The sequence below is a fragment of the Pyrus communis genome, chromosome 1 (genome assembly GCF_041283825.1).
Source record: "Pyrus communis isolate YQ-2024b chromosome 1, ASM4128382v1, whole genome shotgun sequence".
In the NCBI taxonomy this organism is placed as follows: domain Eukaryota; kingdom Viridiplantae; phylum Streptophyta; class Magnoliopsida; order Rosales; family Rosaceae; genus Pyrus; species Pyrus communis.
Window position 1 is genome coordinate 2,867,544 of NC_142565.1, and position 134,957 is coordinate 3,002,500.

The 134,957-nt window shown below is 40.1% G+C and overlaps 11 protein-coding genes, 1 long non-coding RNA gene and 2 pseudogenes across 25 annotated transcripts; 4 read left to right on the top strand and 10 right to left on the bottom strand.

Moving 5' to 3' along the window:
* Positions 1-14,022: 14,022 nt before the first annotated feature.
* On the top strand, positions 14,023-15,836 carry LOC137720890 (transcription factor bHLH36). 3 transcript variants are annotated; one of them, XM_088692438.1, is made up of 4 exons: positions 14,023-14,199; positions 14,285-14,502; positions 14,683-15,060; positions 15,188-15,836. In XM_088692438.1, exons 2-4 carry the CDS (start codon positions 14,314-14,316, stop codon positions 15,260-15,262), a joined length of 642 nt encoding a protein of 213 aa, XP_088548564.1. In that variant the 5' UTR covers positions 14,023-14,199; positions 14,285-14,313; the 3' UTR covers positions 15,263-15,836. The 3 variants fall into 3 exon arrangements, with proteins under 3 accessions (XP_088548564.1, XP_088548560.1, XP_068316112.1); XM_088692434.1 differs by having other exon boundaries at positions 14,023-14,502; XM_068460011.2 differs by having other exon boundaries at positions 14,023-14,502; positions 14,686-15,060.
* A 1,744-nt stretch (positions 15,837-17,580) lies between these two features.
* On the bottom strand, positions 17,581-21,764 carry LOC137720891 (receptor-like serine/threonine-protein kinase At4g25390). 4 transcript variants are annotated; one of them, XM_088692442.1, is made up of 2 exons: positions 19,666-21,764; positions 17,581-17,913 (listed from the first exon to the last, which is right to left on the bottom strand). In XM_088692442.1, the coding sequence occupies exons 1-2, from the start codon at positions 21,570-21,572 to the stop codon at positions 17,880-17,882; spliced, it is 1,941 nt and encodes a 646-aa protein (XP_088548568.1). In that variant the 5' UTR covers positions 21,573-21,764; the 3' UTR covers positions 17,581-17,879. The 4 variants fall into 4 exon arrangements, with proteins under 4 accessions (XP_088548568.1, XP_068316113.1, XP_068316114.1 ...); XM_068460012.2 differs by having other exon boundaries at positions 17,581-17,917; XM_068460013.2 differs by lacking the exon at positions 17,581-17,913 and adding an exon at positions 18,401-18,739 and having other exon boundaries at positions 19,666-21,763.
* Positions 21,765-41,572: 19,808 nt separating this feature from the next.
* On the top strand, positions 41,573-46,849 carry LOC137720780 (TMV resistance protein N-like). The gene is made up of 4 exons (XM_088692452.1): positions 41,573-42,268; positions 42,806-43,910; positions 44,027-44,341; positions 44,614-46,849. Exons 1-4 carry the CDS (start codon positions 41,784-41,786, stop codon positions 46,564-46,566), a joined length of 3,858 nt encoding a protein of 1,285 aa, XP_088548578.1. The 5' UTR covers positions 41,573-41,783; the 3' UTR covers positions 46,567-46,849.
* Positions 46,850-46,890: 41 nt separating this feature from the next.
* Positions 46,891-48,894, bottom strand: LOC148698955 (glycosylinositol phosphorylceramide mannosyl transferase 1-like; annotated as a pseudogene).
* Positions 48,895-48,984: 90 nt separating this feature from the next.
* Positions 48,985-50,909, top strand: LOC137721133 (uncharacterized). The gene has a single exon (XM_088677512.1). The coding sequence runs from the start codon at positions 49,011-49,013 to the stop codon at positions 50,907-50,909; it is 1,899 nt and encodes a 632-aa protein (XP_088533638.1). The 5' UTR covers positions 48,985-49,010.
* Positions 50,910-51,209: 300 nt separating this feature from the next.
* LOC137721134 (putative protein phosphatase 2C 75) lies at positions 51,210-53,818 on the bottom strand. Its single transcript, XM_088677560.1, has 5 exons — positions 53,357-53,818; positions 52,662-53,052; positions 51,957-52,046; positions 51,522-51,683; positions 51,210-51,431 (listed from the first exon to the last, which is right to left on the bottom strand). Exons 1-5 carry the CDS (start codon positions 53,816-53,818, stop codon positions 51,292-51,294), a joined length of 1,245 nt encoding a protein of 414 aa, XP_088533686.1. The 3' UTR covers positions 51,210-51,291.
* Positions 53,819-54,456: 638 nt separating this feature from the next.
* On the bottom strand, positions 54,457-65,291 carry LOC137721562 (TMV resistance protein N-like). Of its 7 annotated transcripts, XM_088692509.1 has the most exons (11): positions 64,700-65,291; positions 64,480-64,546; positions 60,942-60,946; positions 60,424-60,873; positions 59,039-60,128; positions 58,583-58,918; positions 57,258-58,490; positions 56,283-57,086; positions 55,679-56,108; positions 55,206-55,593; positions 54,457-55,098 (listed from the first exon to the last, which is right to left on the bottom strand). In XM_088692509.1, the coding sequence occupies exons 1-8, from the start codon at positions 65,152-65,154 to the stop codon at positions 56,586-56,588; spliced, it is 4,137 nt and encodes a 1,378-aa protein (XP_088548635.1). In that variant the 5' UTR covers positions 65,155-65,291; the 3' UTR covers positions 54,457-55,098; positions 55,206-55,593; positions 55,679-56,108; positions 56,283-56,585. The 7 variants fall into 7 exon arrangements, with proteins under 7 accessions (XP_088548635.1, XP_088548629.1, XP_088548612.1 ...); XM_088692503.1 differs by lacking the exons at positions 64,480-64,546; positions 64,700-65,291 and having other exon boundaries at positions 55,206-55,513; positions 55,679-55,800; positions 55,915-56,108; positions 60,424-61,093; XM_088692486.1 differs by lacking the exons at positions 64,480-64,546; positions 64,700-65,291 and having other exon boundaries at positions 55,679-55,800; positions 55,915-56,108; positions 60,424-61,093.
* Positions 65,292-80,578: 15,287 nt separating this feature from the next.
* On the bottom strand, positions 80,579-82,575 carry LOC137721138 (putative disease resistance protein RPP1). Its single transcript, XM_088692524.1, has 3 exons — positions 81,888-82,575; positions 80,983-81,501; positions 80,579-80,850 (listed from the first exon to the last, which is right to left on the bottom strand). Exons 1-3 carry the CDS (start codon positions 82,373-82,375, stop codon positions 80,763-80,765), a joined length of 1,095 nt encoding a protein of 364 aa, XP_088548650.1. The 5' UTR covers positions 82,376-82,575; the 3' UTR covers positions 80,579-80,762.
* A 1,296-nt stretch (positions 82,576-83,871) lies between these two features.
* On the top strand, positions 83,872-86,324 carry LOC148698956 (uncharacterized). The gene is made up of 3 exons (XR_015961590.1): positions 83,872-84,104; positions 84,440-84,687; positions 85,998-86,324. It is a non-coding gene; the product is annotated as an uncharacterized LOC148698956 (long non-coding RNA).
* Positions 86,325-89,487: 3,163 nt separating this feature from the next.
* Positions 89,488-92,087, bottom strand: LOC148698957 (disease resistance protein RPP2B-like). The gene is made up of 2 exons (XM_088692516.1): positions 90,765-92,087; positions 89,488-90,661 (listed from the first exon to the last, which is right to left on the bottom strand). The coding sequence occupies exons 1-2, from the start codon at positions 91,995-91,997 to the stop codon at positions 90,146-90,148; spliced, it is 1,749 nt and encodes a 582-aa protein (XP_088548642.1). The 5' UTR covers positions 91,998-92,087; the 3' UTR covers positions 89,488-90,145.
* Positions 92,088-92,204: 117 nt separating this feature from the next.
* Positions 92,205-96,929, bottom strand: LOC148698958 (protein SUPPRESSOR OF npr1-1, CONSTITUTIVE 1-like). Of its 2 annotated transcripts, XM_088692465.1 has the most exons (5): positions 96,656-96,929; positions 96,021-96,561; positions 94,845-95,934; positions 94,367-94,732; positions 92,205-94,284 (listed from the first exon to the last, which is right to left on the bottom strand). In XM_088692465.1, exons 2-5 carry the CDS (start codon positions 96,497-96,499, stop codon positions 92,353-92,355), a joined length of 3,867 nt encoding a protein of 1,288 aa, XP_088548591.1. In that variant the 5' UTR covers positions 96,500-96,561; positions 96,656-96,929; the 3' UTR covers positions 92,205-92,352. The 2 variants fall into 2 exon arrangements, with proteins under 2 accessions (XP_088548591.1, XP_088548586.1); XM_088692460.1 differs by having other exon boundaries at positions 96,021-96,929.
* Positions 96,930-106,086: 9,157 nt separating this feature from the next.
* LOC137720809 (disease resistance-like protein DSC1) lies at positions 106,087-117,883 on the bottom strand (annotated as a pseudogene). Its single transcript, XR_015961612.1, has 7 exons — positions 116,995-117,883; positions 115,749-116,862; positions 115,277-115,609; positions 112,713-115,188; positions 111,435-111,622; positions 111,036-111,050; positions 106,087-107,292 (listed from the first exon to the last, which is right to left on the bottom strand). The product of XR_015961612.1 is annotated as a disease resistance-like protein DSC1 (transcript).
* Positions 117,884-118,881: 998 nt separating this feature from the next.
* On the bottom strand, positions 118,882-121,995 carry LOC148698959 (TMV resistance protein N-like). Its single transcript, XM_088687859.1, has 5 exons — positions 121,778-121,995; positions 121,364-121,644; positions 120,475-121,051; positions 120,054-120,336; positions 118,882-119,961 (listed from the first exon to the last, which is right to left on the bottom strand). Exons 1-5 carry the CDS (start codon positions 121,993-121,995, stop codon positions 118,882-118,884), a joined length of 2,439 nt encoding a protein of 812 aa, XP_088543985.1.
* A 1,622-nt stretch (positions 121,996-123,617) lies between these two features.
* On the bottom strand, positions 123,618-130,427 carry LOC148698960 (disease resistance protein RML1A-like). The gene is made up of 4 exons (XM_088692558.1): positions 129,796-130,427; positions 129,362-129,642; positions 124,169-124,394; positions 123,618-124,082 (listed from the first exon to the last, which is right to left on the bottom strand). The coding sequence occupies exons 1-4, from the start codon at positions 130,218-130,220 to the stop codon at positions 124,004-124,006; spliced, it is 1,011 nt and encodes a 336-aa protein (XP_088548684.1). The 5' UTR covers positions 130,221-130,427; the 3' UTR covers positions 123,618-124,003.
* Positions 130,428-134,957: the final 4,530 nt, after the last annotated feature.

Genomic DNA, 134,957 nt, shown 5'->3' on the forward strand with positions numbered 1-134,957 from the left:
GGCCGCCACTAGGACCATGAATTACATGGCTTTCGGGTGGGCCAACCCGAATTCGACTTCCGAGCTCATGCTCGAAGCTGATGTGTCCGTCGTAGGGTTCAAAGAGGATGACATGGCGTTTGTGAAGGATTTTTACATCACAAAGTACAGTGAGTGCACCTTGTACAAGGACGGCGAGGTGATGGGGGTTTGCCTCGATTCCAGATACAAAGGGTCCGGCCCGAATGGTGGAAGGGAATAAGTGGTCTGGTTCGGCTACTTCCCCGTCGTCGTCGCATGTAACTGATTTAGGGAACAAAACCTAAACAAATAACATGAGGAAGTTGAAGTATCTTGTCCCAGGAAGCTTCTGGATGTAACAACTTAGCAAATTTGAACAGTGACAAGTGACTGTTCTGGTGCTATGGCTGTTGCTGCTGTTGATCATTCAATTTCACTGATTTACTTTTCTTTCATGCTTCGAAAAAATCACAACCTTTCATCCAAAACCCAAAACCTTCACAAAATTCAGTGGGTTTTCGCCGAACTTGTAGAAAGGCAGAGCTCGTTAAGGTTTACATTGTCGACCTTCGATAACACCGACCTATATGTGTGGTGGCGAGGCCTGCATCATACCCAGATAGATGGAAGATGAGCGGGCAGATGAGTGGGTGTGTGGGGAATGTGAGTGCAAATGAGAGAAGGGAGGGAGAAAAAGAAGAACGGGTGGGTGTGCGAGGAGGATGGATACAGGGAAGAGAAAGAAGGGAGAAAAAGTGACACACCTCGACTCGGAATGTCCACTAGGACCCCAAATCGAGTTGTGAAGGCTGACACCTGGAAGGTGACGAAGCCATAAAGTGTGATAATGTATAAAATGTGAATAAATTAAAATCTAAAAATGCCTAAGTACATGAGTGCGCGATGAGCGGGTCTGGACCTATTTCACGCGTGATACAGAGCATATGTATAGTACAGTAAGGTAAGATAATGATTATACCATCATAAGAAGACATATGTACTGAAAAGTGTCACGAATCCTCATCGATACGGAACACTGCTGCTAGAACCTGAAGGGGTGCAAAAATAGAAAATGTGAGTGAGTGAAACAAAACTTTTCAAACCAATTTCAATTACCAAAGGCAGTAGCCCCTCGTCGTAATACCTGTATAACTTCCCAGAAAATAACAGGCGTGACTATAACTCTAAAGTTTAACCAAAGTAACAGTTTCACAGTTATGTCGTGTCAAATATCTCAACAAGAATAAGTAACTCAGGTGAAATAAATCAATATGAAATGGTATGTCAGCCGGATCCACTTATTGTGGCCTGTACGGCTGAACCAATAGCTCATCAACATGCTAACCGGAGTTACCTCACATGACCTGTATGGCTTATCCATATCTCATCAATCAATGATAGCATATAAGTCGGGAGTCACCTATAGTGACCTGTACGACTTATCCATATTTCATCAATCAATGCTAGCACATAAGTGGGGAGTCACCTATTGTGAACTGTACGACTTATCCATATCCCATCAATCAATGCTAGCACATAAGTCGGGAGTCACCTATAGTGACCTGTACGACTTAATCTATAGCTCATCCCTGCACACGAGTCGGAACCACCTCTAGTGGTCTGTACGACATGACTGGGTGTAAATAAGTACGCTTAGTGCTACGATCATGTGAAGACTGTGCGAATAATCGCGGGTCACCTATGAGTCGGAACCACCTATAGTGGTTTGTACAACAGGCATGTGCACTTACCTTGAGTCCAAGGTAAGCGTAAGGTGCGGGAGGTGAACATCACGTGAAGGACTGTACCCTGGCCACATGCGGGAGCACTAACACTAGGGTGCAGGTTTATGAGCTTTCAATTCACCTCAATATAACATGTACAACTCATAGACAACCTGTACGATAGTGTCAGAGTTGCCTAACACATAAATGTAGTCATGCCATAACTCCATCAATTCAACTAATACCATAAACTCACCTGAACTTACCTGGGTGTCCCGTGTTCACCTTTGCACTTCAAAGCATTCACAATAATTGTGTGCAGGTAATATATATACGAATATACCATGATGCAATCTAATACTTAACCATGTCATAGCATTTTCAATTATATACATATATATATATATATATATATATATATAATATGACATAAAATGCATAAGCTGTAACACCCTACTCCCGAACTATTTATTTTCGGGATAATCATCGGTGATAAGCCCAACTAGACACTAGTTTAATTAACTATCATTACTTACGTTTCTTTACTTTAATTTCTTGATTCTTCACACATTGATTTATAACCAACATTTAACAACCAACACATATGGTTAAATCTCACATTTTACACCAATGTCCCTTACATTGTTCAATTCCCCAAACAAAGCTATTGTCTTAATTATTTAATCTCACCTCTTGTATGGCTGCATCTAACGTCTCGTTAGACTGCATACGTACCTTAAACAGGGATCAAGTCACTCGTAGTACACGCATGTACTATTAAACATTCACAGAAATTATATGAAATATTCAATTTATAAATGTTTGTGAAGATGTCAATCTTATACACACACACACACACACGATATAAGGGAAAAAACCCACTCACCTTAGGTTCGCACTACAACTCCTAAGCACGAATATCGAGACGTCACGAATGATCCTCACCTAGAACAATTATTCATTCATGTCTCAGAACTCTTATCCATAGAACTCGTAATTTACATAAAACACATCCCAAGGACGTTCTACAATGATTTGAGATCCATTGACCAAAAGTCAACCTTCGGTCAAAGATCAACGGTAGGGTCCACGACCCTACGTAACTCAATCTGGAAGATCCGCATCTTGGATTTCCGATCCAAAACTTCTAAAGATCCACATTATACTTCTAGAACATAATACTAAAGTTTCATTATGATTCAACGGTTTGGATCTCCGCTAATTGCCAATTCAAGTGGCGGTCAACGTTTTATTTTACGAACTTACAATTCCAATTTGGGAAGATCCGTACGTTGGAGGTCCCAATCTGTAAGTTCCTACATTCTTCAAATATTACGTACTACAATGTAACAAAGTTTGATGACGATCCAACGGTCGGATCGTCGATTCATATAAATACCTATTAACCTATCGTAAAGAATTTAGGTTCCAACGATCAACCTACGTCATTCAAATATCAAAACTGAAATTAAGACATTTAACATAGCCTAAAAATAGCATTGGAGGCCCACTGACCACGCACTGCCATGGGTGGCGGTCGGCCGCCCTGACTCGCCGGAAAATCCAACTATTTCTAAAAACTCTCAAAAATTACAAAAATGAAGATCTCAAAGAGTAGAACAAACTTTAGACCTGCGGCTAAGGCCAATTTGGCCGGGAAAAGCCCTAATTTCTCTTAAACCCATCGGAAACCCTAAAAATGGGTGTTTTCAATTCGACTCCAAACCGTTCTAACGCCCCAACCACTACTTGGGCTTTGTTTCAGAGCTCAAGGGGAGGCTAATGATGGTGGAGATCAACAGAATTTCATTCAAAAATGACGGATCGCCGTCAATGATGTCATCGGCATCATGCTTCTTCTTTCACGAAATTGAACTCTAAGACCCTTAAATTTGAGCTAAAGTGGTAGATAGGGAGTTGTGGAATAGATTTTGGATGAAGGAATGGTGAAATTCGACTGAAATATGGCGGAAATCAGCCGGAATCAAACCGGGTCATCGCCGGGTACACAGGTCAGCGGGTGAGCCCGTTTCTCCCTCATTTTCTTATCTCTCCTTTCCCTCATTTCTTCTCTTTCTAATTGGGCAGCTTCTTCCTCTCCCTTCTCCTAATTCATCCAATCCTCATCTCCTTCTAATGGATAGGGAAGCAGCTCTCTCCACTTCTCTCCTCCGGTTCTCCCTTCTTCTTCCTCCTCGTAAACCCCTTTTTCTTTTCTTCCTCCATTTCTTTTCCAACCATCCCTAATAATAAATATAATAATAATAATATGAAATGAATGAAATAATAAATATCAATCCTTACCAACATACTTTTGGAATACAGTAAGGTAATCGTTCATACGCGTCGTGAACTAGCGATCAACGAAAATCAATACCCTCGCTACTGGGGTATTCTCGTAAATTCACATGTTAAAATTTATAAAATTGTAAAAATTAGGGACGGGTTATCACAAGAAGGGATGGGTGAACACCCAGAATTTTTTTTTAAATTTTTTAAAATTTTAAATATTCACGTGGGCCTATATTGACATGTGGCGTCCAGTCATTGCCACGTGAGCACCACGTCATCAGTTAACGGCTGATTTAACAGCCAGACTAACAGATGTACGAGACTATCCCAAAATTAACACTTTAGGTATGACTCTGGGAGGAAAAAAAAACTTCATGTACCAAATGTTGAAAACCACGAAACTTGAGAGTAGTAAACTGAGATTTACCCTAACTTTTTAGTATCTTATATTTTAGGATTTTTGCCATTAAATGTTAGTTGTTGTATCTTTGACGAATAATCTGATAGTTAAAACTCTAGAGTATAAGTGGAAAAAATATTGAGGTTCCACCATAAAATCAACTGGAATATGGGGAGTAGCCTTTGCAAGGTTCATTCTTCCATCGATGTGAGATTCATTCTTAACAATAAGATCTTCCAAAGCATATTAGAAAATTCCTACATAATGAGCGAAAATTAAATACCCAAACTGAAGATGATATTTACATATTAAGAGACTTTGTATCTTCACTTAGTCTGTAAAGTTTTCTTTTTTATATTTGAAGTGAGGTTGACTTTGTGGTTAATTTGAACGAAAAAAAAAAAAAAAAGTTGTTCCCTTATGTATATGTTTCCAAAGCATGAGAACATGACTTAACAAGAGAGGTTCAAAGTTGACTTAACAAGAGGTTTAAAGTTGAAAACCAATTCACAAGGCCCATGTGATAGATCACTTGCATGATGACGTTGTCATAGCCTCCCTTCCCAGTACTAGGCTGAATTAGGAGTGGTTTGGTATGGGATCCAAATTGAAAATGGGGTTCCGAATTTCAAACCAAAAATTTTTGGAATGAGAATTTGAAGACCAATTCCGAACTTCCAATTTCGTTATTTCAAATTTTCAAGATTCTTGAAATGTTTTCGGTATTTCAGGATGGATCGGGATTGGATTTTGGGTTTTGGGTAGAAATTTGAGATTTTGGTTTGTGGCCTAAAATTTGGCCGGGCTTTTGGCTTGAAATTTTGTTGCCCAATTTCATATCAATTGAAATTTAGGCTTTTTACCTATTACCAATTTGAAATTTCACACAAATTCATTCTTACCAAGTCAAATTGATGTTCCAAAGTTTCATACTACTTAATTTCATACTTCTATTTCTAATATAGTCTATTATCAAATTACTTAAATTCAACATTCAACATGCATGCAACTAAAAAAAAAAAAATATATATATATATATATGTATAGATTTTCGGTTCGGTTCAGGATTCTTGAACTATTGAATATGTAATCCCAATTCCCGTACTGAAATGCTCGGTATCGATTCGCTATGAATCCCAAAATTTTCGGTATTATTTGTTTGGGAATTTTTCGGTAAGGGATTGATTTTTTTTTTATTTGATTTGGAATTTTCGAAAAAAAATTCCAGCCTTAGGCTGAATCGATGGTATGAAAACGTTTGATTAAACGGCCGAATTGAACTTATAATTTGTTAGTTAGGTGCCATATAAATCCCTCCAAATTCAGAACCCAAGTTGACATTGATTAGAATTTAGGGCTGGGCACGGGTCGGGCCCAATTTTGGAGGAACCATACCTTACCCGTTTTAAATAGTAATGAGGCGGGCATGATCGAGTAAAAGGATTTTGAGTTTGGAAACCAGACCTAACCCGGCCCGTTTAAAACTGGCCGATTCGGGACGAGTCCAATTACTTTTTTTTTTTTTTTGGTTTTGATACAGAGCTCTAGAATGTTCCACGGTTCCAGATTGCTCCCTCTACTCACACCAGTAGCTGAACGATGGTGAATCACTGAATGTGGTGGTCCCCATCTCTCTTGTTCATATATCCCAATCCTAAATCAAGGTCTCTGTCTCTCGACTCTGATATGGTGCAAGGTGAGAAGATAATTTGGGTAGAGTTTCCTCAATGCCATCAGATAACACTCTGGCCAAAACTGGTAAATCAACGCCGTGGAAGGAATAAGAGTCGGAAAGTAAGAAAGCGGCCTCAAATTTTTCTTTGAGGCCATCACACAAATAGCATCCAGGCTTGGAGTAGAGAATGAGTGCTCATGAAGGATTTGAAGAAAAAGAAGAAACAGCAAAAGGGGTGAAGACTCACCTCACCAAATGAACACCAACCAGAAACTGATAGACTTGCAGATCGGTTCATGAAGGAATGCGTGACCTACACATAACACGTAGATCGACATCAAGATTTTGTGATTAGCGAGATCGATTACGATGCCGCCCGTGGACCTGAGTTGCAGACGATGCAGATGTTGGACCTGATTTGCAGACAGTGCAGTCGTTGGAGTTTCACGCGTTGAAGTTTCAGATGATGCAGATTGACATCAAGTTTATGGTGAATAGGAATTTGGGAGGCACCGTCGCAGTTGAGCAGGATGAGGAAAGAAGGAAATAGTGTGGTGTCAGGTGGTGTTATTTTGTTAGATGGCGAAGAGCAAACGAAGCGAATGGAGGCTTTAACAGTTCTATGGTGGAGGAGATGATGTCGGAGTGGTGGTGGTCACCAGGGCCCAGACTTACGACGTCAGTGATGTTGGGATGGTGGAAGGGATGATGTCGGGGTGGTGGAGGGGATGACGAAGCGAGATGGCGAAAAGGAATCAAGTTGAGTTCGAGGACTGCAGACTTCAGTGATAGAGTCGAGCTCGAGGAGACCTAGGTCTTAGGGTAAAACTAACGGTTCATATTAGATGTAGGTTACTCTTCAATCTCATCCGTCCATTACAATTACAATCGGGCCGGGCCGGGTACCTGTTTTTCTATATATTTGGACTCGGCCCGCCCCTAAAATTTCAAAGCCCCACCCCGCCCCACCATGTTTCTCTTTTTAAAAATTAGGAATCGGCTCGTACCCGCCCCAACTCGTAGTTCCTATACCCATTTGCACACCCCTACTGGAATTCACATGGTTGATAGTTGGTAAGGATTACAAGTTACAAGAATTCAATTAAATATTTGGATCATGGGACTCGTGGGTATCTCATATTATATATAAGTACCAATTGGTTTTGATAGTTTTCTTTCATTTTCTCTGTAGCCTTTTCTACCCCATTTATGCTATGATAGGGCTTGCAACTATGGTTGAGAGTATGAATTTCATATTGGAGAAAGAATGGACATTATATGTGTTTATGGGTAATTGGACTACTTTATATGTTACCAATTGGTTTTTATGTTGAAACTTTGACTCTTTTATGTTATCGGAGCATGTTGACTCATGTGTGAAGCTCAACAGCCACATGTGCTCCACATCACTCAATTTGTATTGTCCACGTAGAATTATGACTCCTTGTATTGATTTGTGTAAAGTATTAAAATATATAGGGTTATATCAATACCTATTTAATTAGGTAGGAATCCTACACTAGTAACAATTGAAGTTTACATTCCTTTAATACATGCAATAGCCCTTCCCGAAAAACTGAACGAGCCTGATCAGACAAGTTTGGAACAAATTAAGGACACACCATGCCGAGATTGACGAACATAAAAGAACGCCAAACGAGATCGTGCAAAATAAAACAAATCCAGGCAGTTTCGACATAAGCAGGAGCAAGAGCATGGTATTTTGATTCACCACTTGATCAAGACACAATAGGTTGCTTATTAAAGCACCGAGATATGAGATTAAAACAAAGATCAACCAATGGTGAAACGACGAGTGTTTGGACGGTGGACCCAATCAGCATTGGTAGGCATATAAGGTAGCATAAGCCAGCCGAGGAGTCAATGTGATGCCAAGTTTCAAAGTACCTTTTACATAACGGAGAATTAGCTTGGCGGCAATCATAAAAGCAGTGTGAGGGTAGCCCATAAACTGAGCAACAATATTGAGAACAAAGAAAATATCAGGTCGAGTGAGAATGAAATACTGTAAGGAGCCAAACAACTTACGATACAGAGTATAAAAGCCAAGTCACAAGCATACTTAAGTTGATTGATGTGAAGTCCAGTGGAATTTCGTATAACCTATAAGCCTAAGAAATAACTGAGGGGACCCAAATCTTTGATGTCAAACTGTAGGCTAAGAAAAGTAGTGAACTGAGAAATAAGAGCATCAAAACTGCCAGTGGTAACAACATCATCAACATAGAGTAAGAAATAAATAGTGACGAAGACATTGTGAAAAAAAAAAAAAAAAAAAAAAGCGAAGAATCAGTGTGACCTTGCCAAAAGCCAAGACAAAATAAGAAGGAACTGATCGGGTGGAACCACCAACAAGGAGCTTGTTGAAGGTCACATAAAAATTTCTAAAGATGAAAACATAATGCAAATGAGCGGGATCGACTAACTCTGGAGGCTGAGACATTTAAACATCTTCTTGAAGATACACATGAAGGAATGCAATTTCACATCTAATTGTCGAAGCGGCCACATGTGAGAAATAGCAAGACTCAAGACAGTGCGAACGGTGGCTGATTAGGCAACGGGGTTAAACACTCGGAATAATCAATGCTATGACATTGATGGAAACCCTGAATGAAGAAAGTTGATGTTCCACTATAAATATATTGGAAGTATGGGGTGTACCTCAATTACTCATGAGTACATGCAAGATTACTCATTTTTCCGATGTGGGATTCACACTCTCTATATGCCTTCTTACTTGTGGCGAATTTAATTTTTAAGCATAGCACATGGACAAGACAAGTTGGGTGACGTGGAGCATGTGTGGCCGTTGGGCTTCAAATATAGGACAATCTACTATAATATTATCTAGAATTCTTACTCCTTTTATTGATTGGTGTAAACTATTTACAATATATAGAGAGGTTATATCAATCACTATTTAGGTAGGAATCCTACACTAATTAGAATTGGAAATTACATTTCCATAATACATGCAATAATTACCAAGAAGATTCCAGATTACATAACTTTATAACAATCCACGTGGTGGGTTTGAAAATTTGTCACATGTGAAAGTACGTGTTGAGAGTTGAATTTCATGTTAGAAAAGGAAGAAACCTTACATGACCTTACATCTGATTTTACTTACCATATTGTCAATTAGTTTTTATAAAAGAACCTCAACTTTTTTATCTGCAACACTCAGTGTGGGAGTATGTATCAATGAAGGCTATTATCCTAACCAACAACTAGGAGGGTCATATTGTAAAACCTTATTTGTGAATATCAATGAATTCTCGTTAATATTACTTGGCCCTCAAGTAACTTGAATATCGAGTTACTTGGCATACAAATGATCTTAAAATTCTAATAGAGTAAGAATCGTGCAGTCTTAAACTTAAACTCTGTGCCATTAATTTATCGTAAACCCTATTAAATCTGACATAAATTGATATCATGATGGGACATAATTGATGTGATTATGATTTGATTAATATCTTTCTTATAATAGGCTAGACAAAGAGAAAAACATATAAGTAGAGGCGTCTCTACTCTCACACATATCGTTCTCTCCATTGCTATACCCTATTCATAAAGCATAAAACACCTGAGTGTTCAGAGTAGAAGACTTTCAGTCTACTGCTTATCATCATACTGATACATATTTGTCTACATCATCTACTGTAATCCTATATACATGTTGATGATTTAGTTTAATGTCTTATACATGTAATGCTTTTGTTTAATGTATGATACATATAGCGCCTCAAATCGTGATGATTTAAATATACATTCACAATGGAAATCTCAACTGTTGTTGATCTGTAATATATTCATTCTTATATACCACAATAAACAATACATGTTTGACATTTAATAATACAGTTATATCGTGGAAATTTTAAATTACAATATTTGCTTGATAGTAGTCAACATTTTGCTTTTGATCAATATAAAAGTGGATTCTATGAAGATATGCTCACAGCATGCTGTCCCATTGTGCCCATACCAGAGAATCAATCAAGAACATGACCTAGTATACAAAGTATAATAATATAATTGATTAAAAATCTTAAAATAATATTTTTAACTAATTATATTATTAAATTTAATATACCGGATCGTATTCTTGATACACTAAAAAAAAATCTTCAAGGCAAGTACGTGGGACATCGGATTGAATTTATTTTGAGGACAACAAGATCTTGCGGCCCATTTTAAGTTGAAGGGACTATAGGGCTTGCAACGGGACCCTGACAAGCTTACTTAATTTGGTAGGTTACTAGAGCACTAGGGCCCATGACTAGGCATTTTCCATCAAGAGATGGTCGAAGAAATCCTAAGCGCATGATATCAATATCGATCCCCTTTGTAGGTTTTAAGCCTCTCTCTCTCTCTCTCTCTCTCTCTCTCTCTCTCTCTCTCTCTCTCTCTCTATTTTTCTTGTTTTATTTTTACTTTTTACAGAAAGTAATGCATATGTCTTTAGCATTACCTTGGCGGCTTGGCCCGTCAAGAGATGGTCGGAGAAATCCTAAGCGCAGGATATCAATATCGATCCCCTTTGGAATCTTTTGTAACCAAATGAGAAAAATTAATAGACATGTTTTGTCTATGGGATAATCTATGATTTGGTATGATAACTATGCTTTGATGACAAACAAAAAGTCTTAAAGTGGACAGTACCACCTTATATTACATCCCATCAACTTGTTGGATACATCACAAGACCAAATCCAACTCATGGTCTAAAACCTATAATTTCCCTTCTATTCCCCCCAATCTATTCCAACCCTAATTCTAATTTGGGCCTAAAAATAAACATAATAAAAAAAAGGGCTAGAAACCGGCCAGGATTTAGCCCAGAAAATGATGTGGGCCCCACCAGCGCAAGTGAAACTGGGCAGTTGGAAGGCAGACGCCCCCTTGTGACGCGCCCAAGGTAGAGACCGGCATGACCCCACCCACATGGGCCTGTCGGCCACCTGCGTCAGAGAGCCAACGGCTAGTTTCGTGAGCAACGATTGAGATCAACAGTCCATTGGTTGATCCAACGACCTACATTCCTTTTTTTTTTTTAGTTTTATATTTATATTTATATTTTTATTGAATCCAACGGCTGATATTGAATATAATCAAACAATGGGGAAGATTATTTCATGGTGAAGCCGCATAGACAAATGATGTCAATGAAGGTGTCGATTCGTTGACCCCAACTTCTTCTTTTGCAAGGCCCCTGGGAAGAGATAAGCAAAAGGAAGCAAAGAGAAAAGGGAAGTTCCAAGATCCGATTAGTGCACAAATTGTTGCCGGATTTGCAAGATTGGCCAAAAGTCATAGCTCTTGGGAGGAAGAAGCGGTCCGAATGGGTTTGGCCATTACGCACGAAAGGGATAGAAAGCAAGAAAGGTTCGAATGTAATTTCATGATGGAGGACCTCAACAAATACACTCTAGAGAGGAAGAAGTTCTTATGTGATAAGCAAAAGGAAATTTTGCGAAGGCATTGCCACAAGGAGTATATTTCAAGATGATGATTCATCTCAAGGCTATATCCCAAGTCCACCATCAAGTCAAGATGGTGGATATCATTATTAAGTTTATATAGTTTATGAATTATCGATTGTATTAAGTTTATGTGGTTTATTAATTGTAGTTTGTATTAAGTTTCATGTATCGATTTAGTGATTTTCAAATATTTATCGGAATTTAAATATTTTAGGTTAAAATGTTCATAAAATTAGTTTAGGATAGTCTACATAATTTTTTTTAAAGTTAATTAAAAAAAGAGCATAAATTCATTCTTTAATAATCTGGGGCTAAAATTTTAGGTCATAATGGTTAGAGCAGAAAAACCATTTCTGGGTCAAAACCTAAATTTTTTGGGCTAAAAATTTTAGGTTTTAAGCCAATGGTTGGAGATGGTCTAAGACTGAACATTGAACAGTAGTAGTCATCGTTGTCTTTCATTTAATTATAGGAGAGGACAACATAAAACCCATCAAACCCACGACTCCAATAATATGGATAATATAGGTAGAGAGCATTATTAATATATCATCCTAGCGTTAATCATTATTTCTATGGTCTTGTCTCCGAGTGTAGAAATTTGATCATAGAGAATTAGAGTTGCAATTGCAACATGTTCATAAAGAACATAATCTTGCAACTAACAGGTTAGTCAAGTTGAGTTTAAATAGCGAGATGGATTTTCAAGAGCTTGCGAAGCCACCTCATTGTTTAGTTCAAACTCTTTCAAATGATTGCTCTAGAGTTGCTAGAGCTAGACTAGTTGTTCCTTTAGTGTTTCATTTCTCTTTTTCTTTCATGTTACTGAGAAAAAAAAAATTATATTAATATATAATTACTTAAAATTTAAACTCCAATAAACAAAATTACGTACTTTAATTGAGCAAATAGACTATATCAAATAATAATTATACTGAATGATCATTTAATTCCTCATGAAGGAGACATGGAGAAAACCTAGCTTGCTCAATTTACAATCAATCATGACAAGTTGCCTATAACCAAGTAGTAATCTTTTGTAACCAAATAGGCACTTAGCTGATCCAATTATGTCTATATTGCCCATAACCAATTAGTCATTGTTTAGAAACCAATAAATTAATGACAATGAACTTCAAAAGTTTTGTTCTTTTAATTAATTATCTCAATGTACTATCCTTCTGTACCCAACCCTTCAAACCTAAAAATTGTTTAATCCTAGTGAGCTCGAAGAAAAATTATTTAAACCTTGCCTGTCTACCACCCGAAAAGGCTCAAAATTTCGTGTACATATTCCTTGTACAGTGTACTGATTAAGGACGAATTAATAATTAATTAACAATAATCAAAATTCTGAGTGCTTCATAACAATTATTCCCTCGCATACGTTTATATATCTCGCAATTATAACCACTACAATTATATATTATAGTAGATTTGATGCTTGATTTTGTCAGGAAAAATAAATAGGGAAGCAGCTAAGCTGTTTCTCGACCATTACAATACTATTTTTTCAAGATGCACAGTATCAACAACTCCTTTGGCCAACTCATAAAGTAGAGCTCAAAGTCAAAGTGATCTTCTTCTTGATACTATTGGTAGTTATGCTGTATTATCAAGTACTGTTTTAAAACATGCATGTTTTAATTATCATCCATGTTATAATTAAATTACATACTTAATTAACAATTTATGCATTGTATCACATTTTCCAAATGGGTGAGATGAGATATGGATATGATGAGCTTCCTGTCTTTTGGGTGCGTGTTTTCACATAACGCTTACCCTAGCTCGCTAATAGTTTTATCTTCCAAAAAGAATATATCAATCAAAATTCCTTCTAATTAAAAACAATAAAAATTAAGGGGTGATGCTAAAAAAGACTATCATTTTAGATCATATTTTATAGATCACATGATACACGATTGATAGTTTCTTTCTTCAAATCATTAAAAATAATATTTAATTATCAATCGTCACATCGTGTGGTTTATAAAATGGAGGTGGATTGCCTGCCCTTTCATTTTCATACTCTCCTCATGCCCTTCTGTTTGTGTAGTCACGGTTAAGCCATATCAACATTTTATATTTCTATTACTTTTTGTTTTATTATTTTTATAAAAAATTAATATAAAATGTTAACGTGGCTTAACCGTGACCATACATCACATGAGAACATAAAAAGAGTATGAAAATGAGAAGTCAGACAATCCACCTCTTTGTAAAATATGGTCTAAAATTATTGTTTCCTGACATTTTAAAACATTTTTATGAGATATAATGATCATTCATAAGTGACTTTCAATTTTAAAATATATATGATTTAGGTATGTGATCCCACCAAATGTGAACGCAATTACTTTTGTACATAAGAACAGTGCCCACGAGCATAATTAAAAATTTTAAAGTGGCCGGTGAGGTCACTTCTTCTTTCTCACCTGTACTCAGTCTTCTTGTATCTGAAGAGAGTGTCAATCTTGAAGAAAAGGAATCTTTGGCATCTGAATTAGGCCCATCAAATATTGCTCATATCTAGTTCTTTAATCCTCCATTGCAAAATTCACAGAAAAAAGCTGTTCAATCTCTTTATTTTTGGTAATGTTTCCTTTACACCAAAGCAAGAAGCTGGTCTTCCAGATTTCATCTAATCCTCGTCATCACCATGATCACACAATTTCAGAAGATCGTAGAGTTCCGGAGCATGGCAACATGGGAAAAAGCCGGCGACGGAAATTAGCTGTTACTTTGGACTATATGATGGATGATGATCACAAGTCTAATGATCATAACAAGAAGAAGAAAATGTTTATGCACAGGGAAAGTGAAAGGCAAAGAAGGCAAGAAATGGGTATCCTACATGCTTCACTTAGATCCCTACTCCCTCTTGAATTTATCAAGGTTTAGAACCAATATGTGCCCTCTCTGTCTCTCTCTCTCTCTCTCTCTCTCTCTCTCTCTCTCTCTCTCTCTCTCTCTCTCTCTCTCACACACACACACACACACACACACACACACACAAACACATGGTTAGCTGAAAGAACGATGACTAGGGTTGCTGACATATATTCGTTGCGAAAGCAGGGAAAGCGTTCGATATCAGACCACATGAACGAGGCTGTGAATTATATAAAGCACCTCCAGAATAGGATCAAGAGATTAGACGCCAAGAGAGCTGAACTGAAGAAGGTCTCCGATCGAATTAACTCTAGTACTAGCACGGACGACCATGGTGGTGAAAGTTCCCATGGGGGATCGCCAAGCTGTTTCACAGTCCACCCATGTTGCGGTGGAGTGCAAATCGTGATCAGTACTGCCATCGGCTTCAGATCTGGAGAGGAAGGGTTACGCTTCTCAATTTCTAGGGTTTTAGAAGTGCTTCTTGAACAAGGGCTTTGTGTTGTGAGCTGTGTCTCCTCCAAAATAGATGACAGACTCCTTCATACTATCCAGTCCGAGGTACTCTATCAAGTACTCCTAATTTATTGGTCAATATTAGGTTTAGGGTTTTGTGTGTAAGTATGTATGTTTGAAGTTGCTGTTTTGTGCGTGTGTGTGTTTAATTATTTAATTTTTTTTTTCTCAGGCGAATGATCCAGAGAGTATCGATCTTTCTGCGCTGGAACATAAACTACATGAAGTGCTTCCACGATGTAAATGAATATCCGAGTAACTTAATAGCTGTGTTGATTCATTTGGCCTTGGACTCCCCCAGTATGCTGCTCCCAATCTTAATTTTTGTTTCCGAGAAAATTTGAGCATTGGTCCTTGGACTTTGACCCAATTGGAGATTTGGTTTTCGAACTAAAATTCCATATGTATTGGTCTTTGAACTTGTCACAGTATAGAGCAATGATATTTTGGGATCAAATTTCAGTAACCAATACTTCAATTGGGTCAAATATCATGGACCAATGCTTCAACTTTCTCTTTTATTTTGGGATCAAATTTGGTGATGACTCAAACGTAAATTCTTACAATTTACTATGTGTTATTTTGTTTAAGTACTTACTGATATCGTTTCAGTTAGCTCTACTTGAATATAAATATGGGAGGGATGCAAAGTCTTGTAGAAGAACCTCAATTTGACCGTGCAGCGTGTATATGTTTGTGTATCTATCTGTATATTTGTGTGTGACTTTGATCTATTATTGCTGTCAAGTTACAAAATATCAGATTACAGATTTATTTTCGGGTATTATTTTATTTATGAAGGACAAGACTACAATTATAAATGGACCTACATATATCATCAGATTGATATTTCTGGAAATGACTTATTGCTTCTTGCATCAAACTTATAGCCAACCTCTGTCTTAGGTTAAGGTTAACGGTTTGTGCTCTTTGCTCTGAAGGGCTTTTCATGTGCTCTTCGTTGAAGGCCACAAAGCACCCACTTTTAAGTGGTCGATTACTTCTATTGCCGTGTCCATTTATCGAAGAGCATGAACATAAAATCTGTCGCTAACCTAAGACATCAATTTAGCTACTGTTGTTGTCCAGCCGACTTCAAGGGCATGCGTGTATATCATTTCATTGCCTTTTCTTTTTTCGCGAACTTCATTAAACCACAACTTGTAGGAGTTACAATGATGGGAATTCAAACTGAAATTATTTAAACTACTGAAATTATGGTAAATTCAAGTTACATGTCTTTTTCATCACTAAAAGAAGCATGAATAATATTACCAATACGTTCCTTGCACCTTCTAAAATCATCATAATTTTTTCCCCCACTAAACTGCAGTGGCGGCAGCTGCACCGGTGGGCCTTAGCTCCCTCCATCTATTTATATGTGCAAGGGCTCGATTGTTTTAGCATATAGATCCCCAAGTTGGTTGAACACTCGTATGCATAAGCCCTTAAAAGTCTAAAAATATAGAGTTTCTAGACTCTTCAAACCATTATTTTCTTTATAAGTACAAACCCCAAAATAATTATCACACTGCCATTTTTTCACGTAATCCAACTCTTAACATGCTTATCTCGATTCCATTCATGATTATACAATAGTACAAAGTTATTTTGATCTAATTTTTACAAGTTAGGAATTGATTTTCGTACCCCTTTCATTTTTCAGCCTTTGAATTTTGATTAAAAAAAAATCAAATTACGAAAAAAAAAAAAAAAAAAAAAAATGTGCAGAAGAAAAAAATAGGGTATGAAAATCACTTTCGAAGAAAGGTCGTTTAATCAACACCACGTTTGCGACTTTCCAGAAAGCCGACTTAAGGGCCCATAACTACCAACTACAAAATCAACATGCCATTGGGCCCATAAGCCCCTGTTTGCATTGCCAAGTTTGGGTCCACTCCATGGACTTCCATAGGCTGCCATTTAGCAATTTTTCTCTAATGCGCATACCCACATTTTACATACACATTGAATAAAAACCGTTAGATTAAAATGGACGGACAAGATGAAGAATTTAATTGAAGTTACAAACGGGTCAAAGAAACCCAAATTGCAAACCAACCCAGGAACTTGAAGACCCGATTAACATTACTCCATGTTCTCTCCTCTCTCTAGGAGTTCTAATCACATACTTATACCGTAATTTCAAAAGTGACAATATAATTACTCAAATATAACAAAAAACCCACTTAAATATATTCGATTGACGCCGCTTACTACTACGGTCTAATAGTATTCCTATCACTTGTAAGTGAGAGTTTTTAAGTTCGGCTCCCACTAAAGCCGAATATAAACCATATTATTGCTAACCATTGTAAGACTTAACCTACCAACCCAACCCCATTCACTCTCTCACTGTCCTACTCCTTAGTCTAGATAATATCGTTCGTTTAAAAATTAATATATATATATATATATATATATTTATTAAGGGGTTAAATTTTGGCTATTTTTAATTAAAACAAATCCAATAACACAAGATATATAAAACACTGAACGAAAAAAAATTATATTTCTCATTATATTGATATTTGAAACACACAAAAAATTACAGAATTGTATGAATTGGTTTCCCTGCCATCAATTACATCGGTTCTTCGCTGTGAGTCATCAGCAAGTCCATCCATGGCCTCTCAGAGAGCTACCTTGGTTAACATTTATCAAAGATAGAATCCCACTTTGCAGATCCATGTTATTAGCTTCACGAGGCACCTCAGATCTGTCGATACTCGATAAATGAGACATTCGAGATGATAGCGTAGTCGGAAACCTGCTCGTGGTCGGAAGACGGAGAGAACCCTCCAAACCTGCTCAACTCTTAAACCCCTTCCCCACATATTTCATATCCTTTTCTCTTATTTTAGCTACTTACTTGACCACAGATCAGAAGCCACCGAGCTTACTTGAAAAAATTGCAAATAAGAGCATATACAATTCAGATGAAATGCTTGAACAATTCTTATTAAGCAACACAATATTAAGTTAACTACATTTTCTTTAAAATGTAAGCGTCAATCTTTGTCGGGTTTTTCGTCAAAATGGTCCCTGAGATTGACATAACTCCTCACTTTAGTCCCTAAGTTTGTCTACCGTCAATCATTTTGGTCATTCCTTGAAAAATCTCCGTTAAATGGAAAAGCAAGTGGAAGGGTTGATTTGACAAAAATACCCTCACTTTTTACGAAATGATCAAAATAATTGATAGTGGACAAACTCAAGGACCACTTCTATTGATTTTCAATATCAAGGACCAAAGTGAGGAGTTATGTCAATCTCGATGACCATTTTGGCTAAAAAGCCATCTTTCTCTGTATGCATATGAAATGTTATCAATGATCTGTATAAAGGCCATGGGAAGTATACTAAACTATTCTACAAGGAGTTGTCTGCAACTGCAAGCATCATGTGCGCATGGTGACAAAGCTCAATCATAAGATGGGCAAGTGAACAAATAATTAGTAGCACAAATGATTCATAGGCTATACATATCACTTCTGCTTGTAACAAGCTCTACCTGTAATAAATTGTTTTTAGTAGACAGAACTTCACCGTAAAGTCTTTATACGTTAAAATATCAAATTCTAGGCTTCAAGCTGGCAAAGGTTGAGTTGGGTCAGTTGACCTGTATATCTGTATTCGCAACGAACCAGCTACTGGGTGAAGTTATAAGCAGAATCTTTGATTTGTACGTTCAAGCTAAAAGAATCACCATCAGCAAGCATACCTTGGCACCGAAAGAAAGAAATCACTTGTGGAGGACATGATCTTGAAACATAGAGACAACAAAATGTTTACCCAATTTCTCAGTAATAAACATGCCAAATCTCTAAACTAGAGCATGTCTAAGAAAATTGCACGAGTGTCGTGCCTTTTTCTGCACAACCGATGAAGCTGTGCAGGAAATAAAAACCTACTTACTAACCATCTTAGAAACAGGGCCAAGCATCGTCACGGGACAAGTTACATCCATTCTCCGTCCACGTTTGCATTTGTATTGGCCTTTTTCGGTTTTTCCAATACCCGGGTTTATCTGAAATTTTTCCCTCCCAATCATTACCAACTACCAAGGTGAAAAATGGAATATATGCAAAAGGTATAGCCAACCTCCAAAAAGCTGGAGACAGGAACCACAACTACCCTGGACAAAATTTCAAATGATGATAAAAAGCAAGTTGCTTTCTTCTTTGTTTTCCCTTTCCTTTTCTTTAAGGGGGGAGGGGTCAACTAATCGAATTTCACTAAGTAGGTAGTAGTTCAATTTCTAGGAAACCTATTCAAATGAGTAGGGCTGGCCTCGTTGTTAAAAGCACGGGGCCGGCCTCCGAGAAAGTAAACTCGAAATTTCTGAAAGTCAGTGCAAGAGGAATGTGACAAAGTGACAGTGTTTCCATCTTTACACCAAACTATGATTACATACGAAATCGAAAACAGTTTGATTTGTAGGCCTACCAGTAAAGACATGAGCAAAATAAAGAAATTCCGATAATTCAAATTCATTGATGAAATCATAAGTTAATACAAGTAAAAACTGTTCCTTTTCCTTTCTTTCGATACACAAATCATCCACAAAGAATGACGAAGCAATGATCTATAGCAGTATATCATTTAATGTTAACGAAAAAGACACAAAATCATACATTTGAAACTCACCGGACATTCGCCTGAGACTTAAATGGGAAGCGTGACTTAGCTGAAGTGGATAATTCACGCGGTAGTTTGGGTGGCTCCAACTCACCGGTAAGCATCCCCACAACCTCCTTCATCGAGGGGCGGCGAGAAGGCACTTTTTGCAAGCAAACCAATGCCACGGTAATGCAAAGGACTGCTTGTTCTTGATCCAGAGATTGAATGGACTTATCAACGAGATCAACGAGCTTCCCTGAGCGGGCAAGATGGCGCGCCCACGATAACAAATTCGCCCTTTGGAATTCGGACATAGGCGAATTTGTGACCTCAAGCGGGCGCCTTCCGGCTATAAGAACCAATAAAAAAATCCCAAAACTATAAACATCCCACTTCTCAGACGGATCACCACCATCACCGTATTCAGGGGCAACGTAACACACTGTCCCTCTCATGCTCGGAGTACTACTCATGGCGCCACTCTTTGGAATCTCCCCGGAATCATGGCTACCATTACGCCGCATTCCGTCCAACCACCAATCAATACTACTCACACTCCCCCAACTCCTGCTCCTACTCCTCTTCTTGATCTTCTTCTTACTCTCCGCGTACAATTCCTCATCGCGTGACCACCAGTTGTCATCATTGTCGTCAAAGCTCATTCCTTTCGGTTGCTTCTTGTCCTTCTTTTTCTTCTTCTTAGCAAGCTCATCACAGTACTCCTCCTTCCACCATTCCCTGGCAGGCCTTTTCCTCTCCTTATTCGATTTCTTCACATTCTTTTCCTCGTCCATCGACACCCACCATTCCAATCTCCTCTTGTTCTTCCTCTTCTTCTTAACTTTCCCAACCGTTTCACTACTCGAACAGGAGGCAGTAGTTCCAACCGGCCTATCAGTCCCAATCTCATTCCCAATCCACTCCATCACATAGTCCTTCACTCCACTGTCCTGCCTCCACCACCAATCCTTATTTACCCTCTGTTTCCCTCCCTCCTCCAAAGTCCCCCCTGGAGACACCGGGGACGGTGGTGTCACCGAAGTCTCCGGCGAAACCGAAACAGGACCCTTCGCTAAATCCTCCGGCGACTGATCAACAGCCACGTTCAAATCATCAAACCCAGCGGTGGTCACACTCTCAGTTTCCTCCACCACCGACCCATAGTCGCACCCGCCATTGCTCTCAAGCTCCTCCTTCGGCACGTCATCAATCTCAATCACAACCTGATCCTCCGATTTCAGCCTAGCGAGCCCGAAATCGGCGATCTTGGCGGCGAAGTCGCCGTCCAGCAGCACATTACTGGGCTTCACATCGCCGTGAATTAACGGCGGGTCCAACCCATGAAGATACCTGAGCCCTTTCGCTACATCAACGGCAATCGAAAACCTTTTTCTCCACTCCATCAATTCAGGGCACTTTCTCTTCAGCAGCGCGTCCTGCAAATTCCCGTTGCTCATAAACTCGTACACCAGCACCATACGCCGCCGTTTCGGGTCGGAGGAAAATCCGAGGACCGAGACGACGAGCGAAGAATCGAGCTTAGAGGCTAAAAAGAGCTCGTTCTGGAACTCGCGCTCGCTCTGTAGCGAGCCGGAGTCCATGAGCTTGACGGCGACATCTTGTCGGGTGTGTGGGATGGTGCCGAAAAACACGGAACCTGAGCCGCCTTGGCCAAGGCGGCGGGTGGGGGAGAAGGAGTCGGTCGCGCGGCGGAGCACGGAGTAGGAGAAGCGGTGGGGGGGCTTGGAGTCGGATTCCGGGGTGGTCCGCTTCCGGGTGATTTTTCGGAAGCAGACTACGAGGAAGAGGAGGAGAGAGAAGGCGGTGGTGGCGGAGGCGGCGGCGATAGGGTTGGGAAGGCGGCTGCTGACCCGGGGTTGGGGCTGAGGAGAAGCTGCGGGCGATTGCGATGGGGATTGAAGGAATTGGCGCATCGTGGGTACTACCAAAACGACATAAAGGTGGAGACTTTAGAGTTCGTTGCGAATTGCTACAGCGAGAGTTGGAAGGGAGAAGAAAAAGAAAGTGCTTTGAATTGTTGAGCTGTTCGTGTCTGTATTTTCGGCCGTGTTTAATGTCACTGCAATTTTTATGTCTTTCCGTTTTGGTGCGGGAGGATTTTATTTATTTGACTTTTCCTTTTCCTCGTCACTTGTCACATTTTACTTTTTCCTTTCCAGCGCAGTTGGCGCCCGCGCGCTGTTGAGTTCTTTTGCCTTCAACTTTGTATTGGTTTTAAACATGTTTTCCTTTTAATAAATGATATATTTTTTGTTCGTTGATCTTTTTCATCTTATTTAATCTTACAATAAAAAATAATATTAAGATGCGAATGCCTAAATCATGGTGTTGAATTTCTCCTTTCCTATGAACAATAGTATTTTTCTTACTATTTGTAAACTAAATTTTCAGCTAAATAAAATTTTGACATGTTTGCTTACTTATATAATGATGGTAGTCAAATAACACGTAGAAACCAAGAACAATGTTTTTGAAAAAATTGAACCACATCTTGTTTCGTTGAGTAAATATTTACAAAAACAATGGAAAGTACTAAAAAGTATATAAATGCGACAATAAAATGCATGATTTCATACTTAAAAATTCATGAACTAAAGTTATGGAGGTGGTTAATTTCATCCTCATTGTTTCTCACTTATATGTTGATTGTAACATCCCGTCCCGAAACTAACGAAACGTACATTTGAAATTACAATTTTACCCCTAATCTATTCGTTTACGCTTAGTGTTGTGTTGTGTGGGTTGTGGGACCACACACACTCATACATTTTCTTTTTCTTCCCGGGATTCCCTCCCTCATTCCCTCACTCTGTCTTTCTCTGTCTCTCTCTCTCCCCGAGTCCATTTTCATCTTCTTCTTCTCCTTCTTCAACATACGGACACATACACAAACCAACTCAAACCTTCACCAATCCAGGAACCAATTACACCATTGAACTCGTGAGGTTGTGAGGAGCACAACCATACCAATTCCAGGTAAGAATTCGAACGTTTTCACGTCGTTTCAACAATGGCCGAATTATTGCACTGTTCATGCAAACCTAAACTAGTGTGTTTTTGGAATTTCTAAGCTTGTAGATGTGTTTGTGAGGTTCCCAGGAGCTTGGGAGTGGTTCGTTGGGTGAATTTGGACGTTGGGAAGGCTAGGTTCAAAGTTGGCCGAACTTTGATCGTTGTTGCAGGTATGATCGTGTGATTTTTAGGCCTTAAAAGTAGTCTAACGTGATTCTACTAGTCTTAAGCTTCATTTTGGTTCAAAAATCGTGAAAAATGGTTGAAAAACGAAGGAGAAAACTTAGTTTGAAAATTACCCAGTTTTCCGGCGCCGTCGCCGGCGCCGGAGTCTCGCCGGAGAAGACAGGGGAATATTCCGTTAAGTTTAACGGAATATTCCTAACGGCAGTGACGGCGTCAGTTAACGGCGTCAGTTAAGGTTAACGGAATATTCCGTCAGGTTAACGGAATATTCCTGACGGCGTCTGTTGACACCGTCAGTGTGCAGTGCACGTGGCCGCGCGTGGGGGCGCGTAGGTCCGTGCCTAGGACGGCGCGTGGGGGCGCGTGCGTGGTCCAAAAATTATTTTAAAAATATGGGTGTGATCCTGAGGTTGTGTAGATCACGTTGGTATATTCATTTGTCCAATTTGAGCAATGTATGAGAAGTTATTACGAGAAGTTGCTTAGGTGCTTTTAAATTAACGTTTTCGTAACTTTGTCGCGTATAGGTGATTCGTTTTCCGAGGACGAGCGTTCACACTCGAGGCAGGGGGGCTACGACCCTTCTAATTATCAGTGAGTGGGCTTTTGTTTTCCGTATATACCTATATACATTTATATTCCCAGAAATTAAATAGAAAAGGTTATTTGTTTTATGCCATACATTTTATCATTATCACTTATGCATCATCACATGCATTTGTAACGGCATACATTTATATATGTGTAATGGTGCTGTTGACGCACAGGTAAGTGCCAGGTAAGTGGTACTGTTGTTTGTATGCAGTAATAGTTTGAGATGCTTAGAGAGCTCATAATCTGCACCCCCGGTGTTAGTGCTCCCGCCCAGAGAGGGGCATATCCTTCACGTGTATGTTCACCCGCACCGCATGCTCGCCTTGGATCCAAGTTAGGTGCCTAGGCTTGTCGTACATACCACACTAGGTGGTTCCGACTCGTAGGTGACCCGCGATTTATCGCCCAGCTTCACGTGATCGTAGCACTAGAGCATACATATATATATTACACCAGCCTGTCGTACAAACCACGTTAAGTGGCTCCGACTCGTGTGCAGATTCAGATATTGAGTTGAGATTAGAGCTCTATAGGCAGCGGTACATGTCACGTTAGGTGACTCCCAGCTGCCAGATTATATGTTATTGTTGTGATTACGCTTGAGCATTTACATTTATTATGAGATTCTGTTGTGGCATATTCTCAAGCATGAATGGCATATTGTGAGCATGAATGGCATATCATGGAGCATGATTGACATATCTATACATACGTATATATGTTCATTTTCTGGGAAGTATACAGGTTTTACGGCGAGGGGTTAGAATGTATTTTGCTAAAGAGTTTTCAAAGAGCTTTGTTTTTGCCCACTCACGCTTTTGTTTTTGCGCCCCTCCAGGTTCTAGTGGTCTAGCAAGTTCGGTGGTTTTTCCCAGAGGGCGTCCCGGCATTTCTGACAGACACTTACCATTGTAGGGTCACCTTCGGGTGTATATATGTCGTATCTTTTCCTTTTGGACTGTAGTAGACTTGCTCTGAATTGTGTCTCACATACACTAGTACCTTGTATGCTAGTTAGTTTTTAATTATTAGTACTTTTATATTACTATCTTAATAGCTTCCTCACGCGCACATGGCTACGTCACCTTCGAGTGACGGCCAGCATGCCCTGATCTCGGTCGGGGTGTGTCAGCTTGGTATCAGAGCCTAGGTTTGGCAGTCCTGTGTCTTTGTGAGTATTCTAATAGTTGGTGTCTTCTGTCAGAATCATGCCGCCTCGTCGGGAATCACGTCGCTCCGATGAGCCTAGTTTCCCTGATCTTACTCAGTTGGGGGAAGTGATTGCCACAGCCCTTCAAACAGTGATGCGCCCTCCCCAGAGGACTCCTCTGGAGACTATGTATAATTTGAAGTTGGATAAGTTTAAAGGTAATGAGGGTCACGAAGGCGCAGAGCGTTGGTTGGAACACATAGAGAAGACTTTCCGTGTGTTGCATAACCAGGGGAACCTTCCTATGGAAAGGTGGGTCGAGACAACCTCTTGGTTTCTGGAGATGGAGTCTGCAGCTTGGTGGGAGCAAGAACTTCGTAGGTTGACTCCAGCCCAGAGGACCGATTGGAATGTTTTCAAGGATGTGTTTCAAAGGAGATTTGTACCCCATGAGTATATTGACCGTAAGAAACAGGAATTCACTGAGTTGAAACAACGAAAGTTGACGGCTAACGAGTATTATCGTAAGTTCACTGATTTGTCTCGTTACTATCCTGATGTCTCTGGTAATCCGGCGGAGATGCTTCGTCGTTTTCGCTTGGGCACTAAGAAAAGATGGCGATCTATGGTGACTACTACTCACTGTGAATCCTACCAGGAGTTCTATGAAATATTGTTGAGGGTAGAGGACTCTGAGAATATGTCGAGTGACAGTGATGAAAAGAAAGATGACAAGGGGAAAAGTCAAGTGTCGCTTGGACCTCGCCAAACTCAGAACTTCAAAAGGGGTGGTGCCAGTTCGAGTTCGTCTAGTGGTGGTTTCAGTGCCTCTGGACAAGGACGTGGAGGTAGGTTTTATGGAGGTGCTCGAGGCCAGAGACAAGGTGATGGTGGCCGAAGCCGAATTCCATTTTGCCGTAGGTGTAATAACCGACATTTCGGCGAGTGCAGACATGGCAGCGGTAGTTGTTTCACTTGTGGACAGGTGGGACATAAAGCAGTGAATTGTCCCCAGGGTCAGCAGCAGAAGCCGCAGCAGACCTTTATGCCACCACCTGCACCGATTCGGCAAATCCAGGGTCCGAGTAATTATGGTCAAGCAGGTAGAGGTGGTGCTTACCATTATCAGGGTGATGCTGTTCCCTATGCCCCGGGACCGTATCAGTACCCCCAAGACCCGTATTCACAAGGTGGTTATCCCTCGTATCCCAGCAACTACATGCCGTATCCTCCAGCTCCGATGAGTGGTTCTCAATGGTACCAAGGAGGACAGTATCAACAGGGTGAGAATGCCACTAGTAGTGCAGGGTCTTCGAGACAGATGGGTCAGCCCAGTCAGGGGCGTGGAGCTCAAGGTCGCGGTGTTCAAGCGAGCAGAGGTCGTGGCGGACGACAGCAGGGCCAGGGGCGTATTCACAATATTTCCCTGCAGGATGCTCAGAACAACCCGGACTTGATAATGGGTACGTTAAACATTCTTGGTTATTTTGCTAGAGTCTTAATTGATTGTGGAGCTACACATTCCGTTATTTCTCATACATTTGCTCAAGTAACGCAACCTCGCCCCACACCTCTAGGGTACGATTTAGAGTTCGCTATGCCTAGAGGAGAGAGATGTGTTGTAGATTGTATGTACCCAGGATGTCCAGTGATAGTAGAAGGTGTTGTTATGCCCGCTGATCTTATCCCGTTAGATATTGTCGATTTTGATGTGATATTGGGCACAGATTGGTTGCACTTCTATCGTGCCAACATTGATTGTTACGGGAAAGTAGTTACGTTTCACCGTCCTGGATTACCTGAGGTTACTTTTGTGGGTGAGCAGAGTGGGGTAAGACACGGCGTTATTTCTGCTTTGCGAGCAAAGAAGTTGTTGTCTAAAGGTTGTCAGGGGTATCTAGCTCATGTGGTGCTAGAGGAGACTGTTCCTAGCAGAATTGAGGATGTGAGAGTGGTCAGACACTTCCCTGATGTTTTTCCTGAGGATTTACCTGGTTTACCCCCAGATCGAGATGTGGAGTTCAATGTTGAGTTACTTCCAGGTACTAATCCTATTTCATTAACTCCTTATCGTATGGCTCCCGCTGAGTTAAGGGAATTGAAAGTGCAGTTACAGGAATTAGTGGATAAAGGATTTATTCAGCCTAGTACTTCACCTTGGGGAGCTCCAGTGTTGTTTGTGAGGAAGAAAGACGGAACTTTGAGGCTATGTATCGACTACAGGCAATTGAATCGGGTGACGATTAAAAACCGTTATCCATTGCCTCGTATCGACGATTTGTTTGATCAGCTGAGAGGTGCTTGTGTATTTTCTAAGATAGACTTGAGGTCTGGGTACTATCAGCTGAAGATTAGTAGGAATGATGTTCCTAAGACGGCGTTCAGGACTCGTTACGGTCATTACGAGTTTCTGGTTATGCCGTTTGGGTTGACGAATGCACCAGCAGCTTTTATGGATTTGATGAACCGGGTATTCCAGCCTTACCTGGATAGATTTGTTATTGTCTTCATTGACGATATTCTGGTGTATTCTAAGTCCAAAGCGGAACATGTTCGACATCTTACTTTGGTGCTGAAGAGGTTGAGAGAACACCAATTGTATGCTAAGTTTAGCAAGTGCCAGTTCTGGTTAGATCAAGTTGCATTTTTGGGGCACATCATTTCTGCTCAAGGTATTCTTGTTGATCCTTAAAAGGTTGCAGCTGTGGAGAGTTGGGAGCAACCACGAACCGTCACTGAGGTAAGAAGTTTCATCGGTTTGGCGGGATATTATCGGAGATTCGTTAAGGATTTTTCGGTAATTGCCTTGCCATTGACGAGGTTAACAAGGAAGGACGTTAAGTTTGAGTGGAATGATAAGTGTGAGCAGAGTTTCCAACAGTTGAAGCATTGTCTTACTAATGCACCTGTTTTGGCACTCCCGGACGATAGTGGTGATTTCGAGGTTTATAGCGATGCTTCTTTGAATGGTCTGGGATGTGTATTGATGCAGCATGGTAGGGTGATTGCTTATGCTTCGCGGCAGTTGAAACCCCATGAGATGAATTACCCTACACATGATTTGGAGTTGGCTGCTATCATCTTTGCGTTGAAGTTGTGGAGACATTATCTTTACGGAGAGAAATGTAGGATCTTCACAGATCACAAGAGTCTTCAGTATCTCTTCACTCAGAAGGAACTTAATCTTCGTCAACGGAGGTGGTTGAAGTTGCTCAGCGATTACGATTGCACGATTGATTATCACCCTGGTCGTGCGAACGTAGTGGCCGATGCACTTAGCAGGAAGTCACATGGCCGTATTAATGCATTGTACGCTAGTCGTATTCCTCTTTTGGTGGACTTGCGTGCTACGGGAGTAAGGTTAGAGGCAGAAGATCGAGAAGTGGCATTACTTGCTAATTTTCAAGTTAGGCCAATCTTGGTTGATCGGGTGCTTGAAGCTCAGGTAGCTGATGAACAGACTCAAGAACTAATTCGAGCTCGAGATCAAGGAAGGAGGCGAGATCTCAGAGTTCGTGATTCTGATGGCATGTTGATGTTAGAGGGTAGAATGTTCGTGCCTAGTAATGCGGATTTGAAGAAGGAAATTCTCGATGAAGCACATATCTCGGCTTATGCCATGCACCCAGGGGCAACTAAAATGTATCATACCATTCGACCATTTTACTATTGGCCGGGTATAAAAAGGGAGATAGCTGAGTATGTGAGCAATTGTGCTGTTTGTCAGCAGGTTAAAGCAGAAAGAAAGAAGCCGTTTGGATTGTTGCAACCGCTTCCCGTTCCAAAGTGGAAATGGGAAAATATCACTATGGATTTTGTGTACAAGTTGCCGCGTACACATAATGGCTTTGATGGCATTTGGGTGATCGTTGATCGGCTCACTAAGTCGGCACATTTCATTCCAGTAAGAGAGAAGTATTCTTTGAACCGGTTAGCGGAATTGTTTATCTCAAAGGTTGTAAAGTACCATGGTGTCCCTGTAAGTATTGTCTCGGATCGTGATCCACGATTCACATCGAAGTTTTGGGTAGCTTTTCAGGAAGCTTTGGGTACGAGACTACTTTACAGTACGGCATATCATCCACAGACAGACGGACAATCCGAGAGAACTATTCAGACCTTGGAAGATATGCTGCGAGCATCAGTGTTACAGTTCAGTGATGCTTGGCACCAGCGGTTAGATTTGATGGAATTTGCTCACAACAACAGTTTCCATTCAAGCATTGGCATGGCGCCATTTGAAGCCTTGTATGGTAGATCTTGTCGCACTCCGTTATGTTGGTCAGAGGTTGGCGAAAGAGTCTTGGTAGGTCCGGAGATTGTCGAGGAGACTACTCAAAATGTTCAGGTAATTAGGTCTAACCTGAAGGCAGCTCAGGACAGGCAGAAAAGTTTAGCAGACCGGCATGCTACGGACAGAGTGTATGAGGTCGGAGATTGGGTATTTCTGAAGCTTTCACCGTGGAGAGGTGTTGTGCGGTTTGGAAAGAAGGGGAAGTTGAGTCCCAGGTATATCGGACCGTACATAGTCACAGAAAGAGTTGGTGAGGTAGCTTACAGGTTGGAGTTGCCTCCGGAGTTGGCTAAAGTGCATAACGTTTTTCACGTGTCTATGCTCCGACACTATGTTGCCGATCCGTTACATGTGATACCTTCTCAACCGTTGGAAATAAATCCAGATTTGACGTACGACGAGGAACCGTTAACGATCTTGGATTGGAAAGAGAAGGTTCTGAGGAACAAAACGGTGAATTTGGTGAAAGTTTTATGGAGGAATCACTCGGTTGAAGAAGCGACATGGGAGACAGAAAATAGGATGAGGGATTTGTATCCTAGATTGTTTTTCGATCACTAGGGGTTATTTGAGGTTGTTTTGAATTTCGGGACGAAATTCTATTAAGGAGGGTAAGTTGTAACATCCCATCCCGAAACTAACGAAACGTACATTTGAAATTACAATTTTACCCCTAATCTATTCGTTTACGCTTAGTGTTGTGTTGTGTGGGTTGTGGGACCACACACACTCATACATTTTCTTTTTCTTCCCGGGATTCCCTCCCTCATTCCCTCACTCTGTCTTTCTCTGTCTCTCTCTCTCCCCGAGTCCATTTTCATCTTCTTCTTCTCCTTCTTCAACATACGGACACATACACAAACCAACTCAAACCTTCACCAATCCAGGAACCAATTACACCATTGAACTCGTGAGGTTGTGAGGAGCACAACCATACCAATTCCAGGTAAGAATTCGAACGTTTTCACGTCGTTTCAACAATGGCCGAATTATTGCACTGTTCATGCAAACCTAAACTAGTGTGTTTTTGGAATTTCTAAGCTTGTAGATGTGTTTGTGAGGTTCCCAGGAGCTTGGGAGTGGTTCGTTGGGTGAATTTGGACGTTGGGAAGGCTAGGTTCAAAGTTGGCCGAACTTTGATCGTTGTTGCAGGTATGATCGTGTGATTTTTAGGCCTTAAAAGTAGTCTAACGTGATTCTACTAGTCTTAAGCTTCATTTTGGTTCAAAAATCGTGAAAAATGGTTGAAAAACGAAGGAGAAAACTTAGTTTGAAAATTACCCAGTTTTCCGGCGCCGTCGCCGGCGCCGGAGTCTCGCCGGAGAAGACAGGGGAATATTCCGTTAAGTTTAACGGAATATTCCTAACGGCAGTGACGGCGTCAGTTAACGGCGTCAGTTAAGGTTAACGGAATATTCCGTCAGGTTAACGGAATATTCCTGACGGCGTCTGTTGACACCGTCAGTGTGCAGTGCACGTGGCCGCGCGTGGGGGCGCGTAGGTCCGTGCCTAGGACGGCGCGTGGGGGCGCGTGCGTGGTCCAAAAATTATTTTAAAAATATGGGTGTGATCCTGAGGTTGTGTAGATCACGTTGGTATATTCATTTGTCCAATTTGAGCAATGTATGAGAAGTTATTACGAGAAGTTGCTTAGGTGCTTTTAAATTAACGTTTTCGTAACTTTGTCGCGTATAGGTGATTCGTTTTCCGAGGACGAGCGTTCACACTCGAGGCAGGGGGGTTACGACCCTTCTAATTATCAGTGAGTGGGCTTTTGTTTTCCGTATATACCTATATACATTTATATTCCCAGAAATTAAATAGAAAAGGTTATTTGTTTTATGCCATACATTTTATCATTATCACTTATGCATCATCACATGCATTTGTAACGGCATACATTTATATATGTGTAATGGTGCTGTTGACGCACAGGTAAGTGCCAGGTAAGTGGTACTGTTGTTTGTATGCAGTAATAGTTTGAGATGCTTAGAGAGCTCATAATCTGCACCCCCCGTGTTAGTGCTCCCGCCCAGAGAGGGGCATAGCCTTCACGTGTATGTTCACCCGCACCGCATGCTCGCCTTGGATCCAAGTTAGGTGCCTAGGCTTGTCGTACATACCACACTAGGTGGTTCCGACTCGTAGGTGACCCGCGATTTATCGCCCAGCTTCACGTGATCGTAGCACTAGAGCATACATATATATATTAAACCAGCCTGTCGTACAAACCACGTTAAGTGGCTCCGACTCGTGTGCAGATTCAGATATTGAGTTGAGATTAGAGCTCTATAGGCAGCGGTACATGTCACGTTAGGTGACTCCCAGCTGCCAGATTATATGTTATTGTTGTGATTACGCTTGAGCATTTACATTTATTATGAGATTCTGTTATGGCATATTCTCAAGCATGAATGGCATATTGTGAGCATGAATGGCATATCATGGAGCATGATTGACATATCTATACATACGTATATATGTTCATTTTCTGGGAAGTATACAGGTTTTACGGCGAGGGGTTAGAATGTATTTTGCTAAAGAGTTTTCAAAGAGCTTTGTTTTTGCCCACTCACGCTTTTGTTTTTGCGCCCCTCCAGGTTCTAGTGGTCTAGCAAGTTCGGTGGTTTTTCCCAGAGGGCGTCCCGGCATTTCTGACAGACACTTACCATTGTAGGGTCACCTTCGGGTGTATATATGTCGTATCTTTTCCTTTTGGACTGTAGTAGACTTGCTCTGAATTGTGTCTCACATACACTAGTACCTTGTATGCTAGTTAGTTTTTAATTATTAGTACTTTTATATTACTATCTTAATAGCTTCCGCACGCGCACATGGCTACGTCACCTTCGAGTGACGGCCAGCATGCCCTGATCTCGGTCGGGGTGTGTCATTGATGCTATATATCAAAATAGTTGTAATTGGAGAAGCCAGTCCTTCTCTTCGACGACAACAAGTCGATTTTAGTTTGGATGATTAAGTAATTTGTGGTCAGATTATAGGTTGTGATGGAGTTGGGTCAATGGGGTTGACAGAATCTGCTATGCTGTTTGGAAGGAGGGGAAGAAGGATGGTGATTGGTCATAGGTTCAAATGGAGGGGTGGATGTTTGGTCAGCAAGACAGGATGGTGTTTGGTGAATGGTGATGATCTCATATTACATGTGTTAAATTTTTATTGGATCACGCAGGATGATCGGTAGATTAAGTATTCTTCCGTGAGTAACTAAGTTTTGTCCATTTACGATTACTTTGTGATGAATTGATATTTAGGCATAGCTCGTTTTAACTTAATTTAGATTACATAAGCTTGCTTGTGTGATTGACTTGCGTACCTTGAGCAGATTACAAACCCATTGAAATTGCCCAAAATCTCACCCACCCCCTCCAAAAAACAAGTTTTATCTAAATGATCATCCAAGTTCCCAACTACTCCACCACATTAATTTACACTAATAATTGTTTCTTACACGACTCTTACATAATTCTAACGTATGTCGCATGGTTTATTTTTATTTATTTATTTTAAAAGATAATTGGTGACAAACTATTGGTTCTCTATCATTTCTTAACCCGAAAGAGGCTAGTTGGAATGTGACACGGTTTATTTGATTAGTTAGAACTATTATTCAGACTCTTAAAAAACTTTCTTTTTATGTTAATGGACTCAACCTTGCTAAAGAATCTGAATAACAATTTGCAAGTTGAAAATATTTTTACTCACCATCTTCACACTAGCACTTGATGCCCATGGACGGAAAGTCAGAGACCAATGCTCATGAGCCCTTCTCGGACTCATCGTCAATGGACCTTACACATTTCCAAACAACAGAATCTGCTAAGTTTTTGGGCCTCCAACTCCAAAGCATACGTATGCCAACACACCACAGTGAATAATAAACCAATTTTACAAAAGAAAATAAAAATTTGATTCATCGACTTCCCGGGTGCCAGTTTATCAGATAATCAACACCTTGACATTATATGCTTGCTAAAGGCCTAGGGCTAAAAAAAAAAAAAAAAAAAAAAAAAAAACGAAGAGACAAAAGCCGAACAAGATGACACATTGCAGACGATGATTCCAAGGGAATAAATTCCTTGTTAGAAATTTGGAGTTGATGGTTCCAGGGATGAAACATGAGATATAAATCAATTTTGTGCTTCGCATTGCCACTAGTAGGCTAGCCGATCACCTTTCACCAGCTGCACTCAATCTTGTGCTTGCTAATGGCTTATCCTTCTTCTTCTTCGTCTGGCCCTGCCCGCTGTTGGAAATATGATGTCTTCCTTAATTTTAGAGGCGAGGACACTCGCAAGATCTTTATCAGCCATCTATACAAAGCTCTGGTTCAGTATTCAATCAACACCTTCATCGATGATGAAGAGCTACGAAAAGGCAACAACCTTTCGCAGCTGCTGTCTAGCTATTAAGGGCTCAAGGCTTTCGATTGTAGTTTTTTCTCAAAACTACGCTTCTTCCACATGGTGTTTGAAAGAACCTGTTCAAATCCTGGAATTCATGGATACACAGGAGCAGATTATGGTGCCCGTTTTTTACCAAGTTAATCCAAGTCAGGTTCGTAAACTCAGAGGAAAGTTTTGCAGAAACTTTTTCTAAACATGAGCAGGATTCTAACGCCAGCATGGAAGAGGTGCGGCACTGGAGGTTCGCTCTAACTAGGGCAGCCAATCTATCTGGCTGGGATTCGCGAGATTACAAGTAACTCTCACTTTCTTTATAATCTAATTAATTAGTTTTAGGCTTTTAGTTTAGCTAAAATTAATTGTTTATACAGTTGATACATATCTATGATGCTAGTAAAACATATAAATGATGTAATCCGCCTAGATCTATGCCATCTGTGAAAAGTTAAGAGCAACTGATTAATACAATAGTCACAAACATAAAAATTGACAAATATGCAGAAATTTGCATGCAGGTTAAAGTAAATTTTAGCTTGATTTGAAGAACACAATTAAGTTTTAGCTCAGTGTGATCAGTGTGTCAATACATATTTTGCTAGCGGCCGTAGGACATTATGGCTTGCTCTGACTCCTTTTTTATACTCCTTTTGAAATTTCATAGGGATGATGCCAAGCTTATTGAGAACATTGTACAAGATACTTATAAGAAATTGATAAACATCTCATCAAGTGAAAATAATGGCTTGATTGGAATGTATCCGCTTACAGAAAATGGATTCACTATTATGTGTTGTGCTAGGATAGCACCAAAATCTTTTGGAACCAACTCAAGATAGCCCACAGGAAATTTATCAAATGGAAATGCAAGAACAAAATATAAAAGACACAAAGATTTTAACGAGGTTCCTCCACAGTCAGTGTAACTGGAGTACGTCCTCGGAGCAGTAGGAGCTCACCCAATAATCCACTATCAACCAAATGGGAGTTTACAAAGTGTTGGCAATCTCACAACCCAAAAGCCCAATACACCCAATAACTCTCACACACCAAAGAAACAAATAGAGAAAGAAATATAATGAATAATTTCTTCTCTATACATATAGCTCAAAGCTATTACAACAACAACTACTTTGGTGGATGATTACTAACCAATTGAAGCAGCAACTTTGTTTTTCTTTTTGGGCTCTCTGCAACTCTCCCCTTTTTCTCTGCAACTCTCCCTTGCTCTCTGAAGAAAAGCTCTCTTTTCTCTCTTCTTTCTACTCAGCCGAACAATAAATGAGCTCTCACTTTTTCTCTTTTCTTCAAAACCAACTTATCTTTTCTTTAATGAAACAACACTCACGGGTTGAAGACAACAAAACAACTTTTCCCATTTTCCTCCCCAAAACAAGGAATGTGTTGTCTCCACCTTTGGTTTGTTTAATCTAAAGTTTTCTTGGACTTGTCCACTTGGCCACTTGGCCAATTATTCAACAATCTCCACCTTGGCCAAGTTCCGAAAACGCCATGATAAGCCAACCAACACAATCAACACAAAAAACACTCCCAATCACTAGCAAGAGAACAACTCATGCCGAGCCAAATGCTCCAAAACTCCTACTGCTCAACGCCTTCTTTATATAGGCAAAATGTGAGCCAAGTTCAAGCAATGAACAAACTTGGCTACACCAACAACCTTAGTCAACATATCAGCGGGGTTGTCTTTAGTTGGAATCTTCTGGAGAATGATTTCTCCTTCACCAACAACTTCACGAACAAAGTGATAACGCACATCTATGTGCTTGATCCTCGCATGATGAACCTGATACTTAGCCAAATAAATGGCACTCTGACTATCACAATGCACCTCCACCTGCTTCTGATCAACCCCCAAATCTCTAATCAGCCCATGTATCCAAATGGCCTCCTTTATAGCTTCAGCAACTGCCATATATTCAGCCTCTGTAGTAGACAAAGCAACAGACGACTGCAAAATGGACCTCCAACAAACTGGCCCTTTAGCCATAGTAAACACATAGCCTGTAGTAGACTTCCTTCCATCTAGATCACCTGCATAATCTGAATCAACATAACCAACTGCAAAATGACCAATACCAGAGTCATCTCTCTCAAAGCATAAACCAACGTCTCGAGTACCATGGAGATACCTCAATATCCACTTAGCTGCATTCCAATGCTCTTTACCAGGATTATGCATATATCGACTCACCATGCCAACTGCATGAGCAATATCCGGTCTAGAGCATACCATTGCATACATCAAACTACCAACCAAATTTGCATATGGTATATTTTTCATTTGCAGCTTCTCCTTATCAGCTTTAGGACATTGTAGAGAACTCAATTTAAAATGAGGAGCCAAATGAGTACTAACCGGTTTAGTTGAATCATGAACTCCAAACTTCCGAATCAACTTCTCAAGGTATTGTCTTTGATTCAAACAAACCAAACCCTTCTCTCTGTCTCTAGTGATCTCCATGCCAAGGATCTTCTTTGCTTCACCAAGATCCTTCATCTCGAACTCATTCTTCATTTGATTCTTCAATTTATCAATCTCTTCGACATTATTTGAGGCAATCAACATATCATCAACATATAACAACAAATAAATGAAAGACCCATCTTGCAACTTCTTGAAGTACACACAATGATCATATTGACTTCTAGAATAATTTTGGCCTCTCATAAATTTATCAAACCTCAAATACCATTGTCTTGGAGATTGCTTCAAGCCATAAAGTGATTTCTTCAACTTGCAAAACAAATTCTCTTTCCCTTTCACTTTATACCCATCTGGTTGACACATATAAATCTCTTCATCCAAATCACCATGTAGGAAAGCCGTCTTCACATCAAGTTGCACAAGTTCAAGATTATATTGTGCAACAAGAGCTAACATAATGCGAATTGAGGAGTGCTTCACAACTGGAGAAAAGATTTCATTGTAGTCAATGCCCTCCTTTTGTGCATACCCTTTAGCAACTAATCTTGCTTTGAATCTGACATTGTTTTTCTCATCAGCATCTTCCTTCTTGGCATACACCCATTTGCAACCAATAGCTTTCTTATCCTTAGGCAATTTAGCTAACTCCCAAGTCTTGTTCTTCAAGAGAGAATTCATCTCATCACCCATGGCATTGCACCATTTCTCCTTTTTCTCACTCTCAATGGCTTCCTCAAAATTGGATGGAATCTCATCAGTGATAATAGGAAGAGCAAAAGCAACATAGTCACTATACCGAGCTGGCTTGGTAATTTGTCTTTTTCTTCTGTTCTTGGCAATAGACTCTTGAGGTGAAACTTGCTCTTCAACTTGAATAGAATCTTCAAGTTCAACTTCTTCAACATCCTCATGGTCTCCCACTTCTTCACTTGTAGTGGCTTCGACATCAGCGGAAATAAGATTTGAAATACTAGAGGCAACTTTCTCAAGCTCCACCTGTTGGACATCTTTCACATTCTTTTCAGAGTCTCTGAACATATTTTCTTCATCAAATGTCACATCTCTGCTGATTACAAGTTTTTTCATCTCTGGGCACCACAACCTGTAACCTTTGACACCACTACTAAAACCAAGAAAGATAGCCTTTTTGGCTCTAGGATCAAGTTTATTTTTAGTTACATGAAAATAAGCAGGTGAACCAAAAATACGAATATAGTCATAATCAGAAGAGGGTTTTCCAAACCATACCTCCATTGGTGTCTTACCCTGAACAACAGCTGAGGGTAACCGGTTGATGATGTGACATGCATAAGTAACTGCCTCTGCCCAAAATGACTTGCTCAAACCCGACTGAGATAACATGCATCTAACCTTCTCAAGCAAGGTTCGATTCAATCTTTCTGCAACTCCATTTTGTTGTGGAGTTCCCTTGACACTGAAATGTCTTACAATCCCTTCTTCTTTGCAAACTTTAAAGAAAGGGTCGGATGTGTATTCACCACCATTATCCGATCTCAAAATCTTAATCTTTCTCCCAGTCTGGTTCTCAACCATTTTCTTCCAACCCAAGAAAATGCTTAACACCTCACTCTTGTGCTTCATAGTGTAGACCCAAGACCTTCTTGAATAATCATCAACAAAGGTCACGAACCAATGTCTACCACTCAAAGAGGGAGTCTTTGTAGGACCCCAAACATCCGAATGCACATAATCAAGAATGCCCTTCGTCTGATGTACAGCAGTACCAAACTTCACTCTAGTTTGCTTCCCCAAGACACAATGCTCACAGAAATCAAGCTTACAAGTCGTGGCACCTTTTAGAAGACCTTGTTTCACAAGCCCTTGTAGAGCTTTCTCACCGGCATGGCCTAATCTCATATGCCACAGTCTAGTAGTATCAGAATCGGATGTGCCCATATTTTCTGAGACTACAGATGCTTCACCTGTCACAGTGCTTCCTTGCAATAAATACAAATGGCCACATCGAGGAGCTTTCATCACAACAAGTGCACCATAAGTCACCTTCAATGTCTGCCCATCTGAATGAAACCTGAAGCCCTTGGCTTCCAAAGTTCCCAAAGAAATAAGATTTTTCTTCAAATTCGGTACATACCGAACACCTGTCAACTCTTTAACCATGCCATCATGCAACTTCAAACGGACTGTACCAATCCCTTTTGTTGTGCAAGGATTGTCATCTCCCATGAACACAACACCGCCATCAAACTCTTTCAAGCTTGAAAACCAATCCTTGTGAGGAGTCATATGATGAGTACAACCCGTATCCAACACCCACTTAGTAGCACAATCAAATGATGAGGAAGTGGTTAAAGCAAAATCAGAAAAATCTATTTCAACCTCAGCAACATTAGCTTCAGAACTTTCTTTGCCTTTGGTCTTCAATCTAGGACAATCTTTCTTCCAATGACCCTTATTACGACAAAAGGCACATTCATCCCTTTCCAAAGGTTTTCTACCTTTAGAGTTTCCTCTAGGTCGAGACTGTGATTTTTTCCTGCTAGAAGAGGATCTCCTCTCCGATGATCTACCTCTAACAAATAAAGCTTCAGAGGTACTATCATGATTTTTATCTCTATGCCTCATTTCATAATTCATCAAGGCATTTGACACATCTTCAAATTTCACAGTTTCTTTACCATGCATAATAGTGGTAACAAAATGCTCATAAGAGTCCGGCAAGGAATTCAACAATATTAAGGCCTTATCTTCATCCTTAATATCCTCATCTAAATTTAACAAGTCGGCAATCAACTTATTAAAAGCATCAAGGTGTCTAATCATTTTTGTACCTTCTTTGTATTGGAAGCGGTAGAGCTTTTTCTTCAAGTGTAGCCGGTTCTCTGCACTCTTCGTCATATACTTGTCTTCCAATTTTTGCCACAACACACTTGCCAATGTCTCCCGCATCACAAAATACTTCTGAGTTTTTGCAAGGCACAACCGAATTGAAGAGCAAGCCCACAAATTTAATTTCTCCCATTCCGGCTTCGACATAGCTTCCGGCTTCTCTCCCAAAGCGGCAAGTAGATCTTGTTGAGCCAACACATCTTTGACCTCACATTGCCACATCCCAAAGTTGTTTGTGCCATCAAACTTTTCAACTTCAAACTTTGCATTTTGCACCGTAGTTCTTGCAAATCCGGAGCTGCTTCCAAAAGGATTATCATCCTGCCCGTCTGACATTTTTTGGCAATTAGACAGTACCCAAGAGCAACCAGTGCTCTGATACCAATTGTTGTGCTAGGATAGCACCAAAATCTTTTGGAACCAACTCAAGATAGCCCACAGGAAATTTATCAAATGGAAATGCAAGAACAAAATATAAAAGACACAAAGATTTTAACGAGGTTCCTCCACAGTCAGTGTAACTGGAGTACGTCCTCGGAGCAGTAGGAGCTCACCCAATAATCCACTATCAACCAAATGGGAGTTTACAAAGTGTTGGCAATCTCACAACCCAAAAGCCCAATACACCCAATAACTCTCACACACCAAAGAAACAAATAGAGAAAGAAATATAATGAATAATTTCTTCTCTATACATATAGCTCAAAGCTATTACAACAACAACTACTTTGGTGGATGATTACTAACCAATTGAAGCAGCAACTTTGTTTTTCTTTTTGGGCTCTCTGCAACTCTCCCCTTTTTCTCTGCAACTCTCCCTTGCTCTCTGAAGAAAAGCTCTCTTTTCTCTCTTCTTTCTTCTCAGCCGAACAATAAATGAGCTCTCACTTTTTCTCTTTTCTTCAAAACCAACTTATCTTTTCTTTAATGAAACAACACTCACGGGTTGAAGACAACAAAACAACTTTTCCCATTTTCCTCCCCAAAACAAGGAATGTGTTGTCTCCACCTTTGGTTTGTTTAATCTAAAGTTTTCTTGGACTTGTCCACTTGGCCACTTGGCCAATTATTCAACATTATGTCCTGAGGCGGGTGGGGTTCGCTTTGTCGGAATATGGGGTATGCCCGGTAATCATCATCACTTCGAAGGTCGTTGCTTTCTTGAAAATGTCAAAGGACATTTTCCGTCAACTGATGCTGGTGAAGCATCACTAGACATACAGGCAGAAATTCTATCTCGTATCACAAATACGAAGGTGGGGAGTTCAGAGATTTAAAGAAACGGTTTCCAGAAGATGATGGAAAGAGTTGGTACGAAAAAAGTTTAAATTGCCCATGATAATGTGGAGAATTCATCCCAAATTGAACCGTTAGTTGGAAAGCAACCTTCATTTGGTGGCGGAAGTCGAACCATTATAACAATTAGAGACAAACAGTCGCTAAGTAGATTTGGTGATCAGATATATATAAGCCTGAGTTGTTAAATGAAGATGATGCTCTTGAATTGTTTATGCAGTATGCTTTGAGTACAATGCAATCCACAAAAGAATACATTGATCTGTCAAACAATTTCATATTTATTAAAATGTGCAGCTATGGTCTTTTTTTTCATCAATTCCGTTAGAACTTCCGTCAAAATATTCAATATTATAAGCTACACTCAAGTCAAATTCTTTCCTCGTTTCCTTGATTCCTTCTCCTCGCTAAACCATCAACTCTTTAGGGTTACCTAACTACTTGACAACCATACTCATTACAGCCCGTAAACATAACATTATGTTTGGATGAGGGAAATAAATTTAGAATTTGTAAATTGACATGCACCAATTCCCTTGTTTGGATTTATAAACGTAAAAATTTAGAATTTCCGCGTGGAAAAAAAAAAAAACATGGAATTTGGGATCTTCAATTCCCAAGTTTAAATTCCATGTAAATAGGTATTATTTCTCAATTTCTATGATTGAAGGTTTAAAAATAACAAATTCCGTATTCAATTCTATTGTTCTTTTATGTTAACCAAACAAGAAAATTCACAAATTCTAGAAAATAAAATTTCGTCATTTCAATTTCTGTTATTTTAAAGTTCCATAGTAAAATTAAATTTCTTCATCTAAATATTGTGTAAAGGTAAATAAGATTTATGAGACATGATTGGTTTCTAATATTTTGATCAACAACTAGCCTAGCCACATGATTAGATGCTCCCTTCACATTATCTTTAATTAATATAATATATCGATGTAACTTATTTCTTTGTTTTGTATTGGTAGGTGTACTTCAGCCAAAGCTGACCCTTAAATTACAACAAACAATGCTTTTGAATTTTAAAGCGATCATGGTTGAATAACAATCTGGATTCTAGTTCCAGAGCACCGTCATGTCCCTCTCAGCGAATAGCGATAACGTCCTTGTCCCAACAGTTTATACATATACCGAAAATATTAATCTAGTTACCTCAGTCATCTACCAGAACCATGCACTTAAACTTGGCATGAAATTATCAGGCTCCCTGTAAATTTAAAGTCCCAAATAGTAAACTTAATAATAATATGGAGGTAAATGTATAATTAAGATTTATGAGACAGCTCATTAAGGGTTGTTACATGTGGTTGCAACTTCCAAGTTATTGCAAAATATCAATGTTATTTTATTTATTTATTTTTTTTGTGAAACGATAAATTTTGTTAGATTATATATTAGATTAATCACCAATAGAGTTCAAACTCACGCCGTCATGTAAGAACTTAACATTTTCCACTACAGTGTAGTAAAGGGCACTTGCTCAATCTTATTTTCTTGGGAGTTTTAACGAAAAACTCACCATACTGTTCATTTTAACGAAAAACCATATTTTTACACTAAAAAGTTAATCCTGATACTATTTACTTTACTTTTTATTTTGTCCTTATTGTTAAACAAGCTATTTACGTTAGTTTCCTTATTTTCTTTGAATTGTAGTGGACTTTCGGCCAAGTTGACCGTTTCTTTATGGGAACATTCCGAGATGCCCCCTTGAAGATGCATCTCCTTCTCCTTCACCGAGGCAACTCTTCCTTTCGGATCATTTTCCAGAGAGAACCGTGAAGGAGTTCAGTCGTTGAGCATCCATCTAATCCAACGTCATTTTGAAAGTCGATCTTGTTCTTCTCAATGGCTTATTCTTCGTCTTCTTCATCTGTTCTCGATTGGAAATACGATGTCTTCCTCAATTTTAGAGGCGAAGACACTCGGAAGACCTTCATCGGCCATCTTTACAAAGCTCTAGTTCACAACTCAGTCAACACCTTCGTTGACGCTGAAGAGCTCAGAACAGGCAACGACCTTTCGCAACTACTGAAAGCTATTAGCGAGTCAAGGCTTTCGATTGTTGTTTTTTCTCAAAACTACGCTTCTTCCACATGGTGCTTGAAAGAACTCGCCCAGATCCTGCATTGCATGGATCAGAAGCAGCAGATTGTGATCCCCGTTTTCTATGAAGTAGATCCTTCTCATGTTCGTAAACTCGAGGGAAGTTTTGGGGAAGCTTTTTCTAAGCACGAACATGATCCTAACGCTGACATGGAAGAGGTTCAGCACTGGAGGTCCGCTCTACAAAGAGCTCCCAATTTATCAGGCTGGGATTCACGAAATTACCAGTAACTCTCACCCCTTCATAATCTTATTAACTTACTAGTTTAGAAATTTAGCTAATTTCATGTTTTGGTCTTCTTAATTTTGAAGAAAATTCTTATTTCGTTTATAGACTATAATTCTAATTTTCTTTGTAATTTGTGATATTATTCATACGTATATTGTTGAAATGTTAATGTTAAATTTGTTATTAATGTTAATACAACTAGAACCAAAAGATTTCCTAGGTGTTAGGATGGCCACATTGATGAGCCTCTCAACCTACTGTCTAGAAAATTGAAGACTCACCAACTCTCTACAAACTCTCCACCACCACACCTATCTATGCCATGAGAAGGGAAGAGGAAACTGATTTAAAAAATTATCGCAAATGAAAGGTTGATTTGTAATCTTTGGAGCCACTGATATAGATCTCGCGATGAAGAATTCAATTGTTTTTAATTTACTTTTCACGTGGGACGACATCATTTGTATATTTTCTACTTCTTTCAAGATGAGGAAAGAGCAGGTTTTACTTACTGCATGTTTTTCAAAATTTGCAGGGATGATGCCAAGCTTATTGAGTTGATTGTAGATGATATTTTTGATAAATTGATCAACAACTCATCAAGTGAAAAGAACGGTTTGGTTGGAATGGATTCCCGCTTACAGAAAATGGATTCACTATTATGTCATGAGGTGGATGATGTTCGCTTTGTTGGAATATGGGGTATGGGTGGTATAGGCAAAACCACCATCGCCAGAGCTATGTATGACAAAATCAATCATCATTTCGAAGGTCGTTGCTTTCTTGAAAATGTAAAGGGACGTTTCCCGACGATTGATGCAGGTGAGGCACCATTAGATATGCAGGCGGAAATTCTATCTAGCATCACGAATGCTAAGGTGGGGAGTTCAGAGATTTTGAGAAATGGTTTTCAGAAGATGGTCGAAAGAGTTGGTAAGAAAAAGGTTTTACTTGTTCTTGATAATGTGGAGAATCCATTCCAAATTGAAGCTTTAATTGGACGACAACCTCCATTTGGTGGCGGAAGTCGAATCATTATAACAACTAGAGATAAACAGTCACTAAGTAGATTTGGTGATCAGATGTATAAGCCAGAGTTGTTAAATGACGATGACGCTCTTGAACTGTTTATGCAGTATGCTTTCAGTACAAAGCAACCCACAGGAGAATACAATGATCTTTCAAGCCAATTCATAAAGTATGCCCAAGGTCTGCCTTTAGCACTTAAAGTCTTGGGAGCTTTTCTCGATAACAAAAGTGTACTTGTGTGGAAAGACGAGTTAAAGAAGATATCGAGAAACCCGCACCTGGGAATTCAAAAAGTCCTTCGAACAAGCTTTGATGGACTAGATGGTTTACAGAAGGAAATATTTCTTGATATTGCATGTTTCTTTAAACAAATGAAGAAAGACTATGCAACAAGGATTATGGAGGGTTGTGGCTTCCATCCCCATACCGGATTAGACGTTCTAATTGGTAGAGCTCTTGTAACTATCTCATCTGACGACATACTCGAGATGCATGATTTACTTGAGGAAATGGGTTGTGAAATTGTACGCCAGGAATCTACAAGAGAGCCTGGGAGGCGTAGTAGGTTGTGGAGCTATGAAGACGTTCATCATGTGTTAGCTCAAAAAACGGTGAGATATATAGGATATTCAACTTTGACCAAGAACCAATTCATGAGAAACATGCACTAGCTTTATAATCTTAAATAAGTTTACATTCACTCAGTTTGCTAGTTTTGGTTTTTCAGGCTACGGAAGCAATTGAAAGTATAATTGTGCGTTGGCCGGACTCAAACAATGTGGTAGAATTAGATGCAGCTTTTGCTAAAATGACGAAACTAAGACTACTCAGAGTCCACTCGTACTACTTACCAACTAAAAAAGACGCCTCAGATGTTGCTCAAGAACAATGTGAGGATTTGAGGTTTCTATCTGGAAAGTTAAGTTGTCTCTTCTGGCCCAATTGCCCCCTGAACTCTTTGTCATCCAATTTTAACACGGAGAATCTTGTTGACCTTGACATGCAATATAGTCGTGTTGGACACCTTTGGAAGGGAACTAAGGTACAATCATCATTTGCATATGTGTTTTTTTATTTATTTATTTTTTTATTTGGTGAGGAAATGATTTGAATTCTTAATTTTTCTCCTTCTACACACCTTGTTTATTTTAGTAAATTCATTATTCGTTGATTTATTCAATTCAATGGTAAAAAGTTTTAAAAAGGGGGCGCATAGGGAGAAAAATTGAAAGCCTTATCGCACATGCTTTCGTTTAAATGGGTTTAGGTCTTGGATGCCTTGTAACAATTGTTTTCGTGGATGTATGTTGACAGCCTCTGGAAAAGTTGAAAGTTATAAATTTAAAAGGCTCTCAACTTAGGGAAACTCCCGACTTCACTGAGGCAAAGAATCTTGAGAAACTAATTCTTGAGGGTTGTAGATGTTTATCTGAGGTTCACCCATCTATTTCAGCCCTTGAAAAACTTGTCCTCTTGGATCTACGTTGGTGCGACAAACTCAAGACTATTTCAAGCATCAGCCGTATGAAATCTCTTCAAACCTTAAATCTTTCTTTTTGCTCATTCATTGACAAGTTCCCAGAGATTTCAGAAGTTATGGAGAAGCTTTCAGAGCTTTATTTGCAAGGTACCGCAATAAGAAAACTTCCCCGTTCAATTAACAACCTTACGGGTCTTGTTACTTTGAACCTTGAATACTGCAGAGAGCTTAAGATTCTTCCAAGCAACATTGTTCAGCTCAAGTCCCTTAAATCTCTTAATCTTTCGGGTTGTTCAAAGCTTGAGACCTTTCTGGAAAATGTAGGAAATATGGAAGGATTAAGAGAGCTTCGCTTGGATGAGACATCTGTTAGAGAGCTTTGCCCATCGATTTGGTCTCTTGAAAACCTTGAGAGTTTGAGTCTAGAACAGTGCACAAAACTTCGTAGTCTTCCAATCAGCATTCATATGAGATCTCTTCGAATCCTTAATCTTTCGGGGTGCAAAAATCTGGAAAAGTTTCCAGAAATTCGTGAAGTTATGGAGAACCTATTGGAGCTATATTTAGATGGGACTGCAATTAAAGAGCTACCCTCGTCCATCAACAATCTAACAAGGCTTGTTACTTTGAACCTGAAGGACTGTAGAGAACTCAGGGTTCTTCCAAGCAACTTTCATATAAGATCTCTCCAAACACTTAAGCTATCTGGCTGCTCAAATCTGGAGCAGTTTTCAGAAAATTTTGAAGTTATGAAGAACCTATCAGAGCTTCACTTGGATTGGACTGCAATTAATGATACGAAGAATCCATCAAGGTTTCATTTAGAAGGGATTAAAGTTATAGAATTGCCCTTGTCAGTGTATACTCTTAGGGGGCTTGTTACCTTGACGTTGCGGTATAGCAAAGACTTCAAGCGCCTTACAAGCAGCATTTGCCAACTCAAGTCCCTAAACTATCTTTCTCTGTCTGGTTGTACAAAGTTTAAGGTGTTTCCAGACCTTTTGGAAAACATGGAACGATTGGCCAGCCTTGATTTGGATGAAACATCTATCAGAGAGCTTCCCCCATCAATTGAACGGCTTCAGGGGCTTGTGTCGTTAAATTTGAAAAACTGCACGAGCCTTGTCTCTCTTCCGGACAATATCTGTAATTTGGCAAGTCTCGAATGGCTGACTCTCAACGGGTGCTCAAAACTTTCTAAGTTGCCTAAGGACTTGTGGTATTTGAAGCGCCTTGACGTAAGGGGAGCTGGTATACGTAAAGATAACAATCATGGACCAACAGGCTATTACCTCCCAAAACAGGGGTTTTTTAGCACTTTGGGGGATTTGGCTCAGTTTCGAAGCACTGCACCTTTGATTGATATTATGGGCTCAAACTATGAGCAAAAAGAGGCGACGGCTGATGAGGAATCCTTTCTCACCTGGGTTGATGATTCAGAAATTCTGATGAATCGTGAGGAGTCAAGCTATAGAGAGAGAATGTTGCAAGATTTGGAGTCCGATGAGGATTTGGAGTTCCTAGAGGAAAATGCTATACATCAAGATAACAATCATGGACCAAAAAGTGCACCCTTGCTTGATATGGACTCAAGCTACGATGAGAATGTGTTGGTGGCTGATGAGGCAATTTTGAGTGATCTAGAGACATCGAGACATGAAGAAGAGAACGAGGACAATGAGGAGAAGGCTGTGGCAACCTCCCGAGAGGAAGGAGGATATGGGGTTGCATCTGTGGGTCACAGGTTAAAGAGGATTAAGGTATTTGGCGCATCATCACTGATATAATGGTAACACTTGGGACATGGGAGGAGGAAGAAATGGTGATTTTCTTTTGTGGAGTTTGCGACTCTTTCAAGTTTTGAGTTGGTTTCTGTATTCTGAGAGCTCTTCTATTTAGTTATGTGCTGTATGTGGTCAGTATTTACTTGTTTGTATGTATTGAAAAGTTTTTTTCTTTCCTTTTGATAAGGTATGTATTACGAAGTTGGCACCTGTTCAACTGATGATGATTGTATTATTTGTCTGTTGAGTTAACTATAATTTTATCAATTTGTGTTCTTTCTGGAAACTGGTCGGTAAACAAATCTGGATTCTGGTTCGGGAGTATAATCATGTTCCTAACTTTCTATCAGCGAAAACGTCCTTCTCCAAGCAGCATATAATACAGATACTAGAAATATATAAATCTAACCTGAAACCACCAGAACCGTTCAATTCTAGCGTCTACAGCTTTAGCATTAGTTGGTACAAGGGGCAATCTTTCGGAGAGAGAGATGAAATCGTTGAGGCACTTAATTATTCCTCCTCTTTCTGTGCCCTTTTAGACTGCTAATTCCAGAAGATCCAATCTCATACATCTTCCCTGAAAAAGCATGTTTGCCAGACTTCAAGATCAATTTTTTCCAACAAAAGAAATAATCATACTTGTCAAATAATTCTTGGCATGAAGACTGCCAAAACACCGTACGGAATAAGTTGGGTTGGTAACATAAAGGGATTTAAAATCTTGACATCTTAGTGGCAGATTTTATGTGAGCATGCAACTAAAACTGGCATCACTATCAATGGTGCACAAAGATTGGCAAAAAATCGTATAGGGAAGCAATCACAACACAACATGTACCAAGTAATCTGTCCCCAGATTGAGAAATTTTAACACTTTGAGTTGTTAGTTTTCAGTTGTATTTGTTAAGGCGAGATGGATGTCAACTATGCAATGCTCTGTAAAACTTAAAAGGCTGCTAGCAGATCTCGTTCGTTGTATTGAATACCACGGTTTCACCCAGCGAGAAAGACTTCTTTTCTCTATGGTAATTTGATTTCCTTCACAGGAAAAGGTGCTTAAAATTTTTACATCTACCTAAGCTACTGATGAATGCGGAGTGCGCTGATGATGCATATGAAAAGCAATTGAAAACCCCACTTACGCCAAAAAGAAAATTTTTACATCTACCTAATCTAGACTAGTGTAGTCTTTTCGACATTTGCACAAATTCAGCGGGCTTATCCACTGTAATTTTCAGATAAAGACATGTCAAGATAAGGACATGCAAAGTACCTTGACCCAAATTGGAGGAGCAACGGTGGCAATAGGAACGAGCAATGACATTGCGATATCTTAACAGTTTCTGCACAAGCACAGAAAATCAAAAGTACAAAAACGTAGCGCACAAGCAATTGAATCCCGCAAACCCAAACCAAAAGATCGGCAACAAATGTATTCCACATGTAGAATACCTCTCCCTGGTCCTGGTGACATGATCACGAATCGATGAGGGCATATTGTAAGTATACAAATCCAAGTATTTCCTATGAAAGAATGGATCGTTTGGTAGAAGCATACTATAAAGGCAAAAGTTCTAGCTTCCTTATCAAGCATTGCATTTGAGGAACAAACCCGACAACGGCATTGCACTCAGATTGCCAGACAGCGAAAGCGAAATGCAATGTGGGGACGCGGGACTTTTACATCATCGTCGACGGAGAATACTGCGTTCGGTGAAAGTCCCTGAATTGGCTTAAACCTAGTGTTCAAATTGTCTTCTTGGTTTATGCTAAACTTAAAGTTATGGTTTTTTAGCTGCTTGTGACTTGGAAAATCCAATCTTTTCGAGATGGGATTTCAGACAATCCGACAGCGGTTCGCCGTCCGACCCGCCACATGAATTGCATCAGACCAGAGCTGAGCTTCCATGACATCAGCACCTATTAATTATGTTTCCCATATTTCCAAATTTAATTCCGAATCAAAAAGTTGAATATTTTTTTTTTGTCAAATGACCATCGCCGTCATGCAAGGACCCACGACGGAGTTGTGGCTGGAGGCGACTAAAACGACGACGGAGAAGATAAAACCGCACACAATGAGCTTGAACTTAGTGGCGCCCACCAGGCTTCAAAGCTGCCGAGAGGTCCCGCCGTGGATGCCGATGATTTTTGGGATGTTGTACACGTGTCAAAATGTCAGCACGCCAATTATTTTTATTTTATTTTATTAATAACATTTATTTTTCCACAAATATATAGTTTCCCATTTCCCATTCAATCTAGGATTTTTACTGGTAAATTCAAATTAAGTACCAAAACGAAGAAGGAAAAGGCATAAAACGACATTGTTTTCCCATTCCCAAAGGGGAGTGCATCTCTCCCAGAGTGCTTAGGAAAAGAGAAGCAAACACCTCATCCGAAATGTTATGGCTCCTGCTGCTGTTTGGGTTTTTCAAACAAAGATGACCCTTTTTTTCTCTTCACTTATGCTTACTTTGTTCAGATTCTTCAGCAAAATCTTCCTCGTGAGTTTTCGTCACGACAAGAGTTCTCCGATGAACAATTCCCGTTGTTCTAGCCCTCCTCCTTCGGGAGAAATCAATGAGATTTCGAAGATTGATGGTGATGATTCGAAGTTTGATGATGTTGGTGATGGAGAGGCGTCGAAACCGAATTTCGTGTTCAAGTTTGAGTTCCAGACTAAAGAATTATTGAGTAGAGTCAATGAAGGGAATAATGCTAATGGTGATTCGGCTCTCTTGGAAGAGTACGAGTTCCTAGCTGAGAAGTTTAACCAGATGAAAGCTGCAAAGAATGTTAGCTGCTTCATGGAAGAAGCTAAAGCCGCAAGCTTTAATGTTGAAGAAGCTCATGAAGAAACTCCACAGGATTTTGGACATGGTGAATGCGAGAAAGATGAGTCCCGTGAGATGAAATTGGTCACGGGAGAGGAGCCTCGTTCGGGCGGAGAGAAATTGGGGAGTCACGAAAACGATTCGGCTTCAGATTCTGATTACGATTCTGTTGGGTACGAAACTGATTGTTTTGAGGATGAAGGAGAAGATATGAAGGAAGAAGTTCAAGAAACCGAAGAGCTGCAGAAGAATGATCATCACAATCCTGAAGAAAAGCCAACGGAGGGTTTAGATTTAGAAGATTCTGAAAAATCCAATTGTCATAACAGTAACCAGACAGCCAAAGATTATGTGGATTCATACACATTGGAAGCTTTGTGGGAGCACCAAGAATTGATAGAACAGTTAAAAATGGAGTTCAAGAGACTCAGAACTGATGCTCTATCTACTATTCCCGAAGATTACGAGTTCTTGAATTTGGATGATTTGAAGCCAAGGAAGGTTGATGAAATACTCCATGGTAGAATCGGAGAGTTTGACGAATTCTACAAGAGCTACAGCGTACGTATGCGAAATTTCGATATCTTGAATAACCAGAAGTTGAATGCACTAAGTTTATTGCAGTCCAAGAAACCACCCAAGTCGTTTTCAAGTAGCAAGTCCTTTCGCCCATGGAACCTTTTGAGATGCAAATCAAATAAAGATTCCGATTTTTTTGACCCAATTTCGGCGAAGTTTAGAGAATTGCATAGTGAGTTAGAAGTGGTGTATGTGGGGCAGTTGTGCCTTTCGTGGGAGTTCCTTAAATGGCAGTATGGTAAGGCCTTGGAGCTGTGGAAGTCTCCATATAAAACTGCTACATATAATGAAGTCGCGGGTGAATTTCAGAAGTTTAAAGAGTACTTGCAAAGATTTGTGGAGGGTGAATGTACTGAAGAACCGACAAGGGTTGAAAATTATGTCAATAATCGATACAAGATGTCTCTACTTCTTCAAGTTCCAGTGGTTCGAAGGGACAGTTTAAAAGACAGAAGGAAAACAAGAAGAAAAGGTAGAGATGATGGAGAAATAATTTCGAGTGACGATCTAGTAGATAAACTGGAAGAATCAATTACAACAATGTGGCAATTCATTCGAGCTGATAAATATGCTAGCAGTGCGATTAATGCAAGTCAAAAGGGAAGACGAGAACACCTTCAAGAAACGGATTTGAATCTTTTAGCTGAGGTCCAAACTGATCTTCACAAGAAAAATATGAAGCTCAAAGAGACACTGAGGAGTAGGAACAGCATGCTCAAGAGATTCAGAAAGCATGTAGAAGAAGAAGGTACAGATGATCACCTTTACTTCTTCTCTGAAGTTGACATGAAATTAGTTTCTAGGGTTTTGAACATGTCAAGTGTAACAACAGACCAACTAGAGTGGTGTTGCGATATGTTGAGCAAGATCTGTTTTGTGAACCGAAAGCTTTGTGTAGATCCTTCAGTCTTGCTGTTTCCATGCTAATTTTTAGATGTATTTCGCTCAAATTGTAACATGTGTATTTGTTTTTTATGAACTGAAAGATTCTTGTAGTTCGACCATTATTTCTTCTTTCTATTTCCATGCTAGCTAAATTAGCCCTATTTTCTCTTACCATGAACACTAAATTAATCTAAACAACATGATCATCATGAGGGTAATTCAAACTCGGCTAAAATAAGAACTAAAATTTTTGAATATATAAAGTTGAAATAAGAAAATGAAGGAGACAACATTTCTAAGCATTTTATTCCTGCCATTGGATACCATTATAAGAGACTTTCTCGAATCCAATTAAACAGCCAAAGTATTCAAGGCAAACGATTGCAACTTCCCATTTGCCCTCCCCTTTTCATTCTTCTACCCGTTAGCCACTTTTCAAATCGACAACCATGACACTTATATCGCCGTGGCTTCCACGAGCTAATGCAAGGCGGCACAACAATGTCGCTGCAAGGTTGCTTTTTGTCGATAGGAACACACCACCCCTCGCATTCTCATGGCCATCTGTGTTTGGAGGACAAAGACAGTGCTCCACGTTCCTCGGATTTGAAGCTGTAGCTCGATTCATATGGCCGCTGTTGCCACCACCTCCACCTCCTCTAAGACACGTACAAGCTACCCTGCAGGCCATGTCATCGGGCACCACATCCCAGAGGCCGTCGTTGGCTAGAATCAAGAACTCATCTTGATCCCCTTCTCTTTTTATTATGGAAGTATGAGGTTCCAATGTCACAACCGGTTTATAAATGTGCTCAACTGTTCATTAATTTACAATCCATCAAATAATTAGCACCAAGAAATAGCTTAACATTGAAGAGGCAGGAAAGCTTTTCGGAATGAAATTTTCTTCAAATGATGTTACCAATTCACTCATGTTATCACTTACCAGACGTGCATTTATTTACATATTCCCTACTTATAGTATAACAAGTTCATTATTAACACTAATAACACCAATTGTGGCTCAACATCTTTTCAGAAACTTAATTACACTAATTTTTAATTAGAAGAGATATAACTGAAGATTACTTGGGTATGGGGAAAGAGACATGTTGAGAGTTCCATATACACGAACGCCGTTGTGATAGAACATCCGACCATCGACTGCACGCATCCTTTCTTGTTCATTCCACCTCTCAGATTGCAACTGATAGATAATAAAATTAGAATGTAAAATTCTAATATTTTTTCTCTCTTTTATGCACTTTTTTAATATTTGGTCCATTTGATGTTTCTTTGTTTTATTAAATACCAGGGTTAGGAATAAAAAATGAAAGGAGTGCATGTGGAGGATAGATTAGAGCGAATTGAAACTTGAACGTGCACCTGAAGTAGATTTCGTCAATGAACCAAATAGCCGTTATTTAAGGTCTATGAATTTAACGAGCATTATTGGTCCCTCCACGAGATTTTTCGGCAATGTGATTATATGCAATGACATAGGACCTACAATTAGTCTCTAAACTTTCACTCTAATTTAGGGGATTTTTTAGGATGATTCAGAGTGTCGGATACTATATGGATTTTTTAACAGTCAAATATTTAGTTGAAAGTATAAAAATCATGATCTAATGGTTAAAAAGACGGAATTATATGATACTAGAGCTATAGTCTACGTTTTGTAAAATTCAAAAACCTCAATTAACAGTTTTAGTTCAGAAACTAATTGCAAACGAAATTCAGTGATCAATTTTAAATAATTAAATTGCAAGGCAAATCAAATGTATACAAAACCAACCTTGTGATAATGGGAGAGTGGGAAAGGACGCCCAGCGCGGCCAAGAACGGCGTGTGAGAAACCACAATTGGCAACCACAATATGCTGAGCTGTCAATATTGCCACAACAGCAGTGGACCCCGCAACAGGCAGTGCGTTGATATTGGGCTTGCACCCGCACGCGTGCCCGATGTTCCCACACGGGCAAGTGTCCTGGGCCAGTCGATGCATCCTCTGGAAACTCCTTTCTAGGGCCGTCGGTACCAGAGCAGGCCACCTCGCCTCCTCTTGCCCTTGCGAATCAAAGTTCATGTTTTCATCACCATTCGCACACCCTACGGTGGTAAAGACGCGCCGCAGCTCCTCGGCTACGAATTCGTGCATCCGTTGTTTGCAAACGGTGGACACCTATACATGTGAATTTAACCACAACGTCCCCTTCTTCTCAGTTCATAAGTAGGAAAATTATCACATTAAACTAAGGTCTTAAATAAAATTTTAAATATTTTGCTATAGCTTAATGTAGAGGGTACGAAATTAAAAGTATATAACGTTTGTTCTCTTGTCAAATTTATACAATGAGAGCGTCTTATGATATAAGTCTGACAAGAAATGTTATATGCCTGACAAGAAAACAATTTGTCTCGATGAGACAAATATGTTTTCACCATAAAAAAATCCTTATATAAATATATAATTACGTAATACTTACATGAGGGTGTCCATGACCGTCATATACAGCAAAGAAATGAATAGGCTGGCCATGGAGAACATGATCGAGCCGGCAAAAGTCCTCTTTCACAAACACGGTATCGTTTAGTTCCACACTCATCTGATCTGGACGCCGACTGAACGACATTGTCCTGAATTCCGGCATTGGGTTCCTATGAAGCAAATAACAGGGAGGTGGTACTGCAGGCTGCACCGCCACCTCATGATCAGTTGGCCCTCCATCCTCCTCGTCAGATAATATTAGACAGGTCTGATCATGATCGTTTGAGATGTGCTGAGCACCACGTACTGGGGGTGGGCGGTAGCGGGAGCTGGACCACCTGGCCCGCCTCATCTCTATTCTTCGACGGCGGCGCTCTCGGCATTGCTCCGGAGTATCAAACATCCACTCCTTCCTCAGCCTCATCTTCCACGAAACAAGTTCAGCTCGCTGCCGGGTCATAATTGTTTGATTAGGGTTTCAGAGAGAGAAAGAGAGAGGGGAAGATCTAGACAGAGAAAGATATAGAGAGAGTGATGAGAGAGGGGATAAACCAGAGAAACGTGAAAGTTGAAGGTCCTGGAGAATGTGGTGACTCGTGGAAGGAGAGAAAGGTTGGGAAGCGCCACGAGAATGCTCTGCATGAGCTATGAAGCCACTACGTGGGGCCTTCTTGCTATTGTTGCAACCGTCGATGTCAGTAACATCTTTGTCAGCTTGTGTGGCATTGAAACAGAAAATTAATGATTTACTGAAATTCCATTATTTTATGGTAAAATCAAACAAAGTAAGCACAAAATGAAAATTACATGATTAATATGTATGAATACAATGATTAATATGCAAGGTGTAAAACTACCTTAATTACAGAAGGTATCTACAATTTTGTTAAAGATTTCAAATACGATGTGCAATGTGAAACTACACCCAATTGGTAGCAAAACCATTTAATATAAGATGGATTTAGTCTTGTCCTACAAACAATATAATCTGAATCATTTACATTTTTATCATCCTCTAAAAGTCTTTTATAAAAAAAATTGATCTGATTTAAAAACCGTTTAGTCATCTATATCAATCAACAAACTGACAATTCATGATGAGTATACCACAAGAACATGTGATTTGAAATCAATATGGAAACGGCAAGTGGCCCTTTATCACAGTAATAGAAAGGTGTTCAACCCTTGCATGATAACGTGGGTTCAAATTTGGTCAATGGCTAATCTAACATTTAATCTAACAAAATCTATGATTTGACAAAAAAAAAAAAAAAATCAATATGGAAACTGAACAATTATGAAGTTATTGTAATCTAGTTTTGATCAACATCAATGTGATTTGAATTTGAACATGGATAGTTCTACATTTCGATTTCAGCGTCTGAGGCTCCGACTTTCACGAAAGCACCTTCCAACGGCGAAACTATGGCGTGGTAATTCGGAACCGGAGGGCTAACGTTGGCGACAGTTCTGTGAAGTGTCAAAAGCAGGAACAAGTTGGTAATCTGCAACAACCTCCCCTTCCATCTGCAACCTGTGTTTACCCAGATCATACCGAGTCCCCATGCATCTGACACCACCTGTCCCTTCTGCGTTTCGGACTAATCCCACGGTCACAAATCACAATCCTCCCAGCAACAACGCAGCAATTCAAAGTTGCTTCCAAAACAAGGAAGTGGGATCAGGGCATACACAATACCAGTATTTTTAGCTATCAATTGAGTGAAACCCCGCCAGTGACTGAAAAACCGAAGCCTACCTTTATCAATTGAGTAGACTTAATGAAACAGACATAAAGCAAGATAAAAAGACACAACACACCTGAAATATTGGTCAGCAACTCTTACCTGTAATTTGCCAAAAACACGGAGTTCCACTTCAGGGTTTTCATGATCATTTTTTAGGCTGCGCCATGCTTTGGTTTGCACCTCCTCACGATTGGTATATAAAGAAACGAACTCCGCATCTTCTGATGTGATGCAGCTGTGTTTGCCAAAATCATATACCTAGTACATCTTCTCCATCTTTCACCACCAGTCCCTTCTATGAATTACAATTAACCACACGGTCACAGATCACAATGTTTCCGCCAACAGAGCGTGGATTCAAAGTTTCCTCCGAGCTCATGGAGCTGGGATTAGGGCTTGTTGACTTACTACGGATATACACAATAGTCAATAGACAACACACTGCCCTCATCAGCCAAAGCTTATGACCGCTGACAGAATATCAGAGCTGAAGGAACCACCAACCCAGAAAATTTAAAATAAATTTGAAAAATAGATTGATACATAAATTAGAAATTTCCCTTCTATTTTACCTTCTATTCTTGGCAATGGCATCAAAAGCGTCCCTGCATCTCTATAAGTTGCAAGCTTCCAATTTGAGAGTTGTTAAACAACATATCGATTCAGTGTCGCAGGTAAGCTCTCAAAAAGATTTCTGCAAGCTTTAATATATATTTACAAGGAAGATAAATGGGGAATACCATCCGAAACCTCCAACAGTCACTTAAATCAAGAATTTCAGGCCAAATTTCACATTAAAAGTAGGTACGTTTTATTCTCGGAATCAGAAGCGTTCCTACATTTCTTTGAAGCTTATATGAGGGTAAAGTAGAGAAGAGTAGATATTACAACCTTGTATTAAACCAATCAGGCAACGCATTAAATGATTAAGTCTATTGGAAGATGTTTCCAACTCCAACAAAGTATACGTGTCTACAATTGTTTTCCCCTTCATCAAGCAACCTGCACAAAGTATAAATCCACATTGAGTTACTGCCTCCCCAAGAGAGGATGAAACCACCATCAATTGCAAGCTGCAAATCAAATTTTCTTTTGGGTCAACAAATCAAAATAAAAATTGGTTTGCTAGGAATGAACACAGAGACAGCAGAAGGTGACAGAGATAACGACACTCACAGAAGGCTCTTTGATGAAACAACTTCTTTTCTTGACATTGTTAATGTGAAACTGAAGAGGTAACCAATCTGCAGGGTTGCATCACCACCATTCCTCCCGGGACATCAACAATTCCCAGTGAAGCCATTTCACTATGGTCATTTTCAGATGCATAATTTCTTGAAGGATGTTGCACCTCTCGCTCATAAGAAGCATTCCTCCGCTTGACCATCCAGCCCTAGTATAGCAGCTACCCTGACTGCTCCTCTAAGCATATTTAGCAACTTCTGTCGCTGGTTCGCTACACACTTCCTGATGGGCCATTTACTCATGATTTGCATAAATAAAATGAACTCCACACCTTCTGATGGAAGGGTATCGTACTGCTGCTCTGAAATCACGTATGTAGCCTCCATCTTTAACAACAAATTTGAATGTGGCCTCAGTGTAACAACGTTCATAGGCCTGCTTTCCCGTTTCAATCAAGTCATACTTAGACCATGGAACATATCCTAAGAACATGTGATCCGACTCAAGGAATCTGTCAGTTTTGAAATCCCAATCCAGCATATAGATATTGGAGCTGTACTCATGGTGATTTCCTTTGAAGGTGCAAAAGCATTGAACAGATAAATTAGATGCACAGTAATGAGCACTCTTGAAATTACTAACAGCGCATATGGCAAATCCCAGTAACTTATTGTGGAACAAATTCAGTTGTAGCTGCGCAGTTACCGAAGACCCTGTACACTGTTGGCTAAACCAATCTGGAATATCACTTCCAGGAAGAGACATATTAAAGGAAAATTGCCGGAGATGATTACCCTGCAACAATGAAAGCTCACTTAATTGGGTTTACTTTTGTGTTTTCATGTGTTTGTGTACGTACTGGTAGCATTGCCTCTGTGTGTGTGTGTGTGTGTGTGTGTGTGTGTGTGTGTGTGTGAGAGAGAGAGAGAGAGAGAGAGAGAGAGAGAGAGAGAGAGAGAGAGAAACCTGATCATGACAATGAGCTTCCACAATATCCCTGAATGGATTTTTTCGTACCAGCCGGAGGCAGTTAGAAAATATGAAGTAAAGATTCATATAATGAGGCTTTGGTGTTGAAACTGTTTCCAAAGCTGTGCAATCATGTGCATCTATCTTAGTAATATTTGATGAAAGCTGTGGTATTGATATTAGTCTCCTGCAAGCTTCCAAGTTGAAATTTTTTAAACGACGAAGTCGATCCATAGTTGCAGGTAACCTCTCAAAATTGTTTCTGCACAACACTAATGTTATCAAATGAATTAGATTCGTAACAGAATCCGGTAATTCTATCAGTTTGCTGTCACTTAAATCAAGCCATACAAGGTTTTCATAGTGTCTATGAGCCGATGGTTTTGGTAACAATGATACAAATGGGACCTTCTTTGCCTTCCATCTACCAGATAATGTTGCAGGCATGATTGAACTCGACATAGAGAATGGTTGTTCTATACCACTTCCCTCTACATCAACGTCCCTCAACGATTTTATATTCCCCAAGTCCTTAGGCAAATAATAAAGTTTTGAACACCCAGAGAGAGTAAGACCGGTAAGGTATTCCAATTTACAGATACTGTTCGGAAGACAGACAAGGCTTTTGCAGTTTTTCATAGTTAATAACACGAGCCCCTTAAGACGTTCAATTGATGGGGACAGCTTTTTGATAGGTGTTCCATCCAAATGAAGCTCTCTTAATCCTTCCATATCTTCTGCAATCACTGGAAAGCTTTTAAGCTTTGAACAACCAGAGAGAGTAACATATCTGAGGGACTTTAGTTGACAAATGCTGCTTGGAAGACTTTTAAGTTTTGTGCAATCATTCAGGTTCAAAGTAACAAGCCCCGTAAGAATACTAATCGATGAGGGAAGTTCTTCAATTGCTGTCCGATCTAGATAAAGCTCTGATAGCTCCTGCATACTTCCTGAAATCTCCGGAAACTTATCAAGATTTGAGCAGCCAGAAAGAATAAGGGTTTTAAGAGATTTCATGTGAATTCTTCTTGAAAGAACCTGAAGTTCTTTGCACTCTTTTAGACTCAAAAAAACAAGGCTGGTAAGATCTGAAACCGATGGGTGAACTTCAGTTAAACTTGAACAACCTTCAAGATTTAGAATCTCAAGATTTTTTGCTTCAGTGACATCCGGGATTTTGTTAAGGTATTGAGAATAACTTAAATCGATGAATTCCAACCTTTCCAGACGCTGCAACAACAACCAGGAAAACATCCAATAAATAATAAGGCATCTGACAACTTAACCATTCAAAAGAAATATATGAAAAATGAATATTGTACCTTGCTTCCTTCCCAAAGTTGTTCAATCTGACTATAAGGCATTTCAAGATCAATAAGATTCTTGGGGTGGAAATTGGATGGCAAGGACTTTAAGGGGCACCCATGCCAGCATAGACACCTCAACTCATGAGAGAGAAATTTTAAATCCCCACTCATATTTTGTTTACAGTCATCATTTGGATGGGATCGGTCCTCCCATGATGCGTTTACCATGGATCGGCTGCAATGGATCTTGAGAAGTCTTAGTTTTGTCATTCTAACAAAAGCTTCAGCTTCGAAGTATACCTCTTCTGAGTTGGCCAAGTCGAGGATTATGCCTTCAACTGCTTTTGTAGCCTAGATAACCAAACAGTAGAAATTCAATGTGTGAAAATATCCAAATTTGATTTTTGTCATACTTCCGCTTTCTACTCAATATTACATGCTTAAAAGAAAGAGGTAATGAATATATCTCACCGTATTTTGCGTTAATGCACGATGAACATCTTCATAAATCCATAACCTGCTTCGTCCTCCAGGATCTTTATTAGATTCTTGGCAGACTATTTCCCACCCCATTTCTTGCAGTAAATCATGCATCTCAAGCGTATCGTAATCTGATATAGTGATGAGAGTTCTGTTAACTAGCACTCCTAATCCACTATGGGGATAAAAGCCACAACTATCAAGAATTTTAGTTACATAGTCTTTCTCCATCCCTTTAAAGAAACATGCAATATCTAGAAATATGTCCTTCTCTGATTCATCTAACCCATCAAAGCTCTTTCTAAGAACATCCTGAATTCCCATGAGCTGGGTTTTCTTTGTTTTCTTCAACACATCTTCCCACTCCCATACACTTCTGTTATCAAGCAAAGCTCCCAAGACTTTAAGCGCTAAAGGCACACCATGAGCATGTTGTATGGCAAGCCTCGAGAGACGATCATAATCTTTTGTGGGTTGGTTGGTTTTGAAGGCATACAGACTGAAGAGTTCAAGAGCTTCTGGCTCACTTAAGTTCTTGGGCTTATATACAGCATCAGCTCCACTTAGTAATTGCATATCTCTTGTTGTTATAATGATTCTACTTCCATCACCAAATGAATGCTGGTTTCCAAGTAAGGCTTCGATTTGGGATAATTTGTCAACGTCATCAAGAACAATGAAAACTTTTTTCCTTCGTAGCCCTTTCATTATCATTTTGGAACCTCGATCCAACGTGCCAAAACTCCGCACCTTTTCCTTCAATATTCTAGAAAGAAGCACTTCCTGCATATATACTGCACCATTATTCGAGAAGCCTTCCTTAACATTTTCGAGAAAGCAGCAAGCTTCAAATTGACAAGCGATTTCATCATAAACAGCACGAGCGATGGTGGTTTTGCCTATACCTCCCAAACCCCATATTCCAACAGCGAAAACATCATTCACCCCGGGACGTAATAGTAACTTCATTTCATCTATGTGGTAATCCATTCCAACCAAGCCATCGGCTTTGCTTGATGAGATGTGGATCAATTTGCTAAAGACATCCTCTACAATATCTTCAATAAGATTGGCATCATCCCTGTGAAGTTTTAGAACCAGCATCACGAAAGAGTCAAAGCAAAGTTAAGTTTTATAACAAGCCCAAAATAGAAAACTAAAACTGAACAATTAGAAGGGCAATACTTGTTGTGACTAAAACCCCGGATTTGTACAGTAAAAATATGTTAATTTTCTTGATCATAAATACGCAAAAACTAATCAAATTGGTGAACGCTTAGCCATCTATATGTAAGGAAGTTAGTTGTGATCAAAACCGTGGATTTATACAGTAAAAATACATTAACAGCAAATGCATGCGAACAAATTAAACTTACTTATAATTTTTTGAATCCCAACCGGATAAATCGGTGGCTCTAGCAAGAGCGGACCTCCAGCTCTGCACCTCCTTCACATCAACGTTAGAATAGCTTTCATGTTTAGCAAAAGCTTCTGCAAAACTTCCCTCGAGTTTACGAATATCGGATGGATCCACTTCGTAGAAAACAGGCACCACTATCTGCTTTTGTGTATCCATGCATCGCAGTATCTGGACGAGTTCTTTCAAGCACCACGTCGAAGAAGCGTAGTTTTCGGAAAAAACTACAATCGATAGCCTCGAGTCGGCAATAGCTGTAAGGAGCTCAGAAAGGTCGTTGCCTTTTCGAAGCTCTTCGCCATCAATGAAGGTGTTGATTGCTTTCTGATTCAGAGCTTTGTAGAGATGGCCGATGAAGATCTTGCGAGTGTCTTCCCCTCTAAAATTCAGGAATACATCATATTTCCAACTACTGTCCGATGAAGACGAAGAACAAGAAGAAGCAGCCGCCATTAACATCCGATGAAAGTGAAATACCTGGTCTTCAGAAATTGTTTGAATTGGAGGGATGTTGAGATTGCAGGTCAACGCCCTCCCTCACTCCCTCCCTCCGTTGTCGGCAAAGCGATTCAGATTGGACTTGGTTGAATGGGCTAAAGTGCGCACTGGTGTCATTTGGAAACATGTAAGGCCCAAAGCCCGTGTGCACTTACCATCCAATGGTAATTTTCTCCTCTTTCCTAGAGCTCATGATTTCAGACGTGAGACGTTAACATGAGCATTTCTGACGTAGAACAAATGACTGAATGAATCGAGGAGGAGATGAACTGTCAAAAGACAAAAGGATGCAGTGTGAATTTGTCTATTTGGCGTCCAAGCTCCGAATTAGACACTTAGTACCTTTTAGGAAAAAGAACGACGCCACGAGTCAAACTCATGAATTTTGGCCATTTGGAATTGTTTCAGCCTCCAAAATGCAATTTTAAGTTTATAATAAAAATTCAGACTTTTTGTTTGTTGTTCAATTTATGCCAACAGATGTACTATATTTATTTAAGCCATTTGGCTGTTCATTTGTAAGCATCAAGTTAATCAATTAAACAGAACAACCTTTGGGTTTTCAACCAAAATCTGGGGGACTCAAAAATTGTATTCTTCGAGGGCTTACGTGTGTATCTCTCTTGCTTCGTCCTGCGTCACTTCCATAGGTTATTGCCACTCTACAAGGCTTCTTGCCTGATCTCTTATATTCTAAAATCAATTGGGAATTGAGAAATTATGAATAGTTCTACATTTCAACGCACGTTGTTGTTTTGATTTTGTTCTGAGGTTGAGGAAGGAGGGTAACTATTGAGGCGTGCACCGTGATCATACAGGGTTGAAACCGCAGCTGTTGAGGCGTCTTGCAGAGGCTTACGCGTGTTGTCATGAAGGCAGACTTCATTGCAGGCGGACTCCAACTGAGTCCCAAGAAATGCTAGAGTTGCAGAGGTTCTTGGGCTAGTTAAACATAATGCTAGAGTAACAGTTGTGCGAAGTGTCAAAAGCAGGAACAAGTTGGCAATCTGCCACAACTTCCCTTTCCACTTGCAAGCTGTTTTGCCAAGATCATGCCTACTAGCTCCCACCTGTCCCTTCTGCACTCCCGAACTCATCCCACGGTAACAAATCAGTCTCCCTGGCAACAACACGGCAATTCAAAGTTGCTTGCAAAACAAGGAAGTGGGATCAGGGCTTGGTGAATTGCTACCAGTATACACATACCGGTATATTTTGCTTATTTATTGACGGCATCATTCTTCCTCTGTAGAGTGAAACCTGCCACTGACTGAAAATTCGAAATACTGCTTTTATCAATTGAGTAGACATAAAGAAAAACACAAAAAGCAATATAAAGAAACAGAACACATCTGAAATATTGATTGGCAACTCTTACCTGTGATTTTGCCAAGAACACGAAGTTCCACTTCAGAGTTTTCATGATGATGTTTGGGGCTGCAACATGCTTCGGTTTTGCATTTCCTCACGATTGGCATATATAGAAGTGAAACTCCGCATTCTTAGGTGATGCAGCTGTGTTTGGCAAAATCATACCTACTCATCCTCCTCTTCCTCCTCCATCTTTCACCACCAGTCCCTTCTGCACGTTAGGTTTATTCACTGTCACAAATCACAATATCCCCAGAAACAAAGCGTGCATCCAAAGTTTCCTCCGAGTTCAAGGAGCTGGGATCAGTGCTTGTTGACTTGCTACCGCTAAACACCATAGTCTATAGAGAACACATTGCCTCCATCAGACAAAGCTTATGAACCACTGACAGATATCAGAGCTGAAGCATCCACCAAGCCGGCAAATTTGAATAAATTTGAAAAATAGATTGATACAGGAATTAGAAGTTATCCTTCTGTTTTAAAACATAAGTGTTGAATAACATGGTATTTATATAAAATGTAATGAAATCTCTCTGCATTGTACCTTCTTTCAAAAGCATCGCTGCATTCCTGTATATCCACCGGTTGAGAACCTTTGAAGTTATACTTGATGAAAGCTCTGGTATTGATTTCAGTCTCTTGCAAGCTTCCAGTTTGAGAGTTGTTAAACAAAGAAGTCAATTCATTGTCGCAGGTAAGCTCTCAATAAGGTTTCTGCAAAGTTTTAATATTTTCAAGGAAGATATATGGCTAATACAATCCGATACCTCCAACAGTCACTTAAACCAAGAATTTCAGGCCAGAGTGACAATAATTTTTCACAGCAGAAGTAGGAACCTTTTATTGTCGGCGTCAAAAGCGTTCCTACATATCTTTGAAGCTTATATGAGGGTAAAGTGAAACAAAAAGGCAGAAAGTTGTTCGATGTCATTATATTTCATGCTAAGATGAAAAAAATTATGTGGGTTAAAACTGGGCGGCAAAGACTCTAGAGGACATCTACGCCATAGAAGACACCTTATTTCAAGAGAGAAATTTTATACAGAAAAAAAAGGAGCACAACCACACAACCAGTTACAAACTAAATTCCCTACCGCATCCACACTCATACAATCAAAGATACAAGCATTATGCGCCAAAACAATTGTAATAGTACGATCATAGAAGTAAGAACCCTACCGCATCCATACTCATACAATCAAAGATACAAGCATTACGCGCCAAAACAATTGTAATAGTACGATCATAGAAATAAGATCTGTCCACATTAGGAAGTTCACCTCCCTAAATACATGCTTTCGGGGGATATTCTAGTGAGTGGCCTAGCCAGTCAATGAATGTCCTCAATAACAGCACCTAATTGACACTCTACTGTTTTACAGAAATTTGTTTATTCAAAAGCAATAAAACCCACAATATATCCCTCAACGTAATTATGCTTTGGTGTTGAAAGTTGAAACTATTTCCAAAACTGTTCTTGTTCATCCATGTAATTTATACTCGGTGAAAAGCTCTGGTATTTGATTACAGTCTCATTCAAGCTCTCAATTCAAGATCCGTTCGAAGCCACGGCAGGCTCTCCAAGTATGTTGTACAATGGCCTCAATAAGCTCGGCATCATCCCTGTGCAATATGAAAAATAGTATGCTTAGATTGAAAAGGTCAAAATTAGAACCTAAAAATATTAAGATTTTGTAAAGAAAAATTACTTGAAATTATTGCGTACAAATCCAGGATAATTGGCGGCTCTAGCTAGAGCGTAGCGCCAAAGCGTCACCTTTTCCTTATTGTATCTGTAACGTTCCATGTGTCTATCAAAAGCCCCAAAGTGCCCTTTGACTTTACGAACATCAGATGGATCTACTCCATAGAAAACGGGAAACACAATCTGATTGTTTGTGTCTGCACATTCCAGGATTGCGACCAACTCGTCTAAGCACCAACGGGAATAAGCATATTGTTCGGAAAAAATTACAATCGAAATTTTTGACTGTTGAATAACTTTGAAAAGACTGCTGAATTCATCGCCTTTAATATCCGCTGAAACATCTCTAAAGGTGCTGAGTACATTCTGATGCAGAGCTTTGGAGAGATGGGCGGCAAAACCCTTGCGAGTGTCTTCACCTCTAAAAGAGACGAAAACTTTGCTGAATTGGAGTAACTGATTAAAAATATCTTGCACAACTCCCTCAATAAACTTGGCATCATCCCTGTGGAATTTGAAAAACAGTATTGCACAATTTCCTTAAGCCGTAATGCCATATATATTCTAGTAAAACACGTACACAAAATATTGTGACACCGATTTAACAGATCAAATGCTATGAAAAGCTCAAAGAAAGAAAGTAGCTAAATAAAATTACCTATAATCTCGTGAAGCCCAACCGGAAAAATTGGCGGCTTTAGTTAGAGCGGACCTCCAGCTCTGCACCTCATCGATGTTGGCGTTAGGGTCGTGATCATGTTGAGCAAAAGCTTTCGCAAAACTTCCAGCGAGTTTACGAAGATCAGACGGATCTATTTGATAGAAAATGGGCACCACTATATGCTTCTTTGTATCCACACGATCTAGGATATGTACAAGTTGTTTTAAGCACCGCGTGGAAGAAGCATAGTTTTTAGAAAAAACTACAATCGAGAGCCTTGACTCTTGGATAGTTGTCGGGAGCTCCGGATCGTCACCATCAATGAAGGTGTATATTGATTTCTGAACCAGCGCTTTGTAAAGATGGCCGATAAAGATCTTGCGAGTGTCTTCGCGTCTAAAATTGATGAACACATCATATCGACCACCGGATGATACAGAAGAAGAAGCCATTAACAAGCACAATATCGATTCTTGCCAACTGATATAACAACTGAAATACTGGATTGATTAGTACCCTATAAAGGGACTGCTGGATATTGGTCCGATCGATAGGAAGATGACTGGTCTCGGTCAAAAGCGTGTCGGTGTGGACATGAAATATCAATAAAATCCAAGTCAGGCCGCCAGGCCAAACAATATACTTAAAAAATAAAACATCTTTGAATTTTGGTACAAAAAATAGGAAAAGGATTCTCGCCGCCGGATCATTTTTTTTAGAAATCCTAGGGATTCTGTGATCTCATTCGTTCATCATATATTGTACGGTCAATTTTTGTTAGATACTATTGTATTTAATTTTAAATTTTAAATTTTGAAATGATTTCTGACCGTATGATGTACGATGAACGGATAAGATCATGGGATTCCTAAGAAAAGGATCTTGCGAGGATCCTTTTCCCAAAAAAATAAACCTTCAAGTGACATTTTACTACCACAAGGGAAAGAAGTTGAAGACATAAGTTCGATCCCGATTAATGACTAAATCTAACTTCTAAACAAAAAACGAAAAAGAAATGCTTTATGTGTGTTCTCATGTCTTCTTCTAGTAATGTATCAGGAAATTCAATGGCAACGAAATAGCACGTTATTATTTTTTTCTTTTTATAATTTTTTAATTTGCAAAATGAGGAAAAAATTACAAATGGCTTTATTTGTTATCACCATCTTCTTCCGGGTTAGTCCTGGACTAACATATGCCTACACATTTCGTGTGTCTAAATATTTTTTATTTTTATTTTTAAAATGGGAAGGAGAGATGGAGAGAGATAACATGAGATTGGGAGTGGGAAGAGAAGTTTTTTTTTAATATTAGATATATGTAAAAATCACATGTAAGTGAGGTTAAATAAAAATAACAAAATTGGGTTTTGTGAAATTACATTATTCTACATAATTTTTTTTGTGATATAAAACTAAAGAGTCTTTTCATCCTCTTTTAGTTGACAAAGAAAGTTTTGTTAATACGTAGTTTCGACATAACTTCAGTTTGTGCTAATATTCCAACTTTGGAGGTCCAAGAATGTGCGAAGAAAAGTTACACAATTTAATTAGAGTTTGTGTTGATCCTAAAAATTACAAAACCTACGTGGCGCGCAGGCCGAGTAACTAATAAGCTAACTACGTCCTTCGGTCGAATGCGGGGCGTGCCAACTCGTCGGCCGAGCCGGGCCGAGCCGGGCCGAGGAGTAAAATTTGTTGATGTAGTTTTGAGCGCGTTGCTGACTTCTTTAACTTGCGATTGCGACCGAGGAAGGAACACTCTCGGTCTCTGGGTTCTACAGCCTGAAGACAAGGCTGCTAATTCTGCGGAGTTCACAAATCGTCCGAGCCCGATTCGGTCACTGTGATTATATTCGTGAGAGTATAAGCACGTCGAATCGAGACCAAGGTGTATGGGCACAGGTACTCGAACGTGATATATGTCTTGATGGTAAACGTAGTTCGGCCGTCGGAATGCCGAACCCTGAAACTCACCTGTGAGTATCCAATCATAAAACCACTCGGCGACCAGTACGCCGAGCAATGCAATTCGTAACACCTAACTATGCCGAGAAAGCTTAGTAAGGTGACCTCTGCCAACAAAGGTTCGAAAACCTTCCTCGACCGAGACTTGGATAGATAATCGGTCGACCTCGACGCAGTGCTGTTTATCCAAACTGAAGGTGCTCGCCGGTTGCTTCCACAGTGCTGTTTATCCAAACTGAAGGTGTGTCGGCAGGAAAAAGAAGAGGAAAAAATCTCAAGATGATTGAGAGGTTTTGCGCAGGGCAATTGTATGCTGAGTTGAAGGTCCATCGAATGTTGCATGATCTCGTGTATTTATAGTACCCCATTCCTTGAAACCTCCTCTGATTTGGATTGGGAGTCCTTGTCCCATTTCGATTCTGGTTCGAACAAACCTACTCCCACTGGGATTCTGAATCTTCCTCCCTTTGAGGCTTTATTTCTTGCTGGTCGAGAATCCTGGTCGCACCAGGATTTCCTCAATCCTTCCTATTTATCTGGACCTCTTGAGATAGGATTCGGCTGACCCTGCCAGCTGGCCCGGGTTTTATTATCCGGCCCATAGCATCTGTTATTACCTTGGGCCGAGCACATATGACTGCTCGGCCTGCCCAGGATATTTTGGGCCCAAACATTGCCCCCTCGCTTCTGAGGTCGCCGACTGTCACCTCTTGGTCGGGCCTCGACCTTAAAGAAGCGAAGACATTTATTGCTTTTTTGAACTTTACTCCCTTAATGATCATTATTCCTGCATATTTATGAGACATGATTGCACTTTCCTCGTCGCCCCCAACGCGTGGCCACGTGTCGATTCTCCGCCGTTCTTAAAAGCTTTACTCATGGGCCTCGAAACCGTGCGTCCTGGATTTTCGACTCCTCGATCCCATTTTCGCAGGTTCCCAAAATATCCGAAATAATTGCAGACTTTCCCGGTTACATTTCCCCCCAATCTGAACCAGCGCTTTTGAATTCCAGACGTTTGATATTCATTCTGAAAAGCCTATAAATACCCACATTTCTGCCATTCGCCTCTTACGCCCTCAGAAACTCCAGAATCTCTAATTTCTCATCTTTGTTTGCTCAAATCAAACCTTCCAGACCTTCTGCAATTTTTTAGTTCTTCCTTCTGCAAATGGCCTCCTTTATTTCGAAGCTTTCCGATGAGATCAATAAGTGCAAGTCATTCATCGATCGCAGTGCCGTCAAGACGCTGCGATTTCAAGAGGATATGGCCACCACCCACCAGATTCTGGGTCCCCTCTTCAAAGACGCAGTGCCGTCGTCTGTCACCAACTTGCTCAAGGAGCAATGTCTAACCCCCCTTCTTCAAGGGTTTGACTGGTCGAAATGGTGCTTGGCTCGTCCTCAAGGAGCTTGGCCCTCGACCACCACGGCCTGGGCCGCCTGGGTCGACCGAATGAGCTCCTTCTTCTCCAAGGAGTGGAAGGCTCTCGGCATCTACGATGCCATTATTCTGTCAACCATGGAAATTGCCATGGATAAGGAGCTGCTCATGGCGGCCCTGAGTTTATGGTGTTCGGCCACCAACACCATGGTCTTGCCTTTCGGCCCTCTCGGCCCCACCATCCTCGACGTCTCGGCCATCCTTGGGACTTCCTCGATCGGCCTTCCTATTAACGCCGCCCTTTCCGGATACCCTTCTCCTCTCGACCTGAATGCACTATTCGACGAAAGGGCTGTCGAGACGCTAAGCCGGGGTGATCGGGAGCCCTCAAGGGAAGAAGTTCAAAAGCTCCACAAGAACTTCTTCAACTATAACACTCTCATTCTTCATTTCGCCGGCCGAGGCGAGGAAAGCCTTAGGAAGGGAGAGCACGAGGCCTTCCTCTTCTACTGGTACAACAAATTCATTTGTTGTACTCGGTCGAACAAATGCCTGGTGGAGAACATGCTGGTGGCCCAGGCACTGGCTAATGGTCGCTTGCTGGCGCTCAGTCCAGCCATACTCGCCAATCTCTACCGTTGCCTGGCCGAGGCGACCATTGGCAAGATCGACCCGCATCAGAACGGACCCCTCTGGGTGTTCCAACTCTGGTTGCAGGTTTACTTCTCTACTCTTCGACCGGAGGTCCCTGCCTTCCAGCGAACGGCCGCCCTCGGTCTTCAACTGGCATCTCGACCGGCACCACCTCACCGGGCCGACGAGGTTTTCAAACACTTCCTCGGCCTAGATGTCCTCTCGGATGACGAGTTCCTGGTGTGCCGGCGCCAGGAGTACCCTTCCTCACTCAAGCTTCCTACGGCCGCGTGGGCCGCGTCCGAGGATGCGGACATTCGTCAGCGCTGGGGGTCGTTTGTTTTGGCTCGCGACCTTCCACTGGGTTGCGATGCCCGCCGAGCTGGCTGGGAGGTCTACCACCCCCATTTTGTCACCCGGCAGCTCGGCTATATTCAAGGCAGCCCCGTCCCCCTGCTCGCTTCTCGGTCACTCCTAAGTCGGGGGCGTCTTACCGGTTCCTCTGAGAGGGAGTGCAAGACGTCCGACCAGGAGTTCCAAGAGAAGTGCAGGAAATTCAGGATTCGGCCGGCGGTCCCTGAATCTCTGGGAACTGATACCTTCGGGGACGGGTGGGAGGAGTACACCGGCAACTTCTTCGGCGCCCCGGCCGAAGATCTGGCGATGAAGATCTTCGGCGACCGCCCTAGGTCAACATCCTCGACACAGCCTAAGGAGTCGACCCAAGGTAGTCTTTTCGTTCTTCTTTCCTCCTTTGTTTTACAACTTGATCCTCGTTGCTAATTACTTCGCTTTTCAGGGGTTCGCGTGCCGAGGACGGTGGAGGTGGTCGTCGCGGTGGCAAAGGCGAAGAAAGCGCCTATGAAGAGGACCCTTGTCACCGAGCGGTCAATCCCTGCCAAACGCCCCCACCAAGGGGCCGAGCCGGCGGAAGAGGCCCCTCGTCCTTCTAAGCGCGTCAAGAAATTGGCGAAGAAGGGCGACCGGGAGATTCATGTCGTCCCCAGTGACACTACTGGGACGCCCGCTCCTGCCGGCTCTCCATCTGTGCCGGCTGCCCAGGCACCTCCAACCTCGAATCCTCCAGCCGTCTCTCAGGCCGATCCAATCGTCGCACCCGCATCCGCTCATACTTCAGAGCCGGTCGTGGCGCCCAAAATGGGGAAATCGGCTGCTCCTGCCGAAACACCCCCGACTCCAACGGTCGTTTTGGAGGTATAATTCTGCTTCTACTCTTGTTCCTTCAGGTTTCTTGGTCGTAAAATAATCTCTTTTTGTCCAGGATGTCGAGAGCGAGAGCGAAGAGGTCCCCCTGGAACGCCGTCGCCGACCAGTCAGCTCTCCTCCCGTCTGTTCTTCTCCGGTTGTCGAGGCGGCCACTCGACCGACTCCTCCAGTGGCGGATCGTGGCAAGAGACCCATGGCCGACCCTGAGGCCACGGCCGAGTCGCCGATTCATCCGCAGGATGCAGATCTCCCCATTCCTCCGCAGGAAGTCTCTTCGGCCTTTGTAAGTCTTTCTTCTTTTGTGTTGATTCTCTTTTGATACATGTTTTTAAGACCATTAAATGTCAGGTGCCCGAACATTCATTTCACCGGCAATTTTATGCGCCGAGGGGCGTTGTTTATATTTCCTGGCCGCCATCGTGGCCATCAAATGTAGATGACCTCCATCGGCCGCGTGAATTGCGTAGCGGTCTGAGGCACTGGGCTCGGCCATTAAGTTCCCTGGGTTCGAGCAATGACCCAGAGGGCATGGCCGAAGTCTCTTCTCGGCAGGTTTCAAACATTCTCCTTTTTCCTTTATGCACTACATCACGTCTTTACTGTTCTTCACCAAATTTTCCTCTTATGTGCAGCCGTCGTGGGAAATGGAGCTTGACGCTCTACTCCAGAGCACGACCGGTGAGGCCGGCTCCTCTGCTGCTCCGGCCGAATCGGTGGGAGCCACGCCCGCCGAAGTCTTCGTGAAGCTGCACGAAGTCTTGTCTCTGACTGCTTCTCAAGCTCTCCGGTGCAAAGGCCTCGACTCTGTTGGAGAGTGTCTCAATGACCTCGCCAGCGGTGGTCATCTGAGCCCGGAGGGTATCTCTTTCCTTACCGACCTCTTGGAGCGAACTCGGCAACACTTTCTTGTCTTCGAGCGAGCCTTGCAGGCCGAGGATGACTTGAAGGTGGCCAAGGTCGCGCATGAGGCCGGCCGAGTGGAGATGGAGACACTCAAGGCGAAGAAAGCCAAGCTGTCCGAGTTCGATCGCCAGATCTCTGACCTCCAACGTCAGATTTCTGACCTTCAACGGCAAAGGTCGGCCGCTGCTTCTGAGCTTGAGAAGGACTTTGAGGCCAACAAGACTCAGCTAACGGCCTTCGCTGCCGGTGCACGGCGTATCCAGCAACTGCAATGCAACAAGAAGACCCGGCAGGCTGAGATAATTTTGAGCGAAGCCAAGTGGCTGGAGCTAAAAGCTGCCCTCGAGACCTTCCTCCCTTCGACCCCTTAGGAATTTAATCATTGTATTTGTTCTCTTGTAATGAATCTTTTGTTATCAATACAATGGTTATTTTGCCATCAATACAATGGTCGTTTTGCTGTCAGTATAATGGACTTACTCTTGCATTTCCCATGTAATTGGGTAGTACTTCTTTAAAAACTTTCCATTAATCGGCAATTTGTGAACTGAACCCGTCCGATCTCGTAAATGATATGCCCCCTTGCCAAGGACTTTGTGAACGATGAATGGCCCTTCCCAATTTGGCGACCACTTACCAAACCTGGGGTCTTTGATTCCAACAGGCAATACAGTTTGCCAAACCAATTCTCCTTCGCCGAACGTTTTTTGTCTTACACGCTGGTTATATGCTCGTTCGGCAATTTTCTTTTGCGCAATCAACAAGTTACCTGCGTCGATTCGACTTTCTTCTAAGTCTTCCAACTCTTGTCGCATCGCTTGACTGTATTCAATACTGCACAAATCATTCTGCTTGATTACTCGCAACGAGCTTATACTCAACTCGACCGGTAACATAGCATCGTGTCCATAAGTTAACGCGTAAAGAGTGGTTCCAGTGGCCGACCGGGGTGAAGTTCGGTATGCCCATAATGCTTCATTTAACTTTAAATGCCACAAACCAGGTTTCTCTTTTACCATTTTTTCAAGGATGCCGATCAACACTTTGTTGCTTGCCTCGGCCTGTCCGTTTGCCTGTGGGTAATACGGCGTAGATTGCTCGAGTCGGATATTCAAACTTGCCGCGTATTCCCTAAACCTATCGGCCGTGAATATAGTGCCATTATCAGTTATGATTGTTTCTGGCACGCCGAATCTGGTCACAATATTCTCCTCTACGAAGTTGCATACCTCTTTAGCAGTTAATTCGGCGTATGACCTTGCCTCGACCCACTTAGTGAAATAGTCGGTTGCTACAATTATCCATGTGTGCTTCGCTGCCCCTGATGACGGCGTGATTTTGCCAATTACATCCATTGCCCAACCCCTGAACGGCCATGGTTTAGTAACCGAGTGTAGCAATTCGGCCGGGGCTCTTTGTACGGGTCCATGAATTTGGCATGATACGCATCTCCGTGCATATTCGATGCAATCCTTTAATATATTGGGCCAAAAATAACCGTGTTGTCGGAGCAACCAGCGCATCTTTCGTCCAGATTGGTGTGCTCCGCAAATTCCTTCATGTACCTCGGCCATTACTTGGGCAGCTTCGTGTGGGCCGAGGCACAATAGTAGTAAACCATCCTCGCCCTTGCGATATAATTCATTTTGATACGACACATAATTTGTGGCAAGCACCTTCGTTCTTCGGTCGTGCTTCCCATTGGGGTTATCGAGGTACCGTAACATCGTCTTTCTCCAATCATCTGGTTCTACTTCGACGGCACATACTTCTATGGGATCTCCTCGTTCTAGTAGGGATGGGAGCGACATTACCCTTGTACGTATTACGTGCGCGCGTTGGAGAGTTTGCTGATTGATCAAGGCGGGGTACGATCGTTGACCCGTGGTCGCAATTCCCACAATTCGACCAAGTTTGCCCCCCATGAGTTGTGCTCCGGAGGCGATCTGGGCAAGTTCGTCGGCGTCAGTATTGTGAATACGTGAAATGTGTTCAAATGTGATTCGTTCGAACGACTCGGCCAGGTAGGTGGCGACCATGTGGTAGGGAGCTAAAGTACAACTCATGCAGCGGAACACGCCGTTCAGCTGGTTAATCACAAGTTCAGAATCACCAAGGACGAGAATGCGGGGGGCCCGCAGATCGTGTAAAACATGGAGGCCGATAATGAGGGCTTCATACTCGGCCTGATTATTAGTGCAGCTGAAATCTAACTTGAGAGAAAAATACCATCGGCAGTGGTCCGGCGACTGAATTGCGATACCGACACCGGCCGAGGTCGAAGTACTGGAACCATCAAAATGCATAGTCCAATGGTTATCGCGTGTGGTGACGAAACCGATGTCGACGTCGCCCCCCTCAAAACCATAAGGGGATGGGTGTTGTGCCAGGAAGTCGGCGAGGGCTTGCCCCTTGACGGCCTTTTGTGGTACATACTGAAGGCTGAACTCGGATAAGGCGAGTGTCCATTTCCCGATTCGGCCTTTGACCATAGGCCGAGTCAGCATGTAACGAATTACGTCGGTTTGGGCGATGACCTGCGTAACTGTGGGGAGCATGTAATGCCGAAGTTTGGATGCGGCAAAAAACAGTGCTAAGCAAAGTTTTTCGACAGGTGCATAATTAATCTCTGGGGAATTCAGGTTTCGGCTAAGGTAAAAGATAGCTTGTTCACGCCCGACATTATTATCTTGCGCGAGGAGGCAACCAATGGATTCGTCGGCTGCCGAAATGTATAACTTAAGGGGTTTGTTGCGACAAGGTGGAACGAGCACTGGTGGAGTGGAAAGGGCCACCTTGATCTGCGTAAACGCAGTTTGATGCTCTTGGCGCCATTCAAATCGGTCGGTCCCCTTCAGTTTAAGGAGCGTAGAGAATGCCTTCATTTTACCGGCCGAATTGGCGATGAAACGTCGGAGGAAATTTATCTGCCCGAGTAACGACTGGAGCTGTTTCTTTGTCGTCGGAGGTGGGGCGCTAATGATGGCGCGGGCTTTATTTTCATCGACCTCGATGCCACGATGGTGTACCAAAAATCCTAGGAAATTACCGGCCGAAACACCGAAAGCACACTTGGCCGGGTTCATCTTGAGGTTGTTTTTGCGCATGCGAAGGAACGCTTGCCTTAGGTCGTCCAGGTGTGTTTGACGACGTTTGGATTTTACGACCACATCATCGATATAAACTTCGATGATTGTACCGATTAAGTCGTGGAAGATCATATTCATGGCTCGTTGGTATGTGGCGCCGGCATTCTTGAGGCCGAAAGGCATGACTACCCATTCGTAAGTACCAAGTGCCCCCGGGCAACGGAAAGCCGTCTTGTGGACGTCAGCTTCGGCGATGAAAATCTGGTTGTAACCCGCATGACCGTCCATAAAAGATAGCAGTTCATGATTAGCTCCGGCATCAATTAATAAATCTGAAATCGGCATCGTATATTCATCCTTGGGAGTAGCCAGATTTAGATTACGGAAATCGATGCAAATGCGAAGGGCACCGTTTTTCTTTAACACGGGGACGATATTGGCCAACCATTCGACATACCGAGCGGTCCTAATAAACCCGGCTTTCAGAAGCCGAACTAATTCTTCCTTAATGCCGAGTTGTACTTCGTTTGAAAATCGGCGAGGAGGTTGTCGAAAAGGCTTACACCCCTCCTTGATGCGTAGCTCATGTTCTACAAGGTTTCGGTCGAGACCAGGCATTTCATGATAACTCCACGCAAAGCAATCTTTAAACTCATGGAGTAGCTTACGGAGTTCGACCTTCATGGACGGTGGGAGTAACGCACTAATAAATAATGTTCGAGGATCCTCGGCCGTGCCTACGTTAACTTCCTCTAACGGGTCATTGACTTGAGGTCGATGGTCTTCGAGTTCGGCCGGCGCAGCCTGAACTTTATCGAACGATAGAACGGGGCCGTTATCTGCTTCGGCCAGAAATTCGATCAAATTGATGCTAGAATGTGGTTGCTTGGTAATGGCGTACCAATGGGCCAGCAGACGTTCCATTGTAGATGAAACCGCGGCCTGACGCCGTTCTTGCGTGGTGTGCTTAATCATCGGCATTGATGACCAAGTTCGCCAAGCCAAGTCTCGCCGAATCCTGTTGGACAGTCTCGGCGCCGACCTCAATCACTTTTTGTACCGAAATTCTCGTCGGCCGCCCATCCTCGTTAAGGCCTTGGAGGGTGATGTAGCCGACGTGATCATCATAATAGCGAGCCTGAATCATGTTGGTTTCAAATGGTTGGTTATCGGCTGGGTGGACTACGACCGATTTGCCATCCCAAAAGATGAGGACTTGGTATAGTGAGGAAGGAATGCAACTGGTTTGGTGGATCCAGTCGCGGCCAAGTAATGCGTTATAATCGGTCTTGGAATCAATGATAAAGAATGCCGTCATGTGTTGACGGCCGGCAATGCTAACTTCCAACGGGAGCACCCCTTTGGTCTGAGATTTGTCACCAACAAAGCTGCTCATAGTGATTCCTGATGGAATGAGTTCATTATCAGAACGACGTAAGGCCTTCATGACGGATATCGGCATAATGTTGACTGTGGCTCCACAGTCGACAAACACTTTAGAAATGGGAAATCCTTCGATGTGAGCCGTGACGTACAACGGCTTCAGGTGTTGGAGATTAACCGAGGGGGAGCGGGGAAATAGCTCGGCCAAAGCGGTTTTAAGGTTATCCCCGCTCTGGTTTTCTCTATCGTCGTCGTTTGCGACGAAGTCTACTTGTGTTGCTTCCTCGGCAACTACGTCCCCGTCCAAGAAACTTGACTGGTGGGTACTCGGTTGGAATTCAGCTGGTAGGACGTGGACCATACTGATCTCCATATGTTCGAGGACCGAGGGGCCCATGGGGTCATGGTCGTCGTCTTCCGGAAAACTATCCTCTGTAGCAGTCGTCGGAAAATCCTCGATCAAACTTTTGAGTTCCTCGGTAAGAGCCGGTATCCGAGACGTGGGAACCAAATCGAGTGCGGGTGAGCCATTTCCTTCGGCGATGTGGACTGCCGAAGATTTTCGTTGGTCCTTTGTTACACGGGCTCGTTCTTCATATGCAATACGGGCGTTCCTTGTGTCTAAATAGGTATCCAATCGTGCTATCCGTTTTTCCTCGTCGGCCGTGAGGCCGAATAGCGATACAGCCGAGAAGACTTCGAAATGATAGCGTAAATGCTGAAGGTCTTCGAGCGAAAAGGGTAATTCGGCGGCGTCGATATCTGTATAAGGATCGACCTCAAAACCAAGGACCCGAGCCTCCCGGATATGTTGAAACCTAGCTTTAATGGCTGGATCAGAAGTTTTCTGGATAATTTGCTCGGCATCAGGGCAAGTTAGCGCCAAGTCGAGGGCTTCCTGACATGCCTTGGGGAGTCCGTACAAGTCATTTGCGGAGTATTTCTTATGAAATTCTCGCATGTATTCCATGGATGCAACGAGGAACGGAGGGTGTAAGTTGCGCCGTATTTTGATAAGCGGCTCGCGCGGTGGTAACGGAGAAAGTTTCCTTTCGGCCTCTTGTGTAAAGTACTCTAGACGAGCTCTCGTTTCCCCAGGCCGGAGAAGGATCTTAATACGTTTCTCAGCTTCCTCAATGGTGGTTTCGAAATCAGCCTCCGCTACTTTCTTCCCTTCGGCTAACTCGGTCATGATAGTCGGGGTTGGCCGTTCGCTACTATCTTCCACGGCCTGTTTTGGTTGCCATTGATTGGCCGGGCTGGCCTGCGCTCCTCGTCGCCGAGCCATGCAATCTATCCGTTGACGACGACGTTTTTGGGATTTGGACAGTGCCGTATACAAACCAGTCGGAGAATTGTAACTGTACCAGCGTTGATCCGATGTCCTTGGTGGTTTGAAAGTTTTGCGATCGGCCGGTGAGGCCGAACTATTAGCATTGCGCGAGTAATAATCCTCATTGTAGAAAGGTGCGTCGAAATCCAGACGCCGCCTGACCGAGGTCTGGTCTTTCGGCCGTACTTGTGGGCCGAGTCGATCAAACACTTGATGTCGTGGACTTAACCCTGTCGACGATGTTGTAGGGGCCGCAGGTGGTGTTGAAGATGTCTTCCTTCCAGGCTCCACTGGTGTTTTACAATGGTCACATAACACCTTCGATCCACAAGTTCCGTCGGATTTTGACCTTGTTATCGGCTCATCGGCGGGTTGCGCCGATTGTTCCGTTGGTGGTGCATTTGAAAAGATATCAAGCTTTAGTCTTGTTTGACCATTTTGTCGACGGATATGCTGCACCGGGACATATTCGGCCTTCCCTTTGTTTTTGGGAAGGTGAGCATCCACCATACCAATCGTTGTTGAAGGGAAAGGATTAACGTCGACCGCCATTTTTTCCGGAAATTTCAACTTTCCTTTTTCAATCCAGCTTTGAATTGTGTCCCGGAACACAACACAATTATTGGTTGCATGCTTATTAGAATTATGATATTTGCAGTATATCTTTCCTTTTAATTCATCGGTCTTAGGGATAGTATGCCCCGGCCGAAGCTTGATGATTTTTGCTGCCAATAACTGATCGAAAATTGCATCAGCTTTGGTGATATCAAAAGTGTATACTTTTGATGACTTGCCCGTTTCCTCGGCGGTCAAACGGGTTTTGGCGTCTTTGGTATTTACTTGCGCCAAAGCCTTGCAAACATAAGGTTTGTCTATTATTATCTCGGCCGCGTCCACACTAACATACTGAGGGTCTTCACCTTCGGCCGATGCATAGCTCACCGTGGGGTTCTTATACAACGTCCCCCGGGATGGTGACTTCGATATCTTTTCTTCTCGGAGCAGATAATCATATTGTTCGACATGTTGAGCAAGTTCGTACATATCCCGAATATTTGCCCCCAGAAACTTCTTTTTGTACTCCACGTCTAATCCGTTAAGGGCGATCCTGACGAACTCCACTTCGGGGAGTGGTACTCGGCACCAATTCCTGGCCGACTTAAACCTTGTTAAGTACTCCATTGGAGACTCGTCGGATGCTTGAGCCATCCTGGCCAGGGATGATACGGATATCTCCATCCCTGGCCGATAGAATTGTTCATGGAATTTTTCGACCAACTCTTCCCAACTCTGCACAGAATTGGGTGGAAGATTAATGTACCAGGCGAAAGCTGAACCTGTCAGTGAAAAATTAAACAAACGTAGTTTGTAGAAGTCGCTATTGACGTCTCCACACTGCGCTGTGAACCGAGCCACATGTTCTAATGAGGATAAAGACGACTCCCCGGCAAAGAGGCTGAAATCAGGGATCTTAAATCCTCGTGGGTATTCAAACCTTTCTACATAAGCCGGGTATGGATGAATGAATTTTGGAAACTTCGGCCCTTTCTTCAGGGCCGAATCAATCATTCTCTGGACTTCGGTCATGTTTACGGAAGCGGCTTCTTCTCCCTGGCTTGGTCCCTCGGATCTATTTCCTGGTCCACCTCTTCTTTCTAAGGTGATTGGTTGCGGTCGGGCGGGCCCTCTCTCGGCTGGTATTGGCACATTCGTCGAAATCTGCCGAGGTGGGCCGACCTGGCCATCTTCGAAAGCTTTACTAACCAATAGTTCGAGCATTCTGGTCTGTGTATCGCTGTTACTATGTATTGCTTCTAGCAAATCATTCATCTTCTGACCGATCGACTGCTCGACCTGACGATATTGTTCCTCCAGTCGTCGCCGAAGGAATGTCCTCGTTGGTGGATCGGAACCTTCCCCACCATCGTCATCACAATCTTCCACAATCCCTTCCATGAACATTCCAGCTGTTTGATTCGGGACTGCGGGGTTGTAAGGTTGCCCGCCGAGACAGACTTCATTCTCTCGGCGTGTTACACTTGTGGCCTCGGGCGGCGCAATTATGATCGGATTTTTTGTAGAGTGCAAATCCTGCCCAAGGCCTTGCACTGGTAAGTCAGTTGTTGACTTTCCCATGGTTGTTTTCTGCTTCGTAGACCGTGTCTCAATGGTCATGAACTCCGAAGGTTTAGCACAATGGTCCCACCGGGCGTGCCAAAATGTTGATCCTAAAAATTACAAAACCTACGTGGCGCGCAGGCCGAGTAACTAATAAGCTAACTACGTCCTTCGGTCGAATGCGGGGCGTGCCAACTCGTCTGCCGAGCCTGGCCGAGGAGTAAAATTTGTTGATGTAGCTTTGAGCGCGTTGCTGACTTCTTTAACTTGCGATTGCGACCGAGGAAGGAACACTCTCGGTCTCTGGGTTCTACAGCCTGAAGACAAGGCTGCTAATTCTGCGGAGTTCACAAATCGTCCGAGCCCGATTCGGTCACTGTGATTATATTCGTGAGAGTATAAGCACGTCGAATCGAGACCAAGGTGTATGGGCACAGGTACTCGAACGTGATATATGTCTTGATGGTAAACGTAGTTCGGCCGTCGGAATGCCGAACCCTGAAACTCACCTGTGAGTATCCAATCATAAAACCACTCGGCGACCAGTACGCCGAGCAATGCAATTCGTAACACCTAACTATGCCGAGAAAGCTTAGTAAGGTGACCTCTGCCAACAAAGGTTCGAAAACCTTCCTCGACCGAGACTTGGATAGATAATCGGTCGACCTCGACGCAGTGCTGTTTATCCAAACTGAAGATGCTTCTTGGTCGGCTGATTCTGCGGCAGCAGTGCTGTTTATCCAAACTTAAGGTGCTCGCCGGTTGCTTCCACAGTGCTGTTTATCCAAACTGAAGGTGTGTCGGCAGGAAAAAGAAGAGGAAAAAATCTCAAGATGATTGAGAGGTTTTGCGCAGGGCAATTGTATGCTGAGTTGAAGGTCCCTCGAATGTTGCATGATCTCGTGTATTTATAGTACCTCATTCCTTGAAACCTCCTCTGATTTGGATTGGGAGTCCTTGTCCCATTTCGATTCTGGTTCGAACAAACCTACTCCCACTGGGATTCTGAATCTTCCTCCCTTTGAGGCTTTATTTCTTGCTGGTCGAGAATCCTGGTCGCACCAGGATTTCCTCAATCCTTCCTATTTATCTGGACCTCTTGAGATAGGATTCGGCTAACCCTGCCAGCTGGCCCGGGTTTTATTATCTGGCCCATAGCATTTGTTATTACCTTGGGCCGAGCACATATGACTGCTCGGCCTGCCCAGGATATTTTGGGCCCAAACAGTTTGATATGAATGCAAATGGATTTTAATATATTTTGCGAGCTTCAAATTGTGGGACTCAGCATGGGGACAGAGTATGAGGATAAGGGAAGAAGAAGAGCTGTAATCGCCCACAGGGACTTTACATATTCCAAATTCTTCAACTTAAGATTTTTTTTTTATTTTATTTTAAACAAACGATATTATTTATATTATGAGGATAAGGGAAGAAGAAGAGCTGTAATCGCCCACAGGGACTTTACATATTCCAAATTCTTCAACTTAAGATTTTTTTATTTTTTTTATTTTAAACAAACAATATTATTTATATTAAGGGAGAGGGGTGGGTTTAACCTCATAATGGGTCAGCAATAATGTGGTTCAAACTCGTCTTTAACGAGAATCGAACTTAAGACCTCTCACTTAGAAGTGAAGAGGAATACCCCTAAATTAATACTAAGTGGCTTCAACTTAAGATTTTGATATGAATGTTATCCATATGAATTGTGTAATATATACTACCACATCAATCTTTTATTTCTTATTGAACATAAAGAGGTAAATAAGTTTTGATACTAATGTAAATATATTTTGATTATGATGTAAATAGACTTTAATATATTCCACACGTTTAACACATTTTTAAAATCCTCGGCATCGTGCAGGCTCTCTTACTAGTTTAAACTGATTTTTTTTCTTTTCTTTTTTTCGAACGAAGTTTAAACTGAAATTGAAAGAACACATTGATTTAGCTCGGATTGATCTGCAACCAGGCTTGTATCTCATCAGAATCGTCCTCTATCTCAACAGAATCGTTATCAAACATGGCCCATCTGCGGTATGGTAAAACGGGAAAGCTCTCTCGAAATATGTTGTACAATGTCCTCAATAAGCTTGGCATCATCCCTACGGAAGATGAAAAACAGTATTGGTAGGAGAATGTATACTGACAACTCAAATTAAACTAAATGTTATGTAAAGCTCAAACCCTTAATAGGTTAAAAGAAACTACGAATATAATTAGTAAACAAAAATTACTCATAATTTCGTGAATCCCAGCGAGGTAGAGTTAAATTGGTGGCTCTTGTTAGGGCCGACATCCAGCTCTGCACCTCTTCCTTCTCCACCTTAGAATCGCGATCGTGTTTAGTAAAAGCTTCCGGCTTACAAACTTGAGATGGATCAACTTCGTAGAAAACGGGGATCACTATCTGATTTTGTTCATCCATGCATTTGAGGATCTGCACGAGTTCTTTTAAGCACCATGTGGAAGAAGCGTAGTCTTCAGAAAAAACAACAATCGAAACTCGCGACTGTTTAATACATTTCAGGAGCTCCAAAAGGCTGTTGCCTTTTCTAAGCTCTTCATCATCCATGAAGGTGTTGATTCGTTTTTGATACAGAGCCTTGTAGAGATGGCTGGAAAAACTCTTGCGAGTGTCTTCACCTCTAAAATTGAGAAAAACATCATATTTCCAACCACCCTCAAACGATGACAAGCCGATCAATTTGTTAAAAACAAATTGTACGATTTCCTCAATCAGCTCGGCATCATCCCTGTAGATGTGAAATTTTAAAAACAGTACTGCACAATTTCCTCAAGTAGTAATGTCATATAAATATTTGTGTACGCATGTCTGTATGTACATTGTACGGTCTCTTTCTATTGAGGGATCTCTTATTCAGTACATATTTTTTTTCAACAATCTAAACCATCTATATTGTAATATTACATCTTTCATAATCATTTTTGCTACAAATTAGATTAATCCGACCCCCTTAATGCTCTTCCAAAAAACACTAAAGTGATCACTATAATTCAACAGTCATATGATTTTTTTGCAAAAATTATCATTGAGTAAGACCTAGAAGGTATATAAAAGGTTTGGACATATACATATACTATGCGTATGATAAGATGTGGAATATTTAATCAAAATTACCTATAATCTTGTATATTCCAGCCAAAACGATCGGTTGCAGCAGCTAGAGCTCCCCTCCAAGTGCGCACTTCCTCCTGTTCCATTTCGCAGTCATATCTTGCAAAAGCTGCACAAAAAGCTCCCCTGGCTTTACGAACATCAGACGGATCTACTCCATGGAAAACGGGCACCAACACCTGGCCAGTCATCTTCACTTTTTCCACCATTTGGACCAGTTCTCTGAGGCACCACCTGGAAGAAGCGTAGTTTTTAGAAAAAACTACAATCGAAAGCCTCGACTGTTGGACGCGTTTTCGGAGCTCCTCCGAAAGGCAGTCGCCTCTGCAAATATCTTCAGCATCCACGGATGTACTGATTGATTTCTGCTTGAAAGCTCTGAGCAGATGGCTGACAAAACCCCTCCCGGTGTCTTCGCCTCTGAAACTGACGAAGACATCATATTTCCAACGAAGGTCGTCAGATACCGAAGAAAAAGAAGAAACAGCCATTGATGTAAGAACTGCAATACTCGATTGTTGGAGCTAGGAGTTCAACGATTACTGGAAAATTGTACCCGAACGGAAACAATTGTTGACCGGAAAATATGGTCCGAACGATAGGAAGATGAATGGCCTCGATCAAAAGAAGCGTTTTCTCAGGAAGGAAAAAAATGTGGCCTAAGAAAGTCAATGAGTCAGTGACGATGATAATGCGCGTTTTTCTAGTAAAAATATGAACGTTGTTCGACGGTGTACCTTTTGTTGTAATTGATCGAATTTAGGTTGAAAGTACGAAGAAAGAGTGGAAAGGGATCCTCTACGGATCCTTTCTCCTTAATTTATCAAGTTCAAAGATCCGGATTATTAAAATTTAATTCAACAATTAAAATTATTATAATTTTTAGAATGGACATCTATTTGTATCTGTTTGATTAAATGTTAATAGTCCAGATCTCCGATCTTGATGAATTATGAGAAAAAGATATGAAGAGGATGCCCTTTCAAAAAGAGTAGGAGTGAAAATGTAAAAACGAATTTGTTTTTTTTTTATAAAAGGACTGACCGGTGGCAAAGCCATAAAATTTATCCTTTTATTGCCCCGAAGATTAACAGAAATATTTCAAACAAAACAAATTTGTTTGGGTTGGGCATAATCGTGTCAACCCATTTAACATAGTTAATAAGGGTTTGTGTTTCCATCCAACCCACCTAATTAAGAAACGAAGCACATTTTAACACGCTTACATAATCACGTAACTCGATAACTCATGTGCGATCCATTCACGTCAAACGTGAAATGATAATTTTAATCTTTTTCTTTTATGTCAATTTTGTATGCGTATTAGTAATTAATCATATCGCCTTTATGTTGTGTTCATGTCAACACGAACCTGAGACATCGAGAAGAGTAATTAAGGATACTTGATTATGTCTTGTGGCTGCAATGCCACTACAACTCTACAGAGTGCTTATAACTTTTGAAAACACCACCTGGTCAGCGATGATCGAGCAGCTAAGACTAAAAGTAATGTAAGAAACAGAAATACTAACTCAACTGATCTACAAATTGGATCACTGAAAAATAGTCTGATCGATACGAAGTCAATGAGTCAATGCAAATTGGATCATTGCGTAAAAAGGCAAAAGAAAATTATGCTTTTTGTGTTCACATCTTCGAGGAAATTTGAGGAAAATAATCTTCTTGCACGCAAAATTTATATTACTGTTCATCATGCGAGAGAGCGTGCTGTTCGTTAACAGTGAAAGGGCAAAAATACCCTTGGTTTCTGCTTTGGTCCCTGTACTGTTTACAATTTTATACAGTAAAAGGTCTGTTTTGTCCTTCCCGGCCTCGCTTCTCTCATCAGCTTTGGACTCGGTTGGTATTACCTGCTTTGTACAGCGAAAGGGATAAAGTATCACATGATTTCTGGCACCGAAAAGGATAAAAAATGATAAAAATACTTGGTTAGACGGCTTGGTATGTTTGGTTTTTGTTTTCTAATATTTTCTCTACCCCACTCCCCCATCTCCCAAGACTGTCACTCTCTCTCATCCCTCACTGTTCTCTGCCTCTCCCATCTGTCCCCCTACTCTCTTATCTCCCATCCCTCACATCCTCATTTGCATTGATCGTCTAACAATGGTTGCTAAAACACCCTTTAAATGAATTAATTGTACAGGAATGCCTGTTCCGTCCTGATTTGAAGAAAATTTCTTAAGCGACTGTAATTTCATGGTAAGTTGGCTTAAAGCAGTCCCAAAATTTGGGATTGTCTGGAATATTTTTAGGTTTTTCTGATTCTTGAAAAAAAACCATGGTTAAGAGTAAATTAATTACATTTTCATTTTCATTTAATTCAAGTAACCGTCTTCAGTTTTTTGGTTTGAACGCTGGAACAAGTGATCTTTGAAAAAGGTTGGGTCTTGAATATTTTTATTCATATCCTTTTGGTTGTTTGAATAGACTTCCAGTAATCTAAATGAAGCTAAATTGAATTTCTGTTTTTGTATGCTGTATTTGCTTTGTTAACTTAGTTCCTTTTTGTTGAAAAATGTTATTTGGTTTTGCAGATCAAAGGGGTCAAGGCGGTGGAGTGGGTTAATGGTTATATGTTCTTGAGTATCTTATTTCATTTTAGTTTTCCTAGCCCAGTGAATTTGTGCAGATGTTTGTTGGAAGAGGAGCAGCTCGCATTGGAGACCTTTTCAATATGGCAAGGAACCATTCACCTTCAATTATATTCATTGACGAGCTTGATGCGGTTGGAACGAAGAGTGGCAGAAGTTTCAATGATGAGCGTAACCAAGCATTGAATCAGGTAATATAATGTTCAATTCTGGCTTCAATCCTGCATTTCTCGCATCCATTCAAAGTTTAAGCGGTCACATTCTGAATGTCTTCTGGAATTGTTAGTATATAATTTGATCTGTGGGCCATTATTTGTATTTCCAAACTTTTTGAAAATTGTCAAATCACTGTAGTTGGGAAGACTCTTTTGTCATCTCCGGTTTGATTTTGTTTGATGGGAAAATAATGTTGGTCCCCTTCAAAATCTTGCCAACTTTTCTTGCTTATTTGCTGTGCGTTTAGCTTATAAAAACAACGCAATTTTCACTTAGTTTTGAGTAGAATAATGGTGTTTTAAGTAGAATAGTGGGAGATTCATTTGTGATCATTTGAAAATAAATTCTGAATACTACACTACCATTCTGCTTAAAGCGCCCCAATACATGCATAATTTGAATGAATATGTAAAGGTTACTTGAGAAACTAACAGCATGCAAAATTTAAATGATTCTATTTGTTTCTATCCTTTTCTGGATTTGTCTGCTATTACGATTTGTTTTGGCTTTTTTTTTTTAAATTCAAAAAACTTAAAACTGATTTTGTTTGCCGACGATTTGTTATGAGGTATTGCTATAACATGGAGAAATTGACACTGATTCTATTATTATGTGTACATCAGTTTGTAATGTCCAATCTTATATATATATATATATATTCGTTGTCAGAACGAAGAAGAAGGCATTCAAATTAAAATCATAACTTGCATCAATATAGAAGTATAAATTTATCCAATTGTAAATAGGAATGTAAGCCCCATCGTTGAACACCTAATATGGTTGTACATATGTATCAAACTCAGCAGAAAAGCGTATAAAACATGTATCAAACTCAACAGGTACATATGTATCAATCTCAGTAGATATAATCTCTGGTTTGATTTGAAATTCATTACAAATATCTATTTTTCTCTCTGCTTTGTCAATCTCTCTTAACAATTTTTTTACACCTTTTGTTGAGTTATGTTAAGATTTATGTTTAGAATAAAGTGGTTCCACAAAACCTGTAAAGTGGTTCCACAAAACCTGCAAAGTGGTTCTACAAAAATCTGCAAAGTGGATATGTTGATTGCAGCAGTAGATTGTAAATTAGTTTCATTCATGATGAGGTTGTGTGTAAATTGCAATGGTTGCATTGGCGTTCATAACTCAATTTTTAACTCTGAACATTGTTTATGAATATTGCAGTTGCATAATCTTTCATATAATTCTCAACCCCGCAGCAATGCGTGGGTACAAATTCTAGTTGACTACTAAAAATAAAAAAACAATAACGTTCTTCCAGGAATGGATATAAAAAATTTCTGTGTGAAACGAATCTGCACACTTCGGCTTTGACCCAAGAAATGCGAAGGAAGGGTGGTTTAGCAGCTTTGCACGAAGGTACCGGGCCAAAGTACGCTATTCTGGTTTTGAAATTCAACAGATCTTAATGCCCCTTCTTTTATTTATTATTAAATTTTAGAGTAGAGCGGTATTGGTGGTTTAGGTAATTAGTTATTAAAGAAGAAGAAAATTTGTAAAGATCGACGCACCAAGGTGTATATGCATTATTATTTTTTGTTGCTGTGGTAAAGCATCATTTGCAAGTCTTCATAAGTTTAATTCGTAAGACTGTTTTTTTAGTAAATAACATTCTACAATAATCTACACTTCTTTTTTTTGTTAAAGAAACATCAACTGTTTAAGGTGAAATTTTATTGAAACTAAAAGGCAAATACACCTGAAAGAAAAAAAAATGATAGTCTATACGAATCTACACTAAGCGATATTTGTTCAACTATGCTGAATCTGCACTTGCATACATAACTCCTCCTTTATGAAACGAAAATAATCTCAATCTCCCCATTCACATGAAAAATGAGTTAAGGTGACCGGAATATCTCCGGTTGAGTGTAAGTATCTCACATACGTGTCATTTCCAACCGTATAATAGACAGAAAGCAGATGATTAATGGTTCTTTGACTTTTAATCTAATGAGGGTAATAACGATACTACTCTGAAATCTTTGATATATATGCTGTTAGCTACAAAACTTGTTTACTCAATAAAAACACACATTGCAATTAATTCACGACAAAAAAAAAAAAGAAAAAAAAAATCCAGTGCAGGATTTATAGTGGTGGCAGCGATACTACAACAATAGGGCTTCTCACCCTGTGCACTCCGATCCTTTCGCACCAACCCTTCGAAATAAAAACCCATTTGCAGGAGAAAAATGTAGCCCAAGAAAGTCGATGACGAGAATAATGCGAGTTTTTCTATTAAAAATATGAAAGTTGTTGGATGAGTACCTTTTATTGTATTTTTGTTCGGATGTACCCTTCATTGTTTTTGTTCGAATTTGGGTAGTCGTTTTACTTTTGGAAATATTCATTTCTGTTTCTTATGTAGCTGCTGGTGCGTAAACAAGTAATCAAATTTGATAGTTTGTGCTACGAATTTCCTGTACAGAGTTCTTCTTTCATTATTTTCGGGTAGGAAGTTGCGCATTTTGGGTTCTGATTGCAAGTCATTGTTTTGTTCCCGAGCAAATTTCACACTGTTGAGATGAACTTACTGTGTTAAGGTGACAAACGCATGCCCTCATGCGAAATGTATGTCTGGAAATTCTGCAGAGGACTCTGATATGTCTATAAGATTAAGCTCAACGTACACAACTCCTCTCTCTCTGGTCACCACATTTTTCCAGCCTTCGCGTGCAATAAGTATCGTCGTTATGTTGGTTTTTTCAATTTAGTTGCTGTTTTGAGAACAAATTGGGCTGTGAGCAAATTCTACTGTTGTACAAATGAAAAACGCTTGCCGTTTTGATGGAAGCGCCACGGACTTGGTGGGAGGAATGAAAGTGCGGAACCTGGACACAATGAAGAAGAGAAAAGCCGTAATGTCAGTAGAATTTGCTGAAGGTAGCTTCACAGCCCATAGTTAGCTTTCATAAACTCAAACTGAGATGCAGGAATCAAGGTAAGCGACCGAGATTGTATACTGTCGTTGCAGAAGCGAAATCAAAGGGGTTGATTGAAAGGTAACGACAGCGTGATTGACCGATAGTTAAGTAAATGTTGGTGAAATTTCTCTGTAATTTTGGGAGTAACTTGTACTGTAAGCAACAAAGATAGCACAATAGTCAACACCCAAATATATATGTTTTTATTAAATTGCTGAAAAGTTTGAGTTGAATTATTAGGGATCTTGAGAATGCGTCACTTTCAAGTTTCTTTGGTTCAAAATGCCTCAAAGAGGCTGAGAGATGGTAGGTAGCCAAAGAAACCTCGTTTGGAAATGCTTATGTAGGAAGCACTTTCGTTGATAAGTGCTTATGTTTTAAGTATTTCTTCAAAAAGCATTTGACAAGAACCAAAGTCTATACTTGAAAGCGTTCCAATACTAAGCAAATGTAGGCTTAGGCTCGAAAGAAAGAGAGGAGCAGATTAAGATCTCGTGCAAAATTTGTTGCGCTCAAGTTACTAGCTCAACATGCACAATGGGGACAAATGTCTCTTCGTATCTACATGAGATTAGGTGCACCTTGTCCAAAAATCTTTTTTAATTATGACTCAAAAATACTTTTAATTTTTTATGTCACACACAATTATAGTTAGTTTAAACAGTCAAACTACGTTTTTCTTATTTTTTTTAAAAAGACTCTTAAACAGATAAATTAGTGCGCGGACGTGATTTGGCGAAACTATTAGCATGCGAAAGTGGTCTTAGCTCAAGATAGCAAAAATTCATTGGTGGCGGTTGAAACCGTAGTTTGATTCAAAACATATTAAATTTTACCAATGCAATCATAAATACTAAGAGTGCAATTCATATCAAACTTTATATTTTATATAATATATTACATATCTTGTCAAACAAGAAACTACATTTTAAATGAGAATTTGTTTGACCAATTTTCTCATTGCGAAGACAAAAAAAAAATTTGTTTGAGTTGGACATAATCGTGTTGACCCATTTAACATGGTTAATAAGAGTTTGTGTTTCCATCCAACTCACCTGATCCGAAAGTGAATTACATTTTATCACGCTTACACAATCGCGTAACTAGATAATTTGTGTGCAAGTCATTTAAGTTGAACATGAAATGATAAGTTTAATCTTTTCCTTTCACGTAAACTTTGTATTCTTACGAGTAACAAATAGTGATGCCTTTGGATGTGGCTGACACACTACTTGGTACACAAGAATGATAATACAATTCGTTAGAATTTTTTTTTCTTCAAGTTTTCAACCAATTATATTATTAAACTTAGTCTATCAAACTGTGTGCCCATTACACTAAAAAATCTCTCGTCACGAACCTGAGACATTTGGAAGAGTAATTAAGGGTACTTGGTATTTATGTCTTGTGACTACAAAGTTACTACAGCTCTACAAAGGGCTTAGGACATTTGAAAACATTGCAGAAATGTGTTCTCCATATTCTTAATTCATATAGGACGGAATGGGGCAATTAAAAACTTAATTATTTCAATTAATCTTGCTCTGGTGAGCAACATAAATGTGTTGTTTGCAACTGAATTCTTCAATTTCAGCACATCAGCTATTTCTCTTGTTCTAATGTTGAATTAACATTACAACACGCTCCTCTTCACCTCTGTCAATGTCAAATTGGATGACTCAAATTATCTGAATTGACACTTCCAAATACAAGAAGCTCCTCTCCACCTTCACTGGGGTTCAGAGTGTTGTGTGGAAGCGCTAATTTAAAACTAATAAACTAAAACAGAAAAATATGACAAAGCAAACAATTCATAATGACACAAAGATTTATATTGGTTCGGCGTAAGCCTACATCCAGTTCAGAGACAGCGAGGAAGTTCCACTAATAAACAAAAGGAGATTACAAAGAGTGCTCTCAAACTCAAACCCAAAATACACCCAAATACACTCACAAACAGAAGAGGGAAAAAACGAATTACAAACAAAATCGTCTCTGTGCAACTACAACAATCTCTAATTGGTTTCACTCTTACAGAACCTTAAATGCAGCAGCTCCCAATTATTTCTCTCTTCTATTGGGTTTCGGCTCCTCTTTCCGTCACACTAGTGCAGCTGCTTCGGTTGTCACCCTCTCGTCCAAATTACACAATGCAAGGCTTTACATACGAGCACTAAAAAGACCTAGCATGTGATCCGCATATGCCAACTACAGAGCCACATCAAGTTGGGTTTAGGTCCACGTAGAAAGGGTCGAGACTCAATAGAACTGAGCCATCAAATCCAACACACAGGAATTATTCTCTTCAGTTTTCCTTTGCCCCATCAGGAAGTACCGATCTTTTAGACTGTAAATCCTCGCGTCAGGGGTATCACTTCCACTTTGTTCAGCCTCGTTATAGCGACACCCCTCACGGTTCCTCTTAGAATGAGCAACTCTTACCAGTGATTTGTCAAAAGCATGAAGTTCCGCTTCAGAATTTTCATGACAGATAGTTGGGCTGTGTCATGCTTCGATTATGCAACTCTACACGATTGGCATAAAAGAGACGAACTCCACACCTGATGATGTGATGCTGCTGCACTGGTGCCACAGAATCACGTGTTTGGACTCCATCTTTTAGTTCAACTCTAAATGTGGCCTCAGTGGGATAGCGCTCACTTAGCTGCACTCCATTTTCCCATGGAATATATAACATGAACATGTGTTCTGACTCAAGTAACCTGCCACTTGCGAAGCTCCAAACAATCAAATCAAATCTGAAACTGCACTCGCCATGCTCTCCTTTGAAGGTACAAAAACAAGGAGCAGATATATCAGATGTATAATGTGCATACTTGAACTTAGTAACACCGCACACAGCGAATCCCAAAATCTTATGATCCGACACTGGTGGTAGATGCACACTTACTGAAGATCCACTACACTGATGGCTGAACCAATCTGAAAGTTTACTTCCAGGAAGACACATAAACAAGGAAAGAGGTTGCAGATTACCCTACAGAACGAAAACAAAGGTAAACTGAACTTGCATTAGATATGTTTCGTACTTTCGCACAGGGGAGGGAGAGAGAGAGAGAGAGAGAGAGAGAGAGAGAGACCTGATGAGCTTCCACAATATATTCAAATAGATTTTGCACCAGCTGGAAGCAGTTTGAAAATGTGAAGTAAAGATTCCTGTAAAGAAGCTTTGGTCTTGAAACAGATTCCAAAGCCGTGCAATCATGGGCATCTATGAAACTTATAATTGATGAAAGCTCTGGTATTGATTTCAGTCTCTTGCAACCTTCCAATTTGAGATCTGTTAAACGATGAAGCCGATTCATTTCTGCAGGCAAGCTCTCAAAATTGTTTCTGCACAGGTCTAATGTTTTCAATGATGATAAATGAGCAATACCCGATAATTCCAACAGATTGCAGTCACTTAAATCAAGATGTACCAGACCACGGTGACTACAATCTTCCATTGATGTTGACCATGATGAAAAGGGTGCCGTCATTTCTTTACATCCATGACATGATAACCTTATAAGCTTGTTCAAACGTAATAAAGAAAGTGGGAGTTGTTTTATACCACTTCCCTCTACTTCAAGGTTCCACAAGGATTCTAAATTTCCCAACTTCTCCGGCAAGTTTTGAAGCTTTGAGCATCCAGAGAGAATGAGAACAGTAAGGGAAACCAAATTACAGAGATCATCTGGAAGACTGCCAAGGCTTTTGCAGTTTCTCAGATTCAGTAACACAAGCCCGTGAAGACATTCAATTGACGGTGGAATTCTTTTGATAGATGTTCCGTGCAAGTGAAGTTCTCTTAGTCCCATCTTTTCTACAATGTTTGCAAACACCTCAAACTTTGCGCAACCAGAAAGACTAACATACTGAAGGGACTTGAGATCACAAATGCTGCTTGGAAGACTCTTGAGTTCTTTGCAATCTCTTAGGTTCAACGTAACAAGCCTTGGAAGATTTCTTATTGACCAAGGCAGTTCTTTAATTGCTGTCCCATCTAAATGAAGCTCTGATAGCTTCTCCATAACATCTGAAATCTCTGGAAACTTCTCAAGGTTTGAGCAACCAGAAAGCTTAAGGGTTTGAAGAGATCGCATATGAATGCTGCTCGGCAGGCTCTTGAGTTCTCGACACCTAGATAGGTTCAAAACAGTAAGGCCCGTGAGTTTATTAATTGACGAAGGCAGTTCATTAATGGCAGTCCCATCTAAATATAACTCTGATAGATTCTCCATAGCATCTGAAATCTCTGGAAACTTCTTAAAGTTTGAGCAACCAGAAAGATTAAGGGTTTGAAGAGATCCCATATGAATGCTGCTCGGCATGCTCTTGAGTTCTCGACAGTGTCTTAGGTCCAAGACAGTAAGGCCCGTGAGTTTATTAATTGACGAAGGCAGTTCTTTAATGGCAGTCTATTGTAAATATAACTCTGATAGATTCTCCATAACATCTGAAATATCTGGAAACTTCTCAAAGTTTGAGCAATGAGAAAGATCAAGGGTTCGAAGAGATCCCATCTGAATGCTGCTCGGCAGGCTCTTGAGTTCTCGACAGCCTCTTAGGTCCAAAATTGGAAGACCCGTGAGTTTATTAATTGACGAAGGCAGTTCTTTAATTGCAGTCTCATCTAAATAAAGCTTTGACAACTCCTCCATAACTTCTGAAATATCTGGAAACTTCTCAAGATTTGAACAACCAGAAAGATTTAGGGGTTTGAAGAGATCTCATATGAATGCTGCTTGGCAGGCTCTTGAGTTCTCGACAGCCTCGTAGGTCCAAAACAGTAAGGCCTGTGAGTTTATTAATTGACGAAGGCAGTTCTTTAATTGCAGTCCCATCTAAATAAAGCCATGATAGCTTCTCCATACCATCTGAAATATCTGGAAACTTCTCAAAGTTTGAGCAACCAGAAAGATCAAGGCTTTGAAGAGATCCCATAAGAATGCTGCTCGGTAGGCTCTTGAGTTCTCGACAGCCTCGTAGGTCCAAAACAGTAAGGCCCGTGAGTTTATTAATTGACGAAGGTAGTTCTTTAATTGCAGTCCCATCTAAATAAAGCTCTGATAGCTTCTCCATAACATCTGAAATATCTGGAAACTTCTCAAAGTTTGAGCAACCAGAAAGATAAAGGGTTTGAAGAGATCCCATATGAATGCTGCTCGGCAGGCTCTTGAGTTCTCGACAGCCTCGTAGGTCCAAAACAGTAAGGCCCGTGAATTTATTAATTGACGAAGGCAGTTCTTTAATGGCAGTCTCATTTAAATAAAGCCCTGATAGCTTCTCCATAACATCCGAAATATCTGGAAACTTCTCCAAGTTTGAGCAACCAGAAAAATTAAGGGTTTGAAGAGATCCCATATGAATGCTGCCCGGCAAGCTCTTGAGTTCTTGACACTCATATAGGTTCAAAACAGTAAGGCCCGTGAGTTTATTAATTGAGGAAGGCAGTTCTTTAATTGCAGTCTCATCTAAATAAAGCCATGATAGCTTCTCCATACCATCTGAAATATCTGGAAACTTCTCAAAGTTTGAGCAACCAGAAAGATCAAGGCTTTGAAGAGATCCCATAAGAATGCTGCTCGGCAGGCTCTTGAGTTCTCGACAGCCTCGTAGGTCCAAAACAGTAAGGCCCGTGAGTTTATTAATTGACGAAGGCAGTTCTTTAATTGCAGTCCTATCTAGATAAAGCACTGATAGCTTCTCCATAACATCTGAAATATCTGGAAACTTCTCAAAGTTTGAGCAACCAGAAAGATCAAGGGTTTGAAGAGATCCCATATGAATGCTGCTCGGCAGGCTCTTGAGTTCTCGACAGCCTCGTAGGTTCAAAACAGTAAGGCCCGTGAGTTTATTAATTGACGAAGACAGTTCTTTAATTGCAGTCCCATCTAAATAAAGCTCTGATAGCCTCTCCATAACATCCGAAATATCTGGAAACTTCTCCAAGTTTGAGCAACCAGAAAGATAAAGGGTTTGAAGAGATCCCATATGAATGCTGCTCGGCAGGCTCTTGAGTTCTCGACAGCCTCGTAGGTCCAAAACAGTAAGGCCCGTGAGTTTATTAATTGACGAAGGCAGTTCTTTAATGGCAGTCCATCGTAAATATAACTCTGATAGATTCTCCATAACATCTGAAATATCTGGAAACTTCTCAAAGTTTGAGCAACCAGAAAGATTAAGGGTTTGAAGAGATCCCATATGAATGATGCTCGGCAGGCTCTTGAGTTCTTGACACCCAGATAAGTTCAAAACAGTAAGGCCCGTGAATTTATTAATCGACGAAGGCAGTTCTTTAATGACAGTCCCATCTAAATAAAGCCCTGATAGCTTCTCCATAGCATCTGAAATATCTGGAAACTTCTCAAAGTTTGAGCAACCAGAAAGATAAAGAGACTTCATACCAGTGATGCTCGGAAGAATCTTAAGATCTTTGCACCAACTTAGATTCAATATAGCAAGGTTTTTCAAAGCAGAAATGGATGGGTCCACCTCACATAACCTTGTACAACCTTCGAAACTCAGTTCCTCAAGACTTGTAGCCCTTGTGAAGTCAGGGGTTTTCTTAAGGTATTTACAATGACTCAAATTGATGAATTTCAACTTTTCCAGAGGCTGTTAAAAAGTCCAAGAAAACATGGACAACTCAGAACCTAAACATTGAAAATAATAAATTTACGTAAATGAAAAATCGTACCTCAGCTCCTTTCCAAAGTTGTTCGATGCAACTATAGCTCATGTCAAGGTTTACAAGATTCTCGAACTGAAAGTTGGATGGCCAAGATTTTAGGGGGCAATAACGCCAGAGGAGACACCTCAACTGAGAAGATTGGAACTTTAAGTCCGCGATCCAGTGCTCTATGAAGCTAACACTTGGAGTTTGAAGGCCCAATGAATCGTTGACTGCAAGATGATATCTGTAAAAGTGCTTGGTGTAAGTATCAGCGTCATCACGGATCATGAGCAGTCTTAGTTTTGTCATACTAACCAAAGCTTCAATATTTGAGCATCCCTCTTTCAAGATTGCCGAATCCAGGATTATGGTTTCAACTGCATCTGCAGCCTGGATAAACCAACAATGTAATTTAAAGTGAAGGAAAACACTGACAACCTTAGTGAATATTATAAACAATGCATGTTTGCTATAAAATAGATTTTGGTCAAAGATATCTCACTGTTTTTTGAGTCAGCACATGACGAACATCTTCATAACTCCACAGCCTACTTCTTCTCCCAGGCTCTTTGGTACATTCTTGACGAACGATTTCCCAACCCATTTCCTCTAGTAAATCATGCATCTCCAGTTGCCCCTCGTCCAAGACAGATATGAGAGCTCGGTCAATTAGAACTCTTATTCCAGTATGAGGATAGAAACCACAACTGGCCAGAATTGCAGTGGCATAGTCTTTTTTCATTCCCTTCAAGAAACATGCAATATCTAGAAAGATGTTCTTCTCTGAATCATCTAGTCCATCGAAGCTTGTTTTAAGCACATTATGAATTCCCCTTTGCGGGATCTTCCTTATTTTTTCTAACACATCTTCCCACTCGCGTACAGTTTTGTTATCAAGAAAAGCTCCCAAAACTTTGAGTGCTAAAGGCAGACCTTGAGCGTATTGTATTACACGCCTTGAGAGCTGATCATAAACTCTGGTGGGTTGGTTTGTTCTGAAGGCATACTGGTTGAAGAGTTTAAGAGCTTCTGGCTCACTTAAGTTCTCGGGCTTATATACAGCACCAGCTCCACATAATAATTGTATGTCTCTAGTTGTTATAATGACCCGACTTCCACCGCCAAATGAATGCTGCTTTCCAAGTAAGGCTTCGATTTGGGATAATTCATCAACGTCATCAAGAACAATGAAAACTTTTTTCCTTTGTAGCCTTTCCGTTATCTCTCTGGAACCACGATCCAACATGCCTAAACTCTGCACCTTTTCCTTCAAGATTCTAGAAAGAAGCACTTCCTGCATATGTACTGCACCATTATTCGAGAAGCCTTCCTTGACATTTTCGAGAAAGCAGCAAGCTTCAAATTGACAAGCGATTTCATCATAAACAGCGCGAGCGATGGTGGTTTTGCCTATACCTCCCATACCCCATATTCCAACAGTGAAAACATCATTCACCCCAGGACGTAATAGTGAATTCACTTCATCTATGTGGTAATCCATTCCAACCAAGCCATTATCTTTGCTTGACGAGACTTGGATCAATCTCTTAAATATGTCATCCACAATTTCCTTAATAAGCTTGGCATCATCCCTGTGTAATATGAAAAACAGCACCGAATTAAACTAGATGCTCTAAAAATCCCAATTCAATTAAGAACATAATGGAACAGTAATTACTCGTATTTTCGCGAATCCCAGCCGGATAAATTGGTGGCTCTGGTTAGTGCGGACCTCCAGCTCTTCACCTCTTCCATTTCGGCGCTCGATTCGCGTTCATGTTGAGCAAAAGCTTCTGCAAAACTTCTCTTGAGCTTACGAACTTCAGATGGATCAACTTGGTAGAAGATCGGCACCACTATCTGCTTCTTTGTATCCATGCACGCCAGGATTTTGACCAGTTCTTTCAAGCACCAAGTCGAAGAAGCGTAGTTCTGGGAGAAAACCACAATCGAAAGCCTCGACTCTTCGATAGCTGAAAGTAGTTCCGAAAGGTCGTCGCCTTTTCTGAGCTTTTCGGCGTCGATGAAGGTGTTGATTGCCTTCCGACCCAGAGCTCCGTAGAGATGGCCGACAAAGATCTTGCGAGTGTCTTCGCCTCTGAAATTCAGGAAGACGTCGTATTTCCATGAGGAGGACGAAGAAGCAGCCATTGACATCTGACAGGGACAGTATCCACAGCAGATGGGCAGCTACCGACTCGCCTAATGAAATGTAAAAGCTGCAATGCCCGATTGAGCGTCAGCTTTTGGAGTTGGGAGTTAAACGATCGGCTGGAAAAATTGTACCCAAAGATATGATTCTGTTTGGCTCACCGGTGCGGCGATGTTGGGTTCGTGGAGGATGATCGAGCATTCGTGTCCTGCACTTTTTGGGCTGTCTTTGTTTATCTCTTGCATCTGTTGGAGGTGCTGTGTTGGGAGTTTTTTTGGTTGACCTTATCTTCTTCTGGATCCCTGCGTCTGTTCATCCGTTTGGCTCACCAGTGCGGCGATGGGGACGACGACTTCAACAGTTTCTCTGCTGCTAGGTTTTGTTCTTCTTTGAGCTTTGTTTCTGTTTGGGCATACTCTCCGTTTTTCGGGCCTTTGTTTCGTTTCTCTTGTGTTTTTTTGTTTTTTTTGTTTTAGAGAAATATTAATGGAATGTTCACAGTCACTTGACCAAAACCAAGAAAAAAGAAGAAGAAGGAAATGTTAAAAAAATTAAATTTGTAAATTAAATTTTGTATTTGTAGATGATTAGATTATTTAATGATATTTTTAATTGATGATATATTATTTAGTTTGTAAATTTGATTTAAAATTTTAATTTTCTTAACATTATCCAAAAAAATTTAATTCTATAAAATTTAAAAGAAGAAAATTGTAAAATGATCTAGAAGTCAATGAGTCAACGAAAATGAGTTTCTTTTTAGTAGGTGGTTTCCTAGCACTATCCCAACAAAAACAAATTGTAATTCTATAAACACACATTGAAATTAATTTACGACAAAAAAAAATAAAATAAAATAAAATAAAAACCCATTGCAGGATTTATAGCGGTGGCACACTACAACAACAGGGCTTCTCACCCTGTGCACTCCATCCTTTCACACCAACCCTCCGAAATAAAAACCCATTGCAGGAGAAAAATAAAAAATGTAGCCTAAGAAAGTCAATGAGTCGATGACGAGAATAATGTGCGTTTTTCTATTAAAAATATGAAAGTTGTTGGATGATGTATCTTTTATTGTATTTTTTTTATTTTTATAAAATAATTAGTTGGTAGCTTTATTACAGTAGTTCACTAATTCAAAGACCGAAAAGACTTTCAAAAACATTTCGGCCTTCCTTTGATCATCATCGTGCGATTCACCAGCATCAAAAATTGAATATAAAATGTGTCATGTGAAATACAAGCTTGAAAATCGTCTCAATTACTGGACCATCATGTGGTGGTTTTTTCTTACCTTTCATTGTTTTTGTTCGAATTTGCGTAGAAAGTGCCAAGAAAGAGTAGAGGTAACAATTTTCGACAGATTTGACAATCCGACTTGAAAAGGACAAAAAATAAATTTGCTTCAGTTGGGCATAATCAAGTTGACCCATTTAAAACGGTTACTAAGAGTTTGTGTTTCCATCCTAATCCGAAAGTGACGTACACTTTAGCACACTTACACAATCGCGTAATTAGGCAACTCGTGTGCAAATCATTTAAGTTGAACGTCAAATGATAAGTTTAATCTTTTCCTTTCATGTCAATTTTGCATTCTTATTAATAGTGACACCTTTGGGTTGTGTTCATGTCGAGAAATTTTTTTGTATGGCCGGCACATTACTCGGTACACCAAAGAATCATAATACAACTCGTTAAAATTTTATTTTTCAAATTTTCAACCAATTATATTATTAAATTTGGTGTACCGAGCCGTGTGGCTAGCACACTGAAAAATCTCTCATACATGTCAACGCAAACCTAAGACATTTGGAAGAGTAATTAAGGGTACTTGGTATTTATGTCTTGTGGCTGCAAAGTTACTACAACTCTTTCAGCACATCAAGCTATTTCTCTTGTTCTAATGTTGAATTAACATTACAACAAACTCCTCTCCACCTCTGTCAATGTCAAATTGGACGACTCAAATTGTTTGAATTGGCACTTCCAAATACAACAAGATCCTCTCCACCTTCACTGGGTTCAGAGTGTTGTGCAGAAGTGCTAATTTGAAACCATTAAACTAATACGAAAATATATGACAAAACAAACAATTCAAAATGACACAAAGATTTATATTAGTTCGGCGTAAGTCGACATCCAATTCGGAGACAGCAAGGAAGTTAAACTAATAAACAAAACAAGATTACAAAGAGCGTTTAATCTCTCAAACTCAAACACAAAATACACCCAAATACACTCACAAATAGAAGAGGGAAAAAACGAATTACAAACAAAATATTTGTCTCCCTACAACTACAACAATCTCTAATTGGTTTCACTCTTACAGAACCTTAAATGCAGCAGTTCCCAATTTTATTTCTCTCTTCTATTGGGGCGTCGGCTCTTCTCTTTCCCTCTCACTAGTGCAGCTGCTTCTATTCTCACCCTCTCGCCCAAATTGCACAATGCGAGATATACGAGCAGTAAAAAGACCTAGCATGTGATCCGCATATGCCAACTAAAGAGCCACATCAGTTTGGGTTTAGGTCCGCGTAGAAAGGGTCGAGACCCAATAGAACTGAGCCATCAAATCCAACACACAGGAATTATTCTCTTCAGTTTGCCTATTGCACCGTCAGGAAGTACCAATCTTTAAGGATATAAATCCTCCGCGTCAGGGGTATCACCTCCACTTTGTTCAGCCTCGTTATAGCAACAGCCCTCACGGTTCTTCTTAGAATAAGCAAATCAGATCATTACGTAAAGTACACTAATCTGGTTTTGAAACTCTGCAAATCTTAAAATGACCCTTTTTTTTTAATTTATTATTGATTTTTACAGTAGAGCAACGGTGGTGGTTTAGGTAATTAGTTATTAGAGAAAAGGAAAATCTGTAAGGATCGAATTAACATCAAATTCGTAAAAATCGAATTCGCATTAAAGTGTATACGCATTATTGTTTTTTGTCATTGTGGTAAAGCGTCATCTGCAAGTCCCATGAGTTTAATTTGTATGAATATATTTTTTTAGTATAAATGATATTCTATACTAATCTACACTTTTCCTTTTTATTAAAGAAACGTCGAATGTGCAAGGTGAAATTTTATTGAAATAAAAAGGCAAATGCACCTAGTGTAACTAAACAAAAAAAAAAAAAAATGATATTCTACACTAAGCGATATAGTTCAACTATGTTGAATCTGCACCTGCATACCCAACAACTTCTTTGCAAACCGAAAATATCTTCCGATCTCCCTATTCAGATCACAAGTGAGTTAGAGTGATTGGAAATATTCCTAGTTAAGTGTCAGCTTCTCACATTGTGTCATATCTAATAGCATCGTTTGGATTCTAATCTACTGTCACGTTAGTAACGGTACTACTCTGAAATCTTTCATATGTATGATGAGGATAATATGTGTTTTTCTTATTAAAAAATATGAAAGTTGTTGGATGATGTACCTTTTATTGTATTTTTGTTCGGATGTAGCTTTCATTGTTTTTGTTCGAATTTGGGTAGAAAGTGCCAAGAAAGAGTAGAGGCAACAACTTTAGACAGATTCAACAATCAAACTTGAAAAAGACAAAAAATAAATTTGTTTAAGTCGGGCATAATCGTGTTGACCCATTTAACATGGTTAATAAGAGTTTGTGCTTCCATCCAACCCACCTAATCCAAAAGTGACGTACATTTTAGCATGCTGACACAATTGCATAACTAGTTAATTTGTGTGTAAGTCATTTAGGTTGAACGTGAAATGACAAGTTTAACCTTTTTCTTTCATGTAGAGTTTGTATTCTTATGAGTAACTAATAGTGACGCCTTTGGGTTATGTTCATGTCGAGAAGGTTTATAGCGTGGCCGGCACACTACTTGGTAAACCAAGAATCATGATATAATTCGTTAGAATTTTTCTTTTCAAGTTTTCAACCAATTATATTATTAAACTTGATGTAACGAGCCGTGTGCCCAGCACACACTGAAAAATCTCTCATTCATGTCAACACGAACCTTGAGACATCTGGATGAGTAATTAAGGGTACTTGGTATTTATGTCTTGTGGCTGCAAAGTTCCTACAGCTCTCCAAAGTGCTTAGAAAATTTGAAGACAAACACGTCCTCCATATTCTAAATTCATATGGGACGGAATTGGGCAATTAAAAACTTAATTATTCAAATTTATCTTGTTCTGATGGGCAACATAAATGTGTTGTTTGCAACTGAATTCTTCAATTTCAGCACATCGAGCTATTTCTCTTGTTCTAATGTTGAATTAACATTACGAGAAGCTCCTCTCCATCTCCGTCGATGTCAAATTGGATGGCTCAAATTATCTGAATTGGCACTTCCAAATACAAGAAGCTCCTCTTCACCTTCACAAGGGTTCAGAGTGTTGTGCGGAATTGATAATTTGAAATCAATAAACTAATACGGAAAAATATAACAAAACAAACAATTCAAAATAACACAAAGATTTATACTGGTTGGGCATAAGCCTACGTCTAGTTTAAGAAGAGTGAGGAAGTTTCACTAATAAACAAAACGAGATTACAAAGAATGCTTTGAAACTCAAACCCAAAATACACCCAATTACACTCACAAATAGAAGAGGGAAAAAAAAGAATTAGAATAATGCATTTTTTTTATTTTTTATTTATTGTTAAACGATATATTTTATTAAATTAGATGTTAAATTAAAAAATCGATAAAATTCAATCTACGATGTGTGTAAAGATAACATTCCTCTTCTTCCAATGAAATAAAAAGTCACTTGCATGCGTGTTTTTCTATTAAAAATATGAAAGTTGTTGGACGATGTACCGTTTATTGTGTTTTTGTCCGGATGTAGCTTCATTGTTTTTGTTCGAATTTGGGTAGAAAGTGCCAAGAAAGAGTAGAGGTAACAATTTTAGACAGATTCAACAATCCGACTTGAAAAAGACAAAAAATAAATTTGTTTGAGTTGGGCACAGTCGTGTTGACCCATTTAACAAGGTTAATTAACGTTTGTGTTTCCATCAAACCCACCTAATGCGAAAGTGATATGCACTTTAGCATGCTACATAATCGCGTAATTAGATAATTCGTGTGCAAATCATTTAAGTTAAACGTGAAATGATAAGTTTAATTTGTTTCTTTCATGTAAACTTTGTATTCTTATGAGTAACTAATAGTGACGCATTTGGGTTGTGTTCATGTCGAGAAATTTTTTCGTGTGTCCGGCACACTGCTTGGTACATTAAGAATCATAATATAATTTGTTAGAATATTTTTTTAAAGCTTTCAACCAATTATATTATTAAATTTGGTGTACCGAGCCGTGTGCTATCAAACTAAAAAAATCTCCCGTTCGTGTCAACATGAATCTAAGACATCTAGAAGAGTAACTAAGGGTACTTGGTATTTTTGTCTTGTGGCTGTTTGAAACACGTCCTCCATATTCTAAAGGTTTGTTATACTAACACCCCATATATAGTTGAATGTACCTCACATACTTAATATACCCCACATTTGCTTTTTTAATTAAAATGTATCTTAATACACCCCACATACTTTCTCACAATACCCTCACACCCCAACTTTCAACATACACCGTAAATTCCCTACATAAACCCCACATTTTCTACATACACCCCACACTCTTTGCATCTTAAGTGCAAATACATAATATCAACCAAAAATCTTACTTGTTTCTTCAAATAGGTGGTTTCTATGTTATTTCTCGTTGCTTTAAAAAAAATAAGCATATAGATTTGAGAATCCACCATTAACGGAAAAAAATATTTTACAATCCATCACTTTGTAACCAAAAGGGATCTAGAAATGCTGAACATAAATGAATTCTATTTTTGAATTGCTTCATACTTTTCCAGAAGCTAGCTTACTCTTTGATAATGAAAAAACCATGAAAAATTTCGGCAAAAAACTACAGAAAACTACTATAATATTTCGCATGAGATTGTCTAAACCTTTTAAAATTTGCTACTTCCCTCCATTGCTTTACAAAATTCTAACCACATCAGAAGAAATAAAACATTAATATTAGTTTCCTCCCCTACCATTAGAAATTAGTTACTGTGAAACCATGTTTACCCAATTTTTTTATTTATTAAAACCACTAATAAAATAAGGGAATAAAGCATATATAAAATATTGTTGTTGTATGAAACATTCCGAGGTATTTAAAGGGTCTGACAGAAAGTAAGCCCAAACTAATCTTAAAAATCTGCAAATTGACAATTGTATGCTATTTGTACAAGTCTAATAAGAACGATTTTTTTTTTATTATTATATATGATTCTTGTGACAAAGTTACAGGTTTTTGACGAATAAGCTAGCATGTCTCATTGCCAAACTTGAGACAGCAATTTAACACGGTAAATTGTTACATCTAACGGAGGAAAGTAATAGTGGTTTTGAGAGTTGAAGAAGATAATTAATCTTAGGATATACATGTTAAAAGTGATTTTGGGTGTATTTATAGTTTTTTTAATTTTATTTTTAAAACTTTATGAGGTTGAAATTGTCATTCACATTAAGGTATATAACTTATTAAATATTAAATTTTAAAATATGGTGTATTCAACATAATGTGGGGTGCTAATAAAAAAACCCTATTCTAAATTCATATGGGAACGGAATTGGGCAATTAAAAACTTAATTATTCTATTTACTTCTGATGGGCAACATAAATTTGCTTGCAACTGAATTCTTCAATTTCAGCACATCGAGTTGAATTAACATTACAACAAGCTCCTCTCAACCTTTGTCAATGTCAAATTAGATGGACTCAAATTATCTGAATTGGCACTTCCAAATACAACAAACTTCTCTCCACTTTCATTGAGGTTCAGAGTTGTGCAGAAGCGCTAATTTGAAACCAATAAAATAATACGGAAATATATGACAAAACAACCAATTCAAAATGACACAGATTTATACTGATTCTGTGTAAGCCTACATCCAGTTCGAGAACATCGAGGAAGTTCCACTAATAAACAAAACAAGATTACAAAGAATGATGTCAAACTCAAACCCAAAATACACCCAAATACACTCACAAAAAGAAGAGGGAAAAGCAGCTCCCAATTATTTTTCTCTTCTATTGGGTTTCGGCTCCTCTTTCCGCCACACTAGTGCAGCTGCTTCGGTTCTCTACCTCTCGTCCAAATAGGGTTTGGGTTTGAGTGGTGGCAGCGACACTGCAACAATAGGGCTTCTCACCCTGTGCACTCTTATCCTTCCACACCAACCCTCCGAAATAAAAACCCATTGCAGGAGAAAAAATGTAGCCTAAGAAAGTCAATGAGTCGATGATGAGAATAATGCGCGTTTTTTTATTTTGTTTAATTTTTTTAAATGGTAGATTTGTTAGATTATATGTTAAATTAGACCATATCTAATTAAAAATGGTCATAGCTACTTTTAAAATTATAGCCTTGTAAAATATTATTTTTAAATAAATGGTATCAGATCATACCCATCTACAATCTCCAAGGCTAAACATAGCCCGCTCAATAATTTATTAGTTTTAAGTTTATACTTTAAATATATTTGTTAATTTAACTAAACTACCGTTTGACGTTTTCAAATTAGCCGTTGAATTTGAATCAATTATTTCAAGTGAGAAGATGGGGTCCCAAAAAAGGCTATGTTTGGTCATCTTGATGCTCATTTAACCAAAAAGTGGTCTGGTGGGCTCAATAGGTTATAGTACAACCATCGGTTGGAGATAGATTTTTGAACAAATCAAACCATTTTTTAGCTTTTGAACATTTAGCCCTCTTCATTGAAAATGACTCTAAAGAGCCAACAAAGTTTGAATCTACTCCGTAGTGTAAGAGCAACACTTTTCTCTTCCACTATAATAAAAGCTACTTGCATGCGTGTTTTTCTATTAAAAATATAAAAATTATTGAATTATGTACCTTTTATTGTATTTTTGTTCGGACGTACCTTTCATTGTTTTTGCTCGAATTTAGGTAGAAAGTGCCAAGAAAGAGTAGAGGTAACAATTTTAGACAGATTCAACAATCCAACTTGGAAAAGACAAAAAATAAATTTGTTTAAGTCGGGCATAATCGTGTTGACCCATTTAACATGGTTAATAAGAGTTTGTGTCTCCATCCAACCCACCTAATCTGTAAGTGACGCACACTTTAGCACGCTTTACATAATTGCATAACAAAATAACTTGTGTGCAATTCATTTAAGTTGAACGTAAATTGAGAAGTCTAACCTTTTTCTTTCATGAAACCTTTGTATTCTTATGAGTAATTAACAGCGGTGCCTTTGGGTTGTGGTCATGTTGAGAAATTTTTTCGTGTGGCCGGTACACTACTCGAATGTCACATCCCGGCACAGGACGGACCACTTCCCGGGCCCGTTCCACCACCGTAGCACGATATTGTTCACTTTGGGTCCCGACCACGCCCTCACGGTTTTGTTTCTGGGAACTCACACAAGAACTTCCCGATGGGTCACCCATCATGGGATTGCTCTAGCCCCATTCTCGCTTAACTTCGGAGTTCCTACGGAACCCGAAGCCAGTGAGCTCCCAAAAGGCCTCGTGCTAAGTAGGGATGAGAATATACATATAAGGATTACTCCCCTGACTGATGTGGGATGTCACAATCCACCCCCCTTAGGGGCCCGACGTCCTCGTTGGCACACCACGGCCAAGGTTAGGCTCTGATACCAATTGTCACATCCCGGCCCGGGGCGGATCATTTTCCGAGCCCGCTCCACCACCATAGCACGATATTGTCCGCTTTGGGCCCCGACCACACCCTCACGGTTTTGTTTCTGGGAACTCACACGAGAACTTCCCAATGGGTCACCCATCATGGGATTGCTCTAGCCCCCTTCTCGCTTAACTTCGGAGTTCCTACGGAACCCGAAGCCAGTGAGCTCCCAGAGTTCCTACGGAACCTGAAGCCAGTGACCTCCCAAAAGGCCTCGTGCTAGGTAGGGATGAGAATATACATATAAAGATCACTCCCCTGGGTGATGTGGGATGTCACATCGAACATCAAGAGTCATGATACAATTCATTAAAAAAAAAATTAAAGTTTTCAACAAATTATATTATAAAACTTGATGTATTGAGCCGTGTGCCAAACACACTAAAAAATCTCTCGTTCATGTCAACACGAAGAGTATATGAGACATCTGGAAGAGTAATTAAGGGTACTTGGTAGTTGGTATTGATGTCTTGTGGTTGCAAAGTTACTACAGCTCTACAAAGTGCTTAGGACATTTGAAAACAATGCAGAAACACGTCCTCCATATTCTAAATTCGTATGGGACGGAATAATTGGGCAATTAAAAACTTAATTATTCTAATTAATCTTGTTCTAATGAGCAACATAAATGTGTTGTTTGCAACTGAATTCTTCAATTTCAGCACATGGAGCTATTTCTCTTGTTCTAATGTTGAATTAACATTACAAGAAGCTCCTCTCCACCTCTGTCAATGTCAAATTGGATGACTCAAATTATCTGAATTGGCACTTCCAAATACAACAAGCTCCTCTCCACCTTCACTAGGGTTCAGAGTGTTGTGCGGAAGCGCTAGTTTGAAACCAATAAACTAACACGGAGAAATATGACAAAACAAACAATTCAAAATGACATAAAGATTTATACTGATTCGGCGTGAACCTACATCCAGTTTGGGGACAACGAGGAAGTTCCACTAATAAACAAAACGAGATTACAAAGAAAGCTCTCAAACTCAAACCCAAAATACACCCAAATACAAACACAAATAGAAGAGGGAAAAAACGAATTAGAAACAAAATATTTGTCTCTCTGCAACTACAACAATCTCTAATTGGATTCACTCTTACAAAACTTAAATGCAGCAGCTCCCAATTATTTCTCTCTTATATTGGGTTTCGGCTCCTCTTTCCGTCACACTGGTGCAGCTGCTTCGGTTCCCACCCTCTCATCCAAATTGCACAATGTGAGGCTTTATATACGAGCACTAAAAAGACCTAGCATGTGATCCGCATATGCCAACTAAAGAGCCACAACAGTTTGGTTTTAGGTCCGCGTAAGAAAGGGTCGAGACCCAACAGAACTAAGGCATCAAATCCAACACACAGGAGTTATTCTCTTCAGTTTTCCTTTGCCCCATCAGGAAGTACCAATCTTTTAGAATGTAAATCCTCTTCATCAGGGGTTTCACCCCCACTTTGTTCAGCCTCATTATAGCAACACCCCTTACGGTTCCTCTTAGAATGAGCAACTCTTACCAGTGATCTGCGTAAAGCACGAAGTTCCGCTGCAGAATTTTCATGACGAAAGTCGGGCTGTGTCATGCTTTTGTTATGCAGCTCCTCATGATTGGCATAAAAGAGACAAACTCCACACCTTCTGATGCGATGCTGCTGCACTGGTGCCCAAGAATCACGTGATTGGACTCCATCTTTTAGTTCAACTCTAAATGTGGCCTCGGTGGTATAGCGCTCACTTAGCTGCACACCTATTTTCAATGGAAGATATCCCATGAACATGTGATCTTACTCAAGTAACCTGTCACTTGTGACTCCAATCAAGCAAATCAAATCTGAAACTGAGCTCGCTGTGCTCTCCTTTTGAGGTACAAAAACACAGGGCAGATAGATCAGACACATAATGCGCGTACTTGAACTTAGTAAAACCGCATACAGCAAATCCCAAAATCTTATGATCCGACACCGGTGGTAGATGCACAGTTACTGAAGATCCACTACACTGATGACAGAACCAATCTGAAAGTTTACTTCCAGGAAGGTACATAAACAAGGAAAGAGTTTGCAGATAACCCTACAGAACGAAAACAAAGTAGACTGAACTTGTATTAGATATGTTTCGTACTTTCGCACGTGGAGAGAGAGAGAGAGAGAGAGAGAGAGAGAGAGAGAGACCTGATGAGCTTCTATAATTTCTTCAAATAGATTTTGCACCAGCTGGAAGCAGTTTGAAAATGTGAAGTAAAGATTACTGTAAAGAAGGTTTGGTCCTGAAAACAGTTTCCAAAGCTGTGCAATCATGGGCGTCTATGAAATTTATGCTTGATGAAAGCTCTGTTATTGATTTCATTCTCTTGCAACCTTCCAATTTGAGATCTGTCAAAACGATGAAGCCGATGTTAGAGTGTGAGTTTGATTCTTGTAAGACTTGTAATGATCATTAAAGTGTTTTGAATTAATATGAAGAAGTCTATGCGTAATTGGAGTTGTTCTATTTTATAGAATTGAGACTCATCAACTTACTTGGATTAAGACTCATGCTTGGATAAGGATTATGGTTTAGTATTCCTTATAGGATTGTAAAAGGGCGATCAAGTTGTTTTTCGCAGTATAAATAACATGGGCTGCTGCTCTCACAAGATACTGACTCTATTGGGAATCAAATACCTATTGTTTGATTGAGCATCAAGATCTTGCAAGAGAGGAGAAGTTTTTGTGTCAGGATGGTTTCTACATCATCTTCCTCATCTACAGGCTAGTCATGTTCTTCTCGTTCTTGATTTCAACAGACTTGTTGTGGTTTGATTGCTAGAACAATTCCTAGTATTTTGAGTTTAGATTAACATGTGGTATCAGAGCCTTGTGGTTCTTGCAATTGAATTCAACGAATTTGTTTTGTTAATTAACAATTGTTAACTACGTTGATCTTACGAACAAAGGTGATGGTGAAAGATAGGAGAAAACTAAAAAAAAAAAAAAAAAAAAAACGACGTCGTTTTCTCTTAATTAGATATTTTAAACTTTTGACCCTTAGAACAAGGAGAGAGAAACATCAAAAAGGATTCTCGTTTTTGACCGTTGCATCAGTATGGTGTTCTTTACACTTTCTGGTACTGAATGACTTCGACCTGGAGAATTCTTTCTCTAATTCCTTTATTTCTTGACGACAAGTGATTCAATAACACTATATTTATGCTTCCGCTGACTATCATATTCTACAAAGGTAATCTCTGATTAAAATTTAGCATTTTGTTAGCTGGGTGATTCACATCAGAAATTCTCTTCTTGAATTTTTTAAAATTTTCTGATAAATCACATGGTGATGAATATGACGTTTTGTTATTTAAGATTCACTTGTTTCCCTTTTTGTGACTTCTTAAATTTCCCCTTCATCTGTTCTGATCAAATGTTGACTGACGACTATTGTTTTCTTGGATTCATGTCAGATATGGTATGGTGACTATCTTGATAATATGATGAGTTAATGATCGATGTTGAGTTATTTAATCTATGTATGCTTTTCATATATCATGAAGGGACTATATATATGACTAAATTGACTCTACATTGAAACATTCAGTGAAAGTAGATTGAAATCAGGAACTTTAAGTTTTTGTGATTTCATTATTGTTCATCTACAGTTTCTCTGAAGACTCTAAATCTGGCTAGTATTCCTATCCACACTGGAGGAAGCAATTACAAGAAGTGGAGAAGAGAAATAGGGTAGCTGTTGACTCTGAATGAAATTGACATTGTACTTGCCATGCCCCAACCACCAAAATTGACAGATAAGAGTACTAAGTCTGAGAAAAATGAGCATGAAAGGTGGACAAGAGCCAACAAAATTGCTCTTTCTATCCTTGAAAGTGGAATGACAGATACTGTGAGAGGGGGAATTAAGAAACAAGATCTTGCAAATGACTACCTCAAGGCCATTGAAAATAAGTTCAAAGAATCCGAGAAGGCAAAAATTAGTCAGTATATGTCTATGCTAACAACCTACAAGATTGACAGGAATGCTTCCATTAGGGACCACATCATGAAGATGACTGATGCTGCAGAGAAACTCAACTCTATGGATGTCAACATTGGGGAAAAACAGCTAGTCTTCATGATTCTAAAGGCACTTCCTACAGAGTACAGCCAGTTAAAGGTGTCCTACAATACTCAGGACAAAACATGGACTGTTGATGAGTTAAGAGCCCAGTGTGTTCAAGAGGAGACTCGTCAGAAACAGGAAAAAGGCAAGGAGGTTGAAGCTATCAATTTTGTGCAAGCTAGGAACAATGAGACCATTATTGCTTCTGGTAAGGCCTCTAAGTCTTTTGGCAAGTCTGCTAAAAATACTAAAGCCTTTAAATCTAACAATCTTAATGTCAAAATTAAGGATGTCTCTAAAATCAAGTGTCATCATTGCAAACTCAAGGGTCATTATAGAAAAGATTATGAACAATTTAAGGACTGGCTGAAAAGTAAAGGTAGAACTGATGTCTATGTTTGTGTGGAGTCTAATCTGATTGAAATCCCTATAGATTCCTGGTGGTTTGACACTGGATCATCTGTGCACATTATAGATACATTGCATGGTTTTCAAAAACAAAAGCAACCAAGTAAAGATTCTTACAATGTTTTTGTAGGTGAAGGGACAAAAGTGAATGTAGAGGCCGTTGGGGTCATAAGACTTAAACTAAAATCGGGTTTTATACTGAAATTAAATGATGTGCTTTATGTTCCAGCTATGAGGAGAAACTTACTTTCAGCATCAAAATTAGTCAAACAAGGTTTTGCTTTTCTTGTGAATGATGACAACATCAAATTTTTTAGAAAAAACAGATTGCATTCATTATTGGGATCAGCACTTATGCATGATGAATTATGGAAATTGGAATGCATTGTTGATCAAACATCCTTACCTGTTATGAATGTTAATACTAAAAGGATGCATGAATCTGAAGTTTCTTATATTTTGTGGCATAAAAGGTAGGGACACATTTCAAAAGAAAGAGTTTTGCAGCTGTCTAAAACAAATTTGATCCCTTCACTTGATTTCAAATTAGTTCCTCAAGACTTGTAGCCTTTGTGAAGTCGGGGGTTTTCATAAGGTATTGACAATGACTTAAATTGATGAATTTCAACTTTTCCAGAGGCTGTTAAAAAGTCCAAGAAAACATGCACAACTCAGAACCTAAACATTGAAAATAATAAATTTACGTAAATGAAAAATCGTACCTCAGCTCCTTTCCAATGCGAGGCTTTATATACGAGCACTAAAAAGACCTAGCATGTGACCGCATATGCCAACTAAAGAGCCACAACAGTCTGGGTTTAGGTCCGCGTAGAAAGGGTCGAGACCCAACAGGACTGATCCATCAAATCCAACACACAGGGATTATTCTCTTCAGTTTTCCTTTGCCCCATCAGGCAGTACCAATCTTTTAGAATACAAATCCTCTGCGTCAGAGGTATCACTTCCATTTTGATCACCCTCATTATAGTAACACCTCTCACGGTTCCTCTCAGAATGAGTAACTCTTACCAGTGATTTGCCAAAAGCACGAAGTTCGGCTTCAGAATTCTCATGATGATAGTGTTGTTCTTGAAAGTGGAATTGATCCGGCTGTATCACGCTTCAATAACGCACCACCTCAAATTTGGGATAAAAGGGACCACACGGCTTACAATTAGCTTCCTCTCACAATTGGCTTAAAAGAGATAATGCACCTCCTCACAATTGGCATAAAAGAGACGAACTCCACTCCTTCTGATGCGATGCTGCTGAACTGGTACCCCAGAATCACATAATCTGACTCAAGTAACCTGCCCCTTGTGATGCTCAAATCAAGCAAATCAAAGCAGAAACCATGCTCGCCATGCTCTCCTTTGAAGGTACAAAAACACAGAGCAGATAGATCAGATGTATAATATGCAACTTGAACTTAGTAACACCGCACAAAGCGAATCCTAAAATCTTACGATCCGAGACTGGTGGTAGATGCACAGTTACGGAAGATCTGCTACACTGATGGCTGAACCAATCTGAAAGTTTACTTCCAGAAAGATACATAAACAAGGAAAGAGGTTGCAGATTACCCTGCAGAATGAAAACAAAGGTAAACTGGACTTGCATTAGATATGTTCGTACTTTCGCACCTAGAGAGAGAGAGAGAGAGAGAGAGAGAGAGAGAGAGAGAGAGAGAGAGAGAGAGAGACAGAGACCTGATGAGCTTCCACAATATCTTCAAATAGATTTTGCACCAGCTGGAAGCAGTTTGAAAATGTCAAGTAAAGATTCTTGGGAAAAAACTTGCTCGGTCTTGAAACAGATTCCAAAGCTGTGCAATCAGGGGCATCTATGAACCTTATAGTTGATGAAATCTCTGGTATTGATTTCAGTCCCTTGCAACCTTCCAATTTGAGACTTGTTAACCAATGAAGCTCTCAAAATTGTTTCTACAGAGTTATAATGTATTCAATAATGATAAATGAGCAATACCCAATAATTCCAACACCTCAAACTTTGGGCAACCAGAAAGACTAAGATAGTGAAGGGACTTGAGATCACAAATGCTGCTTGGGAGACTTGAGATCACAAATGCTGCTTGGGAGACTTGAGTTTTTTGCAATCTCTTAGGTTCAACGTAACAAGCCCTAGAAGAAGATTCCCTAAACAGTAAGGCCCATGAGTTTACTAATTGACAAAGGCAGTTCTTTAATTGCAGTCCCATCTAAATATAACTTTGATAGATTCTCCATAGCATCTGCAATCTCTGGAAACTTCTCAAGGTTTGAGCAACCAGAAAGATTAAGGGTTTGAAGAGATCCCATATGAATGCTGCTAGGCAGGCTCTTGAGTTCTTGACACCCAGATAGGTTCAAAACAGTAAGGCCCGTGAGTTTATTAATTGATGAAGGCAGTTCTTTAATGGCAGTCCCATCTAAATATAACTCTGATAGATTCTCCATAGCATCTGAAATCTCTGGAAACTTCTTAAAGTTTGAGCAACCAGAAAGATTAAGGGTTTGAAGAGATCCCATATGAATGCTGCTCGGCAGGCTCTTGAGTTCTCGACAGTGTCTTAGGTCCAAGAGAGTAAGGCCCGTGAGTTTATTAATTGACGAAGGCAGTTCTTTAATGGCAGTCCATTGTAAATATAACTCTGATAGATTCTCCATAACATCTGAAATATCTGGAAACTTCTCAAAGTTTGAGCAATGAGAAAGATCAAGGGTTCGAAGAGATCCCATCTGAATGCTGCTCAGCAGGCTCTTGAGTTCTCGACAGCCTCTTAGGTCCAAAATTGGAAGACCCGTGAGTTTATTAATTGACGAAGGCAGTTCTTTAATTGCAGTCCCATCTAAATAAAGCTTTGACAACTCCTCCATAACTTCTGAAATCTCTGGAAACATCTCAAGGTTTGAGCAACCAGAAAGATTTAAGGGTTTGAAGAGATCTCATATGAATGCTGCTCGGCAGGCTCTTGAGTTCTCGACAGCCTCGTAGGTCCAAAACAGTAAGGCCCGTGAGTTTATTAATTGACGAAGGCAGTTCTTTAATTGCAGTCCCATTTAAATAAAGCCATGATAGCTTCTCCATACCATCTGAAATATCTGGAAACTTCTCAAAGTTTGAGCAACCAGAAAGATTAAGGGTTTGAAGAGATCCCATAAGAATGCTGCTCGGCAGGCTCTTGAGTTCTCGACAGCCTCGTAGGTCCAAAACAGTAAGGCCCGTGAGTTTATTAATTGACGAAGGTAGTTCTTTAATTGCAGTCCCATCTAAATAAAGCTTTGATAGCTTCTCCATAACATCTGAAATATCTGGAAACTTCTCCAAGTTTGAGCAACCAGAAAGATTAAGGGTTTGAAGAGATCCCATAAGAATGCTGCTCGGCAGGCTCTTGAGTTCTCGACAGCCACGTAGGTCCAAAACAGTAAGGCCCGTGAGTTTATTAATTGACGAAGGTAGTTCTTTAATTGCAGTCCCATCTAAATAAAGCTTTGATAGCTTCTCCATAACATCTGAAATATCTGGAAACTTCTCCAAGTTTGAGCAACCAGAAAGATTAAGGGTTTGAAGAGATCCCATAAGAATGCTGCTCGGCAGGCTCTTGAGTTCTCGACAGCCTCGTAGGTCCAAAACAGTAAAGCCCGTGAGTTTATTAATTGACGAAGGCAGTTCTTTAATTGCAGTCCCATTTAAATAAAGCCATGATAGCTTCTCCATACCATCTGAAATATCTGGAAACTTCTCAAAGTTTGAGCAACCAGAAAGATTAAGGGTTTGAAGAGATCCCATAAGAATGTTGCTCGGCAGGCTCTTGAGTTCTCGACAGCCTCGTAGGTCCAAAAAAGTAAGGCCCGTGAGTTTATTAATTGACGAAGGCAGTTCTTTAATTGCAGTCCCATTTAAATAAAGCCATGATAGCTTCTCCATACCATCTGAAATATCTGGAAACTTCTCAAAGTTTGAGCAACCAGAAAGATTAAGGGTTTGAATAGATCCCATAAGAATGCTGCTCGGCAGGCTCTTGAGTTCTCGACAGCCTTGTCGGTCCAAAACAGTAAGGCCCGTGAGTTTATTAATTGACGAAGGTAGTTCTTTAATTGCAGTCCCATCTAAATAAAGCATTGATAGCTTCTCCATAACATCTGAAATATCTGGAAACTTCTCCAAGTTTGAGCAACCAGAAAGATTAAGGGTATGAAGAGATCCCATAAGAATGCTGCTCGGCAGGCTCTTGAGTTCTCGACAGCCTTGTAGGTCCAAAACAGTAAGGCCCGTGAGTTTATTAATTGACGAAGGCACTTCTTTAATGGCAGTCCCACCTAAATAAAGGTTTGATAGCTTCTCCATAACATCTGAAGTATCTGGAAACTTCTCCAAGTTTGAGCAACCAGCAAGATTAAGGGTTTGAAGAGATCCCATATGAATGCTGCTCGGCAAGCTCTTGAGTTCTCGACAGCCTCGTAGTTCCAAAACAGTAAGGCCCGTGAGTTTATTAATTGACGAAGGCAGTTCTTTAATTGCAGTCCCACCTAAATAAAGCTTTGATAGCCTCTCCGAAATATCTGGAAACTTCTCAAAGTTTGAGCAACCAGAAAGATGAAGGGTTTGAAGAGATCCCATATGATTGCTGCTCGGCAGGCTCTTGAGTTCTCGACAGCCTTTTAGGTCCAAAACAGTAAGGCCCGTGAGTTTATTAATTGACGAAGGCACTTCTTTAATTGCAGTCCCATTTAAATAAAGCCCTGATAGCTTCTTCATAACATCTGAAGTATCTGGAAACTTCTCCAAGTTTGAGCAACCAGAAAGATTAAGGGTTTGAAGAGATCCCATATGAATGCTGCTCGGCAAGCTCTTGAGTTCTAGACAGCCTCGTAGGTCCAAAACAGTAAGGCCCGTGAGTTTATTAATTGACGAAGGCAGTTCTTTAATTGCAGTCCCATGTAAATAAAGCTCTGATAGCCTCTCCATAACATCCGAAATATCTGGAAACTTCTCCAAGTTTGAGCAACCAGAAAAATTAAGGGTTTGAAGAGATCCCATATGAATGCTGCTCGGCAGGCTCTTGAGTTCTCGACAGCCTCGTAGGTCCAAAATAGTAAGGCCCGTGAGTTTATTAATTGACGAAGGCAGTTCTTTAATTGCAGTCCCATCTAAATATAACTTTGATAGCTTCTCCATAGCATCTGAAATCTCTGGAAACTTCTCAAAGTTTGGGCAACCAGAAAGATTAAGGGTTTGAAGAGATCCCATATGACTGATGCTCGGCAGGCTCTTGAGTTCTCGACAGTCTTCTAGATTCAATATAACAAGGTTTTTCAGAGCTGAAATGGATGGGTCAACCTCATATAACCCTTTACAACCTTTGAGATTTAGTTCCTCGAGACTTGTAGCCTTTGTGAAGTCGGGGGTTTTCTTAAGGTATTTACAATAACTTAAGTTGATGAATTTCAACTTTTCCAGAGGCTGTTAAAAAGTTAAAGAAAACATGCACAACACATCTCAGAACCTCAACATTGAAAATAAATATATTTACGTAAATGAAAAATCGTACCTCGGCTCCTTTCCAAAGTTGTTCGATGCAACAATAGCTCATGTCAAGGTTTACAAGATTCTTGAACTGAAAGTTGGATGGCCAAGACTTTAGGGGGCAATAACGCCAGAGGAGACACGTCAACTGAGAAGATTGGAACTTTAAGTCCGCAATCCAGTGCTGTATGAAGCAATCATGTGGAGCTCGATGGTCAAAGTACTTGGTGCAAGTATAAGCACCATCACGGATCATGAGCAGTCTTAGTTTTGTCATACTAACAAAAGCTTCAGTATTTGAGCATCCCTCTTTAAAGATTGCTGAATCCAGGATTATGCCTTCAACTGCTTCTGTAGCCTGGATAAACCAACAATGTAAATTAAAGTGAAGGAAAACACCAAGAACCTTATTGAATATTATAAACAATGCATGTTTGCTATAAAATAGATTTTGGCCGGCTTTCTATGAAACATTGCATAAGAAAAAGATATCTCACTGTATTTTGAGTCAGCACATGATGAACATCTTCATAACTCCACAACCTACTTCTTCTCCCAGGCTCTTTGATAGATTCTTGGCGAACGATTTCCCGACACATTTCCTCTAGTAAATCATGCATCTCCAGTTGCCCCTCCTTCGAGACAGATATGAGAGCTTGATTGATTAGAACTCCTATTCCAGTATGAGGATAGAAACCACAACTGTCCAGAATTGCAGTTGCATAGTCTTTTTTCATTCCTTTAAGGAAACATGCAATATCTAGAAGGATGTCCTTCTCCGTTTCATCGAGTCCATCGAAGCTTGTTTTAAGCACATCATTAATTCCCCTTTGTGGGATTTTCCTTATTTTTTCTAACACATCTTCCCACTGGCGTACAGTTTTGTTATGAAGAAAAGCTCCCAAGACTTTGAGTGCTAAAGGCAGACCTTGAGCGTAGTGTAAGACACGCCTTGAGAGCTGAATCAGCTGATCATAATTTAAGGTGGGTTGGTTTGTTCTGAAGGCGTGCTTCCTAAAGAGCTCCAGAGCTTCGGAATCACTGAAAATCTCAGGCTTATAGATCGCATTAGCTCCACTTAGTAATTGCAAATCTCTCGTTGTTATAATGATTCTACTACCACCACCAAAGGAATGTTGCTTTCCTAGTAAAGCTTCAATTTGGTCTAATTTGTTCACATCATCAACAACAATAAGAACTTTTCTCTGACCTAGGCTCTTTAACATCACCTCAAAACCTTTACTCGAAATGTCTGAACTCACCACCTTGTTATTAGAGATACTTGATAGAAGTTGTGTCTGCATATGTAGTTTGCCATGATTCTTGAAACCCTCCTTGACATTGTCAAGAAAGCAACAAGCTTCAAATTGACAAGCGATTTCATCATAAATAGCTCTAGCGATAGTTGTTTTGCCTAGACCACCCATACCCCATATTCCGACAATACGAACATCATCCTTATGCAACCCAGGAGGATCAGCATATAACAATAAATGCATTTTACGCATATGAGAATCCATTCCAATCAATCCATTATCTTTGCTTGACGAGATTTCGATCAATCTCTCAAATATATCATCCACAATTTCCTCAATAAGCTTGGCATCATCCCTATGTAATAAGAAAAACAGCATTGCCAATTTTGCTAAGAAAATATACATTATACAGTGACACCCAATTAAACTAGATGCTTTAAAAATCCCAATTCAAAAGTAATTAAGAATATAATCGAACAGTAATTACTCGAATTTTCGCGAATCCCAGCCGGATAAATTGGCAGCTCTGGTTAGCGCGGACCTCCAGCTCTCCACCTCTTTCATTTCGGCGCTCGATTCACCTTCGTTTTGAGGAAAAGCTTCTGCAAAACTTCTCTTGAGCTTACGAACTTCAGATGGATCAACTTGGTAGAAAATCGGCACCACTATCTGCTTCTTTGCATCCATGCACTCCAGGATTTTGACCAGTTCTTTCAAGCACCACGTCGAAGAAGCGTAGTCCTGGGAGAAAACCACGATCGAAAGCCTCGACGACTCGATAGCCGCAAGGAGTTCCGAAAGGTCGTTGCCTTTTCTGAGCTCTTCGGCGTCGATGAAGGTGTTGATTGCTTTCCGACGCAGAGCACTGTAGAGATGGCCGACGAAGATCTTGTGTCTTCGCCTCTGAAATTCAGGAAGACGTCGTATTTCCATGAGGAAGAGGAAGAAGCAGCCATTGACATCTGACAGGGACGATATCCACAGCAGATGGTCCGCTACCGACTCGCCTAATGCAACGTAAAAGCTGAAATGGCCGATTGAGCGTCAGATTTTGGAGTTGGGAGTTAAACGATCGGCTGGAAAAATTGTACCCAAAGATATGATTCTGTTTGGCTCATCAGTGCGGCGACGTTGGATTCGTGTCCTGCACTTCTTGGGCTGTCTTTTGGTTTATCTCGTGCATCTGGTGGAGGTGCTGTGTTTGGAGTTTTTTCTGTTGCCCTTATCTTCTTCTGGATCCCAGCGGCCGTTCATCCGATTGGCTCACCAGCGCGGCGATGGGGACGACGACTAACAGTTTCTCTGCTGCTAGGGTTTTGTTCTTCTTTGAGCTTTTTGCTTCTGTTCGGGCCTAATCTCTGTTTTCGGGCCTTGTTTCGTTTCCCTTGTGTTTTTTATTTTTATTTTTTTCTTTTGTTTTAATGAAATATTAATGGAATGTCCACTTGAGCAAAACCAAGAAAAAAAAAAAGTAATGTTAAAGAATACTAAATTTTTAAGTTAAATTTATAAATTATGTTGTAGTTATAGTTGTAGATGATTAGATTATTCATTAAATGTCGATTAATGTAATATTTTTAATTAATAATATATCATTTAGTTTATAAATTTAATTTAATTTTTTAACTTTCTTAACATTTAGTTAAGAAATAATAATAATTTATCTTTACTGTTGCAACTTAATATTACAATCTAGTGATATTTCGTTTTACTTATAATTCTTTGTTTCAATTCTCGCTACAGGTGAATTTGAACCACATTATTACTAGCTCATTGTGAGGCTAACCTCACCATTCATATTAGCGCTAATAATATCGTTTGTTAAAATAAAATATTTTTATTAAGGGAAAGAGGCCCCTGCAACAATGAAAGCTCGCTTAATTGGGTTTACTTTTGTGTTTTCACGGGTTTGTGTATGTACTGGTATCATTGCCTCCGAGTGTAATTCTTAGTTTCAATTCTCGTTAAAGGTGAATTTGAACCACATTATTACTAGCTTATTGTGAGGTTAACCTCACCATGCATCTTAACGCTGCTAACATCGTTTGTTAAAAAATTTATTTTTATTAAGAGAAAGAGGCCCCTGCAATAATAAAAGCTCACTTAATTGGGTTTACTTTTGTGTTTTCACGTGTTTGTGTATGTACTGGTATCATTGCCTCCGAGTGTGTGCGCGAGTGTGAGTGTGAGTGTGTGTGTGTGAGAGAGAGAGAGAGAGAGAGACCGAGACCTAATCATGACAATGAGTTTCCAACAATATCCCTGAATGGATTTTTTGGTACCAGCCGGAGGCAATTAGAAAATATGAGGTAAAGATTCATAGAATGAGGCTTTGGTGTTGAAACTGTTTCCGAAGCTGTGCAATCATGTGCATCTATCTAATATTTGATGAAAGCTGTGGTATTGATATTAGTCTCCTGCAAGCTTCCACATTGAAATTTGTTAAACGATGAAGTCGATCCATAGTTGCAGTTAAGCTCTCAAAATTGTTTCTGCACAGCACTAATGTTATCAAATGAATTAGATTCGTAACATAATCCGGTAACTCCAACAGTTTGCGGTCAATTAAATCAAGAAACACAAGGTTTTCATAGTGTCTATGAGCCGGTGGTTTTGGTGACAATGACACAAATGGGGGCTTCTTTGCCATCCATTTACCAGATAACGTTGCAGGCATGATTGAACTTGACATAGAGAATGGTCGTTCTATACCACTTCCCTCTACGTCAACGTCCCTCAAGGATCCCACATTTCCTAAGCCCTCAGGCAAGTGAGAAAGTTTTGAGCACCCAGAGACAATGAGACGGGTAATGTATGCCAAATTACAGATACTGTCTGGAAGACAGACAATGCTTTTGCAGTTTTTCAAATTTAATATCACAAGCCCTCGAAGCCGCTCAATTGATGGGAAAATCCATGTGAAAGATGTTCCATCCAAATGAAGCTCTTTTAATCCTTCCATATCTTCTTCAATTTCTGGAAACTCCTTAAGCCTTGGACAGCCAGATAGAGTAAGATATCTAAGGGACTTGAGTTGACAAATGCTGTTTGGAAGACTCTTAAGTTCTCTGCAACAATTTAGGTTCAAAGTAACAAGCCCCGTAAGAATGCTAATCGATGAGGGAAGTTCTTCAATTGCAGTCCGACCTAGATAAAGCTCTGATAGCTCCTGCATACTTCCTGAAATCTCTGGAAACTTAACAAAATTTGAGCAGCCAGAAAGAACAAGGGTTTTAAGAGATTTCATGTGAATTCTGCTTGAAAGAATCTTAAGTTCTTTGCATCCTTTAAGACTAAAAAAAACAAGGTGCTCAAGATCTGAAATCGATGGGTGAACTTCAGTTGTACAACCTTCAAGATTTAGAATCTCAAGATTTTTTGCTTCAGTGATGTCGGGGGTTTTGTTGAGGTATTGAGAATGACTTAAACCGATGAATTCCAACCTTTCCAGATGCTGTAACAACAACCAAGAAGAAATCCAATAAATAATAAGGCATCTGACAACTTAACCATTCAAAAGAAACATATGAAAAATGAATATTGTACCTTGTTTCCTTCCCAAAGTTGTTCAATCTGACTATACGGCATTTCAAGATCAATAAGATTCTTTGGGTGGAAATTGGATGGCAAGGACTTTAGGGGGCACCCCTGCCAGAGTAGACACCTCAACTCATGAGAGAGAAATTTTAAATGCCCACTCATGTGTTGTTTACAGTCACCATTTGGATGGGATCGATCCTCCCATGATGCGTTTACCATGGATCGGGTACAGTGGATTTTGAGAAGTCTTAGTTTTGTCATTCTAACTAAAGCTTCAGCTTCAAAGTATCTCTTTTGAGTTGGCCAAGTTGAGGATTATGCCTTCAACTGCTTCTGCAGCCTGGGATAACCAAACAGTGGAAATTCAGTAAGTGAAAATATCCAGAATTTGATTTTTGTCATACTTCAGTTTTCTACTCAATATTACATGCTTAAAAGAAAGAGGTAATGAATATATCTCATTGTATTTTGAGTTAATGCACGATGAACATCTTCATAAATCCATAGCCTACTTCTTCCAGACTCTTTATTGGATTCTTGGTGGACTATTTCCCATCCCATTTCTTGCAGTAAATCATGCATCTCAAGAGTATCATAATTTGAGATAGTGATGAGAGTTCTGTTAACTAGTACTCCTAATCCACTATGGGGATAAAAGCCACAGCTATCAAGAATTTTTGTTACGTAGTCTTTCTCCATCCCTTTAAAGAAACAAGCAATATCTAGAAATATGTCCTTCTCTGAATCATCTAGCCCATCAAAGCTCCTTCTAAGAACATCCTGAATTCCCATGAGCTGGGTTTTCTTTGTTTTACTCAACACATCTTCCCACTCCCGTACACTTCTGTTATCAAGCAAGGATCCCAAGATTTTAAGTGCTAAAGGCACACCATAAGCATGCTGTATGGCAAGCCTTGCGAGACGATCATAATCTCTTGTGGGTTGGTTTGTTTTGAAGGCATACTGCCTGAAGAGTTCAAGAGCTTCTGGCTTAAGTTCTTGGGCTTATATACCACAACAGCTCCACTTAGTAACTGCTTATCTCTTGTTGTTATAATGATTCTACTTCCACCACCAAATGAATGCTGCTTTCCAAGTAAGGCTTCGATTTGGGATAATTTGTCAACGTCATCAAGAACAATGAAAACTTTTTTCCTTCGTAGCCTTTTCATTATCATTAATAGCAAGTGCATGCGAACAAATTAAACTTACTTATAATTTTTTGAATCCCAACCGGATAAATCGGTGGCTCTAGCAAGAGCGGACCTCCAGCTCTGCACCTCCTTCACATCAACGTTAGAATGGCTCGAGTTTACGAATATCGGATGGATCCACTTCGTAGAAAACAGGCACCACTATCTGCTTTTGTGTATCCATGCATTCCAGTATCTGGACGAGTTCTTTCAAGCACCACGTCGAAGAAGCGTAGTTTTCGGAAAAAACTATAATCGATAGCCTCGAGTCGGCAATAGCTGTAAGGAGCTCCGAAAGGTCGTTGCCTTTTCGAAGCTCTTCGCCATCAATGAAGGTGTTGATTGCTTTCTGATTCAGAGCTTTGTAGAGATGGCCGATGAAGATCTTGCGAGTGTCTTCCCCTCTAAAATTCAGGAATACATCATATTTCCCACTACTATCGGATGAAGAAGAAGAACAAGAAGAAGCAGCGAAGAGCTAAAAAGAAAAAAAAACGTAGTGGGTGAGCAAAAAGCAAATACCAATGAAGACCGGACCTGTTTCCCAGGGATTTTGATAGCACAACCTTAATTCCACTCTGGGAGCCACCATTAACATCCGACGAGAGTGAAATACCTGGTCTTGAGTAAATGTTTGAATTGGAGGGATGCTGAGATTGCAGGTCAACGCCCTCCCTCACTCCCTCCCTCCATTGTCGGTCAAAGCGATTCGGATTGGACTTGGTTGAATGGGCTAAAGTGCGCACTGGTGTCATTTGGAAACATGTAAAGCCCAAAGCCCGTGGGCACTTACCATCCAATGATAACTTTCTTCTCTTTTCTAGAGCTCAAGATTTCAAACGTGACATGTTAACATGAACATTTCTGACGTAGAACAAATGGCTAAATGAATCAAGGAGGAGATGAATTGTCAAAAGACAAAAGGATGCAGTGTGAATTTGTCTATTTGGCATCCAAGCTCCGAATTGGACCCTTAATACCTTTTAGGAAAAATAACGACGCCACGAGTCAAACTCATGAATTTTGACCATTTGGAATTGTTTCAGCCTCCAAAATGCAATTTTAAGTTTATAATAAAAATTCAGACTTTTTGTTGTTGTTCAATTTATATATGCCATTAGTCCTTTGAGTTGTCCCAACAGATGTACTATATTTATTTAAGCCATTTGGCTGTTCATTTGTAAGCATCAAGTTAATCAATTAAACAAAACAACCCTGGGTTTTCAACCAAAATCTGGTGGACTCCAAAAATTGTATTTTTCGAGGGCTTACGTTTGTATCTCTCTTGCTTCGTCCTGCGTCACTTCCATAGGTTATTGCAACTTGATTGGCAATTCTTACCTGTGATTTTGCCAAGAACACGAAGTTCCACTTCAGAGTTTTCATGATGATGTTTGGGGCTGCAACATGCTTCGGTTTTGCATTTCCTCACACTTAAGCGATGCAGCTGTGTTTGGCAAAATCATACCTACTCGTCCTCCTCTTCCTCCTCCATCTTTCACCACCAGTCCCTTCTGCACGTTAGGATTATTCACTGTCACAAATCACAATATCCCCAGAAACAAAGCGTGGATCCAAAGTTTCCTCCAAGTTCAAGGAGCTGGGATCAGTGCTTGTTGACTTGCTACCGCTAAACACCATAGTCTATAGAGAACACATTGCCTCCATCAGACAAAGCTTATGAACCACTGACAGATATCAGAGCTGAAGCATCCACCAAGCCGGCAAATTTGAATAAATTTGAAAAATAGATTGATACAGGAATTAGAAGTTATCCTTCTGTTTTAAAACATAAGTGTTGAATAACATGGTATTTATATAAAATGTAATGAAATCTCTCTGCATTGTACCTTCTTTCAAAAGCATCGCTGCATTCCTGTATATCCACCGGTTGAGAACCTTTGAAGTTATACTTGATGAAAGCTCTGGTATTGATTTCAGTCTCTTGCAAGCTTCCAATTTGAGAGTTGTTAAACAAAGAAGTCAATTCATTGTCGCGGGTAAGCTCTCAAAAAGGTTTCTGCAAAATTTTAATATTTTCAAGGAAGATATCTGCTAATACAATCCGATACCTCCAACAGTCGCTTAAACCAAGAATTTCAGGCCGGAGTGACAATAATTTTTCACAGCAGAAGTAGGAACCTTTTATTGTCGGCGTCAAAAGCGTTCCTACATATCTTTGAAGCTTATATGAGGGTAAAGTGAAACAAAAAGGCAGAAAGTTGTTCAATGTCACTATATTTCATGCTAAGATGAACAAAATTATGTGGGTTAAAACTGGGCGGCAAGACTCTAGAGGACATCTTCGCCATAGAAGACACCTTATTTCAATAGAGAAATTTTACACAGAAAGAAAGGAGCACAACCACACAACCAGTTACAAACTAAATTCCCTACCGCATCGACACTCATACAATCAAAGATACAAGCATTACGCGCCAAAACAATCGTAATAGTACGATCATAGAAATAAGAACTGTCCACAGTAGGAAGTTCGCCTCCCTAAATACATGCTTTCGGGGATATTCTAGTGAATGGCCTAGCCAGTCGATGAATGTCCTCAATAACACCACCTAATTGACACTTTCTACTGTTTTACAGAAATTTGTTTATTCAAAAGCAATAAAACCCACAATATATCCCTCAACGTAATTATGCTTTGGTGTTGAAAGTTGAAACTATTTCCAAAACTGTTCTTGTTCATCCATGGAATTTATACTCGGTGAAAAGCTCTGGTATTTGATTACAGTCTCATTCAAGCTCTCAATTCAAGATCCGTTCGAAGCCACGGCAGGCTCTCCAAGTATCTTGTACAATGGCCTCAATAAGCTCGGCATCATCCCTGTGCAATATGAATAATAGTATGCTTAGATTGAAAAGGTCAAAACTAGAACCTAAAAATATTAAGATTTTGTAAAGAAAAATTACTTGAAATTATTGCGTACAAATCCAGCATAATTGGTGGCTCTAGTTAGAGCGGAGCGCCAAAGCGTCACCCCTTCCATATTGTCCCTGAAAACTTCCTCGTGTCGAGCAAAAGCTTCCCCAAAGGGCCCGGTGGCTCGACGAACATGAGATGGATCTACTCCATAGAAAACGGAAAACACTTTCTGATTGTTTGTGTCCGCACATTCCAGGATTGCGACCAACTCGTCTATGTTGGAAATTCAAATCAAAAACAGGTTGCTATTGTTGAAAATCAATGTCAAAGTTAGGCATGGAAAGTTAGGCAATGTTAGGTATGGTTGAATAAAAATTATTAGGTGCAATTAATGTGTTTTGTGTGGTAATAAATAATCTTAGTTTAATCATTTGGTTTGCTATAAATACCCAAGTTCTCAAGCATTGTAAATCATCCCATCCGAATCCCACTTCCAATTGTGAAGAAGCTTGTAAGCTTTCTTATTCCAACAGTTTGTAAACCTTTTTCATATATCAAAGTCCAAGTGTTTTGCCAAAGCTTGTTGCTTCCCTCCTTTCTCTATTTCTTTCTTTGTCCAATTTTATTTGAGAGTGCAAAGTGAAAGAGGTGTGATAGAGTTTGTAAACTTATCACCCACATATTTTGGTATTGAGTTAGTAAACTGTCAAATACCAACAATTGGTATCAGAGCCAGAATACCATTCTGGCAGGTGCAGCAGTTATGGCGTCCAACTTAGTGCAACTCCAAGTTCCCACATTGAAGAAAGAAAATTATGAAAGATGGTGCATCCAATTCAAAGCATTGTTTGGATCACAGGAGCTATGGGAAGTTGTCAGTAGTGGGTATGTTGTACCCACTGCCGAGCAAGAAGCCGTATATACTGCGGATCAAAGGAACACTCTCAAGGACTTACGAAAGAAGGACCAAAAGGCGTTGTATCTTCTATACCAGGGTTTGGAAGATTCAACGTTCGAGAAGGTTGCAGAAGCAACAACGAGCAAGCAAGTATGGGATACACTCAGTACAATCTACAAAGGAGTAGATCGAGTCAAGAAAGTGAGGTTACAATCACTTCGAGCAGATTTTGAAACTGCTCATATGAATGAAGGGGAGAGCATCTCCGACTATCACTCAAGGCTCATTGTGATAGTAAATCAGATGAGGAGAAATGGCGAGAGACTCGATGAAGTACGAGTTGTGGAGAAGATACTCCGGTCACTCACATCTAAGTTTGAGCATGTGGTGACTGCCATTGAGGAATCCAAGGATTTGGAGGTGATGAGCGCAGAAGAGCTACTAGGATCCCTCCTAATTCACGAGCAACGCATTCAGAAGAATGCAAGCCCCACAACGCTAGAGCAAGCTTTGGAGTCAAAGTTGAATATTGACAAACCAAATAAAGGTCGTGGGCAGTGGAACTCACGTCGTGGGAGCTCATCCAACCGTAGCCGAGGACGAGCCCGAGGAAGAGGTCGAGGCTATGCACAAAATCAAGGTCAGTCTCAGGAGTGGAGATCTACTCGAGGAAAAGCGCATATCCAGTGTCACAACTGTAAGCAATATGGACATTATGCCAATGAATGTTCACATAAAAATGGTGAGCATGTCAACATGGCAGAATCAAGTGGAAATACTGATGAAGAACTTACAGTCTTACTAGCACACCATGATTCCAGTAGCCAACAAGATGTTTGGTATTTGGACTCTGGTGCAAGCAATCACATGTGTGGAAAGAAGGAGTTTTTTGCCGAACTCAAAGAAGGGGCCTATGGATCTGTAAGTCTTGGTGACTCCTCAAAGTTGCCAGTTGAAGGCAAAGGGAAGATCAAGATCATCCAGAAGGATGGAAGAGAAGAATACATCTCCGATACCTACTACATACCAGGTATGAAGAGCAACATTCTGAGCATTGGTCAACTGCTCCAGAAATGGTACATTATACATATGGAGAACATGCTTCTCACTCTCAGGAATGCAAGGAGAAAGCTTATTGCACGTGTTCGAATGTCAAAGAACCGGATGTTTCCGTTGAATTTGAACACAAAGATTGGAAGCTGCAACATCGGTGTAATGGAAGATGAGTCATGGAAATGGCATCTTCGATTTGGCCATCTTAATTTCAATGGCCTAAAGTTGCTGTCAAGTGGAGGAATGGTTCGTGGTCTACCCCAGATTGAAGCCACACGCCAAGTATGTGAAGGTTGTGTGCTTGGCAAGCAAGCACGACTATCGTTCCCTGTTGGTGATACATGGAGAGCAAAGACACCACTGCAGTTGGTGCACACAGATATATGTGGTCCATTGGATCCCATGTCTTATGGAGGTAATAGGTATTTTATTACCTTCATTGATGATTTCAGTAGAAAGACTTGGGTCTATTTTCTCAAGGAGAAGTCAGCTGCCCTAAAAATTTTCAAGGAGTTCAAGGCACTCACAGAGGCAGAAAGTAACCACAAGCTTGTGGCTGTGAGATCAGATAGAGGTGGAGAGTACACCTCCAATGCTTTCCAAGCATACTGCAAGGAGCAAGGAATTAGGCATCAACTTACTGCTGCCTATACCCCACAGCAAAATGGGATAGCCGAAAGAAAGAATCGAACCATCCTTGACATGACAAGGTCCATGCTTAAGGAGAAGAATTTGCCAAAAGAGTTATGGGCAGAAGCTGTAGCTTGTTCGATTTATTTGTTGAATCGATGTCCAACAAAGAGTGTCAAGAGGATGACACCACAAGAGGTTTGGAGTGGATACAAGCCGAATGTTACACACCTAAGAATTTTTGGGTGTGTTGCATATGCTCAAGTTCCAGAAGCCAAGAGGAGGAAACTTGATGATAGAGGTGAGAAGTGTGTGTTTGTGGGCTATAGTGAAGAGTCCAAGGCATACAAGCTCTACAACCCACTAACTGGCAAACTAGTGGTTAGTAGAGATGTCATCTTCAGTGAGGAAGAGACATGGACGTGGAACAACAAAGAAGTCAGTAAAGAGAAGATCGTCTCCACTGATTTTGAAGAACCAGAAGTTGTACCACCGATTGAGCAACAGCCTGCTCAAACAATCACAACAACTCCAGTGCACAGAATTGCAAGGAGTGGTCCTACATCTAGTGAGGAAAGCAGCTCCTCAACTCCAGTGAGGTTAAGGAGTCTCACAGAGATTTATGGACAAGAAGAAGAAGAAGAAACCAACCTTTTCTGCTTGTATGCAGACCACGAGCCTTTCTCATTCAATGAAGCTGTGGAAGAAGATTGTTGGAAGAAAGCCATGGAAGAAGAGATCCATGCCATCGAGAAGAATGACACTTGGGAGCTGACAAAGCTCCCACCAAATCAGAAGGCTATTGGTGTCAAGTGGGTTTACAAGATCAAACGCACTGCAGATGGGAGTGTGGATCGATACAAATCAAGGCTTGTAGCAAAGGGCTACAAACAGAAGTATGGAGTGGACTATGATGAAGTCTATGCTCCAGTTGCGAGACTTGACACGGTAAGATTGCTAATCTCTCTTGCCGCACATCATAAATGGAAAATTTATCAACTAGATGTCAAGTCAGCCTTCCTTAATGGAGTACTTGAGGAAGAAGTGTACGTGGAACAACCGGAAGGCTTCCAAGTACAAGGAGAAGAAGATAAGGTGTATCGTTTGAAGAAGGCTTTGTACGGCCTCAAGCAAGCACCACGAGCTTGGAACTCAAGGATCGACAACTACCTTCACCAAAATGGATTTCAGAAATGTCCATACGAGCATTCAGTTTACATGAAGAATGGTGAAAAAGGGGAGTTCTTAATTATTTGTCTCTATGTAGATGATTTATTGTTTACAGGAAACAATGAGGCAATGTTCCATGAGTTCAAGCAATCCATGTTCAGTGAATTCGAGATGACTGACAATGGATTAATGTCATACTTTCTTGGCATAGAAGTGAAGCAAGAAAGTGATGGTATCTACATCTCTCAACAAAGGTACATGAGAGACATATTGAAGAAGTTCAATATGGACAAGTGCAACACTGTCAATACCCCAGTCGCAACTGGATTGAAGCTGTCCAAAGGAGAAGAGGGTGAGTTTGTAAACTCAACAGTGTACAAAAGCCTCGTTGGAAGCCTAAGGTACCTTACAATCACAAGACCTGATATAGTTTATGGTGTTGGACTCGTGAGTCGATACATGGAAACACCAAGGGAGTCTCATTGGCTGGCCGCCAAGAGAATTTTGAGGTACATAAGAGGTACTCTAAACTATGGTCTATTTTATAATTTTGGTGAAGATGCAAAATTATTTGGTTATTCAGATAGTGATTGGGGAGGTGACCAAGATGAAAGGAAAAGCACAACTGGTTATGTGTTTTTTCTAGGATCAACAGCTTTCTCATGGACTTCAAAGAAGCAATCAATTGTTGCTTTGTCATCATGTGAAGCCGAGTATGTTGCTGTAGCCTCAACCGTGTGTGAGGCAATTTGGTTAAGAAATCTGTTGAAGTCAGTGTGTCATCCACAAGTGGAATCGACTGTGATTCACGTAGATAACGTGTCTGCAATCAAACTTGCAAAGAATCCTGTTCAACATGGAAGGAGCAAGCACATTGATACCAGGTTCCATTTTCTAAGGGACCATGTGAAGCAAAAGACAATTGAACTTGTCTACTGTCACACCAAGGAACAAGTGGCAGACATCTTCACAAAGCCATTGCCAATTGAAACATTCCGGCTACTGCGTGAAATGCTAGGAATGAAGGCGTTTTGATTTGAGGAGGTGTGTTGGAAATTCAAATCAAAAACAGGTTGCTATTGTTGAAAATCAATGTCAAAGTTAGGCATGGAAAGTTAGGCAATGTTAGGTATGGTTGAATAAAAATTATTAGGTGCAATTAATGTGTTTTGTGTGGTAATAAATAATCTTAGTTTAATCATTTGGTTTGCTATAAATACCCAAGTTCTCAAGCATTGTAAATCATCCCATCCGAATCCCACTTCCAATTGTGAAGAAGCTTGTAAGCTTTCTTATTCCAACAGTTTGTAAACCTTTTTCATATATCAAAGTCCAAGTGTTTTGCCAAAGCTTGTTGCTTCCCTCCTTTCTCTATTTCTTTCTTTGTCCAATTTTATTTGAGAGTGCAAAGTGAAAGAGGTGTGATAGAGTTTGTAAACTTATCACCCACATATTTTGGTATTGAGTTAGTAAACTGTCAAATACCAACAGTCTAAGCACCAACGAGAAGAAGCATAGTCTTTGGAAAAAATTACAATCGAAGTCTTTGACTGTTGAATAACTTTGAAAAGACTGCTGAATTCATCGCCTTTAATATCCGCTGAAACATCTCTAAAGGTGCTGAGTACATTCTCATGCAGAGCTTTGGAGAGATGGGCGGCAAAACCCTTGCGAGTGTCTTCACCTCTAAAACAGACGAAAACTTTGCTGAATTGGAGTAACTGATTAAAAATATCTTGCACAACTCCCTCAATAAACTTGGCTTCATCCCTGTGGAATTTGAAAAGCAGTATTGCACAATTTCCTTAAGCCGTAATGCCATATATATTCTAGTAAAACACGCACACAAAATATTGTGACACCGATTTAACAGATCAAATGCTATGAAAAGCTCAAAGAAAGAAAGTAGCTAAATAAAATTACCTATAATCTCGTGAAGCCCAACCGGAAAAATTGGCGGCTTTAGTTAGAGCGGACCTCCAGCTCTGCACCTCATCGATGTTGGCGTTAGGGTCGTGATCATGTTGAGCAAAAGCTTTCGCAAAACTTCCAGCGAGTTTACGAAGATCAGACGGATCTATTTGATAGAAAATGGGCACCACTATATGCTTCTTTGTATCCACACGATCTAGGATATGTACAAGTTGTTTTAAGCACCGCGTGGAAGAAGCATAGTTTTTAGAAAAAACTACAATCGAGAGCCTTGACTCTTGGATAGTTGTCGGGAGCTCCGGATCGTCACCATCAATGAAGGTGTATATTGATTTCTGAACCAGCGCTTTGTAAAGATGGCCGATAAAGATCTTGCGCGCGAGTGTCTTCGCGTCTAAAATTGATGAACACATCATATCGACCACCGTATGACACAGAAGAAGCAGCCATTAACAAGCACAATATCGATTCTTGCCAACTGATATAACAACTGAAATACTGGATTGATTAGTAACCCTATAAAAGGACCGCTGGATATTGGTCCGATCGATAGGAAGATGACTGGTCTCGGTCAAAAGCATGTAGGTGTGGACATGAAATATCAATAAAATCCAAGTCAGGCCAGGCCAAACAATATACCTAAAAAATAAAACATCTTTGAATTTTGGTACAAAAAATAGGAAAAGGATTCTCGTCAGATTATTTTTCTAGAGATCATAAAGATTTTGTGATTTCATTCGTTCATCATATATCGTACGGTCAATTTTTGTTAGATACTATTCATATTTAATTTTAAATTTTAAATTTTGAAATGATTTCTGACGGCACAATATACGATGAACGAATAAGATTATAGAATTCCTAAAATCCCTAAGAAAAAGATCTTGCGAGATCCTTTTCCCAAAAAATAAACCTTCAAGTGACATTTTACTACCACGAAGGAAAGAAGTTGAAGACATAAGTTCCATCCTGACTAAATCTAACATCTAAACAAAAAACGAAAAAGAAATGCTTTATGTGTGTTCTCATGTCTTCTTCTAGTAATGTATCGGGAAATTCAATGGCAACGAAATAGCACGTTATTATTTTTTTCTTTTTATAATTTTTTAATTTGGAAAATGACGAAAAAATTACAAATGGCTTTATTTGTTATCACCATCTTCTTTCGGGATTGGACTAACATATGTCAACACATTTCGTATGTCTAAATATATATATATATATATTTTTAAATGGGAAGGAGAGATGGAGAGTGATAACATGAGAGTGGGAGTGGGAAGAGAAGTTTTTTTTTTTTAATATTAGATATATATAAAAATCACATGTTGGTGAGGGTTAAATAAAAGGAGAAACTTGAAATAGGTCCGTCCAATTTTATAGCCCAACATTAGGATTAATCCAATTTTTAGTTACTTTTGACTTAGCTTCAATGACTAGGATTCCATGTCAGCAATTTTTCTGATTAGGTTGATTTTTTTGCATTGTTATTACTATTTTACCCTCCTAAAGATTTTGCACGTTCTCCATATATTTCTCACGTTTTAAATTTTTATCAAAATTCAAATTCATTGTTCAGTGGTCTTTCATCTTTCTCCCAGATTTCTTGATAACAATTTTTGAATTTGAATTTTTTATCAATCTATTTTTAAGGAAGGCTTAATCACTTTTAACTTTCTATAACTTTCTATACAAATTACATGTGTTTATACATGTGTAATACCTATTATCCAGGTAACGAACACTGCAAAAACAAAGCCCAAATCACAAAAACCAAAATATTAGAAAAACAAAACCATATGACCATATATGAAACTGAAATCTTCTGAGAAGTTACAATACCTGTTCTACAAGTATACCTATAGATTTTGATGTCTTTAAACTACCTAACATGTAGGAAAATTACTGACAACCATTTTTTATCAACAATTTGAAAGTACCTATCCTTATACAATTAGAAAGTACATTTACGAACTATGTCCAGATAATGACAAAATAACATTATCTGAGATTACAAACAAATCTTATTGTGCAATCAATAAAGGGAAACATGAAGAATATCCCCTTTCAATTGAAATTGAAATTAAAAAACAGATACGACAAAGCATATCTCAGTTCACATAACACCCAAACTTATCTAGCAGACAATGAATTCGGATGGATTGGAGAAGTTACAATACTTGTTATCCAGGTATACCGGGAAGTCAGAACCAGATCTTCGCCTATTTTGTTTTCGTCATATACTGGGAGAAATTTTATAGTTTTCATAGCTTCATACAGATTTAGGATTCAAAACAAGGTTTCCGCTGGACACAGACGCAAACCAATTTGAAAGATGGGAGGATAAGGTTTTTGAATAAACAAAGAGATTAATCTACAAGAGATATGATAAAGGGGTCTTGTGACATCCCACATCGCCCAGGGGAGTGATCCTTAAATGTATATTCCCATCCCTACCTAGCACGAGGCCTTTTGGGAGCTCACTGGCTTCGGGTTCCATGGGAACTCCGAAGTTAAGCGAGTAGCGCACGAGAGCATTCCCAGGATGGGTGACCCATCAGGAAGTTCTCGTGTGAGTTCTCAAAAACAAAACCGTGAGGGCGTGGTCAGGGCCCAAAGCGGACAATATCGTGCTACGGTGGTGGAGCAGGCCCGGGAAGTCGTCCCACCCGGGCCGGGATGTGACAGGTCTTATGGCAATTGTTGTAATTTTGTTGGTAAATTATGTGCATTTTAATTTATGACATGGATGATTGTTGTACTTACTAGCCTCCACTTATGCTTATGTAATATAAGTGGATTTCATTCAAAACAGGCTTATAAAATTGGACCCATATCAAAAGACCCCTAAATAAAAATAGAAAAATTGGGTTTTGTGAAATTACATTATTATACATAATTTTTTTTGTGATATAAAACTAATGAGTCTTTTCATCCTCTTTTAATTGACAAAGAAAGTTTTGTTAATATGTAGTTTCAACATAACTTCAGTTTGTGCTAATATTCCAACTTTGGAGGTCCAAGAATGTGCGAAGAAAAGTTACACAATTTAATTAGGACATTTTTTGAAGCGATACTGGGAGAGTCATAATCGCTTTTCTGAACAAGTAGATATAAGAGGTGTTTCTGAGATATCTATCTTATTTAAGACATGTTTGAAGTGATTTTTTCATAGATAGATACTATTCCTGTGCTTCTTAGATATCTATCTTATTTTTTAGATAATTTTATGGACAAGCAGATACATAAGAGGTGTTTCTTCTTGCAACCAATTCTAGCCCTCTCTCTCATGCATAAGACCATCTCTAATTCTTGAATTAAAATCTAAAATTTTTAATTTAAAAAAATTAGAGGTTGATATGAATGTAAATGGATTTTAATATATTTTGCGAGCTTCAAATTGTGGGACTCAACATGGGGACAGAGCATGAGGATAAGGGAAGAAGAAGAGCTGTAATCGCCCACAGGGACTTTACATATTCCAAATTCTTCAACTTAAGATTTTTTTTTATTTTTTTATTTTAAACAAACGATATTATTTATATTAAGGGGGAGGGGTGGGTTTAGCCTCATAATGGGTCAGCAATAATGTGGTTCAAACTCACCTTTAACGAGAATCGAACCTAAATCCTCTCACTTACAAGTGAATAGGAATACCACTATAGTAGTACTAAGTGGCTTCAACTTAAGATTTTGATCTGAATGTTATCCATATGAATTGTGTAATATATACTACCACATCAATCTTTTATTTCTTATTGAACATAAAGAGGTAAATAAATTTTGATACTAATGTAAATATATTTTGATAATGATGTAAATAGATTTTAATATATTCCACATGTTTAACACATTATTAAAACACACGGCATCATGCGGGCTCACTTACTAGTTTAATCCCATTTTTTTTTTTTTTTGAACGAAGTTTAAACTGAAATTGAAAGAACACATTGATTTAGCTTGGATTGATCTGCAACCAGGCTTGTATCTCATCAGAATCATCTGTTGAATAAGAAGAGTATCCAAGATAACTCTAATGATCCCAAGAAGAAGAAAATAGAGCACACACTAAAAGAAAGCTCACAAAACAAGCTAATTAGCAAAGCTTTTCTTCTTTAGCTCTAGGCTTTGTTTTTCTTTGAATGATTTACAATGCTTGAGAACTTAGGTATTTATAGCAAACCAAATGATTAAACTAAGATTATTTATTACCACACAAAACACATTAATTGCACCTAATAATTTTTATTCAACCATACCTAACATTGCCTAACTTTCCTTGCCTAACTTTGACATTGATTTTCAACACTCCCCCTCAATGTCAGCTCTCATTCTTTGCACTGTGCTGAGTAGACAGCGAAAATTTTCGAGCTTGCCTGTACTTAAACTTTTTGTGAACAAGTCCGCAACTTGATCATTCGTCTTGACTTGTCTCATCTCAATCTCTTCTTGTAGAACATTTTATCTGATAAAGTGGTAGTGCACTTCCACATGTTTAGTTCTTGCATGAAAGACTGGATTTTCCGCCAAGCGAATTGCCGATTGGTTATCACAGTACAATGGTACTGGATAATCTACTGGTTGATGTAGATCACTCATCAACTGTACCAGCCATGCATTCTCTTGAGCTGCCATTGCTGCTGCTCTATACTCTGCTTCTGTGGTTGACAAAGATACCGTTGGCTGTCTCTTGCTACACCAAGAGATGGTTCCAGAACCAAGCTTAAACACATACCCAGTTGTTGATCTCCTGGTGTCATGATCTCCCGCATAGTCAGCATCACAGTAACCAACTAACTTGCAGTCTTCACCTTTCTTGTACAAAAGACCATAGTCAATTGTACTCTTCACATATCTCAGTATTCGTCGAACTGCTTCCAAGTGAGGCTTCTTTGGATTTTGCATGTACCGACTCATCACACCAACTGCATAAGAAATGTCAGGTCGAGTCAAGGTTAAGTAGATCAGACTACCTACCAATTGTCGATACATCGTCGCATCTTCCAAATCTTTTCCTTCATGTGCACTCATTTTGACATTTGGCTCCATCGGCGTAGAGATCAGCTTGCATTCGAGCATTCCGAACCTCTTCAATAAGTCTTTGGAATACTTCTGTTGACAGAGAAATATTCCTTCTTGTGTGCGATCAACCTCTA

What these genes read in the sequence shown, in the direction of transcription:
- LOC148698957 (XM_088692516.1), bottom strand. Translation starts at nt 91,997, where the DNA reads ATGCCGAGCAGCATTCATATGGGATCTCTTCAAACCCTTAATCTTTCT. An exon ending in ATATTGTGGAAGCTCATCAG is followed by an intron (nt 90,662 to 90,764) that starts GTCTCTCTCTCT and finishes TTCGTTCTGTAG; the next exon opens with GGTAATCTGCAACCTCTTTC.
- LOC148698960 (XM_088692558.1), bottom strand. Translation starts at nt 130,220, where the DNA reads ATGATGTGTTCATCAATTTTAGACGCGAAGACACTCGCGCGCAAGATC. An exon ending in TGGGCTTCACGAGATTATAG is followed by an intron (nt 129,643 to 129,795) that starts GTAATTTTATTT and finishes CAAATTCCACAG; the next exon opens with GGATGAAGCCAAGTTTATTG. An exon ending in TTCTCGTTGGTGCTTAGACT is followed by an intron (nt 124,395 to 129,361) that starts GTTGGTATTTGA and finishes TTTCCAACATAG; the next exon opens with ACGAGTTGGTCGCAATCCTG.
- LOC137721562 (XM_088692509.1), bottom strand. Translation starts at nt 65,154, where the DNA reads ATGGCTTCTTCTTCTGTATCATCCGGTGGTCGATATGATGTGTTCATC. An exon ending in AACTTTGGGAAGGAAGCAAG is followed by an intron (nt 58,491 to 58,582) that starts GTACAATATTCA and finishes TTGTTGTTGCAG; the next exon opens with CGTCTGGAAAGGTTGGAATT. An exon ending in AAGCTCATTGTCATGATCAG is followed by an intron (nt 57,087 to 57,257) that starts GTTTCTCTCTCT and finishes TCATTGTTGCAG; the next exon opens with GGTAATCATCTCCGGCAATT.
- LOC137720780 (XM_088692452.1), top strand. Translation starts at nt 41,784, where the DNA reads ATGGCTTATTCTTCGTCTTCTTCATCTGTTCTCGATTGGAAATACGAT. An exon ending in TGGGATTCACGAAATTACCA is followed by an intron (nt 42,269 to 42,805) that starts GTAACTCTCACC and finishes CAAAATTTGCAG; the next exon opens with GGATGATGCCAAGCTTATTG. An exon ending in ATGTGTTAGCTCAAAAAACG is followed by an intron (nt 43,911 to 44,026) that starts GTGAGATATATA and finishes TTGGTTTTTCAG; the next exon opens with GCTACGGAAGCAATTGAAAG.
- LOC137721138 (XM_088692524.1), bottom strand. Translation starts at nt 82,375, where the DNA reads ATGGCTGTTTCTTCTTTTTCTTCGGTATCTGACGACCTTCGTTGGAAA. An exon ending in TGGAATATACAAGATTATAG is followed by an intron (nt 81,502 to 81,887) that starts GTAATTTTGATT and finishes TCACATCTACAG; the next exon opens with GGATGATGCCGAGCTGATTG. An exon ending in TGGGATTCACGAAATTATGA is followed by an intron (nt 80,851 to 80,982) that starts GTAATTTTTGTT and finishes CATCTTCCGTAG; the next exon opens with GGATGATGCCAAGCTTATTG.
- LOC137721133 (XM_088677512.1), top strand. Translation starts at nt 49,011, where the DNA reads ATGACCCTTTTTTTCTCTTCACTTATGCTTACTTTGTTCAGATTCTTC.
- LOC148698959 (XM_088687859.1), bottom strand. Translation starts at nt 121,995, where the DNA reads ATGACACCAGTGCGCACTTTAGCCCATTCAACCAAGTCCAATCCGAAT. An exon ending in TCAAAATCCCTGGGAAACAG is followed by an intron (nt 121,645 to 121,777) that starts GTCCGGTCTTCA and finishes CCTGAATTTTAG; the next exon opens with AGGGGAAGACACTCGCAAGA. An exon ending in AACTTTGGGAAGGAAACAAG is followed by an intron (nt 119,962 to 120,053) that starts GTACAATATTCA and finishes TTGTTGTTACAG; the next exon opens with CATCTGGAAAGGTTGGAATT.
- LOC148698958 (XM_088692465.1), bottom strand. Translation starts at nt 96,499, where the DNA reads ATGTCAATGGCTGCTTCTTCGTCCTCCTCATGGAAATACGACGTCTTC. An exon ending in TGGGATTCGCGAAAATACGA is followed by an intron (nt 95,935 to 96,020) that starts GTAATTACTGTT and finishes CATATTACACAG; the next exon opens with GGATGATGCCAAGCTTATTA. An exon ending in ATGTGCTGACTCAAAAAACA is followed by an intron (nt 94,733 to 94,844) that starts GTGAGATATCTT and finishes TGGTTTATCCAG; the next exon opens with GCTGCAGATGCAGTTGAAAC.
- LOC137720890 (XM_088692434.1), top strand. Translation starts at nt 14,203, where the DNA reads ATGTTTCCTTTACACCAAAGCAAGAAGCTGGTCTTCCAGATTTCATCT. An exon ending in TCCCTCTTGAATTTATCAAG is followed by an intron (nt 14,503 to 14,682) that starts GTTTAGAACCAA and finishes TCGTTGCGAAAG; the next exon opens with CAGGGAAAGCGTTCGATATC. An exon ending in TTCATACTATCCAGTCCGAG is followed by an intron (nt 15,061 to 15,187) that starts GTACTCTATCAA and finishes TTTTTTTCTCAG; the next exon opens with GCGAATGATCCAGAGAGTAT.
- LOC137720891 (XM_088692442.1), bottom strand. Translation starts at nt 21,572, where the DNA reads ATGCGCCAATTCCTTCAATCCCCATCGCAATCGCCCGCAGCTTCTCCT. An exon ending in AAGTCTCAGGCGAATGTCCG is followed by an intron (nt 17,914 to 19,665) that starts GTGAGTTTCAAA and finishes TTTTCAAGTAAG; the next exon opens with CTCGGTGGCTTCTGATCTGT.
- LOC137721134 (XM_088677560.1), bottom strand. Translation starts at nt 53,818, where the DNA reads ATGACCCGGCAGCGAGCTGAACTTGTTTCGTGGAAGATGAGGCTGAGG. An exon ending in GTCTCTTTCCCCATACCCAA is followed by an intron (nt 51,684 to 51,956) that starts GTAATCTTCAGT and finishes ATTAATGAACAG; the next exon opens with TTGAGCACATTTATAAACCG. An exon ending in TTGTACGTGTCTTAGAGGAG is followed by an intron (nt 51,432 to 51,521) that starts GTGGAGGTGGTG and finishes CTCCAAACACAG; the next exon opens with ATGGCCATGAGAATGCGAGG.